The sequence below is a fragment of the Astyanax mexicanus genome, chromosome 12, assembly GCF_023375975.1.
Source record: "Astyanax mexicanus isolate ESR-SI-001 chromosome 12, AstMex3_surface, whole genome shotgun sequence".
NCBI classification, from domain to species: Eukaryota; Metazoa; Chordata; class Actinopteri; order Characiformes; family Acestrorhamphidae; genus Astyanax; species Astyanax mexicanus.
Genome location: NC_064419.1, coordinates 20,758,782 through 20,867,432, shown reverse-complemented (window position 1 = coordinate 20,867,432; position 108,651 = coordinate 20,758,782). Strand labels below are relative to the sequence as shown.

Here is a 108,651-nt window from a genome sequence, read left to right as displayed (position 1 = left end):
ACGAACAACTGGAAAACGGGTGGGAAACGAAAAACTCGAAACGGGTGGAAAACAAAAAAACCCGAAAATGGGTGGGAAAGAAAAAATCCGTAAATGGTGGAAAACGAAAAACCCAAAAACGGGTGGGAAAGAAAAAAAAAAAAAAAACGGCTGGTAAAGAAAAAACCCTGAACCAGAACAAAAAGGTAAGCGGCCGCGAACCTTGCACTGCTCACACACACGCACCCACACATGAAACGAAAAACCCGAAAATGGGTTGGAAAAAATACTAAGCGCCCTCTGGCTTCATCTGCAATTCTTCTAAGAAAAAGACTTATACTTTTAATAGTTACAAAGTTATCTGTGTTTGTGTTTTTTTGTTGTTATTGTGGTAAATACTGTATTTATGTTTGTTTTCTATCAATTTCCAAAGCTTTCTTTATTTCCTTTGCTACAAACCAGCTGTAAGTTGTTAACCAATTTCAAAAATTCCTAAAAATACAAAAACGGAAAACCCGAAAACTAGTGAGCGCGAGGGAGGGTAACAGAGCAGAGAGACGCTCAGCCACAGATGAGAGGGAGGGAAAGAGAGAGACAGAGAGTTTTATTTAAAAAATTTTTTTTTTTTTTACAAAACTTATAAAATAAAGTTTAAGTCAAATGATGTATCCTAATTTCTCCCAAAGTTATATCAATTCTCTTCACTGCTGAGAATGAAACTTAGTCTAATGTTAAACTGAGCTGAAGGTGTTGTTGCCATGTGGAACAGCCAGACATGACTCTTCCTGTACCAGTGTTCTCCAGTTTCAGAAAGTCTTTTGAAGGTGTAGGTAAAAAATACTCAGTGCTCTCTGGCTTCATCTGTAATTTCTCTAAAGGAAAGACTTTTACTTTTAATAGTTACAGAGTTATCTGTGTTTGTGTTTTTTTGTTGTTATTGTGGTAAATACTGTAGTTATGCTTGTTTTGTATCAATTTCCAAAGCTCTGTTTATTTCATTTGCTACAAACCAGCTGTAAGATGTTAAACAATTTCTAAAATTCCTAAAAATACAAAAGAGCAGAGAGATGCTCAGCCACAGACGAGAGAGAGAGACAGAAAGTTTTATTTTTAATTATTATTATTTTTTACAAAGCGTGCAAAATATTGTTATTGTGGTAAATACCGTAGTTATGTTTGTTTTGTATCAATTTCCAAAGCTTTGTTTATTTCCTTTGTTTATTAAATTATACATTCTATTTGTGTCTGCATCTTCTAAATTTCCAAAGAAGCGGACAAACTATCAACCTGGCAACCGTGGAATGTTGTTAGTGAACCAGTAAATGCTGCCACCTAGTGGCTCAAAATGTAAGACACCAGAGAAAAACTCTAAATGGCTTCATTTACACCCAGCCTTAGAGAAACCTGATTATCCTTCTTGTAAAAAGTAACAGTGAGTGCTTTCACAAGTCATAATCACTGCAGTGCTTGTCATAAACACTCTGGATGAAAGAATGACGCCTGTTGCTCAGGAAAGAGCAGAGCTTAAAATGACCTGTTTAGTCTCACAGAGGGAGCCTTAAACTCTAATAAAGGGTTCATTTATGAGAATTGAAATACTCTTTTACACAAGCTACATACAATGTTTGTCCGATGCTTGTGTTTTCTTTAAACAGCAACAGCCCATTAAGGCCAGTTTTTTTGCTGTTTAATTATTTATTAATTTTATTGCTTTTGTATATTAATTATTTTTGATGCTCATTACGAGTATTTCTATCCTCTTTTATATTATTTAACTCTATTTACATGGTGCTATTATTGTAGCTTGTACTACAAAATATATTATATACTGGAAAATACCAATCTGTGCTTCAGTGGGCATTTACAACTTCACCAAATCCAAGGTGTAAGAACTTTTCTGTGATTATAGTATCAGTGAAATAAAAGGGAATAGTGCAAAAGATGACTAGATTATGACTGTAATATTTCAGCACTTTCAATGATTGTGTTTACAGATGCAAAACTCTAGGTAGAAGTGACTAAAAGAGTCATTATGTTTAATTCTACCTTATAATATATATAATCTAATGTCTGAGGTGTGTACTAGTTTTATAAGGAAAGGTACAGGTACAGTGGTGTTTAAAAGTTTTTTTTTTTTACTTTTACAATTTTCTATATTTCTGCATAAGAATGACATAAAAGTAGATTTTAGACTGTTCCTTCGTACAGAACAGCTTCAACTCTGGGATGTTGGTGGGTTTTCTCACATTAACATCTCACTTCAGGTCCTCCCACAACATTTATATTGGATTAAGGTCAGGACATTAACTTAGCCATTCCAAAACATTAACTTTATTCTTCTTGAACTATTTTTTTGGTAGAACAACTTGTGTGCTTAGGGTCGTTGTCTTGCTACATGACCTTCTCTTGAGATTCAGTTCAGGGACAGATTTCCTGCCATTTTCCTTTTGAATTCTCTGATATAATTAAAATCTATTCATTAACATTAACCAATGTGAGAGAGAGGCCTTCAGTTGTTTAGAAGTTACTGTGGGGTCCTTTTTGACCTAACTATTACACACCATGCTCTTAAAATGATCTTTGTTCATCAACCACTTATGGCAATGGTTTTGAATTTTCTCCATTTGTACACAATCTGTCTAAAATCTTTAGAGATGGTTTGTAACAATTTTCAGCCCTGATGAACATCAACTCTTTTTCTGAGGTCCTCAGAAATCTCCGTTGTTCGTGCCATAATACACTTCAAGAAACATGTAAAGAGCAGACTTTAACAGATCCTTTTCGTTAAATAAAACAGGCTCCGCCCTCTCACACCTGATTGTTATCCTATTGATTTGAAACACCTAACTTTAATTCACCATCAAACTAACTGCTAATCCTTGAGGGTTCACATACTTTTGCCACTGACAAATATGTAATATTGGATATTTTTTCTCTTTTTAATGATTATGTTAAAATCATTACAAATCTGCATTTCTGGAGTTGTGCAGCTAACTCCAGGCAGTTGTTAGTAGGTTTCTACCTTGGTAAGTTAGCATTCCAAGTGTTTTTTTATATATATTGTTTGTAATTGACTGCTATGGTGTTGCTAAGTGGTTGGTAGGTGGTTGCTATAGCATCCTGGGTGGTGCAATGGTTGCTGTTGTGTTGCTGACGCTGCCTTCAAATCCTCCTCAGAAGGTCATACTTGCGACTTTAAAGCAGAATTTGAAGAGAGTAGTGGTTTTATTGTTATGGCATTCCTCATTGGCTAGTAGCTGATTGTTTTTGTGTTGCTAAGTGGTTGCTGTTGGTGTCCCAGGTGGTTGCTGTAATGTTGGAAAAAAAAACCATCTGAATCTGAATAAGCCTTAAATCTCCTCACAGTGTTTAGATCGGGCTTCAGGTTTCGTAAATGATCTAAAGTTTAATACTTTGTCCAAAGCACTGCACTGCACTGTTTCACACTTTCCAGCAGCAGAGAGATTTTATTTCTTTCCCATACTGCTTGAAACCTGTGGCATGCTTAGTAATGTAAAACTTTTGATTGAATTTTGATTTATTTAAAAAATATTACTGTTATAATTGGGAGGTTCGTTTAATAAAATTGGATTCATACTTAACGGGTCATAACTTTTATTATACTGTCATTAGCATTGGCCATTTAGGAAAATCTGGAAAAAAATATCACCTACAAAATAATTTGGAACACAATGTACTACACTCTCTACACTCTTAGCGATTCTGGGCAGTGTAATTATAAATGCAAAATTATGGCAAAAATCTTCATCAAATCTCCAGAAGGTGGTGCTACATGCATTTCACACAAGGCTTTCATGCTTTAAAATAGCAGAGCTGTTCAAAATCTTATGATTTTATTGTTTGCACCCACACATTTCGACATGGTTACAACAGATGTTTATTGAGCAATGTGTCATAAAAAAAGAATGGTAACATTTTAGAGAACATATTTAACATTAAAAAAAAAAATACTGCAGAACTACTTTTGTCTGTATTATGTTGCAAGGATGAGCATAAAGATGCAGGAGAAACACTTTGACTTGGCTAAAATAAAACCAAAAAACCTGAGATTGTAATTGTTGACAGAAAAGAAATATACAGCTCTAGAAAAAAATTAGAGGCCACTTCAAAATGATCAGTTTCTCTGATTTTAATATATATATATAAACCACTGACAACATTTCTCCCAAGTCACAAATACAAATATTGTCATATAAAGCATTGTTTTTAGAAAATGAGAAATGGCCAAAATACTGAAAAGTGTACAGTGCTTTCAAACCTTAAATAATGCAAAGAAAACAATGCTAATGTTCTAAGAGTTCATAAATCAATATTTGATGGAATTACCCTGATTTTTAATCAAAGCTTTCATGCATCTTGGCATGCTTCACACAAATCTTTCACACTGCTTTTGGGTGACCTTATTCCACTCCTGGCACAAACATTCAAGCAGTTCAGCTTCACATGATTACATTCAGAGGTTTTTCAATGGAGTTCAGGTCTGGAAATTGACCCTCAACTTATTTGAATGTCAGTGAGCAATGGCAGAATGATAACAAGTGACCTATAAAAAGAATGGCAAATGGCAGCTGGGGTGAAGTGCATGGAAAGAACAGTTCAAAACAATCTCTTAGAGGCAGGGCTCAACCTACAAAAAGGATCATCTTCAATAAGAAGCAAAGAAGAGCCTGGCTGAAGTTTGCAAAAGATCATAGGAATTTGACTATAGAGGACTGGAGCAAGATCATTTTCAGCTTTGCTCAACACCTGGCCATGAAATGTCTAGATGGAGACCTGCAGAGGTGCACAAGGTGTGGATGAAGGACCACCCGATCAAGACCCTGTCGTGGCCAGCCCAATCTCCAGACCTGAACCCCATTGAAAAACTCAGGAATGTAATCAAGAGTAAGCTAGATGGTCACAAGCCATCAAACAAAGCTAACCTGCATGAATTTTTGAGCCAGGTGTGGCATAAGGTCACCCAAAAGCAGTGTGAAAGACTGGTGGAGAGCAAGCTGAGACACATGAAAGCTGTAATTAAAAGTCTGGGTTATTCTAACAATTATTGAACTCTTCCATTGATAAAACTTTAGTATCATTGTTGTTTCTAATTGAATATGAACTTGTTTTCTTTGCATTAGTTGAGGTTTGAAAGCACTGCCTCTTTTTCGTTAATTTGACAACTGCTCATTTTCTGCAAATAAATGCTCTAAATTACAAAATTTGATTTGGAATTTGGGAGAAATGTAGACAGTAGTTTATAGAATAAAATCACAATGCTCATTTTATTCAAACCTATACCTATAAATAGTTAAATCAGAGAAACGGATTATTTAGAAGTGGACTTTCCAGAGCTGTATACGGCATAGCTTAAGGCAACATTTTACAGTAAGGGAAACTATTAGTAAAATTCTTTAAAATTGCTCTAAAATCTAGTAGACTGTGTGGAAAGCTATAAGAAATTTTAATTACTGCACTCTTGAATAGAAAACAGTCAAAAAAGAAGCAAGGCACATGTCAGGTCCTTAGTTTAGGTACAACTAATCATAATTAACAATTGTTGCACGTAGAAAACAACGAAATTCAAACTTGAAGTTCCAAGACAAAGAAAAAACAATGCAAACAGTGCACAAACAACAGCATAACCCAATCACAACACAACTGTTACAGCACAGAGGGAAAAAAGAGCATTCTTCTTCCAATACAGTGAGGCATGATTTTATCTTTTAAGTATTTACTACCTCCTGTAGGATCAGTTTACGTCCATATCACTGGAAATTATGAAAAAGAAAAATGCAAAATATGTATTTTTTATTCACTGGATCAGTTTGGACAAAAGATGTACATATCTCTTTCCCAATCTCCTACGTTGCACAAATTAACTCTAATATTTCAGTTTCTACTGATTTGTAATTTCTATACGTTTATGTCTACTACTTATTTTTTATCTTTATAATCATATATTTTACCCACATTTTTCATGTTACTTGACAGCTGTACTGTCTTTGACTGTGTGTGACAAACTGATTGGGCTGGATTTAGCAGGTTTTGGGTAAACCCTAAATCCACTATTCTACTTCCATGGCACTTAAATTTGACCAAAATGCCACAATTTACACATAGCGGAGTAGCCTTTGAGGTAAGAGTTTAATATGGCAACATATGATCAAGTTATTACATAAAAAGACTTCTACTTTTAAAGTATACTATTGCTTCATTTCTGTTAAGAATAATAAACAAAGTTATCAAATATTAGTTACTTTTTAAAAATCAAATTTGTTTGCAAATGTAAATCTATGATGTTTGCCTTAGTTAGACTCAAAAATAGCACCTTTAACTTAAACTGAAGCAAGGCTTTCATCTCCCTTTCTTCTGTAATAGTCCCTCAATTACTCATCACACACGTGTTCATGTGATGATAAAACGGGTCCACTCAGCTTGGATCCACTGGTAAAATCACTGTTGCCTTTCTCATTACTTCTGTCCTTAATTTAAAATAATCTCCACCTGATATCAACAGACACATTTATACCACCAGTGAAATAATATTACTTTATCATCTGAATTTTATGCAGGTAGACCTTGGTTCAACCAAAATGCCAGTCAACGGCTTCTCCAGCCTTTTCCACTATGCAGTAATCAGTACAGAATTCAGTCTTATAAATAAGTGGACACCTACATTATTTAGAATTTCAAAGCATCCTCAACTCCACAACATTCAACTCATCATACCATCAGACCCCTGAAATTCTTCACCTGCCATTTTTAATCTTCCTTTTTCTGAGTGTTTCCATGGGAGTTGCTGAAATAGTGTTCAAACTCTCTCATCTGTGGGGGGGGGGCAAAGAATATTTTTAACGTTAGTACAGCAAGAGTGATACAGTAATCAGAGTTATTTGGTTTCATAATTTTAAGTTATACCACAGTTACTTCTGAACCTACAATGTGATTGGCTGAAAGGCTTTCTAAGTGTGCCGTTATCAGCTGTTATCTAAGCAATAATAAAAGAAGGAGTGTTATAATGTGTAATATGGCACTGCTGTGCTGCGGTCGTAGGCACAAGGCCATTATAGCACAAACCTTGAGTGTATTATTGTGATTATACCACACTTCTATTATCTCTGTTTTGTTTAAGTTTTTGAGTTAAAGAGGATGAGAAAATTCAATGTGTTTGGTTATAAAAACTACAGGAGTTGGCTGGTAAGCACTGCATAATTGCTAGGTTACCTGTATGTAGTGGAGTAATACACGCTTCGGTTAATAGCTGATAACAACACTCATAGAACGCCTTTCAGCCAATCACATTGCGGGGTCGGAACTAATGGTATAATCACAGTTTTTAAATTATACCACAGTTAGTTCTAAACCTGCGATGTGATTGGCTGAGAGGAGTTTTACTCTGCTACATACAGGTAACCTAGCAACGATGCAGCGCTTACAATCCAAACAGCGCAGCTACAAACAGAGCAGTACCAGAATGAAATGGAAACAGATAGTATTTTCTCGTCCTCTTTAACTCAAAATCTTTTAATAAACAGCGTAATGAAACTGTGGGAAAATCACAATAAAATACTCTACGGCCGCAGCACAACAGTACCAATACTAAGATTTAGCACTCCCTCTGGTGTATTATTGTTTAAATGAAATTCTGTCTAAATTTTATTTAAATAGTAAAAAGTAAAAATAAATAACAAAATTAAATTATAAAAACTGAGACAAATGCTTCTAAACTGTTCTAAACAGTGACACGCAATTACCATAATGAATAAAATGTTCAATATCTAGCAAATGTATTACTAAAATGATACCATGTCAACATCAGGGGATACATATTATAAATATAAACTATATGCAATGAATCCAGACAATGCCGGATCAGGCAATAGGAAAAAGAAGAATGAATCTGATCCAATTCTGTTTAAGATCTAGCGTGAAATAGCATATATTCACACGGGGATGTCATATTGTTACACCTGTTTCTGCAGTTTAAGCTTAAAAGCATAAGTTTAATTTTACAAACTCACTCTTAGCGAAGAGCTCCAATTAAAAAATAATAACAATTTTGTCAGAAAAAATATTGAATATTTACTGTATTTGGTATTACATGGAAACAACATAATTAAACACTTTGTGTGTGTTGGTGTGTGTGTGTGTGTGTGTGTGCATGTGTTGGTGTGTTCCATACCTGTGGAAGCAGCTGCACGCCCTCTAGTGTTCTTGATATCTTGGAAAACTGTGTAGGCATCATAACCAAACAAAATACCAGCGATTAGGCCAAACACCTGTAACAGAGAGAAGTACATATTCATTATACAACCACACAAAAAATATATATGTACTTAATTACTTTATTTAAGTGTGTGCATCATTTTAACATTAAATCATATATTATATCAAGACATTGCATTTCTGTTTATTTATATGACTTGAATATTATCAGTGTCACACAGAACCTTGTAACTTGTAACGTTTGAGTTCTTTTTTTTAATCTTTTAAATTATTTTAATCTGAGTACTGTTCTTTATGTTATTTCTAAAGTTTTTGATCAACAGGTCAATAACAATTGCCCAAAAGCAACTGGAATAAAAACAATGAAATCCATTGAAAGTTAATCCATTGTAAAGTGGTAATTGTCCGTAACCATAGAGATACAAAACTTTTTGCATGACAGTTGTGACAATAACATAAAATAACAGACACCTTCACTTTCATAATAACAGAGTATATTATATTGTATTATTTTATTATAAGATAAAAGAAAGTGGTCTGACCCCGCCTGCAATGCGCGCTCCATCACCTGACCCACCAATCACACAGAACAGAGAGGTGGCAATGTACAACACTGCACCAATCCCAGCACGGAACAAGTCCTGCAACACACATAAAGCTGCATTTACATCTGTGTGTTTATTAGATTCACACGAGACATCTCACAATTTACATGCTTTAACAACAAAATTATCTCTACAAGATCAGTAACATGCATTGTAAAAAAAATAAAACCTGGTGCATCTCAGAAAATTGTATTAACATTGAAAAGTTACTTCATTTCATTAATTCAGATCAAAATGTAAAACTCATATTATATTATATAAATGTATTACTCACAGAGTGATCTGTTTTAAGTGTTTATTTCTTTTATTGTTGAGCCATGTCATCTGCTGGTGATGGTCCAATGTGTTATTTATCAAGTCTAAAGTCAGTTTAGTGTTTTCCCAGAAAATCTTACAGCACTTCATGCTTCCCTCTGCTGACAGCTTTTGTGGAGATTCGGATTTCATTTTCCAGCAGGACTTGGCACACAGCCCAAATTGCCAAAATTACCAATTGGTCTTATATAAAATTAATTTTTTCTGAGATACTGACTTTTGGGTTTCCATTTCATTATGATCAATAAAATGAATAAACAATGTGTGTAATACATCTGAATAATATATAGGTTACACATTTTCAGCTGAACTACTGAAGAGAAAGTTTTAAAACATAAAAAATTATTTTCTGATATTCTGATTTTCTAATATCAAAATTGAATACTTTACAGATAAACTGCAATTAACATAAAATATTAGTATCAATGAGACAAAATCGTTCCTAAAATGACATGCATTTGCACATTCATTTGTGGCAGTACCGGCTGATGATCTAAAACCACATAAGAAAGTGACTCAAATCTGATTTAAGAAAAAAAAGTCTTGTGTTGATCTTCATCAGACTATGGCAACAAAATTAGAGTGGATTCATAAATAAATACACTATAGAATCATTATTTAATAACAACTATTAACACAACAAATTTATGCAATAAAGAGGGAGTGCATGTATTTAGTATTAAACTAAGATAATTGCAAAGTTTTGGGACCGGTTGAACTTGTTTTAGGAATGAAACTGATAATCATGGTAAACGCTCCATGATGTGCATTTATACGCATTGTGTGTGAACAGTGTAAATGTTAATTTGTTACATACAGTCCAGGTCCAGTTGATGAACTGGATCTGTTTGTCAAAGTCCATCATGAAGATGACAAAGAAGATGATGGCAAAGATCATCTCGCAGATAGCCAGAGCTGAATAACCTCCATACGCCGACGCTGCAAAGCAGATAATGATGATAAAGCTCAGGACCTACAGAAGAGAGAAACACAGAAAAACACAGAAAAAATGAAAAACTAAGAAAGAGTGAATGAAAGCAAGTTTTTGTACATGTTAATGAAGTAATGAAAAATAAGTACAAATATTTTTTTATATTTTAACCCTTGAATATAATTAAATCAGTAGTCTGTGAATTGTAATAAGGGTAATATACTTTTCATTCTGTGTAAATATGAAGTAGTGAAGAGTGGGTATTACAGCAAAAACATGATATGAAAATATACTCAAAATATATATATTTTTATCATTATTTACCGTAATGTGCCAGAAAAAGTAGTTGTATATTTGTAGAGTCTATCATGGATTTTCTTGGTGCTTAAAGAACAATGGAAAAACTGCATTATCTATTGCAAAGAGCAGATTCAATGGTTTTAAGCAAATATTAATTTAAAAATTGTTGGTTCTTATATGATATTTCAGGGATGCACCAAATAAAAATATTTGTCTGGTTCTTAGGTTCTTGGTCTGGTATGACAAAAAAAAAAAACTGTACGTATAAAAAAAAGTTTTGGACAAATATTGTCAGTTGACAAATATTCCCTGGATCCCTGTATTACTTTTTTCATATTGCCCACATCAAAGAACCCCTTTTTTTCTTTCAGCAACACTTTATAAAGTTCAGAAAACTAAAACTATTTACGATAGGAAACAATGAATAAATATACCATCTAATCAGCACTTTACTACAATCATTATTGTCATTATAATTTGTCTAAATCTGTTTATGTTTCTTTCTAAGCTATAGCTGACTAATATATTGCAGTAACAACATCATACTTTCTGCACAATAAATATGCTGTAAAATCCCATTACACTATTAGCAGCAGAAAGCAGAACAAAAACTACTCCTACTGCACTTCTCACACCAACAGATTGCTGGTGCTAGGTGTCTGTTAACAGCTACACTCTAAATTCCTCGTCTCCCGGGAAGTTTGTGGGGCTGTTTAAGCCATTTGTTTTTTTCTTCCTTTTTTTCGTAATTACCAGGGCATGGTGAGAAGAAACGGGGGAGTTAATTCCACTGCATTCCACACCCTATGCTAAATGGAGGTTAGTTACGTGAGACCCTTTACAGAGTTTCACACCAAGGACCCACAATTTTTAACATGAATACCACTGGGAAATGCATATGTGCACTAATTACACTCACCTCTGCACCTCATTTTACTGCATTCTCTACTTCTATTTGCTCCTATTTCAGCATTAGATGGAGACAAGCTGCAGTACTTTAAGTGTGGAAATAATAATAATAATAATAATAATAATAATAATAATTATAGTGGTAATAAGCCCCACCATCCTTTTTCAGTTAAGTATGACACCACAGCTCAAACCGAAATACACTTGCTCATACAGCTCTAGAAAAAAATAAGAGACCACTTTAATTTCTGAATTATTTTTTCTGATTTTGCAATTTATAGGTATATATGTTTGAGTAAAATGAACATTGTTGTTTTATTTTATAAACTACAGACAACATTTCTCCCAAATTCCAAATTAAAATATTGTCATTTAGAGCATTTAATAATAACAAAAGATTACAGTTTCAGGCCTCAAATAAAGCAAATAAAATAAGTTCATATTTATAAAGTTTTAGGAGTTCAGAAATCAATATTTTGTGGAATAACCCTGATTTTTAATCACAGTTTTCATGGATCTTGGCATGTTCTCCTCCATCAGTCTTTCACACTGCTTTTGGATAATTTTATGCCACTCCTGGTGCAAAATTCAAGCAGTTCATCTTTCTCTTGATTATATTCCAGAGGGTTTTAATTTGGTAAAATCAAAGAAACTCATAATTTTTAAGTGGTTTCTTATTTTTTTCCAGAGCTGTATATATATTTTTTAATTATGTTTATACATTTTCCTTCACAGAGTGTGTGCATGTACTGTCCCCTTAAAACATGATAACGTGTGTATCCACTTGACTCTGCTCCATTTAATGTTCAAATGGAAGCAACATGGAGAAGTCAAAGAGACACACAGAGCCAACTGACATTTAAGAATCCAAGAAACTTAAGCAGCATGTACCTAAAAAACTAAAACATTCCGTGCTTCGTCTATTAAAAAGGAAGAGTCTTCTAGTATATGTTAGAGGACCATAAATTAAAAGCTATTTATTCAGCCTGCCCTTTATGCAGTGTGAAGTGCAACTGAAAAAAAGTTTGTCTATATACTGTACTATACTATACTATACTATATATACTATATAATTATAGTGTATTTATTATTTTAACTGTCCATCTTTTCTTGAAAATCAATGTTTTAAAATGCAAAATGCAAATGCAATTCTCAATGCTGCAGTGACACGGGTATGTTGGTGGTGTTTAAGTGTTGTTGTCCTGGCATGAGTGGATTAGACAGTAGTGCTGCTGGAGGTTTTAAACACTGTGTTTAATCACTGTTTACTCTGTGACACTACTACCTTACTGCTCCACCTTGTAGCTATAAAGCCAGAGAAAGAAGCTCATCTGTTGCTGCACTGTTTGGCTACATTCTTATTACCAGGCTAAAGTGACTCAAATCAGATTTTTTGCACAATCTGATTTTTTCATGGCTATGTCAACGTGCTGATTTCTCAAATTCAGAGTCACGTTCATATGTGGTTCTAAATCAATGTGCGCATGTGAGGCGTTTCAGGAACACATTTGTTCACATTACACACAGATACAGATCACCCATATATGCGAATGTGAACCGTCAAGATAGCCAAATCTGATCTGAGAAAAAATCGGATTTGAGCAATGTGGATTGTAATGTGAACATAGCCTAACAGACCACCGCCATGCCAGTGTCACTGCAGTGCTGAAAATAATCCACCCCAAAATAATACTTGCTCTGTGGTGGTCTCTCATGTGGGGTCCTGACAGTTGAAGAACTGTGTGAAAGGAGGATAATAATATTAAAGTATGCGGAGAAACAGAAGGACTACAGTCTGTAATTATAAGATACAAAGTGCTATAAGCTGAAAAAGTGGAAACTGTCTGTAGAAACAAGGTGATCATAATCGGTTTATATGTGTTGCTTGATAAGTGCTGAAAGAGTATTAATACTAATGAAATGCAATAAAGGGTTTATGCGATTTTAAGCTTTACATTACCAGACTCTTCTTTTACAATATAGCTGTGTAACTGCTGGTCTAGCCACTTTTGGGACACAAGTGATGCCTGTGTAATGTTTCTAATTTGACAGGTCTGCCCATCATCAGAAAAAACTACCATATTTGACCTGTATTTACATAAGCCACTCTTGATAACTAAACAAACTCACGGCATGCTTGTTACATTACATTACATTACATTACATTACATTTGGCAGACGCTTTTGTCCAAAGCGACTTATACAATATTGAAGTGCAAATAATAGAAGAGGTTAAGTACAAAAATAATATTGAAGTGCAAATAATAGAAGAGGTTAAGTACAAAAATAATAGAAGTTAAAAATAAAACATCTATAGATAGGGTCTTAAGGAGGTCAGAGGGAAATAATGGGATAGAGGAGTAGAGAAGAGGAAGAAGGAGATGAGGTTAGAATTAGTTAGTTTGTTAGAGGTGTTAGGAGAGTAAGTTAATTGTTAATTTAACAATGGGCAGTCTATCCGGTGAGCTTCCAAAAACTCAAAGTACAAATCATCATCTATGACTCACTGACTGTTGCAACAGTAAACTTGATAAAACAGCAATATTTCCATTACTTAACGACACACACACACACACTTATTGACACTGATATCTGATACACACAGGATATACAGTGCAAACCTCTTAGGCAAGTCTATTTAAATGTAACTCTTTGTCTGAACAGGTTCGCTAATTGGATCTCAGACACTGATGCATAAGGATATACTAGGAATAAAAATTTGTAATAATCAGTGGTGTACAGAAATATTACAACATCATGTCCCGCAAAAAAAAAAGTCATTTTGTACTCGTCTTCAGATTCAGATTAGCCTAGTTTAAGTGGGTCTTCGGTGTGTTTACACCTGGTCTTTATGTGTTCAGATGAAATCTAAGTGTGATCTGACCACAAAAACACCTTAATATGATTAGCTGAAGCAACAATTGGGTGATAACTCCAAATACTAATACTTAGATTGGCCTTAATTTTACACATCATGTTCACAAATGTTCACATTATTATACGGGGTCAGCTGCTCAGTGCATGTGTGAAGTGCGCTTCACAACCTTACACTTTGCACACATGCAGGATTGAGCATTTGTGCTTGTAAATATGCCACAAAGAGAAGGAGCAACAGCTGGCCACCCTTGGTCAGCAGCATCTGCTCAGTTAGCAGAACATAGAGAAGAGGGCGTGTCTGTCATGCAGGACATTCTGGAAATCTTGCTGACGTAATCCAGTGCGGTCAGTGCTTGCTTTGAATAGTACCATAGTGGTTGAAACAAATGTGGTTATTTAGTGACCCAGTTCTGCGGCGGTTCTACATGATTTTCATGCAAAATTTTAAATATCAGTACCCAGTAAGTACCTAATGTAACAACTAACTTTCTCGAAATAATACAGCTACATACAGTAATTTAGTGCAGATGTGCTGCTAAATAATAATACTGCACTATTTTTTTGTAAACAGTTTATATAATGCTTTGGGCTGATATGTTCTATTTGTTAACATAATTTTTTTAATGTCAATTTTATATTGTGTTTAATATCTTATAAATAGAGGTGGACTCTTGTTTGTTTGTTACCTTTTTTAAGAAAACGCCTTAATGCTAGAGTGGTGAATAATGCTAACGGCACCTAGAGGACTCCAGAGGGCGCTCTACTAGAACATGGTTGTAAAATGAAAGGATCGGTACTGGATTGGACCTAAACCGAGACCACTCACTGCAATGGATGAAATGGATTTCATGTATCGTATGAGCAAATTGTGCCAAGAGCATAAGAGCATCAGCATGCTACTGGGCAAGTGATCTGACTTGGCTATAAGTCCTAAATAGACGATACATGATCCAATAAAATATTTTTCTGGACCACTCTCTGGATTAAGATGACCAAAGTCTGTATTACAGTAAGAAACATCCTGACAGATAAAACACCAAAAAACGAAAGAAATCGTCTTTCAAAAGCGGAAGCCATTACAGGTCTAGTGCCTCTCCTGGCTGGTTGCTGTACAATGTGTTGCTCTGGTAATCCGCACACATTTCAGTGACAAATCATCTTATTTTTCTTTTCTCATATTTCTCCTCTAAACTGTCATTAATGTTTTAATACTAAAGTTAGTTTTTCCTGTGCTAATATTCACACACTTTTTTTCCTCCCACAGAAATCAGTTAAAACATTACTCTGCTGTGTCATATGAAATATTGACCAACAGCCTTGGCTGAAATAGACTGTCTAAAATTTTGGACAGGGACCAAAAACTATTTTAAACATGACTTTTTTTATTCTTTTAATGGTTCATAGCAGCTCAAAGTTAAAATTGGACTGTAGTATTTAGTTTGTCTCAGTGGCAAAAATAGCAGAGCTGAGCTCCAGTTTTGTAAGGTAATTGAAACATAAATCATTTCGTAATAAAGTAAATCAACTATACTTTTACTGTTGAAACAATACACATACTGGACAAACTGGTTACCCAGAGGAAAACCTGATCCTAATTTCTGATAATTTAGGCTGGACTGTAAACACAGAGCGTGATGTTGGTTTCATTACTATAGAACGAAAAGGACTGGTACCACCGTGTCCAAGTTTTTAATAGCTATTCATTATATAAGAAAATTTCAGTGTGCCTTATAATCTGGATCAATTTATGTATAAGTTCGACCAGTCAGGTTGTAAAAAGCAGTAAAGCCACTCCTGAAGTACAGCGTTATACAGGAGTTTCAGTTTGGGTTTCTCCAGCACCGAGGCTAAAGCATTATTAGCATTAGCTGCTAACCACAGCATTAGCTCTTTTACCATTCAGAGGCAAGTATATCAGACTGTAGCCTGCATGTTTACTGTGTTAAAACAAGCTACTTGGGAACCGCTAGCTAATAGCACCCTGGCTCACCGGAACACTCCGGGTTCCTCAGTGTAGTGCTGTCGTGCTAGCACTGCTACTAACCGCACTGTTGAAAATATTGTAAATATAAGCTTACTGTAAATAAACAGAAGTGCTTTACTCACCCAAATAAAAATTTCAGAAGAGAAATCTGTTTAGATTTATATCCCGCACTCATTTGACTTTAAAAGATGTTTTTTTTTATTAATTACATTTTTTTTACTTATAATACGTTGTGCCTTATAGTCCGTAAAATACAATATAACAATTGAGACAGAATTACTGCATAAAATTGCATAAAACTGCTGGGTTAAAAAAAAAAAAAAGAATTTCACAATTTCACATTCTGGAAAATTTGACTTCCACACCTAAAATCTAACTTTTGCTTCCAGTATTTTTAAATATGCATCATTTGTGTTGTTACTGAATGCATTAGTGAAAAATATTAATGTAAAACATGATTTCAAATGTTTAACTGCTAAACTACTTACAGTACATCTAGTACATCACTTTGCTAGTATTTTTTCTGTTTTAAAAGCAAATCATTCAGTAGATTTTGTCCAATATTTCATATTTGCATTTAGCCCAGGTAATAGTGATATGGTAATTTTGCACTACACCATTAGTCAAAATTGCAAGCTGTATTTTTTACTGAGTTTTTAATGCTCACATGTAATACTCCATAGAGTAATAAATAAGTAATAAGTAAAGTCCGGTAGATGATATTCAGCAGTCTAAATTTAAATGATCATAAAAGAGTATTCCTTTCCCTGTCTAAAGACTCTATCTGGGCCAGCTAAAAGACTCTACCCATTTGTGTAAGAAGTTTTTCTCCTGCCCACTGTAGAACTGTGGGTGTGTATTGTGGGCTCTTTTGTTTATTGTTGATTGTGCATTGTTACTACTGAGTTACAAGCTATTAGTCTATTATTCTATTATTATACTATTATAATTATCATTCAGTCAGGTCTATTTTTAAAGCCCAGTCCCATGTCTAAATATATTGATACAGAGCTCAAAACTTAATCAGATACATTCAGCTCATTTATATATTAGTACTGTGGGCAGATGACTGTAAATGTTTTAAATATTACTCAGAAGCAATAGTAAAGTACTCTATTAGTAATCAGATCTACAGTAATGGCCGCAACAGACATTCCCCTATAGACGTCAGGTGATATGAAGGTCTATAAATAGAATCAGGGGAACTCCAGACACAACAAAGGTACAACTTTAGCGTTGCCCAGATAATGCTGTCCACAAACCCCTGCGGTTTTACCTTAGATATATTTGTGAATTTTGCAAAGCTGTCAAATGTCAGAGGAAAAGCATCAGTTCTGTAATGATGGGACAAAGGGTGATGGACAACAAGGTTCAGGGTCTCAGATACTAATGACATCTCCTCACTAACACTACCCAAACATATTAAACCTTTTCTTTTAAAATATCTTTCCATCACCAAAACTTAGATGTCCATAAAACACTGGCTCAACCCCCTTAAGGTCAACCTAGGACAAATTACTGTACGTTTTAAAAATAGTACCAAATCATTTGAAGAAACTTAAGCTGAACATAAGCTCATAGGTTAAGGTGAAAAGCCAAACCCAATTACTGAGTATAGCTAGTCTTGAGAAGCAATTTAACTATTTATTATATTTAAATATTTATTTAATTTAATGTATTGGCAGCATGTTATTGTCAATATCAATATTAAACTGAATACTGTTTGGCTGTTTATTGTTTTGTTGAGGAATTGTTGAGGGTCTCAAAAACTATTGCAACTGTGACCTAAAAGATCATTAGAAATAAGGAAGCTGTGCACATGTATTTGTAAACTTGTATTTGTGTTTGTGTATACATATATAGAAAAAAAGGGTGGTGTAGCCAATAGATGAAAGATGAAGGCCTGGCCAGAACTAATCCGAAACACCTGGCTCTAATATTATAATAGTGTTTGATTATTTTGACCAGGCACGTTAAAACAGATTCTGAGCTAAGATCTAAGAAGTGGTATTAGGAACCACTGGCTTGAACACGTCTGCAACACTTCAGCTTTTTCATTTTTCACTTTTTTTCCAAGTCAGGCATTCTAGGCAGGCTAAAAAAAGGCATTTTTTCCACCATGGACGCCAGTGAAAAAAACAGAGAGAGAAAGAAGGCATGCATTCTTATCAGCCCACTCTTCTGAACTGGAGTGAGCAGGGGGTGTGCCCATAAATTATGGCCAGCCTTTTTTTTTTGCCCAGCCCCCCTGTCCAGTCTCAATCCGCTTAGTCTGACAAATGTTTAACACTGTCAACACACTCCCTTAGCTAACAGAATGAACTACTGTAGCATGCCAAAGATTAGAAAAGGTTCGGCTACTGAAAACACATCACAGTGTTAGAGTCACAGCTTCAGTGTTAAGAGTTACTGTTATAGTGTGGTTTACGCTGCATTTACACTGCTCTCTCGCTTTAACGGACATGAACACACAGAAATAGGTAGATTTGGCACCCCCAAAAATAAGACAGCAGAAAAAGCAGAAACTCTCTAAATTCTGCACCTCCGCCATGAAATTCACCCCCTCTCTTGAGCGTGTTTCTTAAAATTTGCCAAAGCAATTATCTCTGCTTTCATCAAGAAGATGATGTGTACCCGCTGCCGAGTCATGTCGGGGTGCAGATTTAGGCACTACTATGGTGCCGAATTCAACACCTCCACCAGGAAAGACACCCCCTCTGGGGAGAGGCTGCAGGTGACGTTTCTTTTTCCTTATTTCTTAGGAGTCAGCGTAGCTGAGAAAAGTATCTCTAGTATTTCTATTTTCTAAGTAAAGTTAAAGCCAAGAAGACGTGGGTGTGCGCTGCCAATAGAGGGTGCTTTTCCTGGCTGGGGTTCTAATTTCAGCACAACAACTAATAACTGATCAGTTTTTATCATATATGTATATAATTCAGACATTGTACGCATATTTTTTTCTAACAACAGTAAATGTAATGGGGAGTAACATGTTTAGGTTGTAAAGTCATCTTTGGCTGGATTTAACTAATAATAAACAGAAGTACAGAAATAATGTATTTTGGTTTTTTTGTGATTAACAGTAATTCTGCAAATGTTGTTCTAAGTCACTATAGGGTGGGCTTTCATTCATTTTAACAAATGTGTCCCCCCTAATGTCAAACCTGCCCCTAAACTGCAATCATTTTCACCAGAATGTTTAAATTTAGAACAAATGTTTCATACGTTGCACTGAGAACAAGTATCAGGCAAACACTTGCTCTCTTCTGATTGGATAGACGCATCACATGGACAGATTAATTTACATAAATTTAGTATTGGCTCAGCTTTTCGTTACACCGTATCCAAACACTCTACATGCCAGACCCATGATGACCCACCTGGCTAGGTCTGATAGAACCAACGCTTCCCAATTAAATGAATGGGATTAATTACTGTGTGTTTATGTGACAGAACAGTGTGAATGCAGCATAAGCAACAGTATGACAGGTTTAAATGAATTGATTAAGTAACTACTGACTAACAGTGCTTCATAGTGACATTAGAAACATAACCATGGTAACAGACAATTTCTTAAAAAAGAGAAAATGGCAAGTGATCATATTTCATTAGTAACATGGTCAGGATGTATCATCAGAAATTAAGTTTAAGATCAAGAGTGTAAGCACTAACAGCTCATCAGCAAAGCTTTAGTCAGTATCTTCTGATTTGAACTGTGAGGTGCCTTTCCACGCTCAGGGTTGCCGGGTATATATACAAACAGCATACAAACAGTGAGCTGCAGCCATAGAAACAGGCAAGCTATTTGTATGGTTAGGCTTTAGTATGGTTTCTAACCATAGCTGGGTAATTTATCATCACCACTAGTGTATTAGAGACAAGTATTGTTTTGGAATTGATCACTGAATTAATCCTGTAACCAGGTATATTTAGTTTCTCTTTTTACATAATTTTTTTTTTGGCAGATAAGTACAATAATAATATAATTACTGGCCCATAATTCATATTCTGGTGATCCTCTCATATACAGCTCTGAAAAAACATTAAGAGACCACTTTAGATTCTGAATCAGTTTCTCCAATTTTGCTATATATACCTATATCTATAGGTACATGTTTGAGTAAAATGAACATTGTTGTTTTATTTTATAAACTATGGACAACATTTCTTTCAAATTCCAAATACAAATATTGTCATTTAGAGCATTTATGTGCAGAAAATGAGTAATTGTTGAAATAATAAAAAGCTTTTTTAAGAGTTCAAAAATCAATATTTGGTGGAATAACCCTGGTTTTTAACCACAGTTTTCATGCATCTTGACATGTTTTCCTCCACCAGTCTTAAACACTGCTTTTGGATAAATTTATGCCACTCCTGGTGCAAACATTCAAGCAGTTCAACTTGGTATGATGGCTTGTGATCATCCATCCTCCTCTTGATTATATGCCAGATGTTTTTTTAGTTAGGTAAAATCAAAGAAATTTTTAGGTAGTCTCTTATTTTTCTCCAGAGCTGTATATTAATATTGTAACACAAAAACTTGAGCAAAATAATTTAAAAGTTTTAAAAGTCTTTGGTAAAGTCTGTTGTCTTAATTTTTCATCTCATTTAAACTCTTTTTTAAACTGCATTTTACTTCTTACATTCAATTGGTGTGTGATGTAGGTCCCAACTGAAAGGGATCGGCTATGTTGGCTCCAGCTGCCCAGTCAGAATGCCAGTAAAAGCTGGAGGGCTGTAGGGGCGGGGTGAGGTGATGTAAGCAGCCAGTCTTCAGCTCATATGTATCAGAGCTTTATAAGTCGTGGGGACTGGCACAAGCTGCCTCTGTGATGCCCAGTGGCTTACTGAACTCCAGCTTTCATACAATGAGCCTCTATGCAGGCCTGCTGTTCAGGACCGCTGTTTCGGCCCCTTTAAAAACACCCACTACTGAAGGATCACCCGCCCCTCTGTACCACACACACCGACCAATGCCACGAGGAGTCAAACAGGAACACACAGAACACACAAAGCCTAACAGGCACAAATAAAGGAGCATATCATGACTGTCATATCAAAACCTCATTTGACTTTTTAACACCAGGTGAAAACACCAGCTGCCCTTTATAGTGTGTAAACACCATGTGACAACAATTGTGTGGAATAAAATCCTAAATTTAATTTTCATCATGCTTTCTATTATTAAAGGAGCATTAGTTGACTATTTCTCCCTTTTTAAAGTATTTTAAAACTGTGAATTATGTAGAGCATCTCATTACTCCACCTACCTCCATGTCATCAACTCCCCAATATTCCACCCCATATCAACCTCCAATTACTTCACCTGAATCCCCTATACTCCACTCCATTCATCTGAACACACCATTACTCCACCCCCTCTTCTCAGTTCTTCATTACATCACCACAACTCCTCAAAACCTCACCCCATCTCTATGCCATTTTCTTAATGGCCTATTACCCCACCCCTATCTTTCTAATGCTTCATTACTCCACCCCATCTCCCTAACACCCCAATACTCCACCCCATCTTCCCAACACCCATTTACTCCACCCATCTCCTTAAAACCCAATTACTCCAACCCTATCCCCCTAATGCCCCATTACACCATCCCATTCCCATCTCCTCAATGCCCCATTACTTTACCCCATCTCCTCAACACCCAATTACTCCACCCCATCCTACTAACACAACTTTAATAAACCCTCTCTTTAAATAATCTCCTCAACACCCAATATCTCCACGTCAATTGCCTCAACACCCACTGCATGTGACATGCAATTTTTATCAATTCCATTTTTTTTGGCAAATTATTATGAATAGTTTATACATAATCCCTACAAACATCAACCCACAGTCAGACACTGAGCCCTGAAGGTCACATACACACTCCTGAGGCATAGACTCATGAATGTACTATTTTGTACACAAACATACTGCACAGCTCTATGAACTTTACACCTAAACACTGGCAACAGCTATAGAGCCGACACAGTGACTAATGCTAATGCCACACCCACTGGCTTCAAACGGCTAAACGCCCTCATACAGAGGTCAGCATATTTCTGCATATGTTTAAACTTCTGTTTTAAACCCAAAGTTGTTCCTCTTACTAACTGTACCTACAGGAAGCAATAGCTGGAATAGCTGGTATTTACTAAACTGAAGAAGGTACTTGCCAGTAAAAAACGACATAATATTTTCATGAATGAAACTATACTCAAATAGTGCTGCTTTCTGTAAAGGTACTGATATGTAAGAAACAGCAGCAGTACAGTTTTGCAGCAGCTATGCCCTGGAAAATATCTATAGATCCTTTATATTATTAATTATCTGTGGCAAATTAAATGAATGCCCATTTGCTGTTTAATTAAACAGCTTAACATATCATTTTCTCAGATATTCTCTTTTCGTACACATTATTCTCTTATTAATCAACACTAATCAAATATAAATCTAAATATTTTCACACAAAAAAACGAGCTCCCCAAAAAGCCAAGCCAAGCATTTTCTGCCTGTGGTTTCTACAGTGCGTAATGTTAAGAAATCACATTTCAGGGGAATTGTGCCCAAAACTACTGACAAGTAAAATATGACTGCCAAGAACCAAGAGGGTGGTGCATCATTTCCTTGTGCAGAGTAAATTGCACAATCATAATCTTCATGAAACAGTCGCAGGAAACCTTGAAGTGACATTGATGTGCCATAAATAATTAAATATTTGAAGTCTGCTACTGAACATCTAGACACTCTTCAAGTCAGAAGAGTTTTAGAAAAAAAAACATAACGCAGATATAATGTATGTCTAAACATTTAAAGGAAATTTATAGAACACCTTGCCATCTGTGAAGGTCATGCAAGTGGCACTAGCAATATTACTCAAATGGGAAGAAAGTTTTCTACAAAATATCAACAAAACCTGGATGCAAGCGTCAAAACATCTGTTCAAAAGCTGAAGATGGACTGTGGATGTCTTCTCAAACATAATCCAAACCATACCAAAAAATCATTCATGCACTACCTGAAGAGATACAATCTAAACCAAGAAGACCCCAGAACATCTCAGCACTATAGGTCTTCAGCAAAGAACAGGAAGAAATCAAACTACAAAAGATAAAATATGTTCAGCTTCAAAAAGTCTTTATACATACTAGTGTGACAGTTCAGTACATATAGTCGCACAAATAATACAGTGCACCTTCTACCCAGACATTTTAAGCTGTAAACGGATGGATTTGCATGACGGGAACTGTGGTGGTTTGGGAGTATTGCTTCAGTAACTCTCGTCTGTCCGCCTCATTTTCTCCATCATCTCTCTCTCTCTCTTAAAGCAACGAGTAAAGGGAGTGACTGCTGCACTCATTTGACCTCACTTTTTTTTTATCTCACTGTTCTCTCCTTTGGATTTGTAACAACTGTTATCAGCCTGTAGCCTGCTGCTAACCCCGGTTAGCACTGCTGAAGCAGCATTAGCATTAGCAGTTAATCGCGCTAGCTCTTTCTCTGTTCAGAGGGAAGTACATTGGACTGTAGCCTGTGTGTTAAAACAAGCTTCGTGGGATGAACCACTAGCTAAAATCACCCTGGCTTACTGGAGCACTCAGGGTTTCTCAGTGTAGTCCTGTCAGGTTCCATAGTTAGCCGCTAATGCTAATACTCCAGCTGGAAATTCAGGAATCTAAGTTTACTGTAAATAAATGGACATGCTTTACTCACCCAAATAAACAGTTTTAAGGAAAGAATTGTTGTTTGACTTTTAAAAAAGGTATTTTTTTATTATAGTTATTATCTTTTATTATAGTTATTTTTATTATAGTTATTATAGTTTTTTTTATAGTTTTATTTACTTAGCTTAGCTTTACTTAATTTACTTAAGGCTGGCATTACAGCTCGGCAAAGATATTACAAGTTCTATTAATAAAATTATAAAGTTGAAGTTCAGATTATGTAATCATCAGCATATAAAGCTTTGTTTTGAAAAAAACTAAAAACTAAAAAAAAATGAAACTAAATGTTGTCCTTCAGAAATTTGAATTCTTACTTTTTTGCTGTAATTATGGTTATTTTATTAATGTAAGTAATTTAAGTAATGTATCATATATTGTATACATTTCCTGGCATATCTGTCCTGTTATCTGTGCTGCTTTATAATTCACCATTTGGGATAAGTAAATCATTACCTTTTTATATGTTTTTAAACATTATCTTGTCCATGTAAATATTGTTGTCAGACAATGGTTCATTTATTGTTGTGTTTAAACCACAAGCACTAGATAGCATTAAATAGTTGCACTGTGTCTTAAAAGCACACTGTTCTGATTGGATAAAAAAGTAAAACTGTCCTTTACTCTACCGGTAATTGTATCCATGATTATTTTCTGTACTGTCCCTTTAAGTTAGCTCTGAATAGAAACCACTCTTTAATAAATGCACTGAACACAGATTACTCCAAGACACAACAGCTAAAGCGGAAGAACAGATAACAGAAAGAAGCAGCTAACTCTTATTAAACATCATTCTCTATATGTACACACTTAATCCATGTGTATCAAAGCAGACGTTTTGTAGCATACGGAAAGAAGCAGTCAGTTTACGACTCTTGCTTTCTACTGAAAATGAAAAGTATAGTTTTTGCAGATGGTGGCGTTTCCCTGCATCAGCTCCTATTTATGGCACTTCCCGTTTGCAACTCTAAGGCCTTTTTAACACAGTGGCAAGATAGATTAGTGTGAGTCTGCACTGTTCTGACAGACTGGAGATATGTACTGGTCTTAAAATGTGTAAGACTGCTTTCAAAAGCTTTTAAAAGGCCAGTATCCTACATTCATGCTCCATGTTGCAGAAATGATCCTAATTTTCTTCTACACAACCATTTTCCAACCACTATTCACCCTTAGATTTTAAGCTTTGGGTTTTTGTTACTATGTCGTTAAAGAGTGTATTCACCAACAGTGTCCGCTGGTCTTTCACTCTCTCAGTGCATTTTTGATCCACATCATGGAGCTGATAGAAAGTGTGCAGATGTGGGGTTTATAAAGGATCGGGAAGGGTAGAACTGAGACCCTCTTTGCCCCTGGGCAGTTTATATGACTAGTATCTGGATTGTATACTGATACAATTTCAGACCAGTGCATTTAAACTTTGTAAACAAAAGAGTCTCCATTTAGTCAGACTAAACTCAGACTTGGCTGTCCTTAATTAACCCCGTTTTCATCCAGTCACTTCATGTCACAGGTAAATGGACTGTATTCTGATAAGCATTTTAGCACCTGTATTTACACTTGGTAGTCAAATAGTAAGTCAAACCAAAGCCTAACAATCACATTATTGACTTACCGTGTAATGTATGGACATGAGTTCATATTTGCAGACCTTAATATTTCATATTGAAACCATTAACATAAATAAGCTGGTATGTCATCTGTTTAAAAACAATAATTATGTTTAGAAAATGTAAACATTTTTTACTCCAATGTCTGAATATTCTTAATTATCATAAATACATTGCTCTTTAAAAGGGCATTGCTTTATTGTCACAACATCAGTGGAATTATATGGTTATAAAATGGCAATAATATTGTTTATCGCAATTATTTCTGGGACAAAAATAAAAGTAGTATCTTAGAAAAAAACATTAAGGATTATATTTTTGTAGTAACTTATAAAACAATTAGGATGTGTCAATAGATATTAAGAAAACATGCTGAGTTTAAGCACTGGCAGCTCTTGTCAGTAAAGCTTTAGACAGTATTTTCTTTTTTTGAATTATCTGTGTGATTTTTAGCCTCCTAATCTGTCCACCATAGTGCTGGGCGATATAACGATATCGATTTGTTTCGCGATAATTTTTCCCTCGATGACGATGATAAGCCTGTGCAATAGAATTCGATAAACATTCATTTCCATTTCCATCTAAGTGGCGCGGCAAACAACGAAAACACAACGTGTAATCAATCCAGAAGACGCTGGAGCAAATTAATAAATAGTTAAGAAAATTGTAATAGTTAGTCTCATGCATGCAACAAAAAACCCTAAAGAATAGTGGAGTATGGCCCGACACACGCAAACAACCATAGTGTTTGTACTTTGGGAATAAACGGCCGCACTGTTCAGCACGTTTTAAATAAATTTTAAGTAAATTTTAAGCACTAAATGTAATTAATTCAATTTATATTAGGACCTCGGGGCAGGTGCTGCAAAAATGTGTATGTGGGGCGCGGATTAAAGGAAGAGGTTTTTTTGCAGAGCGGTAACAGGACAAAAACACCTTAAGAATGATGTCTAAATGACTTTCCTCTAATCTAATATAATTTAACATGGTTTAAGGATATAAAATAATTTCTAAACAAACGAACTTTTTAATATTGAGCTTATGGCCCAAGTGCAAAAACACAAAATCATTTATCATTTAGATTATCTGCCTGAACGCGAGCCCGAACCCGAGCTTGAACGCCAGCCTGACTCAGGCGCTGCATGAACTCGGGCCGGTCGAGAACACCGCTTTCCTCTCAGATTAGGCGGAAGAAAATGGTCTTTTTTTTAATGTAACAAATCACACTGTGATTTTTGTGATATTTCCCCAATTACAGCTCAGCTGCGCGTTTAAAGCTCAACGCATGAATTAATCGGTGCGCTGTGCGCCGCGCGTGCTCGCGGGGGATTTGACGCGTCTGTCAAGCAAGTTAATGGACCGTTTTGGGGGCAGAGATTAAGAAGTACAGCAGGTACATCTCAGATTTGTAGTTTAATGCTCTACTAAATTACTGGCTTTAAAACTGGCTCATGATATGGTCGGTTCTGGCTGGATTTTTTCCTGCCTACAGGCTGCATTTGACGGAAAGCAGCTCCTCAGTCAGACAACAGTGTCAGCATACAAATCGTGTGCGTTTCCTACAGGACAAACCATTTAAAAGTGCAGATAAACTCATTAAAAAATCACACAGTGTCTGTCTGGCTTAAAATACTTTTAATAAGGTACAGCTTTTAAATTAATAAATCAACATTCATTAAAAATCCGTGAGAAGTTCTGTATGCTAAATGACAAGCTAAGCTAATAAGCTAATAACATTTAATAATAACAGAAAAATAGATATGAATTTGGAAAATAACCAACTAAAGTGAGCTCAAAATACAATAATAAATATAATCTAACGAATTTCAAAATATAAATTAGAAATATTGAACTTCAATATTAAATTCAACTTCAACTACAAAAAACGCAAGGACCGATAGAACATAACGAACAGAAAAAAATAAATTTGAAATTGGAAAAAAAGTTCAAAATGCTAAAAGAAATAAAACCTAACGAATTTCAGAATATAAAATCTAAATATTGCACTGCAGCAGTACAAAAGCCTAAGTGCTTAAACAAACAAACCAAAAAACAGCCTATCACAAATCATTTTTTGAGCCCGACCCAGCTGAGGAAAAGGTGGGAAATCTTTTTTTTTCCGGCTGGGTCTTGGAAAACTTTGTGGTGAATTAAAGGGGCCGAGTTGCAATTTTTGTTTTACTTTAATCAGTTTTTAATCCGTCTTTTTAAAAACAAATATTCCAATATTGGCTGCCAATCAGTGCCCAATATTCTGAGCTCAAAAAACGCTATTCGGGCCAGCCCTACTAATCTAATATAATTTAACATGGTTTAAGAATATAAAATAATTTCTAAACAAACGAAATATTTAATATTGAGCTTATAGCCCAAGTTTTTTTTTCAGTCATGGAAAATTGGAAAAAATTGGAAAAAAGCCCGAGTTCATGCAGCGCCTGAGTCAGGCTGACGTTCAAGCTCGGGTTCTGGCTCGCGTTCATGATTAATTTGTTTTTTTTAAAAACTAATATTGGAATATTCGCTACCAATTACTGCCAAATATCCGGAGCTCAAAAAATGCTATTCGGGCCAGCCCTAATAATTATGGAGATACAGAAAAAAATATTGTGATAAAACTTCCATCACTCCCTTATTCTCTCACTAATAAAAACAAACCTTTAAGTGTGACACAAAGTGATTTGATTTATATCGTGATACATATCGATATCGACTGATATGGAAAACTATATCGTGATAAGATTTTTTCCCATATCGCCCAGCTCTAGTCCACCACCATTCCCCCACTCCCATTTCCACACTCAGGGATGCCATGTATAGAAAACAGCACGCAAACAGTGTGCTGTAGTCATGGAAATGGGTGAGCTGGCTATTTTTCTGATGAACAAGTAATCATTAAGCTTTAGTAAGGTTGCTAACCATAGCTGAGTAATTGACCACGACTAGCGTACAATATACGTGCATTCTGGACATTGAAGCATATATGTTCACAGATCAGCTGCAGAGTAAGACTCGTTGTTGCTTGCCACTGTGTGTCAATCTGGCAACCGGTCTAAGTCTCGCCTCTGAGAAGGAGCGGGAGGAACAGAAAACTCTATTCAGTTTTTGGAAATTGGACTTCTGTAGCCATTTCACATGCTTGCTCACATTATCATTATTGTTCTTTAACATGCCTAGTCAGACTGAAATCATATTGCTGTGTGGGATAGAATGGAATGTGCAAATACACTGGTCAAGTGGCTTTTATGTATTTTTTTATGTATTATGTATTATGTATGTGTTTTTATGTATTTAGGCTCTTACTGTTCTGTCCTAAAAGGTTTTAAAAGTTATAAATGTGTCTTTGGTGTGCTTGCACTTGCATTTTTTTTATGGTTTAGCCTCATCAAGATTTGATCCTGACACTTAAGAAGCATGAAATGTCCAGATGTGAAAGGGTCACTGGGTTGCATTCAAAAATACTCCCATATAATTACTGTATGAATAGTTGGAGCTGGGCGATTAATCGATTTTATCGATTAATTTGAATTTACAGTTAAGGACGATGTGTTTTAATGAAAATCGATTTTCTCTGAGTTTTAATTTTCATCACCGACACCAGGTTTAGCCCCGCCCCTCTCTCCCGCGTGCACCCCCGCCCCTCTCTCCCTCCCTCCCTCCCTCCCTCCCTCCCTCCCTCCCTCAAGGCACACAAGATGCGCTGCAGCAGCAGTTCAGTTCAGCGAGTCTTCAGCACAGCACGCACAGCAACAGAGCCACCAGCCAGGTAACATACACATCAAGTAAAATCCTACCGTTTGCCCTCTAAGCTCAACGTGAAATCATTTTGTTGTGCAGTAAAATGTCTCATACATCACCAAACTACTAAGCATCTTTAGCCGACTGGTCACCAGATAAACTAGCCGCTCCAGCCCAAATCAATAATAGATAACGTGAGGACGACCACATACAGCCCCGGTTCTGGACTGATTTGCTTGGGGTAATAATAAATTGATAATAATAAACTGTTTTAGGGGTGGACAGTGTGCCTAGTTATAATAATAAAAAAAGGAACTGAAACCCTGTCTGTGACTGATGTTTTTATAATTTGCTACTAACTAGCTACAATTTATAGCTAAAGCACTTCAAGTTAAGATCAGCACACTACTCAAATGCTCAAATGTACACAAACACTCTATTACCCACAGGAACAAACACATCACGCTGCTAACAGCAACCCATCACACAGCGTGTGTGGGTGTGTGTGCTATTTTAGGATCAAATTGGATTCATTATCCAATAGACAATCTAGTATATTTAGCTGGGGCTGTCATAATCCAGATCTAATATGTTCATTTTTGGGTATTACTCGTGTGACTATAAACTATTTAATATTTATTCCAATATTAATGTATTACTGTATTAAGATTTATATTAATTAAGATATATTATATTAAAATATATACTAAGATATATCATATCTATATTATACAAGGTATATTATAAATTAAGATGCTCAGTGTTATCGGGCACTGCAGCTGATAAAACATGAGAGTTCCGTTTTTAACCAGATGTGATTAGAGAATGAAAGGCATTGTGGGAGTTCATTTCACTCATGGTTTTAGTGGCATGACCAAAACCGTCTGGAGGAAAAGCAGCTTCCTTAAATGCCGTTTAAACACTAGAACTGAACTGCAGTTGTTGCAAGGTTTCACTTTACATGGTTAACTGGTTTCCAAAAGCAATTTTGATTTCAGCTGTAAGTAATATGCATTTATGATGTTTCTAATGCCAGGTACCTGCTATTCAATCTTTAGATTCTTCAGATTATTGTACCCTTCACAATACACAACTTGTCTTGTAACAGGGACTCTTTTAGTGGTTTGCACAGTACACAACTGATGAGCGGCATGGAGTTATAAATAATGTGATATTTCACCAGGAGGGACTTAATGCAACTCTGTCTGCTCTCCAAACTCACATTTTGTGACATGAACTCGTAAGAATAGATGCAAAGCAAAGCAATGCGATAAAAATGCATTAAAAATGTTGATAAGATACAAGTAATAAAAGTTGTTTAGTGTTTACAATACATTTTAAAAGGTTCCTGCACCATTTTAAAAGTCAAAACTTGACATTTCCTATTTATCATTTTTTTTCTCCCCAGTAATGTAGTTGGATAACTCGCTGCTAAAGTTAGAATGTTAGCTAGCTTGTGATTGTGATTTTTTTTCTATAAAGAAATAATCTTTTTTCAACATTTTATTTTAAATTGGTTTTTCGCATGTTTAGAATGAGGTTTAACCCAAATACAGGTTAAATTAAGCATCAGTGTCAGCCACCATTTCCACCACCACATTTAAAGCATGTATTAACTATTAAAGTAAAAGGAGGCCCCTGGCATACTGACCTAATCAGACAGGTGTCATGCCTTTTTTACGCTGTGCCACACACAGCCGAAATTCCTCACCACCCCACCCCCACAGTCCACAACATGGAGAGGCATTCCTTTGCATATTATTACTGACTCTTAATGCTGCCCATGCAGCATATAATTGATATTTAAAGCTATGGATATGTAAAAACAGCACATTGTCTTCAATATTTAAAATCATTTAATATAATTTTCAAAATATATTACAGTACTTGGTATAGGACTGAATGAATGAACGAATAAAAAAAAGATAATAATAATAAATAAATAATTTCATGAGTTAATGTACACAGGCTTTATGAATACTGTCCTGTAACCCACCTTATATGACTAAAATGCAAAGCACAGCCAAACAGCAAAAGAGCAACAGGCTGGTCAGCATAAACCAGGTTAGCTTAACAAACAGTCTGTTAGCTATGAGAGGCTCTGCCACTTTTTTTTTGGACTTGGGTGCGCTTTTCCCGCGGGTCTGGTACACTTATGCTACGTTCACATCACAAGCCAAATTGCTCAATTCCGATTTTTTTCTCAGCTCAGATTGGCTATCTTGACGGTTCACATTCAGAAGTGTAAGTGACCTGTATCTGTGTCTGCCTCACATGCTCACATTGATACAAGTATAAATGTCGCCTTCTCCACCAAAAACAAAACAATCCTATTTGAGAGACGACTCGTAGCTTTATAAAGGTGAAATAAATGCGTTAGCAGCTAATGTATGTGGAGTGTGGACTGCATCAGGTGTGGAAGCTAACTATTCTTAGGTTTGTGTGTGGGTCATGTGAACCTCTCCCCAGATGAGCACAGAATCCATCCTGGGTAAGAAATCATTCATTTAGGTCAAGCAACAAACTAAAATGCTAGATTCTAATGCCAAATTCTAGGTATATCATATAGCTCTTGAATAATTAAATACTGTGCCTTTAATGTGCCTATAAACGCCTCTAGCGTTTATAGAACTGTCTTAAAATATTAAGCTTTAAAAAGGAAGCAGTGTGAAATGTGTTGGCATATCTTTTTTAAGTTCTTATTTTTAATACGTTGCCATTTGCACAATACAAATTGCTTGAATTTTCCTGCAAATGCAGACTGATTCCTTCATATATTGTGTAACTGTGTGGAAAAAAATAAACCCAATAGTAGTCAAAGCCTTCATTTAAAGCCTTAATGTTTTATATTATTGGTTTTGGCCGTACCGCCCAGCACTAGCAGTTCATTACCACATCCTGGATACCAAAACAGAGTAGGAAAATTAAAAAAACTGCTTGGCAACAAAGTCATGGTTATAATATGGGCATTGATAGACAGTGCTTCTATTCCACACAGTTCAAACTAGTTAATATTATTGTACTGTGTTGCAATACTTAATCAGGCGATTTTTATGTTCAAGTCACTACTATTTAACAGTGTTATATCACTGTAGTAATTAACATATAGAACACAAAATATGTTTGCAATATAAACGGAACAGTATAAGCCAATCACAAATCAGGATAATTACATTATCGACTTATTATACAACATACTAACATGACTTACTATAATAATTTCTACAGAACTTGATACTGTTCATTGTATTAATTTTGAGTTTGTTTACATATGAATGAATGAACCAATAATAACATTTCCATTTGCACAGTGTGGACTGTGTCTAGGAGAAAAACAGTAGCTGTTATACACTGCACAAACTCATATTCATTTAAATTCAGTTACTTAAATCAAAATAGTCCATTGAAGGGGTGTACCTGCATTATTATGATACGGTTACAATTTATCACAATTACTTCTGAGACAATATATTATCCAAAAATGAATCTTAAAACAGCGCAATGCTGCTTGTCTATTAAATGTGTGGCTATAACTATAACTAATGTTTAAAACTAAAAAGCAACATCAATATCAATATACCAATATGAATGATAACTACAGCACCCAGCCTTACAGCTTAACTAGTTACAACTGTCTCATTTACAGTCATTTATCTTTACATTCAGTCCTGTAAACTGTTTGTTTTTATATGTATTATATAGTTTATTTAAAGCATACAGCTCCGCAAAGAATTAAGATACCACTTCAGTTTCTGAATCAGTTTCTCTGATTTTTCTATTTAAAGGTATATGTTTGAGTAAAATGAACATAGTTGTTTTATTCTATAAACTACGGACAACATTTCTCCCAGATTCCAAATCAAAATTTGTCATTTAGATAATTTATTTTCAGAAAATGAGAAATGACTGAAATAACAAAAAGATGCAGAGCTTTCAGACCTTAAATAATGCAAAGAAAACATTTATATTTATGAAGTTTTAAGAGTTTAAAAATCAATATTTGGTAGAATAACCCTGGTTTTTAATCACAGTTTTCATGCATCTTGGCATGTTCCCCTCCACCAGTCTTACACACTGCTTTTGGATAACTTTATGCCACTCCTGGTGCAAACATTTAAGCAGTTCAACTTGGTTCGCTTGGCTTGTGACCATCCGTCGTCCTCTTGATTATATTCCAGAGGTTTCCAAGTTGGTAAAAAAAAAAAAAAAAACTCAAAATCATTTTTAAGTGGTCTCTTATTTTTTTCCGAGCTGTATGCTGTTTGTTGTTCTATAAGGCTAAACTGAAAGTGAATTCGAATTTGAGGAAAGTTTTAGAATGAACACACACGAAAAGTTCACTAAGGTTAGCTCATTTGTGTTAATATATAAACAAAAAAAGCTGCAGACTATATTAACCGAGTTTATTTACCTGCTTTTACTTCAACAATGAGAAACTCACACAACCCACAGCTCCTCAAAACATTAAGCGTAAGGAAACCTCATTTTGAAGCAGTTAACAGAGGCGAACTTACTATTTCCACAGCCAGAATAGAGCCTTTCCGAGTCCGCACGTAGCTCTTTAACTTCTCCAGGACGCTGGCCGCGGGGCTGGGGTCTGTGTCTGCCATGTCTGCAGCCTTCACCCTCGAACCGTCAGCGAGAGCAGTAAACACACTTCACCAAACCACAACTAGCGCTGCTCAGACTTAAAAATGGCTTCTTACTGTAGAAGTGCTGAGCAGAAAATGAAAGCCGGAGAGCCGGGCGGGCCCCTTCTGGAGTGACGAGAAACTGCGATCAACAGGCTGCAACGAGCGGGCTTTCCACTGCTAAAGAGAGAGAGAGAGAGAGAGAGAGAGAGAGAGAGAGAGAGAGAGAGAGAGAGAAAGAAAGAGATAGAGAGGGAAAAAAGAAGAGAGAGCGCAATGGGGCGTTGGCTCTGGTGTCTCTAGAGAGTTTTGTGGAGACTCATTTATGTTACATTATACCCACTGCTTACATCAACACACTGGGCATTTCCGGTCAAATACACGTTTTTTTTCTAACTAAACACAAGTTAAACACTGAGCAATTCTGTTAAAAAGCACGTTTTTGACTTAACAAGTAAAAAACTTCATATATTTGCAATTTCTGGCCAAACACCAAACGCGCCTTTTTGCCGCCAAATTGCAAAAAATAATTTCGGGGAGGTTCTTCCCTAATCCCCTGCCCAAAAACAAAAAAAAAAGAAAAAATTGCACACACCAAAGGATATCAAAGGATAATAGAACTTTAAGTTACCTTTTGCAGGCAAGACTTTAATTGTTTTTTACTTTTACAAGACATGAATATACTGTGGCGGCTCTGGGTTGTGTGTGTGGCTGCCTTCAGGCATGTTTCTGTTCTCCTGTGTGCGAGGATGACAGGGTTGGGGCATCTCCCTTGGGAGGGGTTATGCAGAGAGGGTGGGCACCACTCTGGATCTGCCATCTGGGAGACACACAGCTGGGTTGGTGGCCTTTGGGCTATTTTAGCTTTGTGGGGATGGTTTTAGCTCTCCTAGTCTTGTTAAAGACTATGAGTGAGTGGCAAGCCGGTTCAATAAAAGGAGCTGTTGAGTATTTAGCATGAGTCTCACGGGTCTTCCTTCCTCTTCCACGCCACATTTGGTGTCAGAAGTGACCCTGCTGGAAGATATTGAGCTGCTGGCAGGGGAAATCGAACGGCTGAGGAGGAAGACAGCGGACCAACGGACTAGAGGCAAGGCTCTGCAGCGGAGTGGACTCGGACCTGACTGCGCCAGTGGGCTGTTCGGAGGTCGTGGCCGGGGAGAGGACGACGCGAGCACGGCGGCGCTGGCTCCCAGAGCGGATGGCACGAGGACGGCGGCGCTGACTCCCAGAGCGGATGGCGTGAGGACGGCGGCGCTGGCTCACGGAGCGGATGGCGCAAGGACAGCAAAATGCTAGTGGCGGACAGACGCCGACAGCAGGGAGAGACACTGGGCGTGCTGGCATCGGAGATGGCCCTGCTAACCCGCCAAGCTTACCCAACGTTTCCGCGAGCGGCCCAGAGGAGGCTCGCGTTGGATCACTTTCTGCGCGCCCTCGAGCCGAGCGAGCTGCGCAAACACGTGAGGCTGGCCGACCCGCAGACCCTGGAGTCCGCGGTGGAGGTGGCGGAGCGGTCCGAACTCATCCTCTCAAGCCATCCTGGACCGTGGGGGGCGTTGCCGGTTGCCCATGATTCGCAGAGGTGGGGTCGGAGCCGGTCTGATGCCCAACTGGAGTGCTGGCGCTGCGGGGGGGCGTGGCCACAAGCGAGCGCACTGCAGCCGGCCGGGAAACGGAGCCGGGACCACCCAGTGAGGGTTACGGTGGCCCCAGGAACGCTATGCTTACCCTCGGGACCTGATTCCGGAACTGCCGGACTCAGCGGCTATTTCCTGAAATGTACATTGACTGGAGTGACGGTGAACGCGCTGGTGGACACGGGCTTGTCTGTCTCACTGATACGGCCCGAGCTAGCGACGGAGGTAGCGGCCGAGTTTGTGACTGACAACAGCCAGCGCATCGCTCTCTCTTCAGTCACCGGGGATCCTATAGGTCTCCTAGGATTAACGGAGTTGACAATTGATGTCGGCAAGGGGCCCTTTCAACAACAGTTCTGGGTATGACGCATCAACAACCCGTGCATTCTGGCCAAGGACCTGCTCTCACGCGTCGGAGCTATCATTGACTGTGCACGGGGCTCGGTGCTGGTGACTGGACTCCCCGTAGAGATACGCGACGAGTTAGGGGTAAGTGAACTGGTGGGAGGGAATGTGTGTGATTCGGTGCGTGATACGGTAGAGGGTCCGCTGGATGCGGGGTTGAGTGTAGATCCGATAGAGGAGATGCTGGAGCGCAGTTGTGTGGGTTTATCTGGTCCCCAACAACTCCGTTTGCGCGAACTGATCGGCCGTTTTCGCACGAGTTTCGCTGTGTCTGAGCGCGAGTGTACTAAAACTAGCCTTGCGGTTCATTCGATAAACACGGGTGACGCCCAGCCCATCAGGCTGAGGCCGCACCGTCTGGCGTTAGCAAAGTGCGTAGCGGCGGAGCAGTTAGCCTGCGAGATGGCGAGTACGGGCATTATTGAGCCTTTGAGCAGCCCGTGGTCGGCCCCGGTGGTCCTTGCGAAAAAGAAGGATGGAAATTGGTTCCGCGGTCGTGCTGCATCGTTTATTTGGATGATGTCTTGGCGCACGGAACCGACTTCGACTCCGCACTGTCTCACCTTGAAATGGTGCTCGCCGCGATTCAGGCGGCTAACCTGAAGCTCAATCCAGCAAAGTGTAATCTGCTAAGGCAGCGCGTGAGCTTCCTGGGCCACGTAGTGAGCGGTGCTGGCGTGGAAACCGATCCCATTCCGCTGGTCTGACGAGGCGGAGCGGGCATTCGAGGAGCTAAAAAGCCGCCTGTGCAATGCTCCGATTCTAGCGTATCCGAAGGTGTCTGAGAGTTTCATTGTGGATACTGATGCGAGCGACCACGGCCTGGGAGCAGTCCTGTCGCAGGTTCCGGACGGCTCCGAGCGCGTAATAGCGTACTATAGCCGCCGCCTGGACAAGGTGGAGCACAACTATTGCAGGTGTCCGTAGAGCAGTACGTGGGCAGTACACGCGCTCAGTGCGAACGTCACACCGTCGTGGGGGGAGGTGGTGCCGCTGGGCCCGATTGCTAAGGCGTTGCGCTCCAACTGGGCTAGTTTTAGTTTGTCCGACGGCGTGCTGTGCCATACCTGGGAGGATCCGGCGAACGGGCGGCGCGTTTTTCAGGTGGTGGTACCGCGGGTGCTTAGGGGATCGGTCCTACGGGGAGTTCATGGGTCACCTGGGGCTGGGCACTTTGGTGTCACCAAGACTGTGAAGCGCCTGAGGCAACACTTCTATTGGCCTGGGTGTAGAACTGACGTGGAACTCTTCGTGCACTGCTGTGACGTGTGCGCTGCCAAGAAGGGCCCCTCGAGGGCGCCCCGCGCCCCACTTCACCCTTACCAGTGCGGCAGCCCGATGGAGCGGGTGGCCGTGGACGTGCTGGGCCCCTTTCCGGTGACGGACTCTGGAAATCGCTTTGTTCTGGTGGCGATGGACTATTTCACGAAGTGGCCAGAGGCCTACGCGATGCCGGACCAAGGGGCGGTCACTACTGCGGATATCCTGGTGCGGGAGTTCTTTTGCAGATTCGGGGTTCCGGAAGAACTGCACAGCGACCAGGGAGAAATTTCGAGTCGGAGGTCATGGCGGAGGTCTGCAGCATCCTGGGAATCCATAAGACCAGGACGACGCCCCTTCATCCGCAGAGTGATGGACTGGTGGAACGTTTTAACCGCACGCTGGCGGTGCAGTTGGCCATGGTGTCAGACAAGAACCAGCGTGATTGGGACAGGCACCTGCCGGTAGTGCTGCTGGCCTGTCGCTCCGCTGTGCAGGAGACGACGGGATTCACGCCGGCTCTGCGTTTGTTCGGGCGCGAGCTGAGGACGCCGGTCTCCCTGGCTTTTGGGGCGCCTCCTGACGGGGGCGGGTACGCTTCGGACACGCCCACTTTTGTCTCGGACTTTATGTCTTCACTGGAATTAGCACACCGTCTAGCGCGCTCCAACCAGTCTGCTGCCGGACAGAAGCAGAAGCGTGCGTACGACACGCCCAGCTCTGGGGACCCGTTGGCGGTGGGGGCGAGGGTTTGGCTATATAACCCTCAGCGGAAGAAGGGACTGTGTCCGAAGCTCCAGTCGGCCTGGGTGGGTCCGTGCTTGGTGCTGTCCAGGCTGGGGGAGGTGGTGTATAAGATCCGGTGGGGCAGACGCACTATGATTGTGCACCGTGATAGGCTGGCCCCCTATAGGCCGAGACTGTCGGACACTGTGGACGGTGGTGCGGAGCCTGCCGGCCTTGCACTCGTGCCTGACCTGAACTCTGGCTCTTCGGAGCCGCTGGCAGGCGGTGCCGTGCCCGGCCCCTCCAGGCTGCCGCGGGCACGGAGGCCGCCCGCCCGCCTTAATGACTTTGTTTGCGACTGATTGTAAAAAATTAAAAAAAACGTTCTGTTGTACACGGGGTTTGTGTTGGGTTGGTGGGGTCGCCGGGACGGCTGACCCTTGGGAGGGGGGCTATGTGGCGGCTCTGGGTTGTGTGTGTGGCTGCCTTCAGGCATGTTTCTGTTCTCCTGTGTGCGTGGATGACAGGGGTGGGGCATCTCCCTTGGGAGGGGTTATGCAGAGAGGGTGGGCACCAATCTGGATCTGCCATCTGGGAGACACACAGCTGGGTTGGTGGCCTTTGGGCTATTTTAGCTCTGTGGGGATGGTTTTAGCTCTCCTAGTCTTGTTAAAGACTGTGAGTGAGTGGCAAGCCGGTTCAAAAAAAGGAGCTGTTGAGCATTCAGCATGAGTCTCACGGGTCTTCCTTCCTCTTCCACGCCACAATACTTTAGAGTAGCCAGAGGTGAAATTAGTTTTAATGGGAGCCATGATGCTCTTGAACGCATCCAGTCTAGGAGGAAAAAGAAAAAACACTCCCCATCCACACTAAAAACTGATTAGCTGACTCACCGACTGTTCGCTGAGAACTGGCTAATCAGAACCCTCTCTATTTTGCATGCACTTGAGGGGAGCATATTTCTCTCCCTCTCCATTTCTTTTCCACGCGTGACTATGGAAAAAAAAAAGTCTGTGTGGCCTGTGTGCACGTTTGTGTTCACTCTTGGGCCACTCGTTCTAGATTCTGGGAGGTTTTATCTGATTTGCGGGCATCAGGGTGCCACTTTAAGGAGACTTGGGAAGTCTGTTAATAAGTCTAATAAGTCTAACCATAAAGTTATTGCATTAACATCAAATATGTATTTTTCGTAAATAGTGATAAGTTGTATATTAATAGTAAATATATCTGGTTAAATGCACATTTTTTTCTCACTGAAAAGGAGTTACACACTGAGCAATTCTGTTGAAATTCATGTTTTATTTATTTTTTATTAGGAAAAAGTTAAATATCAGCACATTTTCTACTTTAATTAGGGTTTATTCAGTAATATAAATATTTAAGTATGCTGACTGGGCTGAGCTAAATTGATACAGAATGAACAGAAGCTGGTTTGTGGCCTGTGCCAGCATTGTGCATTACACTGTGAGCCTCGCCCGGTGTCAGAATGTGTGATAAATGGTTTTGGTGACTGTGTTTGGAACACTCTTTCGTTTTCCACTCAAGAACACAGTTATGCTATTGAGAACAGCCTCTTTATTCCTCAGCCTCGACCCCCAAACACTGCCCTGTTGAACTGTCCCCTGTCTGAAACCTCACATCTGTGGAGACACGCTCTGTTTTGGCAACAGGGCTGAAGGATTTTAACAGCTGGGTTTCATGTTCTCTATACAGAGGAAACGCTTTCCTCTCTGAGCTGAAAGGTGTGATCGTTTCTGAGAAAAAAAAAACATTTACAGCTCTTCCTTTAAGATTAAACAGCCTGATATGAAGAAATATGAACCTGCGGTAATGCCTGAATTACAGCACTGCTGGCTTCCGGAATTACACAGAAAATCTGGATTTTTTTTTTTGCTGGAATAACCAGGAACAATTATAAACAGTGCCTTTGAGACAGAGCAACAGACTGCTGCTGCTGTAAACCGGTGATCTGAAAATCCGTGCTGCCTTTTTAGACTTTCCTCCCGGAGCGGAGGCATTATTGTAAAAGGTCACTGGGTTACTGGCGCCCTCTAGTGGCCATGCTGTACCTCTATATGACAAGTATTTTTAGACTAATATCTCTAACTTAGACCATAATAATAATAATAATAATAATAATAATAATAATAGCAACAACAAGAATAATAATGTAATTCTTTTTCGTATTATTTTTAGTAATAGAAGTATCAGTATTGTCTACTTTGTATTCTACGCTGGCATGTGAAGCATGAGGGTGGCAAAGCTAATAATGCTTTTTGGGGTAGTGTTGCTGCCAGGGGGAAAAATTCTCAAATAAAAAATTAATATCTTAAATACTAAATATAAGATAAGAATAATTTGTTTTCACAAACAAAACAGGCACAAAAGGAAAACGGGTGTAAATAGAAAACGGGCGGAAAACAAAAACAGGTGGGTAAAGAAAACGGGCGGAAAACGAAAACGGGTGGGAAAAGAAAACGGGCGCAAAACGAAATCGTGTGGGAAATGAAAACGGGTGGAAAAAGAAAACTGGCGGAATTACCAAAACGAGTGAAAATACGAAAAGTATATAATACTGCATTCCGCCCAATGCCGCCTTGGACAGGCTTCAGTCCACCCCACCACCCCGCGACCCTGACGGATAAAACGGTTGACTATAAATGAAAAAAAAAAAAAAAACTTACCTCATGAGACCAGAACTTTTGCGTCATGTGCAACATGTACAAAAACTAAACAAGTCGATGCAAAAAACAACATCCTCACATGGAGACAGGTATAAGTACACTGTAAAAATCTGTAAAATTAGAAAATTCTACCTAAAATTATATTTGAACTTTGCTTAATTTAAACAGCAAGTAAAGCCCACTGTTGTGTGGGTTTATTTTGTTTAGAAATTTGCGGGAACATTGCATATAAATGTAAGTGAAGTCAACGTGACAAAATCAAGCACGCCTAAAAAATTTTTTTACAAAACACTGAAGAAGGATTACATGTTATGAGCACAGGGACTGTTTATTTTAAGTGTGTGAGATATCTGTGTAGTTTGAGTTTGTTTTAGAGACCCAGTGCGACCCAGTGCTGCAGTGAATTACGTTTATAACACAGTTTACAGCCATTTCTTGGAAATAGGCAAGTATTAAACCTTCAGTATACTACCTCCTTAAACCGGTGGCTATGACTAGTTTAGAGATATTTACAGTTGTAAGTCATCTGTGTAGTTTCAGTTGGTTTTAGAAAAACGGCGCTACAGTGAAATGTGTTGCTTACAGACATTTGGGAAGCAGGCAGGCATTAAACCGAGAGAAGGGGCAATGTAGCACGTAAGCTAACCGATCTGGTGGCCAGGCACGGTCCGGCGCTGGGCGCTTACACACCGGGCTGGGTTGTAATGTTAACACCGTGTTAGCGACCCCCGTAGGTGGACCGGCCTTACTGCGTTAGCATGCCATAATGCTAACACCGCGTTAGCACCGCATTGGCATGCTATAATGCCAACACCGTGTTAGCATTATAGTATGCTAACACCGCATTAGCATGCTATAATGCAAACACCGCGTTAGCACCGCATTAGCATGCCATAATGCCAACACCGCGTTAGCATTATAGCATGCTAACACCGCGTTATCATGCTATAATGTCACCTCAGTGAGTGGGCCAGAGTCGGTTTAGGTGGCTAGCCGCTTAGACCAGGGCAGAACACATGGCAATTTCTTTTCATGTTTTTGTCATCTAATTCAGGAAATCAATTGGAAAAGTACAGTGTTGTATTTTGCAAACTTGTTTAAAAAATAAATGTTCATTTGAAATTATCTAAGACTGCTCAACCTGCTCATGTTCATCTTACAATATTAAGGAAGTCTAAAAAGGCTTACATTTATTCAATGGAGAAAGACATTTATAAAAAAAAGCGTAAAGTGACGTTTTTAGTACTGTCACTTTTAAGATTTTTAGAAAAATGGTGCAACATTTTTGCAAGCATATTTTTAAGTAATGTTAGATTAGGATTTTTAGTATTAAATTACCAAAAAAGATTGTGGGTTACACCTAAATAAAAACTTGCAAAAACGTTGCACTTTTAAGTGTGTTTTTAAGTAAAACTAGCACATAATTTTTTACAGTGTAGGTCTAAAAAATTGAAAACCACTGTCCTATGGTAAATAAAATATGGGTCTATGAGACTTACAAATCATTGCATTCTGTTTTAACATGTATATTTATTTACATGAAAAAACGACACAAAAACATCCAGCTGCTACTGACAATACTTTATTAAACATGAAGAAGATACACAAGGAGAGAGAGAGAGGAGGGAGGAACAAAGCGGCAAAGAAGAGAAGGGGACAACCAGACTGCTTCAAAGTGAACAGCATCATCTTAACACTTGGAAATACAGTGAACATACTGTTTAGGGGTCAACCATTCCCTCCCACTCCTGACTTATTGTAGAGAAAGAACATGAACAAGGGTGTGGCTGGGTTCACTATATGCATAATAAGTTATGGAATTAAAATCTACTTACAACACTCCGCACATACTTATTCTGATTGTTTTGTCTTTAGCATTTATAAAGATGCATTTTTCTAAAAGTTTTTAGATAATCCAAAGGTTGGATAAACCCTTAAACCCATTAAGCACTGTATGGAAGCCCACACTTCATTACTGACCTACTTTGAATCAGTTGTATAGGCCCCAGGATTAGAACCTGTGGGACTCCACAAAATCTAGTAAGGGCTATACACTGGTTTACAGCTTTAGAAATAACTGAATTGTCAAGTTAGTGTTTAAGGGGTTGAAGATGTACAGATTAGATATAAAGACTAACAGAGAAACTCTGTTTTACTGTATGAAGTTCTGAAAAACTCCATCAATAATTTAAATCCTATATCCCGTTTGTCAAATGATTCACAAGGAGATTTGGTTCCCCTTTCCAACGTTACAAAATAACAGGAGTATAGCATCAAGCAACAGCCTGGGTTCACTTTTAAGGTGGAACAGTTCTGTCAGCCTGAAGAAAAGCAGTTAAGGACAAAATGATTTAATTGTTAAGATAGAGAACAGAGAGCTGTATCACCCTTCCTTTGATGTATAAATAGTATAACGTTTTATATAGACATATTTTGACCAGAATTGTCACCACTTTAGCATGTTAGCGTGTTTCACAAATTTTAAATTACAAGTTTTTGTTATATCTGTCAAGATCAGACACTTATAGTCCAGTTCTACTGTTTGTGTAGTTGATGTCAGGAGATGCTAGCTGACACATTTGTGGTAGTTTTTACCTACATTTACACTACTGTAATCTGGCTTGTGCTCTTATCCAGACAACTTACATTTGAATCAAGTTACACTGGCGAGTGGATGTAATGTAAGGAGTCTTGCTTAAGGACTGCCTTTGCAAGGCAATCAAACTCTAGCCAGACCACAGGAAAGCTGGTGATTTTAACCATTACACTAGTTCTTCAGTGTGTATACAGCAGCATTTACAGTCCTGTGCAAAATATTAAGACACCAATACACACCAGGTTAGATTTTTAAAATTTTGTTGTTAACCAGTTCTCCTCAGAGCAGCACAGTATTATTGGTGGTCACTGTCCAACAACTAGTTTGGATAATGACCACTTAATTAAGTTGAGTCAAGTGTGCTGGTGATTTAGGTGTTGTGTGCTGTGAGAATTGTTTTTCCTTTTTTTTTTTTTTTAGAACAGGGCAGTAAAAAAATACAGTAAAAGTCTAAAGATCATTTTTACTGTACCGTATTTTTCACACAATAAGGCACACTTAAAATCCTTTTAATTCCCCAAAAATCATCAGTGCACCTTCTAATCCGGTGCGCCTTATGTATGATTTTTTGCTGCTAACTGCATTGAGACTAGCTCTTTTGCTGTTCAGAAGTGAGTATTATCGGCCTGTATCCTCCTGCTAACCCTGGCTGGCACTGCTGGAGCAGCATTAGCATTAGCCACCACCTGCACTGAGCACTAGTTCTTTGGCTGTTCAGAGGTGAGAATATCGGTCTGTAGTTTGCACATTTACAGTGTTATAACAAGCTACCTGGGATGAACCGCTAGCTAATATCGCCCTGGCTTACAGGAACACTCAAGAGTTCCTCAGTATAGCACTGTCACGTGGCATTAGCTGCTAACGTTAGCGGTAGTTTTGTTTACTTAACTTAGCTTAACTTTATAGGTCTCACCACCCAGTGGCTAGACCTGCTGAATTTAGAAGGAAAACAAGGCGACACCCCTGTTCCTACTACTAGTTACTAGGGTTGCATAAAATGCGCCTTATTATCTGGTGCACCTTATAGTGTGAAAAATATGGTATTTGTGTTTACTTGCAGCTATTCAAGTAGTACAGTAGTGCTCAGGTGCCTAAAATGTTTACACAGTACTCCCTCCCTGGCTCAGTGTGGAATTGTACTCACATCACATTTTACAAAAATAAAAGTCCCTCTTTTTTTTTAATTTTTTGATATTGAAACAAACGGGAAAATGCAGGAAAAGCAGACTCGAACCTGTCGATACAGAATGAAAATATAATATGAATGTACGGTAAGTGTTCATTAGGTAGCTGTCATTACGCATGCAATCGAGCAAAACGACATTTATAACTGAAGACATCTTAAGGGTTAAGAGTCTGTTTGTCTGTATTTTCAAGGATAGTCAGCTAATAAGCCTCTTAAGAATTCCTCTGTGTTCCCCTTTTTCTCTCCCTCTCATGTGGAACATCTCTTCCATTTCTCCATCAAACTACCGGTAACCTTTGTTCCCACTTTCTTTATCCATCTATTTATCTTTAATTCCTAGAACGTTTCAAACAAATAAAAAATAAATAAAACAAAACCACACATTCATACTGAAGTTTCACACTCATCCCTCTTGCTGTAGTCAGAATGTAATTAGTGATAGACAAGAGAGAGAGAAAAAGACACAATAAACCAAAAAAAGAAAGAGAAAATGAACAGTATGAAAACAAAAGCAGGATGAACTACTGAGCTACCAAACAAACTGGCTACAACACACGGTGAGTCCTTCTGTTCTCAAGTCACGAACAGACAATAACCATTCATCTGAGCATTTATTCACAATATAGAGCTATTTAAATATATTTTTATATATATATTATAATTATTATTTACACAGCACAGACAAATACATTCCTTCAAGATTAATATTACTAGAATTCATTCCAATTGGCTTCAGTCCCATACATAAAGTATACTTTTTATAATTCTTTTTTTTTTCATTTTGGTGTTCAAGTCATTCTTTATTATAATAAGATAAGCACCCCCCTCGAAGTCTGCAGCAGAAAACTCAAATCAAGAGTAGAGAGCGTGGTTAAATGATTTTCTCCTAAACCCAGCACATTTCCACATTTCCAGAGGATATGATATTAATAACACTGCCCCATGTCACTCACAGATCCCCCCTCCCCCACCCGCCCACCCTCCCTCTGACTGTACACTCACTGTTCATATAGGGAAACTTGGGGGAGTGTGGAATTGTGGGGAATAGTCAGGCTCCGCACTTCTTGGTCACGTAACTGTCTTCTCCTGTTGTCTGTGGGGATAATCACACATGAGAACACACGTTAGTGTCAGTGTCATGTAAATGTTAATGAATATTAACGTAACATTTACTTTTATTAACATTCTTTTTTACAATACATAGTTAGAGAAGGGCACATCTGCTGAACTAATGGCTGTGCAATGTAGCAATAATGTTTAATGGCATGAAAACAATTGCACTTCCTACTGCAAAATGTCTATACCTATAGATTTCTGTTCCTGCTCTGTATTCAACACCCATGTTAGAAGTCAATTGTGCACCCATTTTTGCTATTATGGTCACATAATGTTCCTCTATGCATTATCTAATGTTGATATTGTGCTGTTTTATATTTTCTGTTTACTTTAATGACCGTGTACTAGCATAAACCTGTTAAGCTTAAACCTGTTACAGCCTGTAAATCATTTTAACCACTTTCTTTCACTACACTGATCAAAAATACATTTGCAGTAATTATCTTAACTATGTTTAGAGTTTAAAGTGACAATCTGTACAATTTGGGAACATGTAATAGCACTCAGAATGAATCTGTTGATTTTAGCGAGAATTCTGTTGTGCTCTCTTTTAGCTCATCAGCTCTCTTCAGTTCTAATTTTGCATTTCTTTGGTTTAAGAATGCATGGCTTAGCAGATGAAGACTGCTGTTTACTGAGACTTTCACTGAGAGTTCTGATTTCTCCATGTTCACAGTAGATCTTGTATCAGGGCCATTAACAGCACCACATTTACTTGGGTAGCCGGCAAAATCTATTGCAGACAGAAAAAGGGTCCCAGGACATTAAACCAAATATATGTGGGTTTGCAGGAATGATAGCAGAGGCATGTTAAAACCATTTATTATAATATTTTGCCCTCTCCCCACTTGTGGACCACCACTTCTTTCAATAAATAAAAAAGTCATAAAGCATAACTTGCCTTATGTACACATGTTAATAATACTCAGTTTCAGGTGAAGGGCTGCTCTGCCTAAGAACAGAGGTATTTTTTTCTTTGCAGAATAATGCCTTATGTGCATACTATATGTTTTTAAACTTAAATGATTAACTAAAATATTGTATCCACATATATTCATCATTATTGTTGTAAAATAAAACAAAATAAATAAAAATCTTTAGATCAGATTAGAAAATTGTCGGGTACAGTTCCACAAAGGAGGATTTTAAAAGAATGTGGAATGGTGTCACTGACACCTGCAAAAGTACCATGCAGGGTACCCAGAAAATTGCTTTAAACCCTTCACCTGTTTAACTGTAAAAGATGAATACAAAAAAGTAACTTTGCTTTTTACTACATTAACAGAACTCCTAATTTGTTACAACAATAACACCACAGAAGATTCCACTTGCTTTCTGAATAAACTAATGGCAAAAGCTAACATCTGCACCATTCCTCTGACCTGCGCAGAGCTGCTGTCCTTTGTGGACGAGCTCATATCTCATTGGAGAAGGAGGTAGGGCCTCCCTGATCGTAGCCTCCCTGGTTGTAGCTTCCGCCCTCATATCCGCCTCCTTGTTGGCCGTAGTCGGGCTGGTAGCCTCCCTGGGATCCAGCGTAAGGGTCCTGTCCATAGCCTGCAGCAATAACACAGAGTAGTGATTTCACTCAGGAGAATATAGAAGGGGATACTAATTTTTTATGACATGCTTCGCAGAACTATTACATTTGACATTCCACTTATATAATCAGCTTTTTGTCTAGGGACAGCGAATCTAGAACACCCATAGTGTTTTATACAGTTTTTAAACACAATAAGTAACATATACCCTGCATTCACCTCCACCATGTGACTTAAAAAAATACACATACGTGGAGAGAATATAGTACTTGAAACTGAAGGTTTTATTTACCATTTAAAAACATTTTTAAAAAAAAATTAAAAGTAACAAAACATGGATATTTTTTTGACCTTGGCTTAATCATGAACACAATTTTTTTGGGCTTGTTATGGCTATGATGATGCAAATCTACATAAAAAATGTTGCCCCTGTTTCTCATTTGTGCATTTGTATCTCTCTTTGTATTTCATGTAATAACATTCTGTATGGAATCCTTTTGGAAAGAAAGGGAAACGGCAGAGTTTAAAGAATAAGATGAGGTGGTAGAGGAATGTGAAGACTTGTCATGGACTTGTGAACAAGGTAGAGATGGTATTTATAGGGTGTTAGATTTGGGAGGAAGAGCTTGAGGCATCTGGTACTAAAATCGCAGACATAGCAGTGGTTCTCGGCTCCAGCCCCTGTGTTTTCTGGGTCCTGCACTCACCCTGCTGTGCGTAGGTGTCCGGGGCCGGCTGCTTTTCTCCAGAGGGCACGTAGGTACCAGCTAAAGCACCCATCCAGCCAGTCTCCTTGAAGACAAACCAAAGGTTTCCTCCCCAGAGCACCAGGTTGCAGAAGCCAAAAGCCTGCAGACGACACAGAAATAATTAGGTACTTACCCAACTGGTCACATTCACTGTATTGGTTTTTGTTTGGGATTAAACGAGAACTCCGGTGTGAAATAGATTTTGGGTGTATTAAAATGAATTTTAACAGTTTTAAAAGTCACAATAAGTCAACCATCAAGTACGAATAGTTAAACACTTTAAGCAAGGTTTATGTAATTTTTTGTTGGTTCTTTGCACTCTAATATCGACAGGAACCGGATATTTTCAGCAACAGCTGGAATTCATGCATTTCCAAGGAATTAAGTTTGCAATCTGCTTAAATATCCTACCTATTCGTTTGTGTTCGATGGTTGACTTATTGTGACTTACCGGTAAATGTAAGATAGCGGCACCTGGAGATTTACCAAGGCTATGGGATGTAAACAGTGGCTTTTAATAAAATTCTTGTGCAGTTTTTTAAAGTTCTAAGGTTCTCATTTTAAATGACAGGGCTCTCTGGATTCAACCAATGAAGTGTGGAGATTCTTTGAGCCTGGATAACGGTGGAAAAGTGATTTATCTGCAGGTGCCAGGCATGCCCAGTATCATCTATTCTAAAAGCCTGTTTGAGCAAAGTACACAAATACTGGATTTCAGAACGCTGCAGAAAAGCGGAGGTGGGCTATTTAATAAAAGTAAGTACTTTATCACGTTTTGATACACCCATAGTCCATTTCACACCAGAGTTCTCCTTTAACACAGGCTATAATTATTAAAAAAGGTTCATTTTTTTTTTATTTCAAATTTTTCCCATTTTCTCCCAAATTTACATGGCCAATTACCCAACCCACTCATTAGGACTCCCCCTATCACTAGTGATGCCCCAGCACCAGAAGGGGGAAGACTAGCACATGCTTCCTCTGATACATGTGAAGTTAGCCACCGCTTCTTTTTTCGAGCATTGTCGAGCAGCCAGCGCGCTTGGAGAAAAGCACAGCGGCTCGGCTCCGGTACATCAGCTCACAGCTCCCTGTGCTGTTTACATCACCCTAGGAGTGATGTGGAGAGAGAGCGCCATCTATCCACTTGGAGGGAGCAGGGCCAATTTTCCCTCTGAGCGCCGGCAGCTTAATGTCAAGGCTGCATAAGGGGGGGGTTCGAACCTGCTACCTCCCGCTCATAGTGGCAGCGCTAGACTGCTGGACCACTCTGCACCATTAAAAAAGGTTCTTAAATTTAATAGGGCTTGTTGGGGGTTATACAGACATTCTAGGAATCAGATTTATAAAAAATGCCAGTAGACATGCTGTATTAAATGTTGCCAAACTGACTTGAAGTATGAGTGCATATGTGTGAACTATTTTGATCTCAGTATCAGATAAATTACAACAGTGATGGTACACAGAGCACTAACCACAGATGTGTTCAAGCCCGAGACGACAGGCTCATGCACTTCTCTGCATCGGTTCTCTTCACGATCACAGGCAGCGATGAGATTGATGACCTCATCCGGATCAGTCGCTTTCTTCACGTCCGACAGGCCTTTAGCCCACGCTGAAGAGCTCACCAGCCAGAAAAAGGTAAACAGAGCCGTCACCACAAAATCCTGAAACAGCGAAAACAGAAGGATCAGGTAACACAGCACAAGCCTAATACACATCACAATGTTTTCACACTTCAGAAACATTTCACAAAGGTGGCATATTTGAAGAGAGAGCTTAGCTCATGCTTCTTTGAGAACTATGACAGCAATAAACATTTGAAAACATGCCTTTATACAACTGGTCTGACTGCCTTCTGACTCCACATAGAACCACTTGTCTGCGGCACACACTTAAGACCTTGATTTAACTCACTGAGTCTGAGTACGTAATTAACTTATCTTACAATATATGGACATAACCTCAATATTGGTTGCTGACCTCAGTATTGCCATTAACATGAATAAGCTGTTATTTTCAATAAAACCGTGGTTTTATTTATGTTTGATTTATGTATGCAGTAATATGTATGTATTATATTTAATTTTATGTATTGTATTATGTTATTTTTTAAATGACTAATTAATTAATTAACGTGAAACCAAAACATGTGAAAAATAATTTCTCAGTAGATGCCTCATTTTATTGTTAGCATTGTTCATTTTATTGCTTTCATAGTTGAAAGCAAAATTGTATAACAAATCCACACTTTACATTTGTTTTTAAAGTTATACTGGGGTGTGCATCCATACTAATGACTACAATTCCATACTGTGTTCATCATTCTATCAATGGCATGAAATGGTTTTAAAATGACTATAATATAATTGATCGCAATTATTTTTGGGACAATATATCATCAATAACAACTGATAATCCCTACTAAACTAATTATTGTGTTATAGTGCACCATCATTAGAAGTGTGTACATTAATGTAAAAAGCATAGAAGTGTGAGATTTGAAAGGAGTAAAATATAAAACAATACTTTTATTGCAGATAAATGGCTTGCAGTGCACACTATTTTATAGAATATGATTCACGTTTTTTATTTCTACAGTATTGGAACTCGCCAGTGTGTTAGCTAATCCTTTAGAGCCTTTTATGAAAATGAAAAAAGAAAGAAATAAAGACTTACAGCCTGGGCCCCACGGTTTCCCTCACGATACTTCTCCATGAGGAAGACGTAGATAGAGAATGCTGCCATGGTGTAGAGAAAGGAGAATACACCGATGGTGACGAAGAACTCAGCAGAGGAAGAATAATCTCCCTCCAGGAACAGACGCTCTGTCTCGGGCCCTTTACATGTTGGCACATCAAACCACACCTGATGAAGCCTGCCTCCACAAAGAGAGAGAGAGAAAGAGTGTCAATGGAAAAACTATTATGCGTTGCTGCTTTCTCTGATGTGTTCTATTTGTATTTTCTTCTTACCTTAAGATTTTTGACAAATAAAAAGACAAAATGATTAAAAAACATGAATAAGTAATTAAATTAAATTAAAATGTTATAAATATTTAGAACAGTGCCACACATCTCCTAATTAACTGTTTACTCCTCCCCTTTTTAATCACACCTGTTTGTATACCTGTCTTGTTAAACCATATGCAAAAACATTCTGTGGCATAGAAAGCATTTCCTCCCGTTTTTTTTTTTTCATGTTTGATCTTTTCTTGTCTATTGTTTTTTTTGTCTCTTGGTTTATCGTTTGGTTTGGTTGACTGGTTGTTTTGTTCTTTGGTTTTGATTTTGGCTTGTTCATTATCCACTCTCTAATATTACCCATGTCTGGTTTTGTCACTATTGTGATTTGGCTCTGGTTTTTATGGGTTTTTTTTGTCAGCAACATGTCTAATTCATCTTTTAAATGTTACATAAAGCAAAACAATAGTTTTTTTTTTAAATAAATGATTAGGAATTAGCGTTAAATCTCTGGGCTGTCCATACCTGACTAACTGAAGCGGATTAAGCTAGCTGACCAGCACAGGGTTTGTGTCTATTTCAATATGATGATTTTATTGGTCTACAAGCATCATTACCGTGACCAGCTTGCTGGCCAATACAACCAGCATGATAGACCAGTTTGATCAAGGTGGTTGATTAGGATAGACCGCATGACCAGAATAATCAGCCTAACCACGCTGGTCCAATTCAAATGTAAATGACTGTTATGCTGGTTAAGAGCTAAGTTAGTTAACCAGATTGCTTATAATTTGTGACATAGCCAGTGTGTAACGCCACAGACGGGAGTCAGACGCTCGCGGTAAAAACAAAACGAGGCTTTATTATAAAGCACGTAAGCTGATAGGGTAGTCCGATAACAGGCGTGGGTCAAAGCCAGAAAAACAACCAACCAAAACATCAGAGCCGAATCACAAACCGAAAACGAAACCATAAAACAGAAGCAGAGTTCAATAAACCAGAAAATCACAAAACAAACAGAACAAAAGGGTAAGGCAGAAACGTAGTCGAAAAAGAACAAAACAAAGGTCATACACGGGTAATATAGACGGAAGAAGAACGCTCAGTATATCGCTGGAAATACAGGGAAAATACCTCGCGACACGCGAGACAAACAGACTGATATTTATACTACAACTAAATTACAAACACCTGAACACAGTCTAAAATTCCGGTGACGTAGAACGCCCGAGTGAGCCGCGGTTGGCTGAGTCCGAGCGCGTGGTGTTGACAGGGGCATGCTGGGAGGTGTAGTTCCGGACCGGGGATTGTCCATAGACGGGAACGGCAGAGTCAGAGAAAGGAACTACAGAGTCTGTGGCAGGCGTGACACAGTGTTATCAAGCCTATACAAACTATAAAAATGGCTTTATGGATACAGGTGGAAGGTAGTAGTACTACTGGTCAAACATCGTCTCTTTTTTTTTGGTATTCAAATGTTTATTTTTCAGAGAGGTGATGAAAAAACAAAACCCAAGAAAGAAAGAAAGAAAGAAAGGGCGGCTCTTCAGTTCATACACAGTACAGTATATACCAATACACATACAAGGTGGAATAGTATATTTGAGAAATACATATACAATATAATACAGCATACCTGCCCCAATCCTTTTTAGCTAATGGACTGTGCACATACTGTGTCAAAGAAATGTTTCCAGGTTTTAGAAGTCTTTCTCCTGCCATCCATTTGTCTTGCTAGCATGCACTCATATGCTGCTGTTTTTCAGTTTTACTTAGACCCATTTTACACTTCACAGGGGTATAGTAATACCCATGTAACACCTTGTACAGGGTAAATTTCCCTTTTATTTAACACCTGTCTTTTTGTAGGAAAAACATTATCATGACATCCTCCACCATCGCTATGTTCATTGCATATACATGAGCCTATAGTATTGCTTATAGTATTTTCGTAACTGTTTCATGTTTTATGTAGAACTAAAATTCTACTCAGCTTAGGCTGTTCCGTGACATTACTGTATTGGAATATCTGTGATTCTTCAACCAATTCAAATTCACTGGCTTTGTAACCAATCCAGTAATAGATCCCAGACAGAGGCCACAGAATGGTCTGATGGAGTCACATTAGGGTTAATTTCTGATGTAGCTCATCTGGTACAAGGCTCACTCTGAACTTCTCACTGATCCGTGAAACTGCTTAAAACTGGGTGAACCAAGCCTAAGGACTGAGCGATGGCAGAACATCGATAGTAATTACTGATGGATTTACTGTAGCTGAAGGGCATGGACAGTAACAGAAATGAGGCTCTGACCTGAATGGGTAGGCGAACTCCACCTCGATGTTAAGGTCACTCTCCGTTCGGTTCTTGCACTCCACGCTCATCCGGAAGATTCCGGAGTAAGAGCCACAGGTGGAGAACGCAAAGATGGCAAAAAACTGAAAGAGAAATGGAGAGAGATGTGTATTAAGATACTGTACATAGTGTTAAAATGATGGACAGTTGTCAGTTATACAAGCTGAACATACAAGCGGAGAGGGTGCTCAGTTGTAGCACAGAAATCGGGCCAAAGAGTCTAAAAGCGAAGAGAGTGTGCAGTTGTAGTGCAGAAAAACGGGCCAAAGAGTCTAAAAGGGGCGAGAGTGTTCAGTTGTTGCACAGAAAAACGGGCCAAAGAGTCTAAAAGCGGAGTGCTCAGTTGTAGCGCAGAAAAATGGGCAAAAGAGTCTAAAAGTTGCCGTAATTAAGGAGTTTAATATTAAGAGACATCATGAAATGAAACATCAATTTGAAAAATCTTAGTTTACACAACACTGTCAAAGATAAATAAAGATAGTAAGTCAAGTAAAATGGTGTGTAAATGAAAGTAATCAGGAAAATGTATTATTTAAAGTGGTATATTTCATTATTTGTTTTATTACAGAGTCTGTGGCCCGTGACTTCAAATATATTTCTCCTTCTGGCCCCCAACAAAAATGTTTGGACACCCCTGGTCTAAACCATCTAGAAAAGTGCTGTAACACTGCAAACAATCTGCACACTGCAAAGTCTATTATAAAATGAATGTGATTAGGGAGGAAAGCGACTCACTCTGTCAACATAAAAAAAATAACAGAGCAGTGTCGGCGGATTGGCGAGTGGATACTTTTGGCAATATAGTTTACTTAAACAAAATAATAAGTAAACATAGTAATAAGTAAACATTCAAAACAACTGATAAAATGGCCAGATCAGGCCATCGTTGTAAGTACAGCAGACATAAGGATGCATAAAGAATCTTCAACAATCCTAAAATGTCATCACTGGATCCTTTTACCAGCTTTTACCACAGCTAACCTGAAAATACAGTATCAACTACCAAAAAAAACGATTAGGGCAAGTCTCAAGATTCATCTTTCCAAAGCACAATGTTTTTATCTGGGGTATTTTTGAGACTAAAGTTTGCCAATTAACTCTGTAGCCAATCAGTAAGACAAAAACACATAGGAGATACAAAACTACACCCCATAATCCTTACCAGAAAGTAATATTATATTTCTTTCTTTCTAAGCAACATTCACTATATGTCCATAATTTTGTGGACACTCCTTTTTAAAATGCATTCAGCTGCTTTAAGTTACGCCTATTGCTGACAACCAGCCTATGTATTCCCTGCAGAGATGTGTAGCTTGTAGAATAGGACTCTTTGGTGCAGATAAATATGAACCTTTTGGCATCATGCCTAATGCTAGAAGTGGGACAGAGGTATATAAAGCCTCGCAGCATTGAGTTCTGGTGCAGCGGAGCTGTGTTCTCTGGAATGTTTGTGCTCCCTCCGATACTTTTTATGATGAGCTAGTAAAGTGTGGATGAGGTGGGCTAATCATACAATGTCCTGACCTCACTAATGCTCTTAATCCAAAGGTGTCAAAAGTATTCACAGTATTCATCACTCAGGTAGAAGTATGGATACTAGGGTTTGAAATACTTTTATCGAAGTTGAAGTATCAACTCAAGCTTTTCACTCGAGTAAAAGCTTGAGTTTACACTTTCACTCCCCTAAACACATTTTTCCTTAAAGCTATAATTACTATAATGTTATATTAAAATCTTAATATTAAAATTTTGAGATCAGCTGCCTATATACCCATTGAAAATGAATGCATTTTAGTACAATACAAATATATTAAAGAAGCTTAGTTGGGACATTTTGCTCGAGTCCTCTTGAGTCTCTGACACAAATCATCCTCATACTAGGCTGCATACATCTGCTATGTTCTTGCTGGAATGTGGGCGTGACATGTGCAGGTATGATGGATTGTGTATTAAGCCAATAGGGTGTAGGAATGGCATATGTTTATACTTCTCATCCAACCACAATCAAATTTTTTATGAAAAGAAGCCTGAATTAAATCAGTAAAAAGGAGTAACAAGGCTATTTTTAAAATGTAAGCATAGAAAGTACAGATAATTGTGTAAAAATGTTAGGAGTAGAAGTAAAAAGTCGTCTGAAAAACAGTTACTCCAGTAAACTATAAATTTCTACTTAAGGTAGTATTTTAACTTGACACCTTTGATCAAATCCCTACAACAAATTCCAAAGATAAGGTCTTCCTTGAATAGCTGAGACAATAACTCTAAAAAGCATATATCTCAAAAGCATATATCTTTTTTATATATGAAATTATTTTCAAAAGTAACTTAAAGCGCAGGACTACATGAAAGTGTGCATAAGTGATGCTATGTCTGAGTGTGTTTTACCATCCCATCATCTGCAATGTCTTTAAAACTATCTATTCTCAACCAATCAATCTGTCTCAGTCAGTCACGCCCTTTCTTTGCTAGACCAATCAAATCTCTTTGCTAACGCCAAGTGTAACAAAGGTGCAAATCAGTGGGGCGACAATCACAGGTTACCATGCTGCACCTGTTGCCATGGCTACTAAGATTATAAGCTTTGTGTGTGTTAGTGTGCTTGTGTGTGTGTGTGCTCATGTGTGTTAAAATCGCTCGAATATACAGTGTATTAGTGTAATCGCATGCATCATGATAACTGTCTCACTTTTCATCGAGAAATAGTGACTTGCACGTGCCTGCCTCCCTAACACACACACGCACACACACACACACACAGATTAGTCATTCGGACTATATTTACCACCCCTCCTCCCTACATCCCCACAGGCAGATCCGATTGAATGGAAAATCCGGCTATTAAACTGACTGAGGTGCTTCACCATCTGTCACCACACTGTGTACTGTACTACAATCTACTACACTCTCTCTCACACACACACACACACACACACACAAAATAGGTATTCAAACAACACAGAAACATGCACTCTGCTCATAAACAATTAAATTATTGCACCAGTGTGTCAGAGTCAGATTGTAATACTGTTTGGAAGGAAAATAAAGGTTACCAGGAACAATAAATGATAAAAAATATGACCGCAGGAGTTATTGAGCTACACATACAGTTATAGTGTGCAATGCATGTGTAACCCAACATGCCAGAGGTCTGAGCATGAAGGTGTCCTGCGATAATCCATCCCATGCATGTCAAATATTCCTGCAGATTTTGTGGTTGACAGTCCATCCAATATAAGGCTGGAGGGTATTGCTGTATTTTTCAAAACTCTGGCAGTTTCATGGTATATCATAGCATTTTTTATTATTTTATTATATATTTTTTGCTGCCATACCTGGGCTTTAATATAGGTTTGTGATTTACTCTACTGTTGGGAGTACATATACATATATATATTAAGGCTTTGATTACTATTACATTTACTTTACCCTATAAAATTACACAATATATGAAGAAATAAGACTTCATTAGCAAAAAAATAGGCTAAATAACACTAGACCTTAAAAAGAGATACGCCAACAACTTTAACACATCTTCATAGTTTTAAATAGTTCCATACACACTATAAATGGTCCTAAAATACTTAAAATGTAAGTAGTCGAAAGAGATATTTCTCAAAAGCTCATTGCACAAGTAAGAATTATAATCAATTTACAATATGTTATTTTTGAAACCATTAGAGGCATAATAGTATTAAAATCAACCACAATTCCCTTTTTTCTCCAATTAACAAATACATTTAGTTTAGTGTGCATTAAAATATCCTTTAATTATCCAATATTAATTTATCAAAAACTTATAGTTACTGCTCTTTATTTGTACCTCGTATCCAGAGTTTTATGGAGTTTTATCATCTTGTGCTGAATAAATGATTCCGTACCAGGATTGTTTCTAGGCGCATCTTTGGGACAAGAGGAACTTTTCTCCAAGCAGTGGATCAATTGCGCAATTTCGTTCCTTTCTTTTTTGAGTAAATAATTGCTGTTTGCTGTTACTTTTCTATTTTACTCAGACAAAAACACTTATACAGTGAGGAACAGCAGCAGGAGCTCCTCAAATAAAGTGCTGTTCTCATTTCTCTCCAGGTAGGAGAGAGAGAGAGAGACGAGCGTTTGAATCCACAGAGCTGAGCTACCATCACTACAGTGGAGTGCTGGGCTATTTTCATGATTCATTTGGTTAATTCAAATTACTATTTTAATGCAATTTTCAAAATGGAGTAATCGAACCCATCGATTCAATATTAGATACTAATGGTAGAATATAACACCTAAGCATATCTTCTCTAAACACAAAAAACAAGCATTTGTGTTACACACGACACACACACACACAGGCAAAACACAAGCACTTTCAGCAATCAACTGTGTTTCTCCCACCATCCATCAAGACTAACTAGCTGAGCTTAGCCTGGAATTAAAATCGGATCATTAACAGCTTTAAGTGCGGGTATGTGTGGGAGTGCAGCACAAGAAGGAGAGGAGAAGAGGAGGAGAGAAGGGGGATGGAAGGTGTGAAGGTGTTAAAGACACAGCAAGGAAAGAAAAAGATGGAAGAAAACAGCTTTCACTAAAAGCTGCACTGATTAGTCGAGTCAAAATATTCTCATTTAATTTCTTTACATTGTTTTTTTACACCGCCTTCTGCAATCAGTGGCTCTATCTTTTCTAAATGCACACTTCAGTGCACACTTCCATTCCAATATAACAATGCTTGTCCTTATACTGCTGCCATCTCAAGAGCTTGCCTTGAAGACACAGGGCAAGTCACACATCATCATTTTAGTAAGAAATAAGCTTATTAAAGAATAGAGACATAGAGAATAGATTAAGAAAAGATAAACATACAGGATAGGAAAGTAACTATCTACTTAATTCTTCTGAATCATGCAATACATGACCAAAAGAAGAGGTGATCTTTAGTCTAATCAATGGTTTACAAAGTTCAAAGACCCTTACAACCTTTCAAACTTTCCATAGCCTATTTTACTTGCAAACATAATAAAAATACATATTGGACAGAGAACTACATTGTTTGGTCACCCAGCATGCTGTAATTAGAGGAAGCAGACCTACTCAAACACAGTTTGAAATTTACATATCTTATATATTGGATTCGTCTAAGAAAAACAGCATTTAACGGGATTAAATGTTTACAAGTGCCTACATGCCCCAACGTGCCCTTTAGACTGGAAAAAAGAGTCCCAGAGGTGCCCTTTCCAGTAAAGTAATTGGGAACTGGTGCTGTATAGGGTTCTCCTAAATTTAAGAAAACATGACGAAGTACCTGGTTAAAATGCCCCTCTAACGGAGAAGTGCCCACCAGTGGATTAAACATGATTTGGTGCCCTGTAGGCGCCTTTAAAATGGGATTAACTCTATTTAATGTTGTCAAAAAAACAAATTCCGATTCTTAAATGTTCATCAATTACATCTTATTCTGTATTTATTTAATTTTAGTAGGTTGAATAAAGTGTTTCCACAGCAAATGGGTTTTGGACAATAGACATGCTAACATTACTGCTACTGTGTGCTAACTAGCTGGTGAAGTGATGCTGTACTTACAGATAGAACATGCTTATATGAAAAGCTTATGTCTGCAGTGCGGATTTTTTATTAATTTAAAAAATGTTTTACCCTTTTTTCTCCCCAATTGAAAAGGCCAATTACCCAACCCACTCATTAAGACTCCCCCATCACTAGTGATACTCCACCACCTGAACTGCTGCTGATGCAGCATTGCCGAGTAGCATCACAGCGCAGTGTGAAGTGCAGTGACTCGATCCAGATACATCAGCTCACAGAAACAAGCCTTGTAGTGAGCGACATCACCCCTTGGAGTGATGAGGAGAGAGAACACCATCTACCCACCCAGAGAATGCAAAGCCAATTATGCTCTCTCAGGGCTCCAGCAGCTCCGGCAAGCTACATGAATGGGATTCAAACCAGCAATCGTTTTCTCCCCAATTTACACAGCCAATTACACAACCCAATCATTAGGACTCCCCCTATCACTAGTAATGCCCCAACACACCAGGAGGGTGAAGTCTAACACATGCTTCCTCCGATACATGTGAAGCCAGCCACCGCTTCTTTTAGAGCTGCTGCCTTGAAGGAAAGTGCAGCGGCTCAGTTCCGGTACATCAGCTCACAGACGCCCTGTGCTGTGGACATCACCCTAGGAGTGATGTGGGAAGAGAGCGCCATCTACCCACCTGCGCCGGCAGCTTGATGGCAAAGCTGCATGAGCTGGGGTTCGAACCTGCGACCTTCCACTCATAGTGGCAGCGCTTTAGATCTCTAGAACATTTTTAAACTCTGATTTTGCTCAAAAGCTTCATGTGAAACTATTCATTTTGGACTCGGATGCATCCTTTATTGTCTGACAAACATTAAACACATTCTCAGGTGGGTATTCTTCTCTCTAGAAGTTGTCTGATTTTGATATGTACAGACAGAATGTTTAATTAAACATGGTGCTGCTACCATGATTCCATTACGATTGGTGACCAAGATGTCATGATTTTGATCAACTCTCACTGAAAGAAGATTGCCTTTAAAACCATATACAGCATGAACCACCCCTGAGCACAATTCTAGAGACAGTAGCTATGTAGGACTTTAACATTTTAATGGCAAACCCCTCGTTTCACTGTTTAAATGCCACACTTTTGGCTCCTGTATTTTCTAAATCGAGCCTCAAGCCGTAAAGCTGCAGTCCCAGCGTCAGCAGGAGACACCTCAGACCATATGGTAACTGCAGACTGGAGCCAATTCAGCTCTACGAAATATAACTACCTCCCCCCTAAATCCAGCACCTAATTACTAACTGCAGCATGAGCAGCGAGGCTGGGCTGGACAGCTCTACTGGTATTTCTACAGTCAGTTCTGCTCCAGGCCAGAAGCAGCTGCCAGAGCCGCCTGTCCACCCAGCCAATTATTGATATTTTCAGCTACACACAAACACTCAGTCAGAGTACCTGCTTCACAGCTGACTGCTCAACACAACACCATGCAGAGAAAACTGCAGAATATTTACACAGTTAGTACATGAATACACACATATAAGTTCTGTTTTCATTATAAAATAAATAAAATAAAATCTTTTTCCCACCATGAACAACAACTAGTAATGAAAATTGTAGCTATAAATAACGTTAATAATGTTAGTATTATTTATCATTATTGTTGCTTTTCTTCATAATATGAACACATTGTTTATTAAACACTACAAAAAATTCTCATATATTTTCATACATAATTACAGTAAGAGTCATAATATTTATTGTAATTTCTTGCAATGTTAATATTACTGTAAACATTATTCCAGATTTCCCTCCTATTTATTTGAATTTTTTAATGATATTTATTAATGATGTTTATAAATATTTATAAATGAATATTTATTTTAAATGATGGATGGATTTGTTCAGCACATATTGTTATTAAACAAAGCAAACTGTATATTATTTATTATGATTATTATGATTATTATTTTTATATTATTAAGCTGCATAAACAATCATGGAGAAGATGCCGGCTGCTCAGATGCCATGGCGACAATGGGTGCTGTGGTTTCTATAGAGACGAAGATGAAGACAGCAGGGCTCACACCTCTAAATTTAACTGTTACAAACAAACAATCACATACACACACTCACACTTCAGGGACATTCTGATGCATGTGTTTATCTCTGGCCATTCTAAAAGCACAGTATGAAAGACATTTGCTGTTTTTTGCAAGACGTGCAGCTGTGAGGAAAGAACTCTACTACTGATGAATGAATCTGTCGATTCCCTTGTGGGTGTTTGTTAACTGAAATGTTGAGTGTTTAGTGTTCTCCTCCATGCGTGTGGAGCTGTTCAATGTAGTAGTTAAAAAGAAATCCTGGTGTCAAATGATTTAAAGGATGCACATGCTAGCCTTCACCCTCACTGCACTGGTGTCACTGTGTGACAGAGGGTCCTATGTAAAGGGTGTAAATTAGAAATGACTAAATTGGGCAGAAATGTTTTGAGGAAAACTAAAATGGACATAACTATAATAATACAATAGTGTTTAATGTGCCAGTGGGGCCTGGTACCGTCACCAGGGAGTCTGAAAATGAGGAGTAGTGATAGGCTTGGAGATGAGGGAGTTTGGAGCTTGGAGAGAAGTGAGTTTGGGAAGCCAGATTTGGCTGTTGAGCCTTCTGGGAGGTGGTGTGCTTAATTTAATAAAACACTGACAAAGGGAAATGCCAAACTGATGATTGCTATGAAGAGTTTGTGTTTTTTGATCATGTTAATATGTCAAAAACAGCGTTTTTATTTTATTTGTGTTTTATTTACTCAGAATATTTAAACATTTCAGCATTGTTATAGTAATGTACCGGTACACAAACGCAACAATCACAATACAAGACATGCAGTGTAAAATACTTTTTTGTGACTAAATCTGCTCAATATTATTTGTTTTACCTCAGCCTTAAATATACTATTAAAATAATGACAAGTTGCATCATTATTTCCAGTGACTATTGCATTTATTAATGGCACAAAGTATGTCACAGAGCATTAAAATATCTTAATCGCATATCACAAACGTGATTGCAGTATTCGTATATTTTTAATAAATCAATAATTAAGTTAATTTCTCTTTAAAAGTAATAAGTAATTGCATTGTTGTGCAATTAAATTATGATCATATAATTTGCGCATGAATGTCTGTGACAACATAGCGTCCAAATAATTCATTTTCGTGAAAGGCCTGCTGCCTCCAAAAAATAATTTCTCCTCATGGGCAAAAGCAGCATTCCAAAAATAGCTTGGAATAACTGGGCAGTTTTTTTTTTTTTAAGACTGAATGACTCACCTGCAGCATCCCTCCTTACACACACACATAAACACACTCACACACAGATACACTCGCATGCTGTCCATCCCCCCCACTACACACAGCATGGAGTGTAGCACAGATTAATTATTCAATTGTATTGGACCACCAACGTTCATTTGACCTTCTTAGCAATAAATCAAGCTATATATGGAGCCTGCATCACAAATACATGTGTGTAAATAATCTGAACTCGAGGGGCTCTGTAGTAGACATAAATAAATGATATAGTACTGCTATAGTATTATACCTCAGCATATATTCATTTTATCAAGTGCAGCTGAGGAAAAAAGTGCCTGCGCTGCATATCTGGTGTAGACTGTAATGACTGCAGTATTGACTGTGCACCTCAGGGATCTCTCACAGCAGAGCAAAACACCACAGCAAAACATGTTATGTGTGCACCAAGCTTTTCATTAAGGCTAGTAACTTCAGCTAATGTTTACATCAAACCATTAGAACAGGGAAAATGTGATCTTAAGTGATGTGATTTTAAGTAGGGATGCAGGGAAATTATCATTTTAAACCATTTTGACACTGAAAACAAAAAATGGAAGGTTTCCATTCATTTTGACATGTTTTCACTACTGCATAAATTAAAATGCCTAAAGTATTTTAAAACTACCCATTAAAATATTTACTTACACTTAATATTTTATATCCCTCCAGATAAATCAACAAAGAACAATACATTTACCTCTAAGATGTGTTTAAGCCTGAATTTACTTTAGCAGGGATACTCAAATCAAATCAAATCAAGTCAAACTCCAGTCACATGTAAGTAAGTTCCACACAGAAAAGGGCAGACAGTCTTTGGTAAATAAACAAACACTAAAGTTATTTAGCTAAGTTAATGTTACTATCTTAGCCCTGTACAGTGTGTACACTTTACAATGAACTTAAAGTTGACATTTGTTGGCTCCCTGCTGCCTCTTCCTCACTCCTTCCTACTCTAAGTGCTGCCAGGGGGCAAGGAAGGAAAGGGGTGGAGTCTGGGTCTGCCCTTGCCTTAAAAAACTTCTGTTCCTCTTTTAGAAGAAACACTGAATTGGGACTTAAAATAAACAAGTCATTGTTTGGTAAAAAAATATTTACTTTAAATCATTAGTTTTACTAATTTAGTCTTACACAAAGCGCAAAAAGCTTTTTTTGTCATTATGGGCTTATTCATTTGTGTGCTTGTTTTGAGGTTTGAGTGTTTCTGTAACTGCTGGTGGAATTTTTTAAAACAAGGTTTTCTAGCGTTCGTTCAGTATGGTGCAATGATAATAATGTATACAGCAGTTCTGGAAACAGGAATGCCTTGTTGATGATAGAGGTTAGCAGAGAATAGCCAGAATGGTTGGAGCTAACAGAAAGACTACAGTAGCACAGATAACCACTCTGTACAACTGTCGTAAGCAGAAAAGCATCTCAGAATGCACAACATCATATTTAACCCTAAGGTGGATGGTCTCTAACAGTAGAAGACTAAACTGAAGTTCATTTCTGTCAGACAAGAACAGAAAGCTGAGGCTGCAGTGGGTTTAGCAAAACTGGACAGTGAAAGACTTGCAAAACATAGAATGGTGTGATAAATCTTAATTTGTGCTGCAGCACACAGATGACAGGGTCTAAATGCAAACCAGCATCACACAGTCCTAATCAGGCAGAAATTTTAGCTTTATATAGATCATCTAGAAATCTGTGAAACCTTATATGCTTACGTTATTAAATAATCATTGTATTGGTCAGTCCTACCTTTTGCTAAGCTTTGTAGTCTTTTAATTGTACAAAAAAAGGCACACTAAACTTCAATGGCATCCCTTTCACACTGCGCTGTCCAGTCGGTTCACAGTCCAGAATGAAGGATTGTAAAAGGCTGCATCACATAATGTGAAGTGGCACAAAGTCTCCCTGCTACATCCCCTGCTACACATTCATGATAATAACCAAGAGCTGGAAGACAAACCTACTATTATTACACAGAAAATTTACTTGTATTAAATACTGTTACTATTACTGTTAGTGGTTTTGTTTAAATTCCAAAATTAGGACATTTGATTCGACACCTGCCTAAATATCTCAATAATGATACTGAAATGATATCCAGCAGCAAAAACCTGGAAATCAGAAATTAATGGAACAATAGAAGATTATTATTAGTTTTTTATTTTAAAACCCTAGAAAAGATTAATAATGTGGTGATGTTTATTCTTTATTTTGAGTAAGAACATTATAGGTTAATGGAATTTCTTTCATAGTTAACTTTGTCTATGAGCTCTCTCCTAACAGATAATCTATTTAAAAATAGTAACATTTTAGTGATGGCATTTAAAAGCTGGAAGACATTTAAACTTTAAAATCTGCTTAACTTTTTTTTAACATTGAGTATTTTCCACAATGGATTAATTGTGGATCCTCACTGGATAGCGAAGCTGCTGCAATGTTTAGAAATGGTAGGATTTCTTTGTAGCTCTTTTTAGCCATATATAGTTTATGCGGATGTGTTGAGGAATTCTTGACTCATTAAGCTGCGAAGACAACAAGGTGAGATTTTTGTGTTAAACGTGGTGCCTGGTGCTGATTGGATTAAAGTACTGGTAGTAAATAAATGGGGCACTGTACTGTTGAGTGTGGGAAGAAAGACTGCCGTAATTCTTGTCAAATTTATTAATAGTAAAAAGGAAAAAAAGTGGAAGTCGATGTAAATTTAATTTATTTAGGTGACAGTTCAGGGGATCATTTTTATTCCAGTCCAACGGAAAGAGCATTTGTCAGATTTACATTAAATCAAAAATTTATATAAAAGATACATGTTTTTTCTAAAAGTAACAGTATAGACATACAATTTTTTGTGCAAAGATATCACCGTTTGTTTACATAAATGTTATGATTCCCTCTATAAATGTAGATAATGTAATGTTCCCAATTTCACTGTGCACCTGTAATTCAGTCAAATATAAGGTTCTGTCCACAAGTATCCACATGATATTTTTTAAAAGCAAAGATTTCCCTCTATCCATTTCTAAAAATATTTCTGTTTAAACAGCATTGAGTTTATTAATCCAAATATGTGTGTATGACAGGCCAATACATAGACAACATTTCTACTCTTAAAAACATCCAGATACATTTAGATGGGCCTAAGAAAAGATTCACTTACCCATTGTAGAATCTTTATGAATCCTAAAGGCTGTTTGACGACAGTGAACTGCCCAGTGGCAACCAGCTGTGAAAACACAAGCACAATATTTCTTTTGTATTCATCTTTAGAACAAAGAGAAAGAAACATTCCATCAGCAGACCTCTGACTTGACTATATTAGGAATCCCATGTCTAAGCTCAGTGTCTATATAAGAAAAACACCAGAATGTATCTAGGTCATCTTATTTATGAGTTGGATGTTAACGAGATAAAATATAATTTTTGCAACATCCATGCTGCATAAAAGCTTTTTTTAATTGTGTTAATGTTGCCAGTATAAGGGACAATGACTAAACAGCTTAATAGAACCACTGATAAATGCCCATCTTTAAACATAAAAGTGTGAATACAGTTTAACTATTGCTGTTAATTGTTACAGTAATATTTCCATTAATCTCAAAACAGAGCTGAAGTTAAAACCTACAGTCTAAGCAGCTGTCTGTGAGTATACACAGAATCTGAAAAAAAAGTTACAGTTTCTAAACATTGTGTCACAGGAGCCAACAGGCAAAACGGCCACTTATCTACAGTGACATAACTTTGGAGGGCAAAGTTATATTAGTGTGAGGAGTGAGTGTAAAAAGGAGAAATCTTTAAGTCAGTAAACCTTAAAATGTCAGACAACACTGTTCACCTTTAATATAGAACTGAATCAAAGGGAAGAAAAGAGAGCGAGAAAGACACGGCCATTACATTACATACAGACCGTACCAAAATAATACAAATAATACAAATACTAATACAAACATAGAGATAACACAAATTTAATTTCAAACCTAGACCCAAAATTACTGTCTAATATTTCTCTCTCTATTTTTTTATTGCTGCCAACTTGCTTTAAAATGGTAAAATTGTGAAAAAAGATATTGGACTTTTACTTATTTTGCCAGGAAATTTCAATAAACAGTGGCTTAATCTTCCGTGTCTTCACTGTTAATTAGCAAATTTATAAAACCTTTTAAAGATTTAAAGAACATTTACTTGATGTAAACAGAGATATGAGAGAGAAAGACCTTTCGAAGGTTTAAAAAACATTTACATGATGTAAAGTTTCTTTAGCTATTTAAAGGTTATTCACTTTTACATCTCGATTATAAACATGGTTCCACTTGGTACCAAAAATGGTTCCGGATGGGGGGAGGGGTCTTACTTTGGTTGGGAACGGAACATTTTATTATTTGTAAAATGGGTCATTCCAAACACAGCAGTGACATTGTAATGTGTGTGTGTGTCAGGCACAGCAGTTCTGCTGGGCTTATTGTCTCATACCTTAATAGCTATTTTTCCCAATTTTCCAATTCCTTGTTAAAACCATGACACCCGCAGAAGCACAGATATCAGGGCATTATGTTCCTCCAGGACCTGAACTGGCAACCACTCAGTGTATTATAGTGATTTATGATGCTGAACTGTGACTGTGCTATATTTGAACCCACCGTTAGGGGGCGGAACGGAGCAGAGCGCCGCTTCGCCAGGCCAGCATCAGAATTACACAAAGCTGCTTATCTGCGCGAGGCCAACGGCTACCATTTAACTTACTGGCCATGACAAAATAATGCATGTAACAGTGAGGTGAGGCTGCCTGGGCGCTCAGCCAAGAACTACCGTGTCCGTGAGAGAGTTACTGCACTGAAACGGAGAAATATCCGTGATGGCATTCACTGTGAAAACGTTATTTAATCTGCTTTAGCGGCGCTGAAGCTTCGTTTTCTTTTCCACCTTAAATGTCCATGCGCAAGAATGCAGCGGCATTAAGGTGGAACGGAGCATTCGGATAGGAGGCTGGCATCAGATTCAGCTTCTTATTTAGCTATCCCCTTGAGAAAAGAGGTGAAGCCGCACCATTTAAGGTGGAAAGGAAAATTAAAATGTTTGTTTTATCTTTGTGCTTTCCACCTTAAATTGTGCGGCAGTCGCGTTTTAAAATCTTTACTTTTAAGGTGGAATGGAATATACGTTGGCTTGGCTGCAGCCTCAGCCTACTTATTCATGTATTCCACCTTAAATGTACACGCTTGATAATGAAGTGCCGCACCATTTAAGGTGGACTGGATTTTTTTCAAATTGACTTGTTCTGGGTGCCAAAGACGGCTGATTTAAAGTTGCATTCTGCTGCACAATTTAAGGTGGAATGAAAAATTAATGGAACATGAGCTTGTTATTATATATAGTCAAATAAAATAAAAAATATTAACAATAATGAAATGTCGGTGTATATAATTAGCTCATGTAAATTAGATTAGGTGTAAATATTTCGAAGCATATATGTTTTCTAGAGTCCTTTTATTTGTAATTTGTAATCACGCTGAGCTGCTACACACCGTAAATATACGCTGAACAGCCTGAGAGAACGGTGACGGGTGTCGCTGGATGTATAAGCTTAAGATGTGGCTTCACCAAGGTGAAGGAGCAGCAGAGAAATACAAAAATAGGATGAATGTGCGTTTTTAATTATTTTTCTTATTCATACAAGATAGCTCATCCACATATATTCGTATATTAATTCAAACTGAGGATTCCTTGAGGCTATAAATGACCTTCAGGCTGAAGTTTGTTTGTTTTGAGGATATGTGCCATTACCTGCGCAGCAGCAGCAGCAGTGCTATTTTAACGCGCTGCTGTAGCTGGGTAGGAAAAGAGCTGCAGTCTCCTCAGCAGCAGCAGCGCAGCTCATTTTATCAGACAGCAGAGCGACCCGGCTCAGCCTTCGCCTCTCTGTCGGTGTGTGCAAATCATCGGTTTTTCTGCAGTGATTTTAGCGCCTGCCTGCAGAGAGACATAGTCCTCTGCTATTTCCCTCCCCATTTCTCTCCTAAAATGCGATGAAATAACCTTCATCCATGAAGAGGAGCACGGCAGTATGCATGTATTTCAGGCTGTTCTGAGGAGGAGTGCGTTGTATAATGTGGTTTAAAAAGAGAAAAGCTGTAATTCAGAGCCCTACCTGGTTGACAGTATCCATCTTAGGCGCCTCTTCAGTGATAAGAGGATCAGGAGAGCGGGGGGAGGACGTCGCAGTGTCGGGAACAGCCCGCGGAGGGGGCGCGCGCACACGGAGCAGCCGACAGGGGGCTCGCTCACGCGCTGCGCTGAAGGTTAGATGCTACAGCTCGAGTGGACTGAACCGATTCTTCTGGAATCGAATCAAACATCTGATTTACAATCCGTATTCTGCATGAAATAAAAGGCTTTCTATTACATAATAGAGCGTAAGTTCCACAAATATAGCTCTAAATATTGCTCTGTTAGGTAATATTAAAAGGCTCACATGAGGAATTTTCAAACATTTAACCCCTTAAAATGTCTGTTGTTAATTTGTGTGTTCTTTTGTACATGTTCTGTATAACATTTTTTTTTATCTGGTAACTTTCACTGATATTTACACTTTTTTATATTACCAGGGCTGGTCAATATGGCGCCACCTTGTAAAGTTCTCTTTCCATCATTTTTTCATTCTTTTCAAAATGTCTAGTTGTGGTCTCTAATATTAATGAATGTCATGTGAGCGAAAAAAGTGCTCTGGTGATCCAGTATGACAGCGCTTTAGTCTGGTGGAGGAATGGGTGAAAAAAAAGATAGGATTTCAGCTCTTGCTCATGAATATTCATACATGCAAATATATCGCCTCTGATTGGCTAACAGCGCTGCGACACCAGGAGGCAGTGAGACGGACAATAGTTAGAAACGTTTTAAAATAAAGACATGTTTACACTAATAACAGTCTTTGCAATGACATGATACTTTACAACATGTGTAGTGCCCTGCTTAGTGCAGTTCAACCACTGATCTAGTCTTAGAGCCTCTGTAAAATGCCAGATCCACCGGAGATTCTATGTAAATCTAGTTACTTACACACAGAGGTGAGTAGTCCAAGTCCAGAAAGTAAAAATCCACCCCAGGGTTTTGTTGGCTGAGCCGCAGCGAGCCGTCCAGGCAGTTGGAACAAAACCCGGGATTGATTTTTACTTTTAACTAGTGTAAACATAACTGTCCTAAAAATACACCTTTCTAGCTCAATTGTACTTCACTGGTGGTGTTCCATTGACAAATTCTAACCATTTGTTTCTTAGCTCTAAATTTCTAGGCAAAGCATATAACAATGATATCTTATCACGGGTTGACATAGACATGGGTGCTTTTCCTGATTGACTCGTTCTCCTGAACATTTTCTTTTACTAGCTACTGCAGATAATGGAGGTTGAGGAAGAGTTTCATGAGCAGCATGCATTTTGGATTTTAGCGGAATGAAACCTTTAAGTGTACAGCCTAAATAATGTAAGTACCGCACCATTTAATGTGAACTGAAAACGTTAACCTTGAGCTGGATGGAATTGGACAATTTAGCTGATCTTTACACTTTTTTCATATAGGGCTGGAAGATATGGCAAAAAAATGTAAATCATGAAAAATGTCTTAATTCTGGTCGATAAGATATAATTCCCATATTGATATATACAGTATGTAAGCCTCCACTGTTGGTGTATGTAATCACACACTAATAGAGCTGGGTAAAATGGTAAAAATATTATATCACAATCATTAAAGGCCTTTTCGTGATTCAAAGTACACAGGAACACAGGACCATTTGGCTATGGTATTTTGATTCTGGTGTGGTCTACAGTCAAGCTAAAGCTTCATAATGCTACTACAAAAACTGTTAGTAACTGGACAGATGCTATTTGGTTTGATTATTTTGAGTTTGATTTTCCTCCAACTGTTCTGTGATTTGGTATTTGTACACTAGTGAATGTGTGTGTGTTGGCGTGTGATTGCTGTAATTATTGTGAAACCAATAAATTGTTATTTGCAAAAAAAAATGCTTATTGGCGATATAATGAGAAACTTTATCCCAATACGATAACATATTGATATATTGTCCAGCTCTATGTTTATGTGACATCCCTTAGAATGGAGAAATGAGAAAACTTGTATCTCTAAAATGCAAAGCTTTTCTCCCACTTGAAAGTTCACATTTTCTATCATTACAATTTCTTATCTTAACACACCCAGATAATATATTGTACTGTAAAAGCACTGTACCAGCACAGGCCAAGGTGTCTTCTGAGATCCAGGTGTTTACAACAGGCTACGTTGCCCTTATTCTTGGCATTTTTCTAATTCATAATCACATTTAAATAGAAACAAGTTCCATGTGTAGGAGAGTTTAAAAGTGTGTGAAAGAAATCTAGACATTCAGAAAAAATGTACAGTTTATTACACAATACACTGGAGTATCAGCAGTCACACGAACAGAGCTAATGCTATTTTTACATTTTGTGCCAGAATAAATATGTACAAAAAAGATATTTATATTCTGAAGTCCTGAATTAATGTTAATATTCTTTATCTGGGCACTGATTTCTGATGCAATATTACATTTTTTTGTTTTGTGGGTGAATATAACTGATATGAACATGTACTGATAGATTGTTATACGGGAGTATGTTTGCTTTTGAAAGCGTGACAACTAGCACTGTTTAAAAAGAGCAGTTGCAAGAATACTAAATTGTAAATGCACGAAACATGGGCCTTTGGGAATAAACTGATAAAACAGATTATATAAATAGATGAAGTCTGACAAAAAGTGCAACACTGCATTTGGGAAACCTTACACAGCACATAATATCTGCTTATAATAACATTTGCTTACAACTTCACTTTACCCAGATAAAGCAGTGGTCAGCCTATGCAGAAAACTTTTTTAAATCTGAAAACATCTGTTAAGAAGCTGTATTGTATGGTTTTATTGACCAGTGGCCTCTTCTTTGTAATTATTTGCACCCATAGGTTTTCCTAAGTGTGCACTCATACTTTTTTTACCAGTTCAAATCTAAATTCACATCCAATCCAAATGGAGACATGACAGGGGCTATGAGTCGAAGTTTAGAACAAGAACAAGCCGAAACACTGGAGTTAATCAGCAAAAACTGCATGAACAATCCATTTAGCCAGCTTTCTTGCCTTCTCTGCCTTTATTCTCTATAGACCTGATTTGAGCTTGACTGGTTTAACTAGAACAGGTACTGTAATGTCCGAAGTTTAAATCTGTAAGTGAACACTCTTCAGTAACTGGCTAAACCTAGAGTTCCTTCCATCAAATGCCTTTTTCATGGAGTGCACCGTGTTGTTACTGTTACTGTTAATGAGCATGTCTTGGACCGTTCCATCCAGGCTGATGCTGGGAATTTGAAGAAATAAACACTCTCCGATCAGTTTTTCACAAAGACACTTGTCACATGTCATAAATCAGCCATAGTCATATTCATGACCAGTGAAACTATAGAACCTCCTGTGGTAAATGAATCCAGCTCCATTAGTGTTCAATATGCCCCCGACCTCATTTTGTCAGTGTTCTCTTTTACTCTCCAAAACTGAAAACCCTTAGTAGGAAATCACACAGTTCATCTCATCAGACAGGTCTTCCTCAAAACGTCCAGCTGGCAGCCCTGTTGTGCTTCGATTTAACAAGTCAGTCGCGGCCGTCTCCATCTCATCCAGGGTCATGTGACATGCATCGGCAATTTCACGCTTTGCAAAATCTACAAATTTTCGATCTTTGGCGTAGACACCCAAGCCCTCGGATATCAGGATCTGAGGTGATTTTGTGAGAGGAAACAAAATGAAGATAAGCATAAGATCATAAGAATTCAGACAAACATTTCAACAATTCTCTTTCCTGCTGTTTTTTAATTAGTTTATTAAAATGAGCCGATATGTGCCAATATGAAATCCTAGACATTTAGTACAATTTAGTTTACTTCTGTAGATTTACACTGGAGCTATAAAGCTAATGCAGCTGCACAATGCTAACTTGTAGCTACATTAACTTTGTCGCACCATTGAAAATCTAAGAAAGCTAACTTTAACCATAAAACATTACCTAAACTGTCTTAAACTGTGTACTGGGTAACTGCTGATCTAATCCCTGGGCACACTGTCTTCCTAAAACCTTTGTAATCTGTATACAGCTCTGGAAAAAAATAAAAGACCACTTAAAAATGATGAGTTTCTTCGAATTCACCAAATTGAAAACCTCATAATATAATAATAAATATAATCAAGAGAAAGGGACGATCACAAGCCATCAATCCAAACGAAACTGCTTGAATTTTTGCACCAGGAGTGGCATAAAGTTATCCAAAAGCAGTGTGTAAGACTGGTGGAGGACAAACAAGCCAAGATGCATGAAAACAGGGTTATTCCCCCACATACAGATTTCTGAACTGTCAAAACTTTATGAATATGAACTTGTTTTCAAGCTCTGCATAGAATAAAAAATCAATGGTTATTTTGCTTAAACATATACCTATAATAAGCAAAATCAGAGCAACTGATCCAAAAAATTGAAGTGCTGAGAGCTGTAATTAGATTTCGGTGTTGTAGGACACTGCCTATGTAATGCCTGATTATGTACTTTGAAGTAAGGTAAAACTCTACATTGCATTTAAATTTAAATGCAGATATACTGACCGACTCCACGAGGCTCTCAGCACTTCCTTTTTCTACGTAGCCCGGGCTGTGCTGGGAGGGCACCCTGAGAGAGGTGTATGCCCGCTGCTGCTGCTGGGGCACAGGAACACCTTGGCCAGTGTTCCACCCAACTCGGGCCGAGGCTGGCAGGCTGGAGCTGCCATCAGCTGCACCCCACATGGGCTGAGTGCCCCCTGCCTCATCCACCAGAATGAGGGGGGCGTAGAGCAGACGGCCCTTCTTCGCCTGGCTGTTTGCCCAGGAGGCTGACGAAGCTGAGGACACACTGCTGCGCCGGGAGTCGTAACTGTTCTGAGTCTGTGAGAGGTATAACAATAATGTCAATAGAGCAGTAGGTTGACATATTCTCATGCATTAAAATAACTATATAATTTAAATTGCATTTTGTGTAAAAATTGCACCACAACAGTATATTTAAAATATAATTGCAGTGTACATTTTAAGATTTTAGCTAAATCAGAAGGTTTAACATTAATATTTAGTGATTAACAAATATTCTCTTTTTGCTATGAAACCAGGGCTAACTTGTACCAGAAAATCATAAACAAATAAGACTAGACTGATGAAAAAAGAACGATATGGAGGAGGCAAGGAAAGGCTTATGATTGGAAGGATACATCATCTGTCAGCCATGTTGGAGGTAGTGTTACAGCATCTACATATGTGGCTGTCAAATGGAATATAGAATGATACATGTCTATAAAAACTGAAAATGACTAAAGTCTTTGATTCTAATATAATAAGATTGTACAATTATGTTATATTACCTGTTGGAAGTTCCTTGGGAGCAGGTGAAAAAAAGGACTACAAAGACCATAATCCTTTGCAGCAGGATAAGCTGGCGCCAAGGGTTTATAAGGTCCTTGTCGGCCATTTTTTTCTCTCTCTGTTTGGCATGGGCTGAGGATTTGTACCCTTTTGGATTAGGGACTGTACATCCTTGGATGTGTGTTTAGTATAAGTTTTTATTATTTCTATTATTTTATCAGTTTGTCCATATTGATTGTGACTGTTTCCCTTGTTTTGCTCACTTGGTTTGTAGTTCCTTTGTTGCACTGTTTGTATTGTTTTATGATCCTCAATTTTTTGTTTATTTGTAGGTAAACCATCTATCCAGCACCTTCTTCCATCCATCCATCCATCCATCCATCACCTCTCTTCCTTCATCAATCCATCCATCCATCCATCTATCCATCCATCCATCCATCCTTTCCTCATCCATCCATCCATCCATCCTTTCCTTTCCTCATCCATCCATCCATCCTTTCCTCACCCATCCATCCATCCTTTCCTCATCAATCCATCCATCTATCCATCCATACATTCTTTCCTCATCCATCCATTCATCCAACCCATACTCCATCCTTATCCAACCTTTCTTTATCCATGCTTTATTCACTGTCCATCTATGCATCTAATATCTGCTCTGCATCATTGTGAAAGACACTGTGAATGAATTCCATCAGTTGAAGTCTGTTCATGCTTTTGTGTTTTAATGGACACACCATTACAACCATCCTTCCAGTTATGAAAGCCAGCAAAACTTTACATTACCCAAAATCTTACTGTATTTCTAAAATAAACATGGCAGCTGGAGCATTACCTGTGGTTGTGCTCTGCATGGAGGTGAGTTCTGGTGATAAGTGCCAGGAATAGGGATGTCATCCATGCTGTCTTGTCTCCTCAAACACTGGATGGTAAAATTTGGCTTCCGTCCTAACACAGTTAAAGCGAATAGAGATATTTAATAGTGGAGAAATGACTGCTATGTAGTTATTGGATTAAATTAACTGGGGTGTATAACATATGTTTATTTATTACCAGCAATCAAAGCAAAAAAAATAAATAAAGCAATAAAAAAAAGACAAAATACTCACCCAATGGAGTTGGAGGAAGGAGGCGTCGTTGAGTTGGATAGCCTTTACTATTCTGTCCATTGCCGTTGTACCCGTTACCGCTGTGTGCACTGTAACCATTGCTGGAGTAACCGTTCCCAGAGTAACTGCTGCTTTGGCAAGCATTCCCATTCCCATTGTAGCCATTTGAAGGGTAAGAATTCTCACTGTAGCCATTGCCAGGGTACGGTGTCCTGTTGTAGCCATTTCCAGGGTAAGGGGTGCCATTGTAGCCATTTCCAGGGTAGGCAGCCCCGTTGTAGCCATTTCCAGAGTAGGCGGCCCCGTCGTTGTAGCCGCTTACAGGTTGCCCATTTCCCTGGGAGGCATTGCTAGCTGGGGCCACATTAACTGGCTGTACTGGGGTCACACTGCCATTAGCGACACTGGGGGCAGGAGAGGGTGTGGTCTGCTCTCGAGAACATTGTCTGTAGAAGAGAGGATTTACACATTAGATAATATTTCTGCTGTTTTATTTCCATAAGTAACTGGAACCTTAACTTTACGCAGTGATATAACAGATATTTTAGTGGTCAAATTCAAAAAATGGATGTAGAACCTTATGTAGAACTTTAGTGAAGCTGTAGTAAAACCTTTTGCAACAGTTACATTTGTGTAAAATCTTTTTATAGTACTTGACCCAACAGGACAGATTTTTTTATTTTTTCTGTTTATATGCCAGTTCTATCTCTGTATATCTTAGCTTGTCCAAAAATGCATGTTTATAGCTGTCCACAGGGGGATGCTCATAGTGTGATTTTTATTTACAGCAGTGATGTTAAGCATATTGTACTGTCCAATAGTAGTAAGTCCCCTAGTGGGGCAACCCAAGTTGATCTGATGAAATTGCATGTGTAATGGTAGGGCTGGGAAATATGACTGCATATATAAGTAGCAAGTATCTACAGCTCTGGAAAAGAAAATAAGAGACCACTTAAAAACTACGAGTTTCTCGGATTTTACCAAATTAACGCTGAACTGCTTGAATTTTTGCACCAGGAGTGACATTAAGTTATCCAAAAGCAGTGTGTAAGACTAGTGGAGGAGAATTATTCCACGAAATATTGATTTCTGAACTCTTAAAACTTTATGAACAGGAACTTGTTTTAAATAATATAGGTTGACTTTTCATGGAATTTCACTGACTCAGTAAACTGCACTGGATTATGTTGTTATGTTGAGATGATGAAAGAAAGTTGACATGCTGCTCTTTTGCTAATTACAATGTTTCTAAGATATAATTTGTACAAAACTGTACACTGTTGAGTGTCATCCCTCATGAAATCAACCTTTTTTTTAAATAGAATTGTATTCAGGCAGAGCCCTTACAATATTACAATATGTTAATTTTTGAAATTGTGTATGAAACAGTTTTGAATTGTTCAATATATATATATATATATATATATATATATATATATATATATATATATATATATATATATATATATATATATATATATATGATATATTGCTCAACTCTATGTGATGTATTCAAAAGTGCCAAAAAAAAAGCCATGTGAGATCTTATCTCATTCTCTCTATTATGGCAACTAGTATGGGAGTGTGTAGACTGACAGATCTCCTCACCTATCATGTTGCACTGTGCTCACAGTCTCCTGCACATTGATGTGACTCTGTTCTGCTGCAATCATCACTGGTGCTTCTCCTACTGACACCTGCGCTACTCCTCCACCGACAACTCCTACTCCACCTCCAGAAACAACTCCTCCTCCAGAAACTGCTCCTCCAGCGACTACACCTCCAGCGACAACACCTCCAGCAACTACTCCTCCTTCTCCTCCTCCGACAACCCCTACTCCAGCCACTCCTCCTCCAGCAACTGCTCCTCCTTCACTGGCAACTGCTGCACCCTGCGTGGCTCCTTCTGTAGCAGGTGGAGGCTCAGAACTGGAAGGCCTAAAGAATAGAGGTTAAGTCCCACATGTCAGACTACAGTCCTGGTGGGCCTGAGCAGTGCAGCAGTTCAGCATTTTCCCCCATTAAACATTTCTGATTCATCTCATTAGCTAATCAGCAAGGCCTTCACTGAAATGAGCTGAATTCAGAAGGCTAGAAGAGGGAAAACGCTAATCTTTGCAGAGCTGAGGCCCACCATAAACTGAGGTAGAGACCCCTGGATTGGGCAGAGACTCCAATACACAGGAACCAGACATGAAACACAGGAAAGGTATATGTCAGGATATATATATAGTCTTCAGCTGTGTTCAGACCAAAGAGGCAAAAGGGTTTTGTTATCTAATCTAAAGATACTTCATGATTGAATGTTTATGTGTAAGGAGAACTATTTAGGACTTCTCCTAAAAAAATTCTACATTAAAAGGAATATTTAGGCACATAAACATGATGGTGGAGATTTCACTTAATAGAGGGTATGCATGTGACATCACGACTGGGGCGGAGTCACTGCTATTAAGCCCACTGAGGGGCAAAAGAAAGACTGAGTGACAGCATTAGTGTTTAGTGTGAATTAGAGATTCTGTTCTGAGGTATTACTTTATTGGCTGCTGAAAGATAAAGAAATGACAAGGAAATGGACTGCTAAGATTTATAGAACTAACTGAAATCCAGGCATCAAAATGTGTCTTTTTCAGGTTGTGCCTCATTCCCGGTTCTGGAGCAGCGCTGCCCTGCAGGTTTTAGAGTTTATACTAATTACACTCATCTGATCCAATTAATGAACTAACTGGCTTGCCCTTGTTTTGGTGATCTGAGTGTGTAACAGCAGGAAGACATTAAAATCTGCAGGAGAGTGGTACTCCTGGAACAGGATTGAGAATCACTGGCCTAATGTATTTCCTCAGTGTTAAAATCAGATACATAAAATGCCAGCAAACCTGATTTCTGACCACATATCGACCAACGCTTATTTGTTTTTCTATGATGGATCACTATTAAGCTCAGCTGTACTTTAAATCAGGCTTAAAATTGCTTGTGAGTTTAACACTTTGATTTGCCTGTTTCCCCTGAGACACACAGCCATGGTGAAGAGTACTGTGCCACTAAAACCCTATCCCGATGGGATTAGTTTCTCAGGGGGTCCTCTGTGATTTCATTTGCATCCAGATCAACCATGTATGTGTTTTTTTCAGACGTCCTCTGAGAAAATTACAGGCTGAATTAACTACTGTTTTTCGCTGAACTCTGTGGTCCTCCGGTAATTTTAGTCCTGTCCGGACTCACATCTATGAGTTTCGTCATCTCGAGTTGAATAAAATAGACATTTGTCCACGCCCACGCACCGTAATTACACTTTGGGCAAGCGTTTCCATGGAGATCCACATAAACACAACAGCGAGTGGAAATGGAGGAGCTACTGAACCAATTAGTCACGTGATAATGCGATGACATTTGACCGAGAAAGCCAAGAAAAACTCACTGGTCCTCCCGTTTTTTCAATTGCAGTCAAGATGCAAGAGTTGTAGAAGTGTGAAATATTTTTACAGATGTCAACCTGAGAAACTACTCCCATACAGATAGAGTTTTAGTCAAAATACAGGACTGTGTTCCAACAGGAACATGACGTCAATGCATACCCTCTATACCTTTTTCAAGAATATTACTTCACATTATTCCAACCACACATGACCAATCAGGGCAGTTCATGGGAGGGTTCCATGTTTGAATGACAAACATTTGAGGAAAATTTGGGAACTTCACAAAGCATGCTAGTCACAATCTGAAACTTTTAATTATTCTAAAGGGTTCGGAACTGTATTAATGGACAATCAGTAATACTGTACAACTTACGGGGAAAACTGCTTTGTGAAATCCCCTCCCTTTCCTTGTACTTAACAACTATTCACTGCTGTTTTTAAAATAATATTGTATGGTCCTCAAGCCTAGTACCATATTTTGCTAAATTAAGGTGTATTTTAAAAGGCCAACATGATGAAAAACTGAATGTTGACTTTTGTAGAAATATACAGTTCTGGAAAAAAATTAGAGACCACTGAATCAGTTTCTCTGATTTTGCAATTTATAGGTATATGTTTATACGGAAAACATTTCCCCCAAATTCCAAATAAAAATATTGTCATTTGGAGCATTTATTGGCAGAAAATGAGAAATGGCTGAAATGCAAAACTTTTAGACATTAAATAATGCAAAGAAAACAAGTTCATATTTATAAAGTTTTAAGAGCTCAAAAAATCAATATTTGGTGGAATAATCCTGGTTTTTATGCATCTTGGCATGTTCTCCTCCACCAGTCTTACACACTGCTTTTGGATAACTTTATGCCACTCCTGGTGCAAAAATTCAAGCAGTTCAGCTTGGTTTGATGGCTTGTGATCATCCATCTTCCCCTTGATTATATTCCAGAGGTTTTCAATTTGGTAACATCAAATAAACGTATGATTAATAAGTGATCTTTTATTTTTTTCCAGAGATGTAATTTCATTCTGTGTGTAAACATTAATTCATGTAAACTTTATAAAAGCTTCAAAGCATGTTGTCCCATATATACTTGTTTTAATGTTTAATCTCCTGAGACCCGGACTTTTGCTTGGTGTGCATTTTGAATTTGTCTTAGCTTTTTGCGATTATTAAAACTTAAGATGTAAAAAAAAAAAAAAGTAGTTTTGCACAACATTATGTCCTCACATGGGGACAGTAGTTTCTCATTTATTTATTTATTTATTTACTGTAGCTTCCTATTTTTGACAAAATGTCATAAATGCATGTCATATGATGATAGAGATGTTTTTGTATATAAATAAACTAGTTTGTAATGTGATTACAACATGTATTGGCAGTGTCTACATATAAGCATTACCCACGTCTTAGCCAGGTTAGCTTCTTAGTCTTAGCCAGGGTATTCTGTTGAGCTATGCTAATCGCATTCACACACCCACTGTTTTTAATGTTTTTATGTGGGTTTTTTTGTGATTATTCCGTTTTGTGATATTCTGTCAACAGAACTAACTAACACATTAGAGTCCATTTCTTCAGTAGAGAATCAAGACATAAAACGTCTTTAGATATAAAACAGCTTGTTAATTACATTAGCCTAGCTACCAAGCTTACAAGTTAGTGCATATTCCACCAGTAGAGAACTTTGATTCTATATATTTATCATATATATATATATATATATATATATATATATATATATATATATATATATATATATATATATATACACACTGCTCAAAAAAATAAAGGGAACACTCAAATAACACAATATAACTCCAAGTAAATCAAACTTCTGTGAAATTAAACTGTCCACTTAGGAAGCAACACTGATTGACAATCAATTTCAAGTGCTGTTGTGCAAATGGAATAGACAACAGGTGGAAATTATTGGCAATTAGCAAGACACACTCAATAAAGGAGTGGTTCTGCAGGTGGGGACCACAGACCACTTCTCAGAACCTATGCTGTCTGGCTGATGTTTTGGTCAGTTTTGAATGTTGGTGGTGCTTTCACACTCGTGGTAGCATGAGACGGACTCTACAACCCACACAAGTGGCTCAGGTAGTGCAGCTCATCCAGGATGGCATATCAATGCGAGCTGTGGCAAGAAGGTTTGCTGTGTCTGTCAGCGTAGTGTCCAGAGGCTGGAGGCGCTACCAGGGGACAGGCCAGTACACCAGGAGACGTGGAGGAGGCCGTAGGAGGGCAACAACCCAGCAGCAGGACCGCTACCTCCGCCTTTGTGCAAGAAGGAACAGGAGGAGCACTGCCAGAGCCCTGCAAAATGACCTCCAGCAGGCCACAAATGTGCATGTGTCTGCACAAACGGTTAGAAACCGACTCCATGAGGATGGTATGAGGGCCCGACGTCCACAGATGGGGGTTGTGCTCACAGCCCAACACCGTGCAGGATGCTTGGCATTTGCCAGAGAACACCAGGATTGGCAAATTCGCCACTGGCACCTTGTGCTCTTCACAGATGAAAGCAGGTTCACACTGAGCACATGACAGACGTGACAGAGTCTGGAGACGCCGTGGAGAGCGGTCTGCTGCCTGCAACATCCTTCAGCATGACCGGTTTGGCAGTGGGTCAGTAATGGTGTGGGGTGGCATTTCTTTGGAGGGCCGCACAGCCCTCCACGTGCTCACCAGAGGTAGCCTGACTGCCATTAGGTACCGAGATGAGATCCTCAGACCCCTTGTGAGACCGTATGCTGGTGCGGTTGGCCCTGGGTTCCTCCTAATGCAGGACAATGCTAGACCTCATGTGGCTGGAGTGTGTCAGCAGTTCCTGCAAGATGAAGGCATTGAAGCTATGGACTGGCCCGCCCGTTCCCCAGACCTGAATCCGATTGAGCACATCTGGGACATCATGTCTCGCTCCATCCACCAACGTCACGTTGCACCACAGACTGTCCAGGAGTTGGCGGATGCTTTAGTCCAGGTCTGGGAGGAGATCCATCCGCCACCTCATCAGGAGCATGCCCAGGCGTTGTAGGGAGGTCATACAGGCACGTGGAGGCCACACACAATACTGAGCCTCATTTTGACTTGTTTTAAGGACATTACATTAAAGTTGGATCAGCCTGTAGTGTGCTTTTTCACTTTAATTTTGTGTGTGGCTCCAAATCCAGGCCTCCATTGGTTAATAAATTTGATTTCCATTGATGATTTTTGTGTGATTTTGTTGTCAGCACATTCAACTTTGTACAGAACAAAGTATTCAATGAGAATATTTCATTCATTCAGATCTAGGATGTGTTATTTGAGTGTTCCCTTTATTTTTTTGAGCAGTGTATATATATATATATAATATATATTTTATATATTCTATATAAAACGGCTAGCCATATGGCAATTTATGTTTACCACTGGGTATTTCAATATATATTTAAGTTTTATACTGGTGAAATGAGTGGTAATCTGTTGGGTAAAATAATGAATTACTAATAAAATATTACCATTATTTGTATGTGATTATGACATGTGAATTTGGTAAAAACGGTAGGCTAATATGACATTTTGTGCCACCATCAGTACATTTTTAACTGTTTAGAGATTAAAGGTAAAGGCAAAAACTAATTTTCACTAGTTAACATGGCATTAACCCAGTAAAGATCAACAGACCTCAATATATTTTTAAAACTCGATAGTTTGGAATGACCTAGCTTTCTGCACTCTGCTTTTTTAAGGTGGATTACCAGCAAAGTTGTGAAAAAAAATGTATAGCTCCTCTGTTCACAGTGCTTTTACAGAAAATGCATTCCAGTACCAGTAAAAAAGCGAATGGTGGCATCTTAGTAGTGCAGCTGGTTTTAATTCCCCTTAAATTTATAGGTAACCTGAACAGATGCACTAAGCGTGCCTGTATTTATCAATTCTATATGAAATCCATTTGCAAAATACTCCCCAAATGTCTCTTCAAACGCTTTCTTATGCATAATACACAGAAAACGCTGATATGATTTCCTGCAGCCCAAGTTGCCACCATATAACATACTTTTAGTATCTAAATAGCAGCTCTAGTAGCATCCTGTGCAGGTACTGGTGTGATTATTGATTAATTTTAGCGGATATAGCTACTTATTACAGCAGTTAAAAGTTTTATACCTTTTTTTTTATAAAAAAATATTGCCCAAAAATTGCCCAGCTGGTTAAGTTTGACTTTAAAAAATCTTAAAGCTGTAAAGAGCTATTGAGGGGCTGACAGTGTTGAGATCATTTACATGTTGCACAATTCCAGATTTTTGTTGTAAATAAAAAATCTGGATTTTGTTCCCAAATTTACTCTTCAACACAGCAACTCTCAGCTCAAATCTCAGCTTTAAAGAAATATATAACCCAGAAATGCTAACATTACTAACAACAACAACAAAACCAGTGTGGATCTGCAGCTAGCATGACTTTATCAGCAAATGCTAACCAGTTCTCACCGGTTTTACACACTTATTAGCAACGTTAGCATTTTTGGATGACATATTAATATTGCAAAGCAAAATGATGCTAATTCGAGTTAGCAGCTAATTTTGAAGGCTAGCCTCTAATTGGAAGGCCTCTGCTCCTTCGATTCTCCATGTAGTTACTGTGCTTGCCTTGAGCCGATATTTAGTGCCCACAGTGTAGAGAGTGAGTTGATTTTGTAGTGACTGGCAGCCCACCTTCTGGGCATGGGCGAGCGCCTCATTGGCTGCCTCATCACCACCTCATTATCTGAGAGAGCCGAGCCCGGCCTCGAGTCATCCAGAGCCTCCTCCAGCATCAGAGTCCCACGGTGGAATCTGGGTGGTGGCTCCATGCTGACCATCACATCGTCCATGTGCATGGGGAGAGGTGTGCCCCCCGGGGTGGACATTGACGCCGCATCGCTGAACACACTGTCACTCTGCAGCAGATATAAGAAACCAAAAAATCACAGCAAGAATTAATGTATCACATGTATTTCAATGATTATGATTAGGGAAGCTACAATTTAGATGTTGAATCTATAATTTACATCGAATAATTAGCTATAAAAATTTCCCTTCCACCTTAAATTTCACCTTAAATATGGGAACTCCACCAGCAGTTCCAAAACAAGCTGTAGTTTTAATTCAAGTTAATGTCATGCTGCCTTCAAGTCCTCTGAAATTCCTACTTACGCAGCTGGAGGTTGTAATTATGACTTTACATGCGCTGGAGTGTTTTTTAATCGGATGGAAATGAACGTCATTAGGAAAATTCTTTTGTTTATACTTTTGGTCTATTATCATAAAAAAAAAACATTAGAACTGTGAATCATACTAGACTTTTACGTTTTTTCACATATTGCTATTAATTTTATTAGTTAGCTAATAACAACCAGCAATTGTTTGTGTTAAGCAGTTTACAATATGAACTGTCTGCATGAATTTATTTAATTAATTTATTTATTTATTTAAGTTAAACAAGATTTCATTTTAAGTAAATTTATATTTCACTCACATTTAGTGAGTTTTCCATTCCACCTTAAATGCAGTGGGAGTTATCAAGCTGCATCCAGTGTAAAACAATAAATCCAAACATTTTTAAATAATAAATTTAAAGCCTTTTTTTGGTGCCTTTTCTGACCTTGACGTTGCGTGGTAGTGTTTGAGAATCACAGCCAAGTGTATATTTACATTACATACACTGTTGTTGTGGTATTAAATACCAATAATGATAATAAAACAATTAATATCAGATTTTTATTTTTTAATGTAAACACTAACATTTTTTAATAATGGTAGGTTGTGTGTTGCTTATACAATTAAAACTTTAGTTCTCTAAAATCTTTCATATCTGACCAATATCTGGTCAAATATACTACATATATTTCCCTTTTATTCAATTAATAATAGATTAATCAATTATCATAATAATCATTAGTTTCAGCCCTAATTATGATACTATGCTGCAGACATAATAAGTATTACACAGCCTGACAAAACACTTGAAACTTGTCATATTTAGCGTCATACTTCATATACAAAAAACAGTAACCAGTGAAATGATTCTGGTAACACTGGTTGCAACACAGGTCTGAACCACAATAAAAATAAATTCCTGTTTTTTTTTTTTTCTTCAAAACAAATTATAGAAAAATCTGATATTCAGAAATCAACCCTCCATTCTAAAAGCTGTATACTGTACATTTAGACTTATCATACTGATATTTCATCTAACATTTCTTTAAACAATGGAAAAAATGCTGAAAAATACTACTCACCCTAAAGTACTCCTCGTCTTCCATCATCTCACCCTCATACCCCTCCTCCTGACCTTCCTCCATCTCCATGGCCAGTCGCATCTCTGGGGCCAGATCCTGCAGGGTCCGCAGCCCGGCCTGCGGCAGCAGCATCAGAAACAAGTACGTAAAGATAAAGAACACCTACAGTCTTTTTACACCTATATTGAACCTGTAGTGATTCACACAATGAAGAACTAGTGAAAGCTGAGTGATTTAGATTTATTTGAACACGTTATTGTTTTTCCCAATTGCTAACACACTAAATAACATGCGTAGCCCAATTATTTAAACGTATACCAAGAGCGTATAAACTCTTCACAAAGTCTCCAAAACTCTTTACACACATTTTGCAATTAAAAATGGCACTTTCAAAATGCACTGTTCTCTGCATAGGACACAACAATGTCACTTTTTCTATATTAAAACACTGCCATTCAAAATGACACAACATGGGCTAATTGGCCAATATATGTGCCATCTGGCCAAACACCTCAATGGTTAATTCAATCACTTCAAACTGGAATTAAGCACAATAAAAAGACCACAGGTAAGATTCTTTCTTACAATACCAGTGGAAAATACAACAGAGAGAGAAAGAGAGAGGTGGAGAATGAGAGGAGGAGGAAAAGTGAGAGGGAAGGAAAGAGCTAGTATCAGAGTTCAACTTTCAAATGAAAGCAAATCAAACTTAGTTGATCTTGTCATCAAACATGAGCTGACAATGCGAGAGGTTGGACAAAAAGTTCAGCCCATCTTCAGCCTTTTTTCTGTTGCTTTTGTCATCTGAACATTTACACTGTATATACATATTAAGAGACCACTTTAGTTTCTAAACCAGTTTCTCTGATTTTGCTGTTTATAAGTATATTGTTGAGTAAAATGAACGTTGTTGTTTTATTCTATAAACTACTGACAACACTTCTCCCAAAATCCAAATAAAAATATTGTCATTTAAAGCATTTATTTGCAGAAAATGAAAAAAATACAATAAAAAAGATGCAGAGCTTTCAGACCTCAAATGATGCAAAGAAAACAAGTTCATATTCATAAAGTTTTAAGAGTTCAGTAATCAATATTTGGTGGGATAACTCTGGTTTTTAATCACAGTTTTTATGCATCTTGGCATGTTCTCCTCCACCAGTCTTACACACTGCTTTTGGATAGCTTTATTCCACTCCTGGTGCAAAAATTCAAGCAGTTCAGCTTGGTTTGATGGCTTGTGATCATCCATCTTTCTCTTAATTATATTCCAGAGGTTTTCAATTTGGTAAGAATCAAAGAAACAAATTTTTAAGTTGTCTCGTATTTTTTCCAGAGCTGTATATTTATGTAAACATGTAAATATGTTGCACTGACTTGTTTGTTGAAAAAAAATACCATGAGTGTGCATGTGCAAATATTATTGTGTATGTGAACAATCTGAAGAATTGTCTATAGTTTTATTTGTTTCAGTATTATGGCAAAGCTTACTAAAGATGAGAACACTTTTCACCATGCCCAACAGTGTGTAGTTGGTTTGGTTAGACACAAATCTGGTAATATGAATGAAGTGTGAATGAAGCTATTTGGTGTAAAAGTTTGATGTTGATAATGCTCTATGTAGTTTTGTTCGTGGTGATTTACTTTGCACAGGATATTTGAGGTATTTTGCAGTATCCCTAGCAGCTCAACGCTGAACAGAGTTGCCAGGTTCGTTGTTTTCCTGCCAATTTGAGCTTCTTTGCAAATCCAGTCCTTGATGAAAACTCAGTGATGGTGGGGTGTGTGTTATTTATTTATTTATTTATTTATTTATTTTTGCACTTTTATAGTTTTTTGAATAAGCCATCCTATTTAACAAAATTGTGTTTTAGCAGTTGGAAAAAATTTTAATACTCAAGGCAGACTAAGCACACTGCGCACCTGGAGCGAGGCTGACTTGTCCTTTCCTCTCTTCTTCTTCTCCTTCTCCTTCCTCTTACGGTACTTCTTGAAGTAATCCTGGATCAGGAAGCTGGCGTAGAACTTTCCAGCAGTCACTTCATCTCCTAGATTGCACAAATTAAAGAGCACAGTAAGGCACAGATGTGCAGAAAGTCCACGATATACACCCACATGATGCTAAAATCTTTACATTCAAGTTTAATGGGTTGTAGAGCGTGCGTGAGAAAGTTACTGAGCTGGTGCACAGTGAGTCGTATATGTATTTTTTTGTACCTGCAGGGGGAGGTATAACTTCATCTAAGAGCTTAGGCTTGGTGCGCTTCCAGATCTTCTTAATAATGACTCTCAGCTCTTCATTTTCCTGGTCAATTGGTCCTGAGGGAAAGTGTGCATTAAAACCAAGCACAAATTCAATTACGCGGTTAAATCAATCATACAAAACCAAGGTTATTCAACGTTAATGATCTGCTTTAATGTTTCATGTGCCTGTTGTTTGGCCAGGTGTGCAACATTAATTTTAATGTCTTGTTATTGTGATTTTTTTAGCTGTATACCATGTTGTTGTATGTGCAGTTAAAAGGTACGAGTGTGTGTGTTTGGTGTGTGTGTGTGTTTGTGTTTTATGTGTGTGTGAGACTAAACTGCTGACCTTCAGTTTTAATCTTGAGCGAATTCCTGACGAGAGCGAACAAGGTAGCGTTGAAGGACACTGTGCCATCAGGATGAAGCGGCACGTTCATAGCAACCAGCCTCTGAAGGAATTATGGGATGGAGAGAGAGAGAGAGAGACAGAGAGAGAGAAAGAGAGAGATTTTAATAGGATTGCTGAGGCAGGGGGAGGACACTGAGAGTTAAATACTGTTGACAGAGTGAGTGTGTCAGCTGCCTGCCGGGTCTCTCACACAACTGCAGCTTTGGTACACACACTCACACACACACTGGATAACCCATTTGTACAAAGTAAACTACAGTTCTATGTAAAACTGTAGTAGTATTAGTATACAGTCTTTTTAGACAGAACTGTAAATAGACAGTACTGCTCACCCTGCAGGCTACTCGATGGGGACAGAGTTTGCCAAAGCCCAGTGGCGGTTGAATTCTGCGCAGCATGGTCACAACCTCCAAGTGCTTTATCCTTCCTCTGCAATAAACATAAACAATGCTGTCACAATATAAAAAATATCTATCTTTGAATCTAACTTTGAATGTGTTTATTAAAGCATACAGCTCTGGACAAAAAAAGAGACCACTTCAGTTTCTGAATCAATTTCTCTGAATTTGTTATTAATACATTTATGTTTGAGTAAAATAAACATTGTTGTTTTATTCTATAAACTACAGACAACATTTCATGCAAATTCCAAACACAAATATTGTCATATAGAGCATTTACTTGCAAAACATTAGAAATGGCTGAAATAACAAAAAAGATGCAGAACTTAATAATGCAAAGAAAAACTTAGTTGATCATGTCATCAAACATGAGCTGACAATGCGAGAGGTTGGACAAAAAGTTCAGCCCATCTTCAGCCTTTTTTCTGTTGCTTTTGTCATCTGAACATTTACACTGTATATACATATTAAGAGACCACTTTAGTTTCTAAACCAGTTTCTCTGATTTTGCTGTTTATAAGTATATTGTTGAGTAAAATGAACGTTGTTCTCCCAAAATCCAAATAAAAATATTGTCATTTAAAGCATTTATTTGCAGAAAATGAAAAAATACAATAAAAAAAGATGCAGAGCTTTCAGACCTCAAATGATGCAAAGAAAACAAGTTCATATTCATAAAGTTTTAAGAGTTCAGAAATCAACATTTGGTGGAATAACCCTGGTTTTTAATCACAGTTTTCATGCATCTTGGCATGTTCTCCTTCACCAGTCTTACACACTGCTTTTAGATAACTTTATGCCACTCCTGGTGCAAAAATTCAAGCAGTTTAGCTTGGTTTGATGGCTTGTGATCATCCATATTCCTCTTGATTATATTACAGAGGTTTTCAATTTGGTAAAATCAAAGAAACTCATCATTTTTAGTTGTCTTTTATTTTTTTTCCAGAGTTGTATATTGTTGTACAATACAGACTGATGATCATCTTTTTTATCCGTTAAAAGAAGTAACCCATACCGCTGTTCGCTATTCTAATAACTACATTAGTGTAATTTTTTCTATTAGCTTCACAGGCCCCCAAAAATACCCTGAGAGAGTTTACAAAATAAAATTAAACTGGAGTCGGTTTCCCAAAAGGTTCTTAGCACTAAGATAATTTTTAGATGGTCGAGCGAGCTTCATACTAAGCACTTTCTCTTCATGTTAAGATGTTCCTAACGCTAAGATGCTTTTGGGAAACAGGGCCTTGAACAGTAACCAAATAATTCACAATAGTTTCTGCATTATGATTAAGAACTGAACACACCATTTTTTACACTTTATTGTGATAGATAATAACATCTTTTAAAAAGTTTTGCTGAATTTAAACAAACAGTAGCTGGATGTACGTTTTAACACCTTATACTTTAAACAAGTTTTTTGAATAAGATGAAAGTTGCACTCTTTTTCTAATGTGAGTCTTGTTGTCTTCAGTTCTGCTTTTGCAGTTGGACAGTCTAGTGATCTAATCTAATGTGAGAGTTGACAGCTGTAGGTTAGGTAGATAGAAAGGTTAGGTAGATATGTGATCCTAGATTGAATACGTGAGCATGTGACATGAATCTGAACAATTTAATTGAATTAAATGAATTAATTAATTGTTTAGATTAGGGGTGTCACGATTCTCTAAATCCTCGATTCGATTTTATTTCCGATTTTATGGTCACGATTCAATTCTCGATTTTCTTTTTTCTTTTTTTTTTCACAGCAGAGAGGTCTCTGCCAGTTTTAGATTAGTCTATGGTCAGTCATTGGTTTGATTAATTAAATTTACAATATCTTATTTCAAAAGGTGTGCTTGATATAAGTGATGAAAAGTGATCTGTAATACATTAGGCACTAATGGTCAAATTTAAATAATTTAATTAAGATATATTTGTAATGCCATCTAGTGGCTTTTTTGGTAGCAGCAGTGTGCACATAACAAAATAAATAATAAAAAAAAAATGTAATGGAACAATTAGAGCCTTAACAAACTGAACTCTATAACAGTTAAACATGAGAATGTCATTTTTTTTCTTTAACAAAGATATATTATTAACTTTATCTGAGAGAAAGATGCTCCTTAAGGTACCAAAACTTAACATATTTGAGGCTAGACGAAACAACTGTTATTTTTATATTTTTGAGTTTTTCTTTTCTCTGGAGAAAGGGCTGCGTCATTTCTGTAGCGCGAGTGCTTGCATGACTTAGAGGGAGGGATCATTGATCATCTTTTTGACTTCGAGGCTCGAGACCATGACACAATTTTGATCGCTTTCGATAAAATATCGAAATCGTGACACCCCTAATATATAATTGGTTATGTTTATGGACAATCAAAAATGTTTCCTTACGTGGCTTCTGGGTCATAGTCTGACCACACTCTCTTAAACTCATCCAGATGGTGAGTGCCCAGTACAGTCCAGTCTCTGGTCAGATACTCAAAGTTGTCCATGATAACGGCAATGAACAAGTTAATGATCTGAGAAGGTAAAGACATGCTGTTGAGTTCACCATAGTCAATATACAGTATAGGAGTATAAATAAATCTTATACCGTAATTCTTTCTCTTACCAGAAAGGCGCAGAGAGCGAAGAAGCTGATGAAGTAGAGGTACGCCAGATTACTGCCACAGCTGTACTCCTCTCCCGGCTCATAGTCTGACTCAGGGTCACAGCGACGGCCCGGCAGCGCTGCCAGCATGATCTCCTGCCACTGCTCTCCTGTTGCACATCTTCAGCAAAGAAAGAGAGTCACTGTGTCAGCTAGTCAGTTTAGTACAAAAGCATTTAAAACTGTGCTTAAAATCAAATTCATACAGTTTTAGAATTGAACTTATTATTCATTGATAACTTTGACAGACTATATGCAGTACCTGTATAAAGGAAATGTGTAATAATGTTATTATTTAAAACTGCAATACTGGAAGCAAACCATCTTTGTATAGTTCTTATTGAAAAAACAACTATTCAGCTGTTATTGTTTAGTTTGTATATTCATTGAGGCAGATAACAAGAAAACTGGAGTATTGAAGTATTGTTATTTAATTTAAGCTTAAAATTTAAGTCTAATTGCTCTCTAGCAGCTCAACGCTGAACAGAGTTGCCAGGTTTGCGGTTTTCCCGTCAAACTGGACTTCTTCGAAAATCTGTGTGTTTTTTTTTGGCTATGTTTAAAAATTACCACGGTCACCAAAAAATAGAAAAGCATTAGAGATTGAGCAACCAAGAGAGGGAGGAAGAGAGAGAGAGAGAGAGACTTTTAAATAATAAATCCCTTAAAAACAAAATACTAAGCTGTACGCTCATAGTTGTTTTGCCATTTGTTTCAAACATGTGACAGACATATATTTTGGGCTAGTTTAAGCTTATGAATGATGGGTTTTAGACTGACTTTGGGCTGGATATTTTTTTGCTTGACCTGGCAACCCTGACGCTGAATTACAAACCCAAAAAGCCAGCAGTCTATGAGGTAATCTGAGCTAAAAGCTCGTTCTCACCTGAAGAGCAGCAGCACTGCCATGAAGAAGGTCTGGAAGTTGTTGTTTCTGTTAAGCTCTGTGCTGTCATCAATAGCAATCTTCCCAAATGTCTATCATTTACACAGAGAGAAACGAGTGTTAAATACATATTAATGGATCAAGGTTGGAAAATAGACAAAGAGAAGATGTTAAAGATAACAGGTGTTAAAGATGAACTAACCTGCATCCCGATCACACCATAAATGAAGAAGATCATTGCGATGAGAAGGCCGACGTAAGGTAAGGCCTGGGGGAATAAGAAGTGCAAATTATTAATTAGATGAATAAAATATATTGTACTAATATACAATAATTCAAGACTATAAGCCAAGAGAAATCAGTTTACAGATTCATATTCCATTAGTTGCATCAAACATGTTCAACTGTAACGATTTGGACTGTTAAAGAGCGTTATAAATTGTGTATGCATTTGTCCAATTTACCTGTAAGGATTTAACAAAGGTCCAGAGAAGAGTGCGGATGCCCTCCCCTTTGCTGAGCAGCTTCACCAATCGCATGACTCGGAAGAGACGGAAGAAAGTGATGGACACTTTGGAGCTTTCTCCGTCACCCTTACCCTGTGAAAATGAGACATTTTATATCGTTTCACATGAATGTTTCAATTAACTTATATCATTTAAGTTATAGAGACCATCTATCAAGTTTTGACACAACAAGGAAAATTGCAACCTGGCAAGCACTTACCTCTCCATGACCTCCTCCACCCTGAACAAAAGGACAGAAGGTTCCAGAAACATGGAAGAGAGTGAAAATAGATAAGAAGGAGGCATCTCTGATTTTCAATAAAGTAAAACTATTGTTGACCTTAAAAAGGCTCATGCTTTGACCTCAGCAAATTTTTGTTTTTAAATGTATCCTGCTTTTTCTCCCCAATTAAGCTGCGCCGATTACCCCACCCACTCAGCTGCACTCCCCTTATCACTGGCAATGTACCAACACCAGGAGGGTGAAGACTAGCACATGCCCTTTCAAACTGCTGCTGATGGAACATTACAGAGTAGCCATACATCAGCAGCTGACTTACATCACCTTCAGGAGTGATGTGGGAAAAGAGCACCATCTACCCACGCAGAGAAAGAATGGCCAATAGTGCTCTCTCAGACTCCGGCTGCTGATGGTAAGCAGCATGACCGAAATCTGAACCAGCGATCTCCTCATCATAGTGATCATAGTGCCTTAGTCTGCTGCACCACTTGGAGGCTTGACCTCAGTGAATTTGAAGACATTTGAGAAGGATTTAGATAGTTCAGTGAATGTATTGACTTCCATCACTTGCTCAACTGATAAAACATCATTAAGCATTAAGATTTATTAAACCAAGTTTTGGAAGGTAACGATAAATAATACTACACTGCCAGAGCAGAGAAGAGCTTTGGAGATGGTTTAACTTCTTATGCTTCCTGACTACATTTTTTATACCTATTCAAAAGGTTTTGTAAAGTGTAGATATATAAATATGTATATACTCACACTAAACTCTGCAATCATGATGTCCACCAAACTCCCCACCACTATCAAAGCATCAAAGGAATTCCAGGCATCTATGAAATAGTGCTACACCATAAGGGAGAAAGGGACAATGAAAACAATTATTATTGTAATTTTTTTTTTATTAAAATGCTGTGTTTTATACTGCCCACATGATCTTGACACATGACACTAATGTTAGCCCCTACCGGATGCATACTATATTGATCATATCTACCAAGAAAGAAAGCAAAATTAAACAGACATTTAACTTCTTGAGACTCTGCATCCTCATTTGTGGGCATAACATTTTTGCTTCTCTGCAACGTGATACTTGATTTTTTTTAAATGTTGACCCTTTGGCCTCATATGGAGACACTGCTCGTACCATCTAGTGGTCACATGACATAATTACACTCAATTAATTGAAAACAAGATAGATGGAATCCCAGTCAGAATTTTCTACAGCCAGTCCAGACAGAAACATAGAACAGGTAAAAATTCTTATTGAAGTTTACGTTTAAAACTAGATTATTTACTTACTGTAAAAATATATATCCCAAATGGCAAGGCTAATTTTTAAATGTTAAAATAAACTACTGTCCCCAAGTGAGGATATTGTTTTTTTGCAAAAACAACTTCCTGTACAAAGGCAAAGTCTAGTTTTTTTAACTTGTTAGGTCCTACTAATCCCAAATAGCTAGGAGAATTTAAAAATGCACACCAAGCAAAAGTCTGGGTCACAATAAAGTCAAAATTAAACAACAAATGAAGTTTGTCTTACATATGGCCTTAGGGCAAGCAGCTTGATGACCATCTCGATGGTGAAAAGTGTGGTGAAGATCATGTTTAAGATGTCCATCACGGAGTTAAACAGCTTGGATTGCTCGTAGTGCTGTTGGAGCAAAGAAATGTATTTACAAAAAAAACTAATCATTTAATGCCTTTCAATTTATGTAATCATTTTCCATGTAAAATGTCAGATACTGTTAAATATTTTCATCTTGTGTGTATACAGTGCACCCGTGTTCAAAATGTTTACATGGTGCTACACTATGTATATCAAAATGTTTGATGCCAAGATAATGAATCTGTTCAGTTATGTTAAAGAGGCACTAAACCCCCTGATTTGTGCTGATTCCACCCTCAGCTTAAATATGAAAAAAAGGCTAAAAAATGGGAGAGGTGTAGTTTGGGAGCAGCACTGGGTGATGTATGGGTTTAGAGTTGGGGCAGGAGGGAGAGCTGATTGGCTGAGCTGCAGCAGCAGCGGTGTGATTCTGATAGCAGTGACACTACCTATTGTGATGTGCCTGAGTAGCAAAGTACACAGACATATCATTCATGCCTATAGCACAGTTGATCCTGAGAGGGAGCTGCAGAGGCGTAAATTATCACAATAAAAGCATTTTTTAAAGGTTAGGAAATGTTTATAAAAAGTTTAATAACTTCAAGTTTCATTACATCAAAGGAACACATTTCAGCTATTAATAGAGAAAAAAAAAATTATGGTTTAGCGGCTCTTTAAGATGCAACACACAGCTTGTCTGGCCCTTGTAGAGAAGTTTTGTCAATAGAATAGAATAGAACTCTCTAAAGCAGATCACCATGAATTTATTGGCACCATGCCTAATGTCAGGTGTGGGTGAGAGGGACGAAGATGCTCCCTTTAACACTTTTTCAATAGGCTGGGGTTGAGATAGCATAGTGATCATCCAACATCCTGACCTTACTAACGCTCTTATAGCTAAATGCAATAAAACACACTTTAATACCCCTGATTTCCAAGTAAACAATGATTGAGCATGTTTCTCAATTCTATATATGTGCATGTAAATATATGTTTATGTGCTACACACCTGTACAGCCAGCGTGAGTGTGTTGAGCAGAATGAGAACGAACATGATGTACTCAAACTGAGAGGAGTTGATGATCCTCCAGAACTTTAACTGTGACGGGATTTTGGGAATGTAGATCTTTATAGGTTGAGCTTTCAGAGCATAATACACACACTGCCTCTGTAGAGAACATACACAAAAAGAAAGAGAAAACAGAACAACACTTCAAGCACAGATGCAACAGCACTAGTCAAAAGTTTGGACACACCTTAAAATTAGTGTTTTTTTGTAAGTTCAAGTACAAGTCATCGAAACTATGAAGAACAACAAAAGGAAAACCATATATACCAGAATATGTTTATATTTTATATTCCTCAATCTATGCATCTCTTGCTTAGATGAAAGCTTTGCACATCTTGGCGTGATTTTCTTATTCAGCTTTATGAGGTAGAGTAGCTTGTAATGGCTTTCAGTTAACAGCTGTGCTAAACTTTTTAAGAGTTAACTGTTTGAATTTCTTGCCTCTTAATGTGTTTGAAAGCATCAGTTCAGATGGTATCCAGTAAAAATAGCCCAATTTAAGTAATATTCTAATCTATTTTATGGTAAGAACTACTTAACTAAAAGTAAATAAAATAATTATTTAATAAAAGAAGGTCAGTCAATCTGAAAAAAAAAATCAATCAACTTTATAAGTATCCTCAAGTGCAATTGCAAAGAACATCAAAAACTTCATGATGAAACTGGCTCTCATCAGGACCACCCCATGACAGAAATACCAAGAGTTACCTTCGTTACACAGGATAAGTTCATCAGAGTTACCAGACTCAGAAACCGCAAGTTACCAGCACCCCAGATAAGAGTCACCTAAATGCTTTACAGAGTATTTTTGGTTTGTTTAACACTTTTGAATTACTGCATTTTTTGTGTTCCATCATAGTCTGGATGACTTCAGTATTCATTTACAATGTGCAAAAAATATATATAAATATATATAAATTATAATCCAACATTTTAAAAATCATTTTAAGCCTCAATGTAAAGTAATTCTTACTGACTTGATTTTTGTTCAGCTCGCAGTTTTTGAATTCGGCCTCTCCCTGTTCACGGAAAGTGATGATGACGAAACCCACGAAGATGTTCATCATGAAGAAGGCGATAATGATGATGTAGATAATGAAAAAGATGGAGATCTCCACACGGTAGTTGTAGATGGGGCCTCTGTTTATGGCATTGGCATCAATAGCTTTATACAGAAGCCTGCAGGTGAGACAGGTAATAGATAGTTTAACTTTTCACGGATTTCATTCAATCATAATACAATATCATATCAGCGCTAACAGGCTCATAATGAACTCACTGTGGCCAGCCTTCAAACGTGGAGACGGTGAAGAGTGCCAGCATGCCCATCAGCACATTATCAAAATTAAAATCACTGTTTATCCAAAACCTCTCCTTCACCATGGGGTGATTCATATCACCGTCCTTATACACCACAAACGTTCCCCTGCACAACACACATAAACTCAGTTAGGACATAGGATATTAAAGAATTCAAAGAACATTCAACAAATAAGACCAAATTATTTATATACCATGATTGTGATACTGAGTTGAATATGTTAAATCACTTTTACTTATTTCACATATTTCTACAACATTAAATCATTGTTTTGGGGTCTCCATCAAAGTGAGTACCGTAGTTGTTATTTATAATTGCTAAATTTGCAAAAATATTCAACCCACTTATATTTTGGCCAAACCATCCAGCAGTGTTATGACATAAATAACATTGCATAACATATATACACTACCAGTTAAAAGTATGCAAACAGCTTCTTATTCAACGTTTTAATTTTTTTTTCTACACTGTAAATTAATACATCCAGACTATGAAGTAACACATAAGGAATCATGTAATATCTCTTATCTTGGGTGCTGTTACTTAACTTGTGTTTTCTTAGGCTGGTGCAAGAGAGGTAACTTTTGCTATTCCTTTTCTGGGGTGGCCGGATGAGAACCAGTTTCATCATAATGTTTTTGATGGTCTTTTCAACTGCACTTGAGGATAATTTCAAAATTCTTGAAATTTTTTGGACTGACTGAAGATTTTTTTTCTTTACTTAGTTGGGTAGATCTTGCCATACCCCGGATTAGATCATTGCTAGTAATTAAAGTAATTAACTGATGAAAATGAAATGAAAGTCATTCCAGGTGACTCTGCCTCATAAAACTGACTGAGAAAATCCAGCCAAGATGTTCAAAGCTATCATCTAAGCAAGAAGTGCCTACTTTAAAGAATCTAAATATAAAACATTTTTGTTTACTAAATAATTCCATACTTTTTTCTTCATAGTTTGGGGAACTCATAATTAATCTACAATTCAGAACATATCAAAATAATGAAAAACACTAAATTTCAACTGTGTCCACATTTTGACCGGTACTGTATATATATACATTACTGATAGGAAGTACTGAAAAATAAGCATACAGTTTCTTAAGACTTGAAAATGTTGATAAAATAACCAGTATGAACACACATACTTGCACTCTTCTGGTGTGTGTTTTGCCTCATCTGTGCACCGATAGAAACGGCCCTGAAACAGCAAACAGCATCAATATCAGGTCTGCTCTAGTGTGCTGCACACTGTGCTTTGTGAATGTAACTCAGAGAGAGTGAGATTAATATTACCTTAAAAAGCTGAACCCCAATACAGGCAAACATGAACTGCAGGAGAGTAGTGACGATGAGGATGTTGCCGATGGTGCGGATAGCCACAAACACACACTGGATCACACTCTGAGAGCAGAAACATGAAAAATCACAACTTAAACTTAAGAGCAGTGTGGTTGAAGACTTCAGAAGCCAAATAGTTTGGCATTAAGTATACACAATTTCCCTCCAAATGGAAAAGTATACGACAGGTGCTAATTTAGCTAAAAATAAAACTGGATTTAAGCATGGATTAACAATTGATTTTTATCCTATTTTCTCCCTAATTTACAAGACCAACTAGCTAACCCACTTATTAGGACTCCCCCTATCACTAGTGATGCGCCAACACCAGAAGGGTGAAGACTAGCACATGTCTCCTCTAATACATGTGAAGTCAGCTACCGCCTCTTTTTGAACTGCTGCTGATGTAGCATTGCTGAGTAGCATCTCAGTGCGTTGGAGGAAAACGCAGCGACTCGGTCCAGATACATCAGCTCACAGATGTCATGATGAGGGGAGAGAGTGCCATCTACCCACTCAGAAAGAGCAAGGCCAATTGTTTTCTCTTGGGGCTCCGGTAGCTGATGGCAAGCTACATAAACAGGATTGCGCTTAGCCACAAAAAATGATTTCAAGACACTTTGAGTTACTAATACTGTTTTAATTACAAAACAGTATGCTATAGTGTGTCAGAAATAAAAATGGGGAGAAAGTGTGTGTAATATAGGTGTTATACACTTGTCTTAAGCCTTTGCTCCGACCAACAGGCAATCATTCACAATGCTAATTGGTGGGTTACACACTAACATCCATTGTTAGCTACATTAGCCTTGTAGCTCCAGTGCAAAACTAAAGTAGCTTAGAGATTAATCATGTGAAGGTTAAAAACAATGAATCTGGGCTCAGTAAGTTGTGATTTTACCTTTAATCCTTTTGCTCGGTTGATGGCTCTCAGGGGCCTGAGCACTCGAAGCACTCTTAGAATCTTCACCACAGAGATAGCACTCGAACTGTAAGAAAGTAACAAACAGAGTAAAGAGTACAGGAGTGAACTGATGCAAAAACTAATGGATTATTGGGTGGATGCATTATTGACCCAATGGACAGGTGTGTGGATGAATGAAAGGTTTGATGGATGAATGGATAGAAGGATCTATGATTGAACAGATGGATGGATGCATGAATAGATGTATGGTTAAGTGAAGTGATGAATAAGTACTGTAAATACTATCTCACCTTCAGTGTGAGTATGCCCCAGAGGTGCTCAATTGGGTTTAGGACTAAATACATACTTAACATTTATACATACATAAAGTGGAAGGTGGGTACATCCATCATTAGATTTATGAGTGAACGAATGGATGGATAAATAAATGTGTGAAGGTACAGACGAGGGAGGGGTTAAATGATAGATACAGTAAATGCATAAACAGGTGGATTAATGAACTGAAAGCCAATGGGTGAATTGGATAGATGGATGCATAGACCTTATAACACTGTATGTGTATGTATAGTGTTACTGTTGCACAAAACCCCTGTATTTCCATTATTGCCATTTTGTTACTTTTTGACATATCTTAAATGAAACAGTAGCTCTTTATATTGTTTCAAAAACAGTCATGATGAATGGTATGATATAAATACTTAGGAAAAAAATATTTTACACTGACTTCCTATTAAAAATACGACAATTGTTCATATCCTGCTAATGATGCAATTTTGAAATTGGGAGGTTTTTGCACAACAGCTGCCGCAAAATGGATTTTACTGGTGCTGAAATGTTGTTCAAAAAGAATGAATATGTTACACTTACTGCAGAAAGAAAGATATCAGAGACACACTGACAACCAAAAGATCTAGTAAATTGAAGGCATTTCTGCAGAAAGAGCCAGGATGAAGAAACGCTCCATATACTGTCATCTACAGTCACACAAAAAGAGAAAACGCTAATATAAATATTCTAATATTATTCAACAATCTGTTATTTTCAGGAACATTGAGTTCCACATTTAAAGCCTGAACAATAAGATATAAAAAATACACAACAAAACACTGACTGCGCATCTGGTCAGAACATTTACCTTTAGTACGATCTCAATGGTGAATACAGTGGTGAATACGTAATCAGCATAGCCCAGCATCTAGACACGAATGGAAAGATACGGAAAATAGGTTTGATTTGACATGCCATATTCTGGTCTGACAGTATATTAAATAAAGGTTTCTATAAAAATAAATAAATGCAAGGAATACAGATTGTGAAAGTTTCAATGAAAGTGAAAGAGAAATGTACAAAAAGTGTATTTCTGGTCATTTTGAATTACTTCTATTGGTCTGGTCATCAATACATTTTTCTGTTTGTCTGTTCAAGTTTAGTAATAAACTAAAAATAAAAAATAGACATATTTCATTGCACGGCCACAATGTGATTTCTGCCACTTTTCTCTTCAAATGGATATTTTTTTAGCCACAATGCTTTGTATGACATACTCACTGTACACATGAGACAGTTTGGCTTAAGGAACAATGGAATGTCCCATTCATCTGGTACCCACTATCAGACCTCTCTCAAATTCTCTTACAACATAACACCTCACAGGTGGCCTTTCACAAGTGGTCCCCTGACGTATATACTGGAAATGTACCGGCAGTCATCTCTCAAATTAAGGCAATGCTTTCTTCCTCTTACTCAAAGAGAGTTTTTATTGGCTTTTTAAAATCTATTTAGGATTTCTCTTTTCATCAAAAGTTTGATCTAAATACTCTTTAGTTCTGAAGGCTTCCATCAACCTGTAACACATCACTGATGCTTGACATGTCTCATAATTACAGAGCCTGTTCCTGTATAAGCTCTCGCTGACTTACAACGTTCCGGACAGAATGAGTTTTGATGGGATCTTCTGCAGCCAGAGAGAAACTACTGAGGATGATGAAGATGAGGATGAAGTTGGTGAAGTAAGGATGGTAGATGAGGTTGTGGCAGGCCACTCGAAGGCTGGATACATAAGATACAGTGGCAACAGTCATTTTTAAGGTTACTGCAATTACAATCAGTTGTTTTAGCAAATAAATGATAGTTCAAATTGGCTCACCAGTTTTTCTTGCCAAGGATGAAGAAGGAGCTGCCATCAGGAATTGGGATGATTTTCTCCTTAGGTTGAAAACTTTCTACTTTCATTGGAACACTTCCTGTGGAGTGCCAAGAAAAATACGACACAAAGTTAGCTTTCCACCAGTCAATCCAATCCACCTTCTTATCCACTTCTTCCTGGTCAGGGATGAAGTGGGTCAGGAGCACCATCTGCAATCACTGGGTGAAGGCAAGAACACCAGGACATGCTACAGTCAATCACAGGGTACTACATATAGCTGTACACAACAAGTGGCAATTTAGCACATGCAATTTACATACAATGTGTGTTTCTGAGGTTTGGAAGAAACCTACACAGTATTGTACCATAACGATAAATATTCCTTTAAAACCACCATCCAATGCAAAAGATTCAGCTTTTTTGATCTTCATACTGACTATAATCTACATCTACAACTACATCCTAGCTCAGTTTACCCTCAAGACCCTCAATCGCTCTCAGCTCCTCATTTTCCTCCCAGTCATCTGCCTCATTCTGAACAGAAGAGAAAAAAGAGAAAAATAATAAAGACAAGACCCAACTATAGCTGATAGCAGTGAAAGAGAGACAGAGACAGAGGCTGCATCTCAAATGGCTCTCTATTCCCTATAAAGTGAACTATATGGAGCCACTATACATATGTCCAATGTACAAATTGCAGAATCTGAAATGGCTCCACATAGGTAGTAGAAAGCAACCTGAGCACAAAATATTAGAAGATCAGAACAAAACAATAAACAATCTTACTCCAGCTTCATCTTCCTCCCTGTCTTCTTCATCCTCCCACTCCTCATCTTCTGTTTTCACCTCTCTTTAAAACAGGTCAAGTTTATTCATTTTAACACTGTCTTAGTATCACACAACATTAACATTAACATTGACATGCTAAAAGTCAAGGGATAGCAGTTTATAACACAGGCCACTGGCCTAATAGTGGATGCCATATGGATGGGGCGTTTAGTTTTCAAATTGTGTGGGCATTTAACAATCCTTGATTCACAGAGTCACATGACTACTGAGAATATTTCATAGAAGGCATTACCTCCCAGAGTGGACAGAACAGTGGGTGGTAATGATTCTGATCAAAGGCATTTGGCTAGAAACTCAATGCGAACGAACAGACAAACAGCCCTGCCAGAAATCACAACCACATTCAATGCAGGATACCTCAAACACATATCAGCATTTTTTAGCTTCTATAGGATGTGGCACATGATGTTCCTGCTTCATGACTTCTGGCATGTCAGTGTTATTATCAAATTAAATCAGACAAATTATTTTTTAAATATTTTTTTAATATTATTCACTAAATAATAAATTATTATAATTATTACACATGTAATAGGCACTTACTCTTTTTTCTTTTTGCTGCCACTTCCTGCCAAGTTATCCACAGCGATAGCCAAGAATACATTTAGCAGGATATCTGAGAAACAGTGCAAGTCAAGGGCATTTCCAGTATTGTATCATTGTGCATCATTATTATATAAGACTGAACATATATACATACATATATCTATATCAAGTACATATATCTAATAACAGGTTTTATTCTGATGACTCTTCTGCACCATCACTCCAGAGTCTTATGCAATCTTACTAGCAATTCTGTGAAGGTTTTCTCAGATCTCAGCCTGACCCCCAATCTAAAGAAAATTGCTGGGACAAAGTTTGAAGAATCAGATTTTAAATAATCACATAACCATGTCAAAGAATTACGTTGAACAAGCTAATTAACATATATATATTTTATTTTATTTATATATTTTTAGTGACTATATATGTTTATTCAAAAATTAATGGCTATGTAATGGCTTTGAGTAGTTCCGAAAAAAAAAAAAACTTGAAAGGATACAGTTGCCACAGACGAAGAGAATGACAAAGTAGATGCAGACAATCATGTTGGGGAAAACAGGCCCGCCGTACGCCATGATGCCATCATACATCACTGAGTTCCAATCTTCACCTGTTAAAATCTACAGCAAGAGATGTGCTTAAACGTTGCCATTATTGCAATTATTTAAAAACTGTACATGTATAACCCCTGAAAGCAGGCAATAACAATTATTTCAGTTTATAAAAGTGTTCATTTTCACAGATATTTTTTTAAATTGATGTATGACACCAAAACATTTAAACCCATTGATACATAATAGTAGTAAATGTACTGATTTAGGTAAGTAAATTATGTAATGTAAAGAAACACAGGCTACACAGTGGACTGACACAGCTACCACTGCTACTGGTGGTTGCCTGGCGGTTACCTGGAAGCAGGTGAGCAGGGCAGAGGGAAAGGTGTCGAAGGTGCTTCTCTTCATCTGGGTCTCGTCAAAGTTGAACTTGCCTCCAAACAGCTGCATGCCCAGCAGAGCGAAGATGATGAGGAAGAGGAAGAGCAGCAGTAGCAGAGAGCAGATAGCCTTCATCGAGTTCAGCAGTGAAGTGACCAGATCTGAGAGAGCAGCCCAGTGACTGAGAGAGAGAGAGGGAGAGATTATTAAAGAAGGAGAAAAATAAAAGTAGAGTGATAGAAATATAGAGTAAGAAACAGAGATGAAAAGACAGAAAGAGAGAAAGAGAGAGACATTGACTCAGACAGAAAGTTAAGAAAACGCAGGAGAAAATGAAGGAGACAGATATAGAAAAGAGACAGCAGGGAAAACAGTAAAGTGAAGAAAGGACGAGTGTGACAAAAACAGAAATAGAGAGACAAAGAAAGAAAGATAGACTGGAGTAGGGAAGAGAGAAAGAGAGACAGAGAAAAAGACAAAAACAGAGACTGAGCTGACTCACCGAGTGACTTTGAAGATTCGGAGCAGGCGGACGCAGCGCAGCACAGAGATTCCGATGGGTGGAATTACGTCCATCTCCACCAATACGGTCTCGAGAATCCCACCACAGACCACAAAGCAGTCGAAGCGATTAAACAGAGCTATGAAGTAAACCTGGAAGCCGAAGCTGTACAGCTTCATCAGCATCTCCATTGTGAACAAGGCCAGCAGGATCTTGTTGGCTCGTTCTAGAAAAATATTAAAATATTAAGGACTGAACTGAATTTTTCTAACATTACATTTGTTTTAACAATGACAGCACCTGTATGTAAGCTACACTTCAGGCCTTACTCTATTATTATTAATATCAGTTTCATTGGCTTTAGAGTAAAACCCTGTGGAAAGCCACAAGATATGATATATCAACCAACAGTTCACAACAGTTTTTGCATGATGATTAATAGATAAATAAGGTAGTAAACACTGTAGTTCACTGCTTGGCACTCGTGTTGTTTTCCTCTGTCTAAATTCTTCTGAGATTCTCAGTAGGAATATGGTATAAACCAGAAAAAATAATTCAATCAAAGAATCGTGTTCCAGTGAAAAGGATTGTTGGTGAAACTTGGAAGTTTTAGTTTAGTCATTGGTAGTACATGATCTAAAAAGTTTCAGAATCAGTGGTCTGGAGGATAAACGCAGCTGCTGGTTTACAACCTTTTTTTTGTATTTTTACAGTAAATAGTGGCTGTGACCAAAATGGCCAAAATCACTAATTAGTGTTCTTCTATATAGGAAGACTAATTAGTTCACAAAGAAGCGATAAAACATGAGTGAATTCGGACACGCCCTCAACATCTTGTTTAGAAACGTGTGAAATTGACAGCATTTAGCGGCTCGTAATCTTGCCAGATTGGGTAGTTTTGTGCCAATAGTCGATTTGTGTCTAAAATTGTATGGTAGAAACGCTGTGCTTTGATGGGGTGGACAAAACTACCAAGTGTTAAGACTTCAAATGTCATTTTTTTAATTAGGGATATTTTAGATAATGTATTTTATTTAGGGACATGTTGGAATAAACCCTGTAATTTTGTTGATATGCTTTATTCTCTGCATTTTGGTGGATTTGAAACACGTTTACGGGACAATTAGCCAAGTAAAAATTTGAGAATAAAAATGGGAGATAATTAGAAATAAATCTTTAAAAAAAAGCACAAAAACTATCTAATAACTGAAACACATTTTACCCAGTGACTTTTCCAGTCCAGTTTTACCTGGACGACAATGTAACAATCTGGCAAATGTGATGGCTTGTTGTCCGCTCTATGTATTCGGCTATCTGTTGCTTTGTAGTGATGCATTTTGGGACACAATTAGCTTATGTAGTATGCAGCGATGTGTACTATAAATCATGATGCATTATGGGAGTTTATAGTGCCCTCAAAATCATGTTTCAATTTTACCTTACCATTCGAAAAATGGCCAACGTACTCAATAGTGCCCTAAACAGTAAGTAGGAAGATCACATCCACTGTATAGAATGGAACACTCACCCTGTATGTCAGTGAGCCACTGCGGCTGGCCGTAATGCTCGGAGGCGCTCGCAGTCGTGTTGAGGAACACCAGCAGCAGCACCAGCCAGTAGAAGTTGCTGGACTTCACCGCCACCCTGCAGTTCTTCCTCATCACCAGGTTCAGATGGTATAGCTGCTCACTGAAAGATAATTATGTCATACAATAAACATTAGTGATTAGAACTGTGTTTTGGAAAGAACTTGCTACAAGAAGTGATACAGTACGTGTTATGATACAGGGGTTACAATTCAATATACCTTGGCAACCACATTTCAATGAGATTTCATTACCAACTGGGATAACTTAATAACCACCTAGCAACACCATAGCAACCACCTACTTACCATTCAGCAATACCAAAGCAACCATAATCTCCTAGGAACCACCTAGGAAATCTTAGCCACATGGCAACACTATATCAACTACTTAGCAACACCATTAGCAATCATGCGCAACACCATAGCAACCCCCTAGAAGCCATAGCAACCATCTAGCAACACACAAGAAGCAACTTGGAATACCAAAGCAACTGCACAGCAACTGATTCAACTGAGAGTTGAATCCACTTCAGCTGCAAAACTATTCTGTGTTTCCTTAAAGAAAACCACTTTCTATTTAAAATTAAAATCAAAATAGCTGAGAATATAAAGAGTATAACAAAATATAATATTGTTAAGTTTTAATGTATCAATATTTTTTAAAAGGGAGATTAGTGGGCCTTACCAGAAACTTATACCCAACAGCTTTGCCCTGAAAGAAAAAAAAAAAAAAAAAGTCAGCATTCAGATTTATTACAGCACAGCAGCAATTCATGAGGAAAGTTTACTTTCATTTAAATAGTTATTATTACTTAACAACTTTGACATCTTTGACTTTCTACTAACTCTTCAAAACTGGCAAATTAGAATGAATTAATGTACACGTACATACTACTAAATACGTTTTACAATAAACAGTGCAATTTTCTTTAGTACTGTATGATATAAAATAATATTAAACAATAAAATGATTGTGTAACATTACTGTATGGAGGCGCAGCAGCCATTGTCATCATCCAGGAAAGCCTCAAACTCTGAGTCGGAATCCGATTCTGCGGAAAGATTGTGTCCAACATGGCCATTGATGTATCTGACAATGCTGATATGCCAAAATAAACATATAATATATAAGTCTATATGAAATAATACATATTATTATGTAGGTGGTGGGCAATTTGACAACATTTTACACTGTAAACCTGATAACCCATGTCTTTAAATATCATTTTACAATATTTTTCCATATTACCCCACCGCCAGTTAAACTCATGTAATAAATCATGACATTTTTAGCACTAAAACATGATGTGTGTACATATATATAAATATATATAAGTTTTAAAATACCTCCATCTTCACTGTGTTTGTACCAGCCATATTTCTTCATCATCTTTTTCTTCGCCACCACAGCACCTTCAAACAAAAACACAGTTCTTGACTTTGCAACAAAATTAGTAGTAAAAATCTATATATTTAGGATAAGGGCAGTAAGTAAAAGTGTGTGTATACTTTATTTTATCCAAACTATTAAGTTGTCTCACGTTTATTGCCATCTTCATCCATATCCTCAGCCTCAATGAGCCAATCCATGTAGCCCACCATGTCCTGCTCCATCTGCTGCTTCTCCTGAGCCTTCTGCAGCTCCCCACGACACACAGCCTTCTCTCTTTCCTTAGAGAACTCACTGGGCACACACACACACAGGCATAAATATATTTATTGTCTTCCACAGTAAGCGTCTCAATTCAGTAAAATTACATTTTAAATGAGGCCTTGGTGAGTAAAACACCATAATGTGTTCTAAAATATGAAACTCTATTTATCTTGGGATAGCTAATTAATGAGAGTTCAGTTCTTGAAAATGGCAAACCATGAACCTCAAACACTGTTGTCTCCTTCAAAAGAAAAATAATCATTCACTATGTTCAAAAAAAAAAATGGTCAGATTATAGTAACGCTTTACTGACATCACTGTCTCTGTACAAGTGCAGATATCACATTGGCCTACAGATAAACAGCTGTGTAGTAAGTGTAGTAAAGGTTCTCTCACCCGCTCAGCACACCCAATACGAGGTTCAGGACAAAGAAGGAGCCGAAGATGACCAGGGACACAAAATAAATCCAGGGCAGCTCAAAACCAATGGCGTCGTTCATCTAAATGGGGAGACACATTTACAGCAAAAAACAAAAATAGAGTGAACAGCAGATTAAAAATTAAACTGTATAGGTAAACCAGACTGTATCAGGATCTTGCAGGGTATCTTGGGTATCTTGTAATTGTAGTGCAGGTTCCTTACCCAGTATAGCACATCAGTCCAGCCCTCCATAGTGATGCACTGGAAGACAGTGAGCATGGCGAAGAAGATGTTGTCGAAGTTGGTGATGCCTCCGTTAGGACCTTCCCAGCCTCCTCTGCAATCAGTGTTGTTTCCCACACAGAAGCGTCCATTTCCCGCAAACGCACATGGCGTTGGGTCATCGTCCACATACAACTCTGTGGGACACAGGAAAGAAAATAATACATCCTGCAAAAAGACCCATTTGTCTTTTATCATATGCCCATATATCAATTTTGGCCCATATGGCCATATATCAGTTTTAATCAGCGTACATGTATACAGGCTTAGTGTTGGCTTACAGCTGCTTTAAGCATATCATACACAAGGATATATTAGAATTTTTGTATATATATACATTTTTTAAATGTATAATGGCTGTGTATAGAACACATTTTAAAATGACAAAAAATGCACTAACATGGCAAATATAAAATGCAATTTTATATAACAATTTCTCACAAGTAGCACCTAAGAAATGTGTATGGGTGTATAAGAGAGCATATGTTTGTGTGCAAATATCACCTGTGCCCACGTAGAAGCAGGTTTTGTGCATCCTGCCAATGAACAGCTCCAACCCGATGATGGCGTAAATGATGATGACAAACATGACCAGCAGACCAATGTGGAGCAGGGGTACCATAGCCTTCATAATGGAGTTCAACACAATCTGTAGACCTTGAATTGGAGAATACAACAATACCATAAATAGCTATAGCAAAACATATTGTACTATATGTCAGCATATATATTACATATTATACCACAGTTAGTTCCAACCTTGCAATGTGATTGGCTTAGAGGCGTTCTACGAGTGCCGTTATCAGCCGGTAATGCACTGTAAGCGAAGCTCTCCATGTATTACTCTGCCACATACAGTTAACCTAGCAACGATGCAGCAACAAACCAAACAGCACAGCTACAAACAGAGCAGCAATGGAAAAAATTTAACTCGCAGAGTTTTTTTAACCAAACAGATCAAGTTTTTCTTGTCCTCTTTAACTCAAACTCTTTCAGTAAACAGTGATAATGCAACTGTGGTATAATCGTAATCATACACTCGTGGTTCTTGCTATTACGTTTAATATTGGCACTACTGTGCTAATCTACTGCTACCACAGCACAGCAGTGTCAATGTAATAAATGTTATAGCACACCCTCTCGTGCACTATTGCTTAAATAATTATTAAATAATAATCACACTTACTGGGCACACCAGAGACCAGGCGGAGCGGCCGCAGTACTCTGAAGGCTCGGAGGGCTTTAACATCCAGACCTCCAGGTTTACCTGCTGCATGATGAGCATCACCAGGTTTATGCTCTTCCCCCATTTCTGCTACCACACTGAACAGCCTGCAAAAAAGAATAAACCCATCACTCACTGGTTCAACAAAGCAGAGGAGGGAGACAATATGAAATGAAATGTTATAATTGTTTATGTTGTCTTTAGTGTGGCACTACTGTTTGGCTGGTGTATTCTGTTTGTTCTGATGTATTAAACAATAACTGAAATAAAAAAAAAATGTGACACCAATTTTTTTAAAACATATGCATTGTGATACATATAAAAATTTAAGCTATTGTTTTTTAATCACCTAACATCCTGTTTAACTTAGGGCTGAACACATAATGTTGATAAAAGCATTGCACAAACCCCACAATGACGATGACAAAATCCAGCAAGTTCCAGCCGCTGCGAATGTAGGCGCTGGGGTGCATGACCAGACCATAGGCCAGGATCTTTGTGAAGGTCTCGATGGTGAAAATAACAAGAAATATGTATTCCACTTGTTCCTGAAGTAAGAAGCAGAGAATATGGGAGATGAATTGGAAAGAGATGCCAAAATAAGAGAAGAATCTCATTATATATTAATATATTTTTTAACTTTAACAGATAAAGTGGTATAAAAAATTGGGCACCCCTGATCATTTTTATGATGTTGAGTACCCTTTGTCGTTTTATTGATTAAAATGTCTTTAGCACTACTTATTGGAACACAAAATTTGTCTGTT

The 108,651-nt window shown here is 37.8% G+C and overlaps 3 protein-coding genes across 3 annotated transcripts; all 3 read right to left on the bottom strand.

Annotated features, from left to right (window-relative positions):
* Nucleotides 1-3,816: 3,816 nt before the first annotated feature.
* On the bottom strand, nt 3,817-33,998 carry plp2b (proteolipid protein 2b). The gene is made up of 5 exons (XM_022670633.2): nt 33,708-33,998; nt 9,946-10,101; nt 8,751-8,849; nt 8,165-8,261; nt 3,817-6,807 (listed from the first exon to the last, which is right to left on the bottom strand). The coding sequence occupies exons 1-5, from the start codon at nt 33,801-33,803 to the stop codon at nt 6,794-6,796; spliced, it is 462 nt and encodes a 153-aa protein (XP_022526354.2). The 5' UTR covers nt 33,804-33,998; the 3' UTR covers nt 3,817-6,793.
* Nucleotides 33,999-42,105: 8,107 nt separating this feature from the next.
* sypb (synaptophysin b) lies at nt 42,106-68,151 on the bottom strand. Its single transcript, XM_049485930.1, has 8 exons — nt 68,047-68,151; nt 65,062-65,127; nt 53,003-53,127; nt 50,407-50,605; nt 49,203-49,394; nt 47,686-47,827; nt 46,820-46,994; nt 42,106-45,414 (listed from the first exon to the last, which is right to left on the bottom strand). Exons 1-7 carry the CDS (start codon nt 68,062-68,064, stop codon nt 46,852-46,854), a joined length of 885 nt encoding a protein of 294 aa, XP_049341887.1. The 5' UTR covers nt 68,065-68,151; the 3' UTR covers nt 42,106-45,414; nt 46,820-46,851.
* A 2,145-nt stretch (nt 68,152-70,296) lies between these two features.
* On the bottom strand, nt 70,297-108,430 carry cacna1fa (calcium channel, voltage-dependent, L type, alpha 1F subunit a). Its single transcript, XM_022670637.2, has 45 exons — nt 108,293-108,430; nt 107,846-107,991; nt 107,164-107,316; nt 106,600-106,796; nt 106,353-106,456; nt 105,844-105,986; nt 105,650-105,715; nt 105,288-105,354; nt 104,988-105,014; nt 104,243-104,403; nt 102,715-102,940; nt 102,186-102,393; nt 101,777-101,897; nt 101,275-101,347; nt 100,669-100,732; nt 100,359-100,416; nt 99,883-99,979; nt 99,656-99,785; nt 98,872-98,931; nt 98,604-98,710; nt 97,713-97,800; nt 96,767-96,874; nt 96,619-96,671; nt 95,432-95,578; nt 95,130-95,331; nt 94,093-94,251; nt 93,018-93,128; nt 92,237-92,320; nt 91,451-91,471; nt 91,189-91,323; nt 90,927-90,992; nt 90,725-90,816; nt 89,800-89,959; nt 89,580-89,707; nt 87,138-87,234; nt 86,743-86,845; nt 86,367-86,468; nt 86,073-86,197; nt 84,150-84,266; nt 82,585-82,808; nt 76,079-76,408; nt 74,471-74,916; nt 74,197-74,309; nt 72,573-72,890; nt 70,297-71,693 (listed from the first exon to the last, which is right to left on the bottom strand). Exons 1-45 carry the CDS (start codon nt 108,355-108,357, stop codon nt 71,484-71,486), a joined length of 6,012 nt encoding a protein of 2,003 aa, XP_022526358.2. The 5' UTR covers nt 108,358-108,430; the 3' UTR covers nt 70,297-71,483.
* Between the last annotated feature and the right edge of the window lie 221 nt (nt 108,431-108,651).

Bases quoted from the DNA above. Each gene is read 5' to 3' on its own strand.
- cacna1fa (XM_022670637.2), bottom strand. From the start codon at position 108,357: ATGCACCCCAGCGCCTACATTCGCAGCGGCTGGAACTTGCTGGATTTT. The intron at 93,129-94,092 runs GTGTGTAGCACA...TTGCTCCAACAG, and splicing joins CACTCACGCTGGCTGTACAG to CACTACGAGCAATCCAAGCT. The intron at 84,267-86,072 runs GTGCGCAGTGTG...CTGCTGCCGCAG, and splicing joins ACAAGTCAGCCTCGCTCCAG to GCCGGGCTGCGGACCCTGCA.
- plp2b (XM_022670633.2), bottom strand. From the start codon at position 33,803: ATGGCAGACACAGACCCCAGCCCCGCGGCCAGCGTCCTGGAGAAGTTA. The intron at 10,102-33,707 runs GTAAGTTCGCCT...TCTCTTCTGTAG, and splicing joins CTATTCTGGCTGTGGAAATA to GTCCTGAGCTTTATCATCAT. The intron at 8,850-9,945 runs GTATGTAACAAA...TGTGTGTTGCAG, and splicing joins TCATCAACTGGACCTGGACT to GACTTGTTCCGTGCTGGGAT.
- sypb (XM_049485930.1), bottom strand. The intron at 49,395-50,406 runs GTAAGTCTTTAT...TCGCTGTTTCAG, and splicing joins GAAACCGTGGGGCCCAGGCT to GATTTTGTGGTGACGGCTCT. The intron at 47,828-49,202 runs GTTAGTGCTCTG...TGTCGTCTGCAG, and splicing joins CGGGCTTGAACACATCTGTG to GCTTTTGGCTTCTGCAACCT.